The sequence below is a fragment of the Colletes latitarsis genome, chromosome 2, assembly GCF_051014445.1.
Source record: "Colletes latitarsis isolate SP2378_abdomen chromosome 2, iyColLati1, whole genome shotgun sequence".
In the NCBI taxonomy this organism is placed as follows: domain Eukaryota; kingdom Metazoa; phylum Arthropoda; class Insecta; order Hymenoptera; family Colletidae; genus Colletes; species Colletes latitarsis.
In genome coordinates, this window is record NC_135135.1 from 3,575,133 (window position 1) to 3,719,311 (window position 144,179).

At 37.2% G+C, this 144,179-nt stretch overlaps 4 protein-coding genes and 2 pseudogenes across 4 annotated transcripts; 4 read left to right on the forward strand and 2 right to left on the reverse strand.

Annotated features, from left to right (window-relative positions):
• The first annotated feature begins 18,361 nt into the window (after window positions 1-18,361).
• On the forward strand, window positions 18,362-41,177 carry LOC143347731 (uncharacterized). Its single transcript, XM_076777197.1, has 9 exons — window positions 18,362-18,394; window positions 18,538-18,663; window positions 18,734-18,851; window positions 19,721-19,982; window positions 22,725-22,841; window positions 22,925-23,015; window positions 23,089-23,225; window positions 23,908-24,040; window positions 40,956-41,177. The coding sequence occupies exons 1-9, from the start codon at window positions 18,362-18,364 to the stop codon at window positions 41,175-41,177; spliced, it is 1,239 nt and encodes a 412-aa protein (XP_076633312.1).
• Window positions 41,178-46,293: 5,116 nt separating this feature from the next.
• LOC143351593 (uncharacterized) lies at window positions 46,294-46,933 on the reverse strand (annotated as a pseudogene).
• Window positions 46,934-53,216: 6,283 nt separating this feature from the next.
• Window positions 53,217-77,049, forward strand: LOC143347742 (uncharacterized). The gene is made up of 11 exons (XM_076777223.1): window positions 53,217-53,259; window positions 55,734-55,767; window positions 55,823-55,869; window positions 62,854-63,032; window positions 63,176-63,301; window positions 63,372-63,489; window positions 64,120-64,381; window positions 75,642-75,758; window positions 75,842-75,932; window positions 76,006-76,142; window positions 76,720-77,049. The coding sequence occupies exons 1-11, from the start codon at window positions 53,217-53,219 to the stop codon at window positions 76,883-76,885; spliced, it is 1,320 nt and encodes a 439-aa protein (XP_076633338.1). The 3' UTR covers window positions 76,886-77,049.
• LOC143348480 (uncharacterized) lies at window positions 68,263-68,683 on the reverse strand (annotated as a pseudogene).
• Window positions 77,050-90,298: 13,249 nt separating the features above from the next.
• On the forward strand, window positions 90,299-112,863 carry LOC143352007 (calcium uptake protein 1 homolog, mitochondrial-like). Its single transcript, XM_076784228.1, has 4 exons — window positions 90,299-90,771; window positions 93,671-93,827; window positions 111,771-111,930; window positions 112,213-112,863. The coding sequence occupies exons 1-4, from the start codon at window positions 90,542-90,544 to the stop codon at window positions 112,275-112,277; spliced, it is 612 nt and encodes a 203-aa protein (XP_076640343.1). The 5' UTR covers window positions 90,299-90,541; the 3' UTR covers window positions 112,278-112,863.
• A 4,789-nt stretch (window positions 112,864-117,652) lies between these two features.
• Window positions 117,653-118,566, forward strand: LOC143348214 (uncharacterized). The gene is made up of 3 exons (XM_076778209.1): window positions 117,653-117,777; window positions 117,876-118,077; window positions 118,169-118,566. Exons 1-3 carry the CDS (start codon window positions 117,685-117,687, stop codon window positions 118,507-118,509), a joined length of 636 nt encoding a protein of 211 aa, XP_076634324.1. The 5' UTR covers window positions 117,653-117,684; the 3' UTR covers window positions 118,510-118,566.
• Window positions 118,567-144,179: the final 25,613 nt, after the last annotated feature.

The window sequence follows — 144,179 nt, forward strand, 5'->3', positions numbered from 1 at the left end:
ACAGAAAGTCGGCCCAAACGTAAACATCACGAGCCAGGTTCGCGGACAGCAAATCACGATCGTGATTGAGTTTTAGTTCCTATCAGTACGTCACAAGAGTCGGTCACGATTCTTATAACCTCTGTTACACAGCAGTTTAGCATCAGTCTGGTCTGTTTACCGCGCGTTGACGAATTCGTCGAGTTAAATGGTACGGGAAGGGGTTAATTCGCCAGGGTCAGGTGAGTGTCAGGTTTCACCGGCGGGTCTCCTACTGGCTTGCTTTTGGTATTCTGTAACAAGGTTACAACCAAGTTAAATACGTGCGTACATTTATCGGAAGTACACGCTCGTCAGCTGTTCGCCTCGCTCTCTAAACGACGATCAGTGCGCTTGAAGGGGGAGATCAACTGCCGTTTAGCGCAGTAAAGAGTGGGCTGTAATTTATTATTACTCGATGATATTCGTTATTGAGAAGTATCACCGAGATTTTGCCCTGAACAGAAGAGAATTTACACGAATCTGTCAAAGGCTATGCTTTGCCACGGACGGGGCATCAAATGGAGGTTGTAAGGCTCCAAATGGGTGGATCCCATGATCTCCGGGTTGACGTATTAAAGACGTCACGCAAGGCAACTCCCCGCGCCACAGTAGATACTGCACAGCGACCGCTAATTCGGGGACTGTGGCAGTAAGTGTTGGCAGGGAAGTCCCAAGCAGGTCCAACCTCACTAAAATTCCTAGACAGCGACCGTTAAGCGGAGACTATATGTTGTAGGAAGCGTGAAGGGAGGGAGGCATTTTGAACCCGATACTCCATCGTTGGGTGTACGGTCGACTCGTACAGTGACGGGTTGTTAGAGAGGATTTGCACGGAGAGCACTCCACGAGGCGGCACCTGTGTGTCGGTATGACCTATCGAAGGCTCCAAGGAAGCTTTCAAAGGGATTCTAGATGATACATAACGAATTCCTTTACGTCGCGGTCGCGGCAACGACTGCAACGTACAATCACGCTCCTGCGTTCGCGGTTGTGTCACACGCAGTGTGCACAACGATTCGCTATTCCGTCAGGCAGATTGTGTTCAGGAAACTCTAATCGCAGCAACGGCAGGAATTCTGTGCTTTTAAAGTCCAAGATCCAGTTGTACGAAGAGTGCGCTTAACGTTAGCTCCTCGGAACACGTACTCTCCTACGGAGCGAGATCAGCTGTCGGCTCGTAAATAATCAGTCAAAATCGTCGAGCATCGACAGGCGAAGACTCAGTCGCGACGTGGCGCTGTCAAATTCAACTGTCGATCTCTTTTCGATTAACGATACGGTTCTCTCTCTCTCTCTCTCGCTCTCTCTCGACACTGACGTCACAATACCATCGAAACAGGTGTTCGAAGCGAATCTTCGCGTGAAGTCAGCATACAAAAACACGTAAACGGTCGCGGTTTAAACTGTCTGTGCGCTGAACGAACTCGGCGCCAGCCTAACCTTCCGAAGTGTCACGTACACAACCAGATACGGGAATCGCGGCCAAGATTCATTTTTCCCGGACTAACGTGATATTTAAACACTTCTGTAGCGGCCATTGTATAGCCACTACGCCCTTGCCAGAGTATGAATGGTAATGGAATGCAAGGCTAGTTTGAAGCTTTCTATTTTTCCATTTTCCCAGGGTCTCGTGCGAGCCTGGTCGTCCTGTAAACACTTGGCGACCAGAGCCGTACGAGGCGCCTGTTTTCCTTCAAGGTTTCGCCTGGGCCTCGGACCATCCCGATCCGGGCCCGGCGAGCCTCTTGACTTTTATTACCCTCTTTCACTCGCTAAACTTTTCCTACACTAAATATTTTTCAGTTTCGTTTTTCCATCTTTCTGTCCTATCTCTTTTTCTCTCCCTTTGTCTATTAGGGTAAGGGATGTATATAGGGAGTAGCTTTTAAGAAAGAATACGCAGTCCGTTAGAGACGTTGTTGATAGGCAGTCCGTTAGAGACGTTGTTGATAGACAGTCCGTTAGACTCCGCGAGGCAGTCTGGTTAAGACGTCGTCGCTCGCATCCACAGTCACTGTTAGCCTAACCTACGTGTGGTAGCGTTTGCCCCACACCCACCGTCACTCGCGTGTTAACAATAAATAATAATAATTGTGGGGTAGTCTAGTCGAGTAGTTATTTTACCTCCTAGCTCCCCTCACTTCCGTTTCCAAATATATACGTAATTCTAATTAAAACGTGTATTATTTGTCCCTATTATAAAATCCCTGGATGATTTTGAGATAGAACATTTAAAAATTATATAGTCGTATAAAAAATCATTAAATCATTAAAAAAATCACACTAAATCATGGCCCATATGTCCCATTAGTTATTACTAAATCATTATTTCATTGTGAGTATATTTGTGTATGTTAGAATAGGGAGGGTTCAAATGTTTATTTGAACACCTCGTCTAACGGGGCTCCGCATCACGAGGGAAAGGACGTTGAAAAAATAATTGCTACACGTTAAATTTATTTTCGCTTCGTCGATGAGGCAACGAAGTCGTTTATTTTATTCTGTTTTATTTCGGACGCTCCTGGTTGTGCTTGCCGCACACAGGAACGGGGCGCTCAGCCACCGCTATACGCAGCTAAGCTAGTGGTCTGTATGTGTGTATTCCCTTTTGTTTAAATATCGCGTGAGTCCGAGGCGTAGAAACTCGGTCGTGATGCCCGTATCTATATTGAATTCGCGTAATTCTAGATGGTTGTGCTGACATGGAAATTTTCCATCGTTCAGATTAGTATACCGCGGCTATTTACGTGTTTTTTCAAGCTAGCTTCACTGAAATTCTCGAGTTTTGGAACAAATTCTAGGAATTGTGTTGTTAGCGCTGAGAAAGAGAGAGAAAAGAAATCTATCGGAAAAAGATCGATAGACGAACCGCGGCGCGTAGCAGCCCGGGCCCAGCAACGCAAGGCGTAGCTACCCGGTTCTGCGCTTGCGCGACGAAGCCGGCCGCGGCCGTCGCTGCTTGCAGATCGTCACGGTTCATTCTTGAGCTGTCGGCGATCGAGAGCGGACCTTGTGACGGTCGCGTTCCCATTTCCCTACGAGCTCCGAGGAGAATGAGTCGATCTCGCTTCTCGTAATAGAATCAGTTTGCGGACAAACAATTTATTGGAAAATCTCGTCATAGCGACTGGAGATTTTCCCCAGAAAAAGGACAATCTGCCTGACGTTGCAGCGATCGCAAGGCACGCCGAGTGTGAAGCGATCGTAGACGCAGGATTGTGATTGAACGTTGCAGGTCGTGGATGCGACTGCGACGTTGGAGATTCGGTGTGGATCGCCTTGAGTCTTCTTCCAATTATCCGGTTGGAGCTACTGGAAGGCTGATACCGACATACTGGTATCACCTAGTGGTAGTTCACCGTTCGTAGAGGTCATACGAAACCCACTGGAACCACCCGTCCTGTGTACCACTGAGAGTACACCGACCGGTGGGATAGAAAGTTTCAACGACCAGATTAGAGCTATACGGCGTGGGAGCAACCGGAAGATAGATATTCAGGAAGGATATCACTTCGTGGTGCTCTCCGTGTATCGGGCGTCGGAGAACCCGTTCCAATATACCGTCGTGAGGGGACAATAAGTAGAGCCTAAGCGTACGGTGGAGCAGAGTTCGAAGAGCCTTCCTTCCATCGCTACCCCCACTACCAGCTGTGAGTCAACCACACTGGGCTGTGAACGTAGGGTGGTTGGAATTGCAGGGGATTGAGTCCTGAATCGGTGAGCCGCAGGCCAGTTCCTCGGAACATAGGAGCCTCTGTCGAGGTAGCCACGGCTGGCTGCCGGGCGTTTCCTTTGATGAAGGAAATCGCCGGCTTGGCAACCACGTGTGCATACCGCAGGTCGCTTCTGAGGAGCAGCTGATGAGGGAGCCGAACCAGGACAAGACGTCCTCTTGCGTGGGTGGTGTAGAAACGCCACCCGCACGGGGAGCGTGCTCGCGGGATATAGCCTCTTGGAGCCTTACAACCTCCATTTGGTTTCCCGTCCGTGGCATTGCGAAGAGAACCCGGTAGAACGGAGAAGAGCTCGTCTACCCGGTTGTGCGCGTCGGTGAGATCGTAAGTAACGAATCTCATCGACCAGAAAGAGAAGAATATACAGTCCACTAGCTAGAGCGCTAGATAGCCAGCCAGCTCTCCCCTCCAAGCACACCAGACTGTCGCTGGAGCGCAAGAAACAGCTGACGAGCGCACGATTGTTGACTTGTCCGCAAAAGTATTTATTAGGCGGATTCTTTTGTTACAGAAAGCCTCCGCAGTAAAATAAGGAAAAAAGGAGACTGAAAAAGAGGAGACGAGGCCGCAGTAGGAACCGTCGTCGTTTTTCTTTTAATTCAGTATTTTTTGTTATAATTTCCTAAAGAGTTAACTTTCTATTTTTGTAAAATAAAAATTTATTGAAATCTTGTAACAATTTCTCTCCCTGTCTGTTTCCTCATCCGGACCCACGTTAAAGTCCCTTAGTACTTTAACACCTTTAAATCAGGAAACGTTTGATTGCAATTTGGGAAGACGAGACTCAATCTCGATTCTTCTACGATTGCAGGTCTTGACGGTCGTAGGAGAGGGTGACAGATGGAGGTTGTAAGGCTCCAAACGTTGCCTAATCCTCGGCTCCTCGCCGTTCTCGTAATGCGTACGGGCACGGTGTGGTGTAGTACTTTAGCGGCGCACGTAACGACTGACAGTTAAGGTGCGTCCACCACGGCATTATTTGAGTGGCGTTCTACGACCAGTATCCGTACACACTGGCGATGAGTGAATGGCGCTTGAGCAGGTCGACGAATGCTGGGAATCCCCCCGAAGAATACACCAAGAAGGCCCCTTTTTTTTCTTCTTTTTGTACGTGAGAAAATCCTCATGGACACTCGCGAGCCCGCCCGAGGAGAGGGCTGGCGTGTAGTGCCGGACTTTTACCGGCTAAAACTCCACGGTGACCATCCACAGGCGCTTGGCGAGGGACCGGGAACTCTAATGACCCATCAATGAGTGCCCCGCCGTGTCGTGCCTTTTCAGGCCCCTTCCACTTGTCCCACTGTATTCCCACTCAACGTCGGTAAGTAGAATTTCTCATGCTGCGTGAGAACCACTAGCACTGTCCTGCCGCATCCTTCCGTGCGTACGCAGCTGTTCGCAGATTGCCATTCTACAGGCGGAACTTTAAACGTTAATAACTTTTTAACGAAGCCTCAATCTACATGCTAGGATTTATAAAGTTGTATAGCTTCCGTCGTAGACCTACTTTCTAATAACATGGGAAAATTTTTAAATCGAAAAAAATTTGAGATTACAGTTTTACTTGTCCTCTTTATTTAGCAATTATAATACACGTTGGCTCATTAAAATTCGTAAAAAGTACAAAGTTATAGCCATTTAGAGGGAACAGTACTCAGCGGTTATTAATGACATCAGAAATAGTATGTGTTAAAATAGGTGCTAGTCGGTCATTGGGGGTTTTCTCCCGTGACCTGATCTCTCACCCTTTAACGTGGAGTCCGAATTTCGAGGGATTGGAATTGTGTGGGAAAGTGAGTTGTACACTGAATATTTCCTTCACCTAGACCAATTCGGACTAGGCCGTTTATTTAACATAAATTAAAATTAAAACAAAACAAAAGAAGGAAATTTGAGAGAAAAATTGAAATTAAATTATCATCTTTGGTATGTTAAAAGTGCAGGAAAAAACCCCGAGCTGATGGCTCGGGAAAAAAAACCTGCGTCGCCATCGGCCCCTACGGCTCTCGTCTCGGTCTTCTGTAACCAAAAGAAATACCGAAATCCGGCTGTTAATACCTGACAACGCTCCTTGCGTTGTCTGACTCGCTCTAATCCACACGCTCCTTACTCCGTTTACGGTAAACAGGAGCGGGATTCTTACACAGCGATACACAACTGTATTAGTGGACTGTATTAATGAACGTTTCTCGTATGATTGAGAAACGTTCGATTGCAGTATGGGAAGGCGAGATTCTAATCTCGATTTTCCCTTGACTGCAGGGTTTGATTATTACTGGAGTGAACAACAGACGGAGGTTGTAAGGCTCCGAATATTGTCCGCTCCGCGGCTCTTCACCGTCCCCTGGTCAGTACGGGATCGGTGTGGTGCAGTCCCTTAACTGCGCAGAAGCGACTGACTATTAAGGTGCTTACACCACAGTGCCCTTTGAGCGTCGCTCTACGTCGAGTGTCCGTACACACTGACGATCAGGAAACCACGCTCGAGCAGGTCGAACACCAGCTGGGATTTTACCCAGGGAATGTGCCAATAAGGCCCCTATGGGGGTGTTATCTCAAGCTCTGATTCGACCCTGGAGGACAGCGATACCACCCAGGGAATACGCCAAAAGGCCCCTATGTGGGTGTGATCCTGGCCTCCACCCCGGAGGACGGTGATTCCACCCAGGGTATATGCCAGAAGGCCCCTATGTGGGTGTAATCCCGCCTCCAGGTCGGGGAACGCTAATTTCATCCAGGGTATACGCCAGAAGGCCCCTATTGGATGATTTTAGCACCGTGTAATAATCAAGGGAGGATCGAGAAATTTTCTCGAAACCTCCTACACGACCACTTATTAAAGCGGTACGTGTTTACCCCGCACCGATGGCTGTAACCAATCACTATAAAAGTGTAAGCTCGGTATTTTTCAGCCACCGGTTGCTATTTAAATCTTTGGAAAGATAATCAGTCTGATTTTTAATCCTTTCCACTTTTACACGACCGCTGACTGTGGCGGTACGTGTTTATTTAGTACCGATGGCTGTAACCAATCACTATAAGAGTGTAATCTTGGTAACTTTCAGCCATCGGTTTTTTTGTAATTTAGTGGAAAGAAAATCAGTTCGATTTTATTACTTCCCAAAATGGTTCGTTCGACGCGGTGACCGATTTCTGCACGTGAACGTATGGCCGGAATATTTCGACTCAAGGCAGGATTATTTCTAATCCGCTGCAGTCTCAATTCCGTGCAACTTCGTTCACGTGATTCTGCGGTCTCCGTCTTCAGACGAGGTCGGCGATCGAGGTCCGCTCTCGTCGAGAACCAAATAGCGAGTGTGTGAAGAGACAGACATTCCTAATCGCGGCCACGAGAGGAAAAATTGTCGTCTCGCAGCGCTGTCTGATTTTCGTTATCTATCTCTTATTAATTTCGAATCCTCTCTTCGTCTCGGCGTAGTAACACCTGTTCTCTTGGAACCGTTACTGGGCCGATCGCGAGACTGTTATCGAAAGTAAATTCGGAGTTTTTCTATGCGGTATTGTTCCTGGAACGTATTACGCCTCAGAAAAGCCTCTGGAATGTCGCGTAAACAAAGAACAACACCGTACAAGAAATGGCCCGTTTTTCTATCGATCACGCGATGGTTTAACCGACGTTTTTCGATTGTCGAATTAACGCGATATTTAAACAGTATGCATTAATATGTTAATATATTCCGTAAATGCGTTTTTTTCAAAACCATATTTTCACAACTGGCAGACATAATATGACAAATTCAAATTGATTAATGGATTTAAAATTTTTAGAGACATACCTTTATAGCCGGAACTAGGGGTATTAATATGTGATGTGTTATCCTATTTCTTTTTCGATCTCAAAGACGAAAAAATCCAGAAAGAATGTCTATTTTTTCGTCTGCTTTGCTAAAAGACCTAAAATTAGTTGAAACGAAATCAAAATGAAATCAGACGTGAAATTATGAAATCGCTTGAAACTAGAATGACAATGTACAATCATGCGATACTATTACGAATTTTTCTGTATTTGCGCGACGTCAAGCATCGTTGCGCTTTATCATGCGTTGTTTTTTGCTTTTCCGTTCCAAAGTTGTTAAGATTTGCCTTACATGTGTTTGGATTTACGCTGGGGTCGTCAAAGAATGATGCCATTATTGAGAACGTCTTTTCTTTCTAAGGCTGGAAACAAACGAGCGGTGCGATGTCGTTGCGATGTCAGAGCGATTTTATGTTTTCCCTTATTTTAATTGCAACACAAGGAAAAACATAGAATCGCTACGATATCGCAATGGGAAAAAGTCGCTCATCTATTTCTAGCTTAATTTGTATGTTTCCTGCAAATTCGGGGACGGTTGTAAAGCATTAGTTGACTGTCTCTTAGGAAAAACCTTCTAGCCGTGCCATCACAATGGTGATTAACGCATTATAATGGTGAAGAGTACAATTTCAAGGGTTAATTTTCTAGTGTAAAGGTACCTTAAAGTACCAGGTTAGTAGGTAAAGGTGTGAAGGTACCTTAGGATTTAGAAAACATTGCTTCGACGATACATTTATTTTGCCATACAAATTAACAGAGATGATTGATGATAAATATAAATTAATTGGAAATAAAACAAGTTAATCTACATTCAAAGAAAAAAGGCTTGATGATGAATATAGAAGACTGAAGATAATTTTTGAGATGTTTGAAATAATAAATCGTATTAATAATATAGATAGACGAACGCTCGTCCATAAGTATAGTAAAAAATATCTTCTTTTTATTAGTTAAAATATGATTAGGGTGTCTGAAAACGTGTATTTCCATAAAAAAAATTTTTGAATTTTTTTTTATTATGGTACTTTATACCAATAATAATTATTATTAATTTATACCTATAAGCAGAAAGTAAAAATGCATGAGCAGTCAAGATTCGAAATCGTATGTCAATGATGCGAGGTCGAATTTCAACTGTGTTGAGAGCAAGAAGGGGAAAGACTAACATTCACCTTCTTTCTCGAATCCCCGAAACTATACGAAGCGCCAGAACTCATATACAAAGTAATGTGTGTAAGTGAAGGGGTAGTTTCGTTTAGTCACCGACCTGTCGTCTGATAATAATGGCTTGCCTTTTTCAATTCCTCCCATAATCAATTCACATGTATTTACACACAAACTACAGCTGCCTGCCCGTCAATACTAATTCAGTGAATAATTTCTGAACTGACTGTCATCCATGAGAAGAGGACGCTAAAATCACCCCCGAATTTTCAGGTCGGTATGCCAGTCAGATTCAGCAACGAAAATCCATAAGGTGAAAGGTCTACTTGTATATCTCGTCTGTGGTTTTATATTATAGCTGCAAACGAAATTCGTCATTGATTGGCAATCGATAACAAATTTTTTAGTTAGTTGCGCGTTTTTCATCCGACTTTGGTATTAAATGATAGACAGAAATAGTTTTTTCAAAAATGTTCTCTTTCTAGTTAGAAAATTCGATGGTTTCGACGAAGACAAATTGCAAAAAGAATAGCCGATGTTGCATTTCGATTTTGCAGCGTACGATAAACAGACGCTTATCGACATGAAATTCGATGGTTTGTGAAAAACAATTTTATTAACGGGAAATGTAGAAAGTAAAATTAAATTTCCACATTTAATGATATTAGTAAATATAGTTTGATCACTTCCGAATTCCAATGTTGATGCAGAAAGATTGTTTTCCATGTTATCTGAAGTAAAGACCAAGAAACAAAATAAACTTTCTTCCGTCAGCGTCAATTGTATGTGTGTTGTAACATCTATGTTAAAGGCGCGGATGGGTAACTATCAGCGCATGGAGCTAGATGATCATCATCCAGCTTTCATCTATTCAAAAAATTTATATCATAGAATTGCTAAGAAGCAAAAGTGTAACTTAACTCATTTGCATTATGACCCTACTTAAAATTAAACGCCACATATGATCACGGATACGAGAATTTTCCCTCTACGTCGTATGACGAAAATTAAGGTACGGATTCACTACAGAAGTTTTCTGTAAAGACATTTCTCTCTCCAAAGAAACAAACGTTTTCATGCGACATCGCGGTGGACTCGCTTTGTTACGTCAACAGTATCGCGACATAGGCGTAAGAAGGTTTAACATATGTATGTACGCGAAAGCACTTACACTGCAACCACAGTCTTGTTAGTAACGTTAAAAATATTTTTTTTTTAGATATCGCTATAGAGACTCAGACCTACGATCAAAAAACTTCCAGCGGTTCCACAGTCGGACACTTTAGTGCTTCGTCAACGGCGCCGTTGAAAACTTCGTCGATACGTTAGAATATATAATAATATATATTATTATGTAATTCTGTTTAGTGTAGAAACATTAAACAGTGTACAAAACACTCATATGTAAAAGAATGCATAAAAATTCAACGTGTAAGTTACTCTAACACGTAGGAAATGCGGAAAAAATTGGTTTATATTTTTCTCACTACGGTGCACCAAAATGAAAAATCTGAACAAAATTGAGAATAATTGTTGAAAATGTGATATATATTACTATTGTAAATAGTTCAGTTGTTTATTTTGTCTCTATGGGCGATCTGTTCGTCGTTTGTACAACAGACCTTCCTTCTTGTTCTGACGCGTCGCGGTGAAACCATGTTTTATTGTTCTATATCGTTCCATTGTGTTAAATATATCAGTTACGTTTTACAAGACTTTGCTCACAGATATTTCAACAATAATAGTAATAACAATACTTGTTTATTGCAAAAATATAAAAATGCAGTCTGTTTAATAAGAACGTGGACGCGATATTATCGAAACTTAATACCTAATAACACTTGTAGTTTCCTTCGGTACGTATTCACTCAAGTCTTTTAGTTTCAATCATGTCAATGTGATATACAGCCGTTTTCAAATATGAATGCCGTTTACGCTAAACAATTTGAAGCGGTCTTCTTCTGCTGTCATCCAAAAGGGCCAAAAATGAGTGTCAGAAGTGCAACAAAATATATGCATAAGTGTCGTGAATTTGTTAATAACTGGGTACAACGATATAAAGACAGTAACAATGTCGATTACCTCCCTGATTAAGAATCAAAGAGGGCAACTACAGAAACGCAAGATAAAGTGATCATCCGTCTATTTTCTAAGAATCTGTCGCTTTCTTTGTGTAAGAGGTAAGTTCTTCTAATAAGAAAAGTCGTAAAGGTATTTTGACTATCAATACAAGCAAATAATGCTGCATAGCGCAGCACAATTGTCAAACCGTTGCTTCCAACAAAATACGTCAAGAAAAAGACGAGTGTGGGCACACGAGAATTTTGACGGGTCGTGTTTAGCGATAAATCTTTCTGAAAATGTTTTAATGTCCTTTTGTAATGAAATATAAACTTCGAGGAGAACGCTATGTGACATTCAAATCATTAAGTATAAAAATTCGTAAGATATGGAGATGAAACATGTCTACAGTTGTTAAAAGATAACCGCTAATGGGGAAGATTAGACCAATTATTAAACAAAAGCGTATTAGATTTTTTATGAAGAAAAGTATTTTTTTCTGATTTGTCACGTCCACGCTCTTATCAAACAAATTGTACTTTTACAACTGCTTCAATACGTAATCGGCATTTTTCGTCATTTTTTGCAGTTTTTTATTTTTTATAACCCGGTTCTTCATTCAAACAATTTGAGAATATTTCAAAATATGTGCTCCGTTATCTGAAATATCTCTGAATTTTTTTACATTTTTGTAGTCAATAAGGCAAGAGAAATTGCACAGGTCATGATTTTTTTGATCATCTCATTACTACCCCCACCGTTGAGATTTCCGATTAAAAATGACCACAAAGTGTTTTCTTTCGATAAGCTATCGAATGGCCTATTCCACGTTCAATTTGGTTTGGGGGCACATTTGGCCCCCTTATTTGGCTGTACCCTTTTACTTGTTTTCAATTTCTAAATATTTAATTTTAAATTAACCCTTTACGAGTGAGACTGCTTTGAACAACATTATTCTAAAATATTTGTGGTATACGTTTTCAACGTGTTTTAGGTAGGTATGTAATCTATAAGATTTCGTTTAATTTTTCCTTTTTACAGAAGATAGAGGAAAAGTTTATTTGATCTCAATTCTTCTTAAAATTTATATAAAACATTTTAAAAAATTTTTCAAATAATTAAAAAACTATAAGACGTATAATCATTATTATCCGTGAGCTGATTACGCTGAAATTCTAATCAGATGTTGAAACGAGAACATAAAACAGAAATGTAAAGTTTCGTTTAAATTCATTCAGTTTTCGTTTAGACAGTCATGCAAATAGATTCTTTTTTTTAATAGTCACAATATGATTGGGAGGAGGAGGAGGACGAGACAGATTTGGATATTTTTTTTTCATTATGGTAGTTTCATTATACCTGCATACATGAAGGAGGAGGAGGGGTGTGAGGGTAGGAATCATCCTCCATAGTCACCCTTTGATATTTCAGTTTATTATCACAACGAAATAGCAATCACGTAGACAAGCACTTGTACTAATCAACGAATCGCAGACGATCTCGTGGCACGCTCGATTCAACGGCCTTTACACGAAAGAGAGCCGTGCGAGCTATCCGGGTCCTTTTAAGCGCTCGCGCGCGTGCCGGGTAAGGGTAGTCGGGCAGGTAAGTAGTTGTGCTCGGTGACGCAGTCCAGGTTGTTGCCGCCTCTGATTTTGTATGCGTCGATATACATACGTAGGTCATAAAGTAACAATTCTGGTGTAATCGAGACTTGGAATCGTATGCCGATTGTTGCGAGCAGTGTGGCCAGATTTGACATAATTGAGTGCATCGACGGCGACGCTAGTAACGACGAACTTCCTTAGAGTCTAACGAACTGTCGTTACTACCGCACGAGCGGTAGTAATTAAGCAACGACCATTAAAAGAAAAGAAATTTTTTTATGCCTACGTACGTATGCTATTAACATGATTATCTAAAGGGCTGAATGAATTTTAATGAAACTCTACATTTAAGTTTTATGTTCTCGTTTCAAGGTCTGATTAGATTATAAGCGTAATCAGCTCACGAATAATAACGATTATACGTCTTGTAGTTTTTAAATTATTCCGATACATTTAAACTATTTGTACAAATTTTTTTAAACATTTTATATAAATCTTAAGACGAATTAATCTGTGTTCTCTAGAAAGAAAAAATTAAACGAAATCTTATACATCGCATACTTACCTAAAGCACATTAAAAACGTATACCACAAATATTTTAGAATAATGTTGTTCAAAGCAGTCTCACTCGTAAAGGGTTAATTAAAAAATAAATATTTATGAATTGAAAATAAGTAAAATTTATTAAAATGAAACACCACTCTTAGCCAGTACCGTGTACGCTATGTATAACAACCTTCAACAGCAAATATTTTTTAACACTAGATTTACGGACTGAGCCAATTTGGCTCATTTAGAATTTTCTTGCTATACAGGGTGTTCGGCCACGCCTGGGAAAAATTTTAATAGGAGATTCTAGAGGACAAAATAAGACGAAAATCAAGAATACTAATTTGTTGATTGGGGCTTCGTTATAAAGTTATTAACGTTTAAAGTTCCGCCTGTAGAATGGCAATCTGCGTACAGCTGCGTTCGCGCGGAAGGTTGCGGCAGGCCAGTGTTAGTGGTTCTCACGCAGCATGAAAAACTCTACTTACCGACGTTATCGACAGCCTTAGATTTTTGTCCACTTATGGAAATGCAAACATCTTACGTTGAATAAGATTCAACCTGTCTTATGAAAATCTAGAAGGGCATATCAAAACTCGCCCGACGAGATTTTCACAGAGAAAGGGTGAATGTCACTTGCCATACCACAACGTTGTGCACAAAAATCACCTACACGCGATCATACACGCCCCACGATTGTCCGCATTGTCCGCAAGTATCCACAAAATAATGCTTTCGGGCACTAACCATTATGCAATTAAATGAACACGCACCGCGATTATGTTATTCGTGAGTGACTATGTGTACGTGCACCACGATTCTCCAGAATTACTTACGAATAGAACTGTTATTAATTTTTCAAATACACTTTAATTTAAAAATGTAAAAAGGAATTTAGTAAGTATTCACTGATTGTTTATATCACTGTATTTCTTACATGCTCGATAATACATAATTGAATGAAATATCTCTAAAATGAGTCGTGTGAACTGTCTTGACTGATTCTTTTTTACGACTGACTAGCTGGCCGAACACGTGCCGATGTTGCCCTTTGTCTCCACTGAGCGTAGAGTGCATGTGTAGCGTGTATGTGTGTGTGTGAAAGAGAGAGAGATAAGCGAGGCGAGTGACATAGAATCGGGGTCCTTTTCGGCATTTGTTTCTCAGAACCTCGTCGATCGGTGGCACAGTCAGCTCGCTAGTATCGTTACATTCTTCGACGTGAACGCAAATCGATGCGAAAATTTCATTTATCCTACGACTCCTTTTTACATTTTTAAATTGTAGTGTATTTGAAAAATTAAGAACGTTTCTATTCGTAAGTAACTCGGAACAATCGTGGTACACGTACACATAGTCACTCACGAATAACATAATCGCGATGCGTGTTTATTTAATTGCATAGTGGTTAGTGCCTGAAAGGATTAATTGTGGATACTTGTGGATATTGTGGATGATCGTGGGGCGTGTATGATCGCGTGTGGGTGATTTTTGTGCACAACGTTATGGTATCGGAAGTGACATTCACCCTTTCTCTGTGAAAATCTCGTCGGGCGAGTTTTGATATGCCCTTCTGGATTTTCATAAGACAGGTTGAATGTTATTCAACGTAAGGTGTTCGAATTTCCATAAGTGGACAAAAATCTAAGGCTGTCGATAGCGTCGGTAAGTAGAATCTTTCATGCTGCGTGAGAACCACTAACACTGGCCTGCCGCAACCTTCCGTGCGAACGCAGCTGTACGCAGATTGCCATTCTACAGGCGGAACTTTAAACGTTAATAACTTTGTAACGAAGCCTCCATCAACTAATTGGTATTCTTGATTTTCGTCTTATTTTGGCCTCTAGAATTGCTCATGTAAATTTTTCCCAGGGGTGCCGAACACCATGTATAATCAACATCCGTAAATCTAGTGTTAAAGATATGATCTCAACAGAAGAATTAATTACTACAGAAATATATTAATACTGGCTTTTCCTGGTTTGTTTTTCAATAACCGTATCAAATTGTTACACAGAATCAAATGTTATACACTTGCCTTCTTTCTCGATTTCCCGAGGCTTCGCAAAATGTATTGTTCACGCATACACGGTCCACGGGATAGCACATGCTGCTTTTCTCACCAATTCATTAGACGCTAAGAAGTTCGTCGTTACTAGTGTCGCCATCGATGCACTCAACTATGCCAAATCTGGGTTAGGAAAAGATGGAAAATACAATACACGCATTTTATAACCTTTTTATAATGTAATAATATATAAGTTTCTCTTTTGGTTATATGTGTTTGGTCATTTTCGTCATGAGGTGGCAGCACCTCATGGACTGGCCTTGCACTTGACCATGGATGTAATCAAGGTCTAATCAATTAAATCAATCACTGAATCGCGTAGTATATTCACCTGCCAATCCAATGATTTTGGGCATCATTTTTGCCTCTTTGCTCATGCGCTCGCGCACTTACGCCATGCGCGGCCAATTATATTTTGCCAACACCGTATCACAAGTGCTACGTGACTTCCGTCGACTATCATCAGTGACCACGCTGAACATTGTTATCAGTCTCGATACGACCTTGGCATCAAGCGCATGTGTTCGTAGTGTTTTTGTCGAATCAAATATTCATTTTTCGTTCGTTATAATAAGTGTTTAATTCAGTTTAATTTGATCAAAATCATTATTCGTTGACCACGTGGCGTCAGCCATTGTGGTAATCGTTCCATTCATCAAATTCAATTGCAATCAATTCATCATTTAATTTTATACTGATCATTCATACAACTGTTATCGCTCATTATTGTATTCATCGCTATCATTAATTGAACGTATCATTTCATGTGATAAAATCATATATACATAGCATCGATCATCAAGACCACATTATTGTACCACTCAAGGTCATTCATTATTTAATCATTTGCTAAATTCAATTCGATCAATTTAACGTTATACAAATTACTATTTATATTGAGCCAATCATTAAATTAATTATTATTGCATTCAAGTGTTAATTGTTTGTGTTATAATATTTTGGTTACTTATTTTTCCTTACAATATATTTTTATATTATTTCTAATTTTCAATTGTATCCAACAATTTATTCGTTATTCCAACCACCAATCCATTTTCCATGGCAGCTATCTGTTTGACTAACATCTCAAACAATATGTAAAAATGTTTGATTTATTAATGTTCCTAACCATCTAATATAATAATTTCCTTTTTCTCGAATATAAAAACATGTAATCTTTCTTTGACGCTAAAACTATTTTGATAAGTAATGATTCTTAAAACAAAAATTGCTCTGCGGCTAGCATATTCCTTTCAAAGGTCAGTGGAAGCGAAATTCGACCCCAGCGGATGTCTATACACAGTGATGTCACCGTGCTTCAGTCAACAGCTGCAGTCGATCACCCAAGAAAAGGACCGCGAGTGAAAACGAGCGAGAAAAAACGAACGACAGTCGGAGAAAAGTACTATTAATATTGAAACAAATTTACTGTAATTGTTTATTTTAATTTAGTAAGAATTTCACGCATCTGATGATACACATTCACCATATACTATTATATTATTAAGTTATTAAATAGTGTAACGTGGTAAGTAGGATATTTTTAAAAAAGAGTGTCTTTTTAGAGTACTTAAATGCCAGTTGGCGAGATCTGACAAAGGAACGCTTCACTGTTTCTCTAAACTTAATAAAATAAATGATATCGGGTGATACTTGTTTACGACTCACCTAATTCACTTTATCGACGAACAAAAAACAATTTCTAGCCACGTGCAATGTTTAGAGGTAATAGTATTAAAATGGAGAATCAACCGGAGCGTATCGGAGGTACACCTAACTGTCACTAATTGGCCAATTGATTCCTGACTGGCGGCGATTGCAACTATAGTCTGCGCATTTTAAAGTAATTTCACAATTTTACTTATATATGACATTTAACATTTCACTGTCGAAGTAAAACTCTCTCTTCCCTTTTGTCACTTTCTTCGAACATTAACTGTAATTGTGCGTCAATGTACCAACAGACAGGTACGCATTATGAAATTATTTTTGAATTACAAAGAACAGGAGGTAGATAAGAAAATGACCGGTTAGAGAAACGCCAGTCTCCCCTTCTAACAATCGAAATTCTACGGAACATCTTTAAAATTTATGAATACGGTTGTTACCATATCGTTCTTAAATATTGATTCTAATATCTTACCAATTATATAGAAAATTTCTTCCTGAATAAATATTTGAATTCGTTTTCTAATGAGTCATTGTTCGTAAAAAACCGCGCCTCCGAGCGAACCAAATAGTCTTCACAAGGATTCAGAACGGGGTACCTCCTTGAAACTTGTTATTTAAAAGCTCATCATTTTGCAACAGTATATAAACTATTCGTTATTTTGTGGAATATTGTTCCGTCCAACAGTGATACGTGAAACGATAGGCAAAAATATAAAAGTGATTAATATTGGAAGAATGTCTTTCATCGGTGAGATAACTCTTATATTAATTAATTTGATTAAATTATATCGTTTTATGTCACGCAACGCTAAAGACCAAATCTAATAATGTGTTTTACATATTTAATCCTGTAAGTGCCACCAGCTTATACAGTCGATTGCCAACAATGGTATTTCAACAATATTAAATATTACTTGTTCAAAAACAATTAGTTGATCTGTTAGGGAAGTCGAATGCGACTAAACAATGCGATCACGCGAAACTTATTATTAAATAGGTCCTTGGAAATTAACCGTGTGTTGGATATACGTTTGACGTTTTTAGTAATTAATCACAAAAAATGAAGAAAGGATAAACTATGAATTGCTTGCAAAAGCGGATGTCAAGGACAGATTTTCAAATTAGGAATTGTCGTCTGTTGCGTAGTATAATTTTTAGTAATTTTAAATGCTCCAAATTTGCTTTAAGTACAATAATGCATCTCAATTCCTATGTGTTGAAAAAAAACTCATTTTAAATCAATTTACAATAGAAAATTTATTCAAAATTAAATATTTTCAACCACAATATTTGATTAAAAATAAATTTTTTCTATTATTTAAGAATTTTAATAGTAATACAAAGTTGCGTAAATATTTATTTTAGTGGCTTTGTTCTAAATCTGCAAACCAAAAGTTGCACTGCATATGTAATGCAGTTAATGTTTGAAAGTAAACATTTTTAGTAACGATTTATCCAATTTATTATAACTTGATTTATTTAACGATGTATTTAATGCAACACGTTTCATAATTAAGCGCAGACCATTCAGTTCTTCAGAAAGACGAAAGTTGTGGGTCCAATATACTCAGCATTTCTTATTATAAAAGGCTTAAGAAGTATATGATATTTTTGGGACAGTCTCCTTTGCAAACTGATTCACGTAGCAATATTAATGTTACTCTGATAATGTGTATTAACGCTAGCATATTACTGCCTTCGGTAAGTGGAAATAGCCGATTAATTAATGAATAATGTTCAATATTAACAATATTGGATATACAACTTGAAAAATAACGAATCCTAAGTTTCAACGTGAATAAACAGACAATATTGTTTCACAATCGCAACATGCATTTCGGTAGATTTTCCAAATGCAGTTGTCGTTATCCGAGAAGGATTGGGACGGGGTCATCGAGACCCAACCACATTTAATTACAGCTGCTATCAGTATTGTAAAATTATTAAATCTTCATCTCAACAGACAACATGTATGTACACTTTCTACAGTAAATGGAGCTTATTATGTGCACAGAATCATAGAAATACGCAACATTATAGTTCAAAGAAATATATGTCTCCGTGAAAGAAGAATGGGAGGAATTAAAGCTCGCCAATGAACTGCATTATCTAGAAGTTCTCACCGAGAGAGGGAGCAAAATTGCCCAACTATACAGAAGTAAGTGCTTTCACGTAATTTTCAACAGATTTTCCATTGGAGTTTTTATACAAATTTTCGACTCATTTTCGGAATTAATTCCTCGTAAAATTATCAATCCAAAGTCCTATACCATATTGCTACTGAGAGTTTCGCTAAAGCTGCGTTATGGAGGTAAAATGCATTAAAGTTTACAGGCAGAATATTTCGTGCACTACATCCAAATTTCATATTAACATGTCATAGTAGTCATCATGAAGGCACGTAACTCGGTTATTAAATTTCATCTCTATTTTAAAAATGTTTGCCTCGGATTCGGTGCTCTGAATCTCAAAACAGATGGAAATCAGTAAACAAAAAATGTAGACTGTCTGCTGGACGTTCTATACTTCCCAGCCCAGTTTCACGAGGTTTGTACGAGTTCGGTGCATTTCGTGTAATCCAGTGTTACATTTCTCAAATGTTACACATCATTCTAACGGTTTTAAATTCATATTAGTATCTTAAATATTCATTGCGGCATTATACACCTTTTAAAAAATCGTAACCTAACAATTGATGAATTTCTACTCGTAAAAGTTCCATTTCCGAAACACCACACGTATATTATAATAGCACAGAATTATGTGTCGTAGCGATGAAATTTAATTTGCAACGTAATATCTGCCCAATTTTGGTCAGAGTATATGCGATAGAAATTTAAACAGCACCCGTTCAAAGTTATACTCGCCAACTTTAACTGTTCACACCTCCATATACAAACTTCAAAGTGCAAAATGTTTCGATTTATGTTGAAACGAGTTATTGATTTTGAAGAAAGTCCCTAATTTTTGTGGACATTCAGTATTTTGTATACCTATACTGACAAAAGTAATGTGTATACTTTTCAGGCATCTTATTATCATTTTTGGTACTGTTTATATCGCTTCCACTGATTAATCCGTTTATGGACATTGTCGTACCGCTAAACGAGTCCCGACGGCGAGTACAACTACTAAAAGTTTATTACTTCGTAAATAACGACGAGTACTTTTATAGCATATATATTCACGGTACTATCAGTGCGATTAGTGTTATAATAACAATAGTCTCCGCAGATTCTTTATACATGGTAATAGTTCATCACGCTGTTGGATTATTCGCCGTATGCGGGTAAATATAATTGTGACATTTGAAACCTTGCACACTATATTATTGAGAGACAAGATGTTGGTATACTCGTCACAAGCTAAACGACACAAGGAGCAAAAGAAATCATCCATAGGCTCCACCTAATACATTTCACTGTTTAGGTTCATGGCTTGGCCTTGGTTTGTGGTCGACTTACTCAATACAGTAATCCCTTCCTAATATTCGCTGACTTGGTTTCGCGACGTGAACATTATCCAAAAACGGTTTATTTCCGGAATCCAGTGAGTGCAGTAGAGAAAATTATTCACTGTTCATTTATACTACAGGTTCTAAAATCATTCGAAAGTCAGAGTGTGTAGTTTTTTTTACAAATTACATGATATTCGCATTGTAACTCAAATTTGAAGTAGGAAGGCTGATTTGTTAAAAACATTACGTCTTTTAACATATTCATTTTTTATTTTTTCGAATCGTTTTAGTGAGTTCAACATTCTTATACAGGATCTTCGGCCACCCCTGGGAAAAATTTTAATGGGAGATTCTAGAGACCAAAATAAAACGAAAATCAAGAATACCAATTTGTTGATTGAGGTCTCGTTAAAAAGTTATTAACGTTTAGATTTCTGCCCGTAAAACGGTAATCTGCGAACAGTTGCGTGCATACGACAGTGGTTCTCACTCAGCATGAGAAACTCTGCTTACTGACGTACCGAGAGCTTTACAGATTTGGGAGTGAGACCCATTAGAACTGTCCTGTCCGAACCTGTCGCTTGCACGCAGCTATTCGCAGATTGCCGTTCTGGAGGCAGAACTTTAAACGTTAATAACATTTTAATGGAGCCTCAATCAACAAATTGGAATTCCTGACTTTCGTCTTATTTTGACCTCTAGAATCTACCATTAAAATGTTTCACAGAGGTGGCCGAACACTCTGTATATTTCTTTTCATTTTTAAACTTTGCTTTCAACATTTTCGAGGAAGGTTAGTCGTATATGTGAACGTTTAATGACCAGACCCATGAGATCCTACTCTATTCTATTGTTTATACTATTTTATGAATTGTTTTATTTTTTTCCTACATTCCCTATTCTTAAGATTTCTTTTCAAAGGTTTTAATTTATTATTAACAAAAATAATGTTATGTGTCTTTTATGTATAATCATCCTTTTATATTTGCATTATAGTATTACTCTTTTTTTCTTTTATTGATATTTCTGAACTTAGTTACATTACTATTATAAAAAGTAGATTATAAATATATTTTATATTCTTTTTCTAATTCTTAGAAGTGTAAATATGGTTTTGTTTGGTATCATTTTCATTGGAGAAAGCTCAGCATCGCAATTAAAATAATTCAAAAGTATTAAATTAGAAAATATTATTTTTGTTCTTTTGGTGATTTATTGTGTTATTACCGATCGTATCGCCGAAATAGTTCTAGGAATTGACGGGAATGACTCTGTGGACCATATCGAGGGAAAAAATAACAAACATTAGCGAGGAGCCACTGTAATAACCAAGATCCTAACAAGTGAAGGGGATTCCCCCTGACCCTTGCATCTTTTAGTGTGTGGGTAGTGTGCCATCACTTCGTCTCCCAATAGTAGCAACCATATTTTAATTTCCTAGGGGACCCAGCACACATTGCTAGCTATTTTTGCATTTTGTAAGAATTGGACAAATTGTGATAGTCGACATATCAAATTTTTTTACATATTTTCAGAACTCTTCTAATAAATTTAAACAAGAGTCGCAAAAATACCCGAAGAAGAAAACAAACCAGTCGAAATTAAGGATTAGGAAATAGTTAAACATTAATTGGCTTAATATTTTTTCAAACATCCACGAATTTTATCTAAATGAACCTTTGAAAAAAATATTTTTAATTTAAATACAACTATCACGATTCATGTCAAACCATAAATATTATAGAAAAGAAAGTTTAAGATCCAACATTCTTCGAATAATTATTCGTTATATCTGAAACGTACACCTTGAAATCGTTTTCTACCGAAAAATTATTTTCTTCATGAAATAGAAAAATTGTTTTCTACTGAGTTGTTTAAGACAGGTTAAACATTTTAGCTGCACTAGATGATCTCCAAATAATAAATAAAACATACAACAATGCTTGGATAACTGCGAGTCATTTTCGATTGGATAAGTGAATAGTACAAGTGTCAGACTACTATTATATTTATCCTCTCGTAAGTATTGTAATATCGTTATACCCATGTAAACATCTGATAATTATGTTATCAATATTTGTAATATCATACAGCTAAATACAAGAAAAAATCAATTTGAATTTGTATTTATATTATATTATTCCATACTAACAATCAAAATATAAAGTCTGGACTGCACGTATAAGAGTGGTTCATAAGGTGCCATGCGGTGGTATAATTATGAATCATATTAATATGTTTCACATTCGGTGCTCATTTCAATGTATGGCAAGATACAAAGCCGAACGGTATAGCTCGGATTATGCCTTTCTGGGACCTGAAAATTAACTGTCCTTTTATAACCAAGAAACTTTGGTCCCGTGATTCTTACAGTTATCCAAGATTTGCCGTATTATCATTGTTAACCTTGAACAAAATAGTTTGTGAAAAATTGTTCGCGCCGCATGTAGGTATAGTACATGCTTAGGACAGAGCATCATAACTATTCTATATCGAGTTCACCAGTTTTTATATCCATTACTTGCATAGAAATAAACACAATTTTGTTAATACGAGTAATTCTGATAAATACAGATATAAGATTGGAAAAGCAACTGAAAATAATAATATGACTAAAAATGGAGGTGCTTCGAACGGCAACGGATATCAAGACTTTAGGCAGTGCGTTATAGTCCACACTAAAGCTATCAAGTTCGTATCAATTAAATAACATTAAACTAAAAACAAAAAGTTTTATGGTGTTTAACTGATTTATCGTTACACTCTGGTTCAAGGTTTTTCGAGATCCTGAATAATGTAAATCGAATAAGTTACTTAATTCTTATTGGACTTAATATGATAGGTATTAGCATCACAGCATTTCAAGTAAGACACATGTATATCTTTCGATAATGTTGTTTCTACGGACTGTTAAACAAATCGAAATTTTATTTCCCAGGCTGTTGTACACATGCACGAACCTGATCAAGCTTTCAGATACGGTATTTTCTTCGCTGCTCAAAACTTTCATTTGTTCATTCTCAGTTTACCTGGACAAATGCTTGTAGATTACAGTTTAAACATAGTCACCAACATGTAAGTTTCCAATGCAAAAAAAGTTGACGATAAACGAGCTACTAAGTTATTTTATAGGTTATTGTGCATTTTCATTTAAGTATATTATATCAAAGAGTGACCATTTTCTTGTACATACAACCTCTCTGAACTTACTAATGCTCCTTCCAAGCAAATCAATTAATATCTGTTTAAAAATTCGTTCAATGCCCATTTAAGACCTATTCATCATTCAAAATTTGAAAGATATAACACTAGACTTGCCACGATCGACCAAACGACCGTTTTTAAAATTTCGTTTAGAATTTCAAACGTACAATGTTATTTTAGAGACATTTAACTTCACGACCTTTCTTATAGTATACCTACAATGAATTTTTCAATATTCACTTCTATTCTCATTGTTTGTTTTTTTGAGGAAAATGTGTAATCTGTCTTGCCTATCACTGTCGGTTATCTGACCAGTTGAACGATTTATATTTTTTTGTAAAAGACGCTACCTCGTAAAAGAGAAAAAGGAAGACTGATCATTAAACTGGTCTTCATAGGAGTGGGTATACATGAAATGTCGCTAGGTTTAATGTTAAGTAAATGGGATTATGTTTGTGTATGCTTATACTGAATTAAAAGTTTTCATGGTTAAATATACAAGAATGTATCAAATACGTTGATACATTTAAACAATTTCATTAAATTCTGATAGATACATGTCCGAATGGTATCAAACACCGCTGGAAGTACAAAAATTACTCCGTGTGATGCAAATAAGATGCAGTAGAAAATGTACATTGACAGCAGGAGGATTATACGAGATGAATATAGAGAATTTTGGAACGGTATGTAATAGTATGAAGATAATGGAACTATGATTTATCACACATTAGTAGACGAGTATTAATTAATATAAAATTTAATTTTAAGACTATTAAAACGTGCATGTCGTATTTCACAATATTGTTGTCAATGCAACAATAACTCCTTGTTACTATTGCTCTGTAAAGTATCCTTTTTCTGTCAGAAGTGCTTTACTAATCGATCGACGTAAATCCAGAGGAAATGTAGTAAAAAGTCGCGATATTACGATAGATACGTATATGTAAATAAAATTGTTACACCGTATGATTATTCAATGCTATTATTTAAATGTGTGTCTGGACTAGATTTTTACTTGTTCACGGCTATTTCTAAACTGGTTACACTATCCTATTGTTTGTTTAATACACTTCATCGAAGACAGTTTGTCAATCAAGTTGTGTCAAACTAATATACAGAGTGTTAACTGGCATAGTTAAAATGTGTATTTGGGGCCCCAAAACGAAAAAATATGCATTTATCATCAAAAGTATTACTAACTTTATATTTTACTGATTCTAATATTGTTATTTTCTAACTATAATTAATCGAATGAATACTTGCTGAGATCTACTGGGTACCACCTGATAAGATTTTATCAAACATATCGGTAGAAAACATTATATAGCTTCACTACTTTTTAAATGAAAGTAATAAATCTTGGACGATAAACAAGTTACGATTTTGCTTAAGGGGCCATTCTACTATGTGGTATTTAAAAAATAGAATTTTTTTTGCGTTCTCTTTTAGTATGTAGTCTCGAAAATGTATCTACCAAATCTTAAATTGAAATTCGGAAAACTAACGAAGTTATATCCTGCTGAAATGTACCACGCGCAGGTATAACAACTGGACGAGAAATTTTAAAGCTGTTTTTCTCGAAACTACATTTTTCATATTACATACAACTATTCAAGATATCAACATCAAAATTTATACAGTATCTTTAGAATTGATCTCTCTATGGCAAGAACTAGGATAATTGCGATATATGCAATACTTTTTCTGTTATTAACAAAAAAGCAACCGAATATATGAAAATATTCAGTATTTTTTCGTAAAATAGCTGCCATTTTGCCATTTTTCGTTTTTTTGAAAAGATCCTAGTTCATGCCGTAACCAAACTTATCTATATTAAGAATATCTTTGGATTTTGGATTTCGGATAATTTGTTCGCAAGATATCACCTACGCAGTCGGGCGCGTAGTAGTTATGTGTTGCAAAAATTCGTAAATGTAGTTAAATATATTGTTGCGTCGGGGCGAGGCGTTTCTTGTCAAACTCATTGTAACACACAAATTATGAACCCAAAACTAGGAACACAAACTAACGAACAAGGAACTTTATTAACAGAGCTTTGGTAACACGCTCTCACTCTACGAAGTCTCTTGTAGTTTTGTTCTTTTAAACCGTTGCCGGTTCCTCTAGCAACCGGAAGACACGGGACCTCGCTCCCGCTCGTTCGAAGGGGCAGCTTCACATCGTTGCGGAACAGCCTTCACGTTGCCGCAACGATGCATCTTCAATCCGTCGCAACAATATATTTTACAGTGGTGTCTAAAACTATTCGATTACAACAACTAGAGGTCTACGATAAGGCTAACGAGGAATGATGTGACGTGAAATGATCGTGTTCGAATTCGAAGTTAGAATGAGAATAAGCCTATTTTGGGACCTACACGGGGTGTTTGGCCACCCCTGGGAAACAATTTTAACGGGAGATTCTAGAGCCCAAAATGAGACGAAAATCAAGAATAGCAATTTGTTGATTGAGGCTTTGTTAAAAAGTTATTAACGTTTAAAGTTCTACCTGTAGAACGGCAAACCGCGAACAGCTGCGTAAGTACGCATGGAAGATTGCAGCAGACCAGTGCTAGTGATTCTCACGCAGCATGAAAAATTTTACTTACCGACGTTATCGACAGCCTTAGATTTTTGTATCCACTCATGGGAATGCGAAATCCTTACGTTGAAAAGATTCAACCTGTCTTATGAAAATCGAGAAGGACATGTCAAAACTCGTCCGACGAGATTTTCACAGAGAAAGGGTGAATGCCACTTCCAATACACAATCTTAGGCACAAAAATCATCCACAGCGATCAAACACAGTCCACAATTGTTCACAGTGTTCGCAAGTGTCCACAAATAATCCTTTCGAACACTAACCACTATGCAATTAAATAAACACGTCGCACAATTTCGGGAAAACGATAAAGAACACTAGCGTGAGCCTTTCCTTCTTGCTCTTGTAAAAGAGAAACAGCTGATATACGACCTCGCGATAATCGGCATACGATTCCAAGTCTCGACTGCCCCCGCATTTTTACTTTCTGACCTATGTAAGGTATAAGGAAGGTACCATAATGAAAAAAAAATTTCGAAAATTTTATTTAGCGGAAATAAACGTTTTTGGACCTCCTGATCATGTTGTGACTATTAAAAAAAAATAAATTTTTTTTTGTTCCTATGCTAGTAACATGATTGCGTCTAAACAGCTGAATGAATTTCAATGGAACTTTACATTTAAATTTTATGTTCTCGTTTCAAGGTCTGATTAGATTTTGACCGTGATCAGCTCCCGGATAATGATGATTATACGTCTTATAATTTTATAATTATTTCGATACATATACATTATTTGTAAAAAATTTTTAAAACGATTTATATAAATTTTAAGAAGGATTAAGATCAAATAAACTTTTCTCCTATTTTTTCTAGAAAGGAAAAATTAAACGAAATCTTATACATTGCATACCTACCTAAACCACATTAAAAACGTTTTCTACAAATATTTTAGAATAATGTTGTTCAAAGCAGTATCACTCGTAAAGGCTTAATTAAGGGTTCATTAAAATGAAAAACTCTTAACCACTACCGTGCACGCTGTAACAATCTTCAGTACCGAATATTTTGTAAAGATATGATTTAAATAGGAAAATGAATTGCTACAGAAATAGATTACTACTGATTTTTCCCGCTATGTTTTTCAATAACCGTATCAATTTATTACACAGAATCAAATGTTATACAGGGTGTTCGGCCACACCTGGGAAAAATTTTAATGGGAGATTCTAGAGTCCAAAATAAGACGAAAATCAAGTATACCAATTTGTTGATTGCGGCTTCGTTAAAAAGTTATTAACGTTTAAAGTTTCACCTGTACTGAATTTTTTTCTCGAAAATGCACAGGATTTCGGGGGTATATCTATTCACCAAAGTGATTGTAATTGACCCCCGCAACCGAAAATAATTTTTCCAGAATGATTTGAAATTTTTTCCGTCGTCGAAAAATTTCAGCACCTACCCGATTTTTTTTCTCGAAAGTGGGTAGCATTTCGGAGGTATGTGTATTCACCGAAAATAACTGTCATTGACCCCCGCAACCGAAAATAATTTTTCCAGAATGATTTGAAATTTTTTAATTTGATTGTTAATAACTTTTTAATGAGGCCTCAGTCAAGAAATTGATATTCTTGATTTTCGTCTTATTTTGGCCTCTAAAATCTCTCATTAAAATTTTTCCAAGGGGTGGCCGAACACCCTGTATATTTGACTTAACTTTACATAACAAAATAATTTAAATATTGGAAAAACAATAACGTGCACGTTACCGTTCAATGGAAATCTGATGGATTATAAGAAACGGCTGGAAAGTACAATGATATTCTTGTGCGAACGCTGAGCTCCGCACGATGTAACGCAGTTAGACGTTCCAAACGAAGTGAAGGCATTTTCCCGGCCTGGGAAAATGCTCGTCTGCCCTGGCGAAAAGGTCCTCAAGTGTCCGCCCGTAATTTACGATGGGCCTGGCGCCGTGTAGGCCAGGGCCTGTCGTCGCCAAACAGCCCTTCGGGGCTCGGCCGCTGGTCGTATTCAGAGCAGGAAAGGGGGTGTCGGAATTTTCCAACAGGATCTCAATTTCCCTCCTTCCATTAGGATGTAATAAATCCTTATTTATTTGTAACATTACCACACGTCGTATATTAAAATGTCCACATACGTCTTTTCTTTTTTTTTTATTCCCTACTGAATTCATTACCGGAATACATTAAATTAACTGCTATTCGTGCAATAGAATTTTATTTTTAATTATTGTCCTTTAAAAACCTACGGAGATTGGGCTATGGATGTACATGTATCTACGCCCCTTCTTTCTCCATCCTCGTCGTTTCTACGACCAAGCGACCCGCGAGGAGTATAAATATAACACTGTCATCAACCTGCATGAGTCACTGCTGTAACAGCAGATAGAAAAAATAGAGATAAAGTTTATTTGATTTTGAACCTTCTTAAGATTTATATAAAACGTTTAAAAAAATTTTTACAAATAATGTATATGTATTGAAATAATTATAAAACTACAAGACATATAATCATTATTATCCAGAAGCTGATTACGCTCAAAATCTAATCAGACCTTGAAACGAGAACTTAAAATTTAAATGTAAAGTTTCATTAAAATTCATTCAACTGTTTAGGCGCAATCGTGTTAATAGCATAGATACAAAAAAAATGTCTTTTTTATTAATAGTCACAATATGATCAGGGGGTCTTAAAACGTGTATTTCCGCTAAAAAAAATTTTCGAAATTTTTTTTTCATTATGGTACTTTCCTTATACCTTACATAGGTCGGAAAATAAAAATACTGGGACAGTCGTGACTTGAAATCGCATGCCGATTATCGCGAGGTCGTATTACAGCTGTTTCTCTTTTACAAGAGCAAGAAGGAAAGTCTCACGCTAGTGTTCTTTATCGTTTTCCCGAAATTGTGCGACGTGCCGAGCTCACGTATACGTGGCTTATACGGTAGTATATGCCTGCTATCCCCACCACTCCGTTAGACGCTAAAGAAATTCGTGGTCACTATTGTCGATTTCGATGCACTCAATTATGTCCGATCTGGCCACACTGGTGACGTAAGAATCGGGGGCCTGTTCGGCAGTTGTTTCTCTGAATTTCGTCGATTGTTGGCACAGTCAGCTGCTAGTATCGTTGCATTGTTCAACGTGAACGCAAATCGATGCGAAAATTTCATTTATCCTACAAATCCTTTTTACATTTTTAAATTGAAATATATTTAATTGTTTATAAGATTTTTATAAGACAGGTTGAATCTTATTCAACGTAAAGTCACAGACGAGGTATACGAGTAGACCAATCACCTTATGGACTTTCGCGGCCGAATCTGACTGCCATACCGACCTGAAAATTCGGAGGTGATGTTAGCGGCCTCTTCTCATGGATGGCGATCAGTTGAGAAACTATTCACTGAATTAGTATTGATGGGCAGAAAGCTGTAGTGTGTGCGTAAATACATGTGAGTTGGCAGTGCAGTATTATCAGACGGCAAGCCTGTGGCCAAAGGAAACTGCCCCTCCACTTACACACACAATGCACAACCACCTTGTATATGAGTTCTGGCGTTTCGTATAGCTTCGGGGATTCGAGAAAGGCGGCGAATGTGAGTCTACCCTTCTTACTCTCAACACAACTGAAATTCGACCTAGCATCACGGCATGCGATATCGAATCTCGACTGCCCAGGCATTTTTTACTTTCCGACCTATGTATGCGCGTATAAGCAAAATACCATAATGTAAAAAAAATTTTTGAAATTTTTTAACGGAAATACACGTTTCAAGACTCCCTAATCATATTTTAACTATTAAAAAAAAGACATATTTTTACTATGCTTATGGACGTGCGTTCATATATTTATACTATTTATGCGATTGAGTCTAAACAACCGAATGAATTTCAATGTAATTTTAAATTTTTAAATTTGAAACAATTTGGAAATACTGTCCTATTTGTCCTCTTTGTTTAGCAATTTAAAAAAACGCTGATTCGTTGAAATCAATCATATTAAAATAAAAGACTGGAAAATTTTTCTTCTTTCAATGAAGGAAACTCTTTTACTTACTCTTTTTCGAAGGCGAAGGTGAAAAAGTCGATTTCGCCACGGCAACAATGGTTGGACGGCGACGCATGGACGTTCCCCCGAAATAGGGGATCGGTTTTTGTTTTCCAGAAACGCGAGCGAGGCGATCGAAAACGCGAAACGCGTTAGTTGGATAACGGAGAGAGTCGCAAGGTTCCGTATGAAATAAAAAGACACGACCCCTAGCAACAGCATGCGTGTTTTGTTTGCCCCACATAGTCATCCAAAGGCTAAAGCTTGAAATTAAAATCAAAATAAAAATTAAATATACAATATAAAATTTTTCTATATTGCAGAAGATAGGGATAAATTATAGTTAATTGTATTATGTAAAATTTATTTCAACCACTTGAAAAATCATCTTCAGTCTTCTCCATTCATCATCAAGCCTTTCTTCTTTGAATGTAGATTAACTTGTTTTATTTCCAATTAATTTATATTTACAGGCATGTTTCTATAAATTTCAAATCCATTAATCAATTTGAATTCGTGATATTATGTCAGCCAGTTTCGAAAAAATGGTTTCAAGAAAAACGCATTTAAAATTTCTGATATGATTATTAACCGCTGGGTACTCTTCCCTTTAAATGACTATAACTTTGTTACTTCTACAAATTTTAATGAGTCTACGTTTATAATAATTGCTAAATAAAGAGGACGAGTTGCAAGCCAAAGATCAGTTGCAGGGTTTTTAAAAAAGACAGATTGGCATTTTTCTTCTCATTGTTTGCAGCGTGTTTGCGAGGGATGTGTCCGATATATACATATGGATATAATCAATTCATTTTCCTTCAATAATTCTCCATTGCAAAAATTCTACAGTATTCTTACATTTTTTTATATTTTAAAATTTTCCCATATGATTAGAAAGTAGGTATACGGCGAAAGCTATACAACTTTATATGTATACAGGGTGTTCGGCCACCCCTGCGAAAAATTTTAATGGTGGATTCTAGAGGCCAAAATAAGACGAAAATCAAGAATATCAATTTATTGATGAAGGCTTCGTTAAACGGATATTAACGTTTAAAGTTCCGACAGTACTGAATTTTTTTCTCAAAAATGCGCAAGATTTCGGGTGTATGTGTATTCACCAAAAATGATTGCAATTGACCCCCGGAACCGACAATAATTTTTTCAGAACGATTTGAAATTTTTTTTTTTCGTCGAAAAATTTAGGCACCTACCCCCTGTCGATTTTTGTTAAAAATTCCTTTTTCATTTTTAGTAATTTTGTTTGATGTTCTACAGAAAAGTTGTCTAATACTTTTTTGTAGGTACCCATGAGCTCTACTTCAGAAAAAAGTTTCATTGAAATATATTCACAATTGTAGGAGTTATGGCTGTTTGAAAATTGGACCATTTTTATGGGGTTTTTCTCATTTTGCGGGGTCAAGGACCAACCTTTCGAATAGTTTTGCGATTTGTACATCATTTGTCTCCACCAAAATACGCGTAGTTTGCTTTTTTAAACATTAAAATCGTCCAATCCGTTCAGAAGTTATGACGTTTTAAAGATTCGCATGAAAATTCGGGCAGACATTTCTGGCCAGAAATTAGATTTTCGTTAAGGAATTTTTTTCTCGAAACTGAGTAGGATTTCGGGGGTATGTCTGTTGACCAAAAATGCTTGCAATTGACCCCTGCAACTAAAAATAATTTTTCCAAAACGATTCAAAAGTCTTTCTTTCGCCGAAAAATTTCAGCACCTATCCGATTTTTTTTCTCGAAAGTGGATAGGATATCGAAGACATGTGTATTCACCAAATATGATTGTAATTGACCCCCGCAGCCGAAAATAATTTTTCCAGAACGATTTGAAATTTTTGAATTTAATTGTTAATAACTTTTTAACGAAGCCTCCATTAACAAATTGGTATTCTTGATTTTCGTCTTATTTTGGCCTCTAGAATCCTCTATTAAAATTTTTCCCAGGAGTGGCCAAACACCCTGTGTATAGTGCATGATCGCTTCGCATGAAAAGTCAATAAATGTTCAAAAAGCGTCCAGGTCCGATTTCGAGAAATGTAAGGTCTGTCGGTCACGATGGCTTTTGCCGTTTACTGACGATTCGAACGTGTGGCGATTGGCGATGCTAGGCCTGCTTTCGAGAAATGTAAGCGACGTCAACGATGCAAGAGCGAGAAGGAAAGCGGGTATCAGCCTGTTCTTCTCGCCTCTTCCGAAACTTTACGAGTTCACGTATACGCAATTGGGCATAGTGTGCGAAAGTGGAATGAGGAGTTTCTGGGGCCCCCGATACGCGGTTTGATAATACTGATTTCGAGTCGCAAATACGTTTTTGCCGAGTTATTTTTTAAATAAATGATGTATTACAATTTAAAATAAAAAATAGAGGATTTGCGGTGTACGTATCAATGAGATAAATTCTTAGGTATTTTAATAATCTTGAAATTTTTAAATAACCTTAATCGATTGATTATTCCAATGAAATTAATCAATTAATGTCCAATTATGGACCGTACAGCTTTCATTTCGTTAAAAAATAATACTATTTCTGAAATTTCATTTTCTGTCTCACTTCCTCTTTTGTTCATTTCGAAATCTGTTGGTAACGTTGCGAGTGACACGGAAATGGTAATGGGGCTCTAGAGCCCCAGAGAATCGGGCCGAAAGAATACATTAGGTGATAGGTCTACTCGTATACCTCGTCGGTGGTAAAGTGTTGTTCGCGTTCCCATAAATAGACCAAAATCTAAGGCTGCGATAACGTCGGTAAGTAGAATTTTTCATGCTGCGTGAGAACCACTAACACTGGCCTGTCACAACCTTCCGCGCGAACGTAGCTGTCCGCGGATTGCCATTCTACAGGCGAAACTTTAAACGTTAATAACTTTTTAACGAAGCCTCGATCAACGAAATGGTATTCTTCATTTTCGTCTTATATTCGCCTCTAGAATCTCTCATTAAAATTTTTCTCAGGGGTGGCCGAACACCCTGTATAGTACTTCAGAATCAGTAACTACGGTCCGTTAGGCTACTATCTGTTCTGAACAAAGGAACAAGAATTGAATGTTGGAGGGGAACACACCTAGTATTTGAATTCGTTGAGGCCAAATCAACTCGCCTCCTAGACTCGCGCTAAAGAGAAGTTTATGGTAAGGAAAAGCGACCAGATTGTATGCAACGCCAAGCAAGATAAAGCATCTAGGAAAGACTAAACCATTGTAGTAAGCTGTTAGCGACTGGCCGCCAAGACTCGCGGCTAGGCAAGGTTTATAGCAGTCGAACAATCCAGCGTTACTAGGTATATAAGGAGAACTCTAAGCCTGGGGTTCGGGGGAGGGTGCGGCGGTAATTATCAGAGGTCGGTAAAAAGAGGAGCGGGAATGAAATTAAATATCTTCGATAAAAAGAAGAGGTAACGATCAGAGGTCGGTAAAGAGGAGGAGGGGAATGAAATTAGATGTTTTTGACGATTTAAAAAATGATCTATAGAAAAGGATTTAATGACTTTGCAACATCGTAACATGCCCAGTTATTTCCGATACGGTAACAAAGCAGTGTTTCAACATGAGCAGCAGCAGCAATGTTGAAGATTGTGAGAGGATAGCGAAACAGACTGGAACAACAAGCGATTTGATTCGCAGAAAGTATCGTGAATTGAAAACTAGTAAAATTGAGGAAGAGATTGCGCTGGAAAAACACTTTAAGCCTGTTACTGAACCGCTGAAGACAATTGTCTGTAACACGTTAAAAAATTATGATCTACACAATGATACAGATATCGGAAACGAACCGTTGTTCACTCCGAATATCAAGGAATCGGATAAAATACGATCAAATTTCTGGTTAAATCTTTCGAAACCGCCAAAAATAAAAAAACCAAGATTAAGCAGTTTACCCGATATGAATCCGATGACCTCTATACCGATTAAGACAGTACCAACGACAAAAAGCTTAGCAAACGAAGATGTTTTTGAAAGTCCAAACAGCAGTTTCTCGACATCTGTTCGAAATCAGTTTCAAACACCGGAAGGTGAAGAAACTGTGCGGAATCACCTAGGTCCGCTGAGTAAACATACATCACGCCTGTATTACGCAGTGACGTAGAGGTTGGTATGGATTATGTGTACGGTGTTAATCTCAGCAATGATGGATCGATGCTCGGTAATAAACGTGTTGACGTGGGCAATACCAATAACATAATTATTGATGGCATATGATATTCTGGTACACCCGGCCTTTATAAACTGATATTTAAGAAAAATCCAGATAACGACATTTATACTGAGGCTGATGAACGCAAATATAGGGACATACTGCAGACAACGAGTGCGCATAAGTACAAGCATGATACGTATGGTAAAACATTCGGCAACAAAGGATACAAGTATAAATATGTAATCAAACCTTTATTGAAAGATACAAAAGTTGGAAAGGGCATACCATGCTCTGAAATTATGTACGCGACAACATTCTTTGTATTGTTGGTGCCACTTACGATGGAAAGTCGTGCAAGGTTCGACAAGTAGCACCGCCTGTAGAGGATGGCGATGTTATTAACAAGCTGTACTTGCAAAAAAACATGACAATTATAAAAAATCGACAAGACGAATTCGACGAGAAGATAATCATGTTTCAAGATTACATTCAGAGTTTGAAAGATCAACTGAATCAATTCGAGAGGGATATTACCGAATTCCGAAAACAAATGCATCAATAGCTGGACGTTGGGATGTTGGTATGTTGGAACGTTGTGGCGTTGGGGGCGTTGTGACATTGTCACGCTGCACAGTGGTCCTAAATCGCAAAATCATGGCCAAAACCCCAAAATAAAATTTTTATAATTGTAATTGCGATCCAAACTTCGGTTTCGTTAGTCAGTCGTTTCTCGAGAGCGTAAGCGTCAATACATACTGTAAAGTGAAATTTGCACAAATTTTTTTAGAAGACATCAATTTCAATTCTGCAAAATGGATGCTGTTCCCGGAAGTAAGTAGAACATTTCTGAGTATTAACATATCAAAAATTGTTATCCAGTAAGTTTGTAAATCGGTACATTTATTACTGAAAATAGAATGTAAAATTTCATGCATACATCGCAAACAAGTAAGCAAGAAGTTGCATATTCCGCAATATCACGGTACAATTCCTCTTCAGGCTTGTATTTGATATTATGATCTTATAGAATTTGCAAAAATTAGCTGCCCCTTTTGCCTGACTGATCGTACAACCCTATTTAATAATGCAGGGTGGCCGCGTTACTAAATCACGTGGTCTTTTTCTTGGAAACTATGGCAGATACAACAAATTTTTTCAAATAAATAATGTATAATTTTGGGTGGACTTATTATTAGATTTAATAAATCTTGAAACTAACGCATAAATAAGTTTTTATTATTAAAAATTCTATATTTTTATAATGAACCAGTTGATCTCGTTCATTATTGACTATAAATCTGCATTAAACTAATTAGATGAAAAATTATTTATTTCGGAAACAATTAATAAAATTTGAGAATTCCTAACTAAAACATTTTTTCTCATTTGTCATGTAAAAGCACAAAGAATCAATAAATATGAAGGACCTGCTGCCAGTTGTAAACTGTGCCTTATATCTGCCTTACTTTATGACAGACATGAAACATCTGTGCGGTATTACCTTTCGTTTTCTCTTTCTTTTGTTTTCATTTAGATTTTTTACGTATACAAGGTGCGTGGCCACCCCTGGGAAAGATTTAAATGGGAGATTCTAGAGGCCAAAATAAGACGAAAATCAAGAGTATCAAATTCTTAACTGAGGTTTCATTAAAAAGTTGTTAAAAAATTAAATTAAAAAATTTCAAATCATTCTGAAAAAATTATTTTTGGTTGCGGGGCTCAATTACAATTATTTTGGGGAATATACATACCCCTGAAATCCTACCCACTTTATAGAAAAAAATTCAATACGGACGGTACTTTAAACGTTAATAACTTTTTAAGGAAGCCTCCAGAAACAAATTAGTATTCTTGATTTTCGTTTCATTTTGGCCTCTGGAATCACCCATTCAAATTTTTTCCAGAGGTGGCCGAACACCCTGTATAGCAAACTGGTGATTCCTACATTTCTTTTGCATATATGTGAGCTATATTGGAGTCGCCAATTTGTTTTTTCTAATTATGACTTTTTATTCGTAATCAGCGACCTCGAAAGCCCCTACCTACAAATTTTTAGCTAAATTGAAGAACGCCTTCATATTTTGGCCAACTTTTCGGGATTTGGGACCACTGTGCGCTATGGCTTTGCGACGTTGTGACATTGAACGTCGATTTGATGTTTGATAAGACGTGTACGTTAAGTTTTCACGTCAGTGGCGAGTCATACATGGCTAAGAAGAAAACCTCCACTATTGAGAAACGGTGTCTTGTGGAAGAATTACATGCTCCGGCGAGAAGGCATTTTCCCCGAAGACGCGTCATAGTACATAGGTACGACGACCTATGGCAAGCGGACGCGGTCGAGATGCGGCCTTACACGCGGTATGACAGAGGCTTCCATTACATACTCGCTGTTATCGATGTGTTGAGTAAGCATGCGTGGGGTATACCCCTCAAAACCAAGAATGGAAATGAAGTTTCTATAGCGATCGGGAAGATAATCTAAAACAGTGGGAGGTATCCGAAAAATTTGCAGACCGACAAAGGAAACAAATTTTACAACGCAAGTATGCAAAAACTTTTGTCAAAATACAACATAAATCATTATTCAACGTATTCATTGATGAAAGCGTCAGTCGTCGAGCGATTCAATTATACGCTCATAAACAACATGTGGAAGCTGTTTATGCCTAATGGAAATTCTAAATGGATTGACTCATTGTAACTCGTTGTATCAAATTACAACGCGCAAAAGCATCGAACTATCGGTATGCGACCAATTGACGTTACACCAACAAATGCCGTTAAGCTCTTAACAACGGTGTATAATCACGTAAAGATTGCCGCTCTATCACGATTCAAAGTAGGAGATGCAGTACGTGTGAACAAATTTAAGACAATTTTTGAGAAAGGTTACACACCTAATTGGAGCACTAAAATATTTACAATCGCCGAGGTACAGAAAACTAATCCCGCAACGTATTTGCTGAAAGATGTTTATGGAAAACTAATTGCCGGAGGATTCTACGAACACGAGTTGCAACGCGTTGCTAATTCCGACGTGTGTCTAGTTCAAAAAATATTGCTTAAGAAGGGAAACAGTGTGTATGTAAAATGGTTAGGACTCAATAACTTGCACAATTCGTGGATGCATAAAAGTAATGTTTTGTAATATAATCATTCATTGCTTTAATAAATATATCATATTTTAAATCATCAGAAGGTATCTAATTTCTTTCTCACCGTAATGCTCACGATATATTATAAAAATCTGTGTCCACGAAGAATGTCATCTACATCAGGCGTAGGTAACCAGAGGAGCATGAGAATGCTCCTGAGCGCGAAGTCTCAGCCGGCGATACACGGGGATTCCTGATATTGCAAGGAGACGGGAGCACAGGGAGAGGTCTCCCACTCCTCTGATTACTTAGAATTTTGAAACAGTCAACGTCCGAGTGCCTACCCATTGCAAAGCATTCTCTTACCGCGTTTTGCTTATCACATCATCAAAGATAAAAATGGAATTCGGAAGTGCCTCGCTCGGCGGAACGACGTCGCTGTTATTCAAAAAGGTAAAATAACCAATTTCGTCTGTCGATGAGAATATATTTTTTAGACATCGATATTTCGATTGTTGCAATGATTTCTAGTACACGTATACGTTTTCGAAACGAACGCCATGCGGACTTTCTAACAAAGTAATCAACACGTTCGTTTTACCGCAATTCGATGGACCGCAGATGATACCACGTATAGAGGTTGGCAGCATATTTCTATGCTTGCGTACCTCTTTCTGAGACTGTGTCTTTTTGTCTACATTAGTCACTTTGATCATAGGTGATTGGCGTACGAACTGCTTATTTTATCGGCACTATACAAATGAAGATACTTTCGAGAGAGAGAGCCGGTCTGTTTATTGTTAATAGGAGGACAATAGGAGATCCAGAACCAGCAGAAAACTTTATTATAAAAAAAGGCGAAATACATTACGTTCTGTAACAGGCACGTCTGTGCGAGAACTCACGGCGCGGTGTTCGTCTAAAGAACGGTTCGATTAACAATCGGCGATCGCCGAAACAGAAAAGGGCGATTGCACGCCGTGTGCAAACCACGCCGTGTGCAAAGCCGAACCGTTAACGGATTCCGTCTCGCAATATAACATGAACGGTTTCCTATGACAACACTATTTATAGTGGTGCATAGAGCTGAAACGATCAGTATTGAAATATAACCTGTCGAGTCAGCAGAACGCACATTGACAATCCACCACCATTGGTAGACAACTGTGGCGAATGTCAATAAAAATTGGAAAAGGCCTATTAATTCGCATTATAAACGCGCTTCCGATTGAATTACATAGTCCAGGTTATCAGTTTTGTAGACCGGGGACACATTTAGAGAAACGTTAGGCGCAAAGCGATCAAGGTATCAATCCGCTGGACGCCGCGTGCCGCGAGCATAATATAGCGTATTCGCAACATAATGATTTCATAAAACGACACGTGGCTGACAACATCCTAGCAGCGAAAGCGCGAGAACGCATTACCGCGAGAGATTCCAGTCTCGGAGGAAAGGCTGCTGCTACAACCATTTGGGCGACTATGAAGGCCAAGACAAAATTCGGTATGGGCTTGAAAAAGAAAAAAAAAGTGCCACAAAGAAGCGAATACTTCCAACGGCGAAACGTGGCGGTATCCTACCGATTTTGCCTTTATTGGAGGTTCTTGGCTCATTGGTCGGAGGGGCGGCAGGAGTCGCAAAGATCGTGAACGATAAGAAGGCAATGCAGCGTCAGCTAGAAGGAATGAAACGTCATAATCTCGCCATGGAAGGTCACGGACTTTATCTCGCACCGTACAAACGCGGGCGAGGAGTCTCAAAGAGGAAAAAAAAACGTCAAAGTTAAAATGCCTGAAGGCGTAATCACCAACATACAACTGCAGCAACTGGCAAAGCGTATGCGTATTCCATATTTCAGAGGTATTTTTATGTGCAATACTTTACCAACAGATGGGGTACGCAGGAACGAGAGCGGAATCGTAAATTTGGATACTGTCGAGGGGCCAGGTACTCATTGGGTGGCGTACGCAAAACGGGGAACATGCGCCATATATTTTGATAGTTTTGGCAATCTTCAACCGCCGAAGGAACTGATACAATATTTTAAGAATAGTGTAATCGAGTATAATCACATGACTTATCGGCGCTATAATCAAAGCAATTGTTGTCAGCTGTGTTTGCAGTTTCTGCAGACGATTGACTATCAATTTAAAGACAGTCATTGCACACCTTAACTCCAGTATCCGTTTGAACATGTCGCTGACGTTAATGCTCACCGGGCAAAGTAGCATTCTCGCAGTAAGCTATTTTTCAGCCATCGATTTGAGCAATGGTGATTACGAGCTCGGTCTTATGGACTTTGAGACTTATTACACGATACCGAATGTAAATTTGTCAAATGATAAATTTTACTACGATAACGATGATACGGAAGTCATTATCCCCGATGGATCTTATGAGCTGGACGACATTCACATGTATTTGCAACGATCGCTTTCACGAGGTAATGAAGGGAACCCTTTGATACTTAGAGCTAACAACAATACGATGAAAAGCGAAATCAAGTGCGATTACAGCATAAATTTTACCAAACCCAACACTATTGGCTCGTTGTTGAGGTTTTCGACGAATCGGGTGCTACAACCGCGAAAATGGCACGAATCAGATGCGTCAATCAATATAATGGACGTAAATATTATTCGCATCGTATGCAACGTGACGACTGGTGCTTACTGCAATAACAAATGTGCGCACACAATACATGAGTTTTCGCCTACCGTTCTACCTAGATATAAGATATCGGAAAGACCAGCACAGATCATTTACCTTCTGATCACTGCGCGAAGCATTTCAGATTTGACGATTCGCGTTATGGACCAAGACGGTCAATTGCTAGATTTTCGAAGGGAACAGATCATCGTTCGACTGCATGTACGGAGACAACGACTGTAGTGGAAGATGCTTGTATTGAACGAAGCGGAACGGGTGAAACAGACGACACGTGAAAACAAAGAGAAGACAATTCGATTGCCTGCGCACCTTACTGTATCAAATATTGACTGTCGAGAACCATCATGCGAGAAGACAATTCGATCACCTACGAAATTCACTGCATCGAATCTTGAATTTCTGAAATCGTTTGGTTTTGTCGTACGAAATGCTAATATCTTAAACATTGGAAACGAAGCGATCTTTGATGACAGCATCGTCAAGATTGAGACTCACACGTACAACCCAAAAGAAGCCAAATAAGGAGTTGGAAGCATACGTCGGAAATAATCATGTTGCGTTTATGTTTGATGAAATTCGATATGAACTCAATGGTGTAGAGATCGATCGTAACAGAAACGTTGGAATAACAAGTACCATCAAAACCATTGTGTCCTCAACATATGACAAATCTTTAATTTTACGGAATGCTGTATGGGCCACACAGTCAAACATACCGACAGGTTACTTTAACTTTTGTGTACCGCTCAACATGTTGTTGGGTTTTTGCGAAGATTACAAGCATATAGTAATCAACGCTCGTCATAAACTCATTCTTATACGCGCGCGCAGTGATAACAATTGCATCGTTGGAAATTTCGCGCTGGAGCCGGAGGTCGAATTATTAAAGATACAGTGGCGAATGCCTCGCATTATACTGTATGATACGAATAAACTATCGTTGTTGCGGATTTTGGAAAGCGGGCAATACCTAAGCATGAGTTTTCGTTCGTGGGATCTGCACGAGTATCCATTATTGCGAAGTACAATAAAACATTCGTGAGCCGTTAAAACTGCGACTCAGCTGAAGAAACCGCGATACGTCATTTTTGTGCTGCAGACTGGTCGAAAGAACATCATGTCTAAAGATGCGAGCACCTTCGATGAATGTAACTTGACCAACGTGAAACTTTATTTACACTCTGATTTTTATCCGTACAATGACTTGAGTCTTGATTTTGATAGAAACAGATATCTTTTTGATATGTATGCACATTTTTGTAAAGCTTATTACGGATATAACTGATATGAAACGTTTTGCAACGAAAGAACTCTTCATTGTATGGACCGTTTGTAGTCAACGATTGCTCGTGACAGAACGAATCAATTAAGAGCGCCACCATAGATGTGCGAATAGAATTTAATTGCAAAAAAAAACGTGACAGCAAATACTACCGCGTATTGTTTTATTTTGCATGATCGCGTCGTCGAATACTGTCTATTGTCCAACCTTGTGCGCAGAATCACATAAACAGTAGCATTAGCAATGTTTGTAATATATAAGAGGCGGACACATCGCATTGTGGTAAAGTTTCAAAGATATTGTCACGATGGTACCAACGTTTGTTGGCATACAAGGGTTCACCGACAAACCCGTATTTGTTGTAAAAGAAGTATCGGTGCTGAGAAAAAGAACCTTTCTCGCCCATTACATTTTCAAAAGCCAATATCTATGGAATTTACTATCTGCAGCGGATAACTCTCGTGCTTCTTGGGTGACGGCAAATCATTATGGATTGTCATGGAAAAATGGCATCGTTCCGTACATCATGGCCAAACGATTCATTACAACGGCAATAGTGGATGAAGATGCAAGGACTCTCAGGTATGTTAAGGGATGCCAAAAACGAGACTGGTTGACAAATTTATTGGATAAAAATGCAAATATGACTATCGAGACCATGGATGGTGATTACAAAGATATCGAGTGTTTGAAAAATCTTGATGCTACTAATACATTGCGATGCATCAACCATGTAAGGACTTGTGCTTTACAAAATGTATTTCAATTATACAACTGGTGGTTGAAATACCGGAAATGAATGTTTTTTTTTTTAAAGCAATTTACATCATTTAAAAAGAACATCTAATTTCTTACCCCTCCTTCGTAGCAATTTTATAAAATTATGAACTTTCAGAATACATCTTAAAAATCTTTTTAACGTTTTTGTAAGTTTTGAAAAAATTTATACAAGTTAATGAGCAATGTGGTGTTTAGCAAAACTATGGAAAATGTATGCAATCATACCGATGTAACATTAGTAACAAATTGGGGGAGGGAGATACGGTATGAAGACACTGATCACAATTCCTTGTATATAAATTGTTTTTTATTACATACTATAACAATTATAACAGATAAAAAATATGATTAATATACTACGATTAAAAAATATACAGGGTGGGGCAGTAACTATTAGCACCTCAGATATCTTCGAAACTATAAGTTTCAAAGAAATATTTGCTAAAGTAAATTGCATAGTACGAAGGGCGCTATTGGGTGGCGATAATAGTTTTTTTGCTGGTGGAGGTACTTCGGACATTTGAAGGTCACATCCATTTTTTTAAATGGATCGGTATGTTTTTACTTCCGTATCACGATAGAGGATCTTAAAACGAGTTCAACGACCTATTACACAAGGTCATTGAAGGTCATAGAAAGTAGAGAAAGGCGATAATACTGTTGCGCCGGGGAGTATTGCTCGTCGCTCGCCTCATATTGTCACAACACAATTAAAACAGCACAACGTAACACACTAATGTAAACTGGGAACTTTATTAACAACAGTGCTTTTCAATACGTCTGTTCGCCTTGCGATCTGTCGTAATTCTAATCTTCAAAACGTTGCCGGTTTCTCAGCAACCGGAAGGCTCGGGATCTCGCATCCGCTCGTTTTTATGTGGCAGCTTCACCTCATCGCGAAGCCTCTTCACACCATTGCGACGATGCAATTTCGCGGTATTGCGCGGCATCTTCATACCGTCGCAACAATACTTACGGTTTTGGTAGTAAATGAAACATGTTTATAGTAGGTGTTCGAAATGATGACCATCACTGTCAATGCACCGTTGGATTCTTTTTACGATTGATTGACTTGCAAGTCTTACAGCGTCAGAACTTATTGATGCACAGGCTGCAATAATTCGCTGTTGCATATCGTGAGATGTAGTTGGTACTTCTTTGTACACCTTCTCTTTCAGTGTTCCCCACAGAAAGAAATCTAAAGGTGTTATGTCTGGTGAACGAGCTGGCCACGATATTGGACCGCCGCGTCCAATCCAACGATTTCGAAATTTTTCATCGAGTTCCCTTCGCGCAATCGATGAATAATGTGCTGGGCATCCATCATGTTGATACCACATGGTTTGTCGTGTAAATAAAGGTAACTCTTCTAGCAAAAGACCCAATGTGTCCTTAATAAAATTAGCATAGACGTTGCCATTCAAATTTCCATTGATAAAATAAGGTCCAATAATTTGATCACCTATGATACCGCACCATACATTCACAGACCATTGTTTTTGATGTTCAACCTGTCGCAGCCAATGTGGATTTTCCGCTGCCCATAAATGCATGTTATGCAAATTAACATTCCCGTGATTTGTGAATGTTGCTTCATCAGTAAATAAGACGGTATTAAAAAAAAGCTCATTGTTTTGAATCTGACGTATAGCCCATCGACAAAACTCAACGCGATTCATGAAGTCGTTCCCATGCAATTCTTGGTGAAGACTAACGTGATACGGTTGAAATTTGTGACGGTGCAAAATGCGAAGTACGCTCCTCCTACTAATGCCAGATTCGCGTTCAATTTGTCGCGAACTAATATGAGAATTTCTAGACACACTAGCGAGCACACCGATTTCCATTTCTTCGTTAATTACTCGTTTCTGGTGTTCACTTTTACGAACACTTAAACTACCGGTTTGCCTAAGTTTATCATACATATTTTTAAATGTTTGACGCGAAGGCTGAGACCGATGTGGATATCGTTCAGCATACAAGTTTTTCGCCCTTACAGAATTTTGTTGGCATTCGCCATAAATAAGAAGCATATCAACCTGCTCTTCAAACGGATACATCGTGCCGGATTGACCGATTTATCGATACTAATCTTATGATGTTTATCTTACTCTGCAAACTATTAAAGTGTCCTTCAAGCAGTGTTTATTCTCAGTGAAGTAAACGGTAAGCATTACGCATTCCTCTACTGTTGACAATACGTATGATTCATTTACTACCAAAACCGTAAGTATTATCGCCTTTCTCTACTTTCTATGACCTTTAATGACCTTGTGTAATAGGTCGTTGAACTCATTTTAAGATCCTCTATCGTGATACGGAAGCAAAAACATACCGATCCATTTAAAAAAATGGATGTGACCTTCAAATGTCCGAAGTACCTCCACCAGCAAAAAAACTATTATCGCCACCCAATAGCGCCCTTCGTACTATGCAATTTACTTTGGCAAATATTTCTGTGAAACTTATAGTTTCGAAGATATCTGAGGTGCTAATAGTTACTGCCCCACCCTGTATATTTAATATACATATATATATATATAAAAAAAAAAAGAATATGATTACAGTATTTTCTCTATATAAGCTCAGAACTCGTCCACGATATAGGCAAATATCGTATCCCCTCTACTTATCCCCACTGCGTACTGTTAGAACCCAGCACTCGCTGTATCGGCGAGTGGGCCTTCCTATAGGCGGTTCCCCAAGATAGCGGCGCGCTTGACGATCGGTCGTCGAACATTGTCATATGATACGGGTTCAAATTGCTAAGGCAACACTAGTGCAATAATACAAATTTTTTATTTTTCCTTTTTCTTGTTTTGAAACTTTTAACATGTCTGTGGCAGTTTTCTGATTTAACTAAGATCAAGTACAACCTAATTTTTATTATTGTTTTTCATAAATTATAATATACATTTGTCCTTTCTTTAAAGTGTATCCTCATCTGAAAAAAGGAATTGTAATTTAATTGACCTATCATTTATTTGCTGAAATCGTGATACAACTCAGAATAAAATAAGTTGGTTAAACAGTTTAAATTCACAAGTTGTATCTTTTTGAGTCATATCACTGTTGCAGTAAACGAGCGATATATACATATATGTACTGAAGTTATGATACGATTTAACTAGTACATATACAATAATAAATCAACAACGAAATTTATCTTTATTTTTGTTCTTCCTTTTTTCAAACTTCATCAACATATTCGTGACACTTTTCTGATTAAAGTGACACCAAATACGATATACAATTTAGATCCTATTTACTAACGCAATAAGCGATCAAAGGCATGCATCGCTCAGGTGACTCCACGTCGGCTGTATCGAAACATAGGCGATATTTACGGGAGCCTATACAGAATCAGTATTTCATGCTTGCTTTTCTTTTCTACAATCGCCGCCTCCAGTAAGCGTCGACAACGTATCAAGAATCGTTTCTCGTCGACAATATAGCCGAGCGTTGAGCCCCGAGAGCGTCGCTTCTATCGAGATAATACTGTACATATTACACATAATGACCAACCGCATCGGTATCTCAATTGCCGGGGTGCTCAGGAGGGCCCCGATGCACCCCACACAATTCTCCGCGTTTGTACGTTCAAATATACGCATTCGACGCATTTTACATTGCACCGCGTCGTGCGCTCGTGTGAGCCCCGCAACAAGTATATGGGTGGGCCCTGGCGCATATCCTCTCGCTTCATGGTGTGGAAGCCTTAAGAAGCATTGGTTGCAGATTTTTTTACCGTCGGCACCCCGCCAATAGGATCCTCCTTGGAGGCACTCGCGTTATCGAAGGTACCTCAATAAATGCGGAGATAACGCCACCTCTGCAAGCGTGGTTCATATATGGCGATCGTTGAAAGTGGCGATGCTTGCTATGGGATGAGAATGTTTATATTAGAATATTATGCCACTATGTTTATAATTGAGGTTGTTAAAATATGGTACGGACTATTTTGATGAAAATAATATAATTATTCCTGTTTACATACCGATATCCCAACGATCGGCAACTATTGTTGTTCACTTTGTATTATAAATGGCATGGGCTGGTCGTACAACGGTTTATATAGTGAATTACTCGGGGGGGGGGGGGGGGGGCTTGGTATTCTTAGGAATGGAAGTGGTACTCGCTTGTACCTGCTGACGTTAGCAGAACTGTATGTTCCCAGCTTCTCCCACAGCGTTTTGCAAACTTTGCGTTTTTGGATCTTTTGATCGAGGGTATTATTACGAGACAATATTACAGAGGTCTGTGTCTGAGATTGTAATTTTTATTTACAACAAATATATATCTATTCAAATGGGGGGGGGGGTAAAAAAAGAATTATTTACTAAAGCGGTATTTTATAATGTCCCCATGGCAGCGTCTCGGTCGAATATGGTACAATATATTATTTGTCATCGTGCGGACTCAGACCAATTTTTGTTTCTGATATCGTGTACACTTCATGCAACGTGGATCTTATACACGATTGGTGGCAAATCTTTTCAACCTCACCTATCAAACATTGCACATAATCATCAAATGTTATAGTTCACGCTACAACATTACTCTTGACACCTTTCACTTTTTTCGTATCGTTCTTGCCTGCGACTTGTAAGGTGTACATCTTTGCTCCCAGTACGACAAATTCGGTCATAATCGCACCATTATTTTCGTCTTTCATTAAACCTGGTACCTTCTTATTGACGAGCGGAATACCATATCGATTATCCGAGGGACAATCGCTCGTGTCAAAGCGGGCAATATCACGTATCATAAGTTCATAAATATTGTCACACTCGATGTGGCAGATTAGACTGTCTGTATCGGTGTACATAATTTTACATTTATTGCTATGTGTGGGTAACATGTAATCGTGATGGAATTCATACAAACAAACCTTAGATACATCTAGTATACACATACTCACGTAGATTGGTTTGTTAAATTTTACGGACAGTTTACGCAGTTCGATTGCAACTAAGTTTTCCGAAAACATGCTGCGACTGTGGAAATTTGGTTTTACGATCAGTGTCTCCGGACCGTATCTCCCTTCTCATTTTGTTATTAATTTTACATCGACGTGATTGCGTACATTCTCCATAGTTTTGCCAAATACCACATTGTCCATTAACTTGTATAAATTTTTCTCGAAATCATTTGTAGCGAGAGTTCTAAACTTTGTATTTAGTTCGATGTAATCGCGAAGCCATGGAGATTGTGAAAACTGTAATACGCGGTGAACTTCAGTTATGCGAAGGCCGTGACGAATACATTGCTGCAGATTGTGGTAATGTATTACGTAACGCTTCTTATCGTATAGAGTTGCGAGGAGCTTTTCCTGACGCTTGCCAGGCGGTTTATCACGCGTTGGACAGAACGGTAGGTCACTTTGCACATCATGCAGATGTTGTGGATACTCTAGATCGACCTCCAAAACCCACGCACCCTTTTGGATGTACAGGCAGCAGGGGAGGTGAACCCCTACGTGACGCGTCCCCAGGTGGCAGATAGGGGCAGCTCTGGGATAGGATGTGGGGTTGAGATCATCAACCTGAGAAGGCTGGTGGCCGCATCAACGATTGTTTTTCACCGATTGATAGTCGCGGTCTCTTGATTCAACTTCGTTCCTCCAACGAATCGAGATAATCGCCAAATCAATGTTCCCATATATTGTATTCTTCCCTCGACCTTAATTGAGCAGCCTGCTCGTGCAGCTTTTGCTCTTGATAATCCATACAGTTGTTTTTTGTGTTGACGAGCACGGTGATGCTCACGATATATTACAAAATCTGTGCCCGTGATTGTAATCTTATACGCTTTGCAAAAGTTTCGTTTTTCACAGAAGAACATGTGACATAAAAATTCCCCCCTCCCACCAACTATATGACATCTGCTTCGCATTTAAACATGCTTCGGCACATTACTGTCACTACACTATTCGCGGATTCTACGTTCCGATTTCTGAAAAATAAATTACTATATTTCTCGCGATATGGCGTGCATAAATAATGAGTAAGTATTATTATCATCATTTCCTTATTGTTAGTACTTACCATTAATTTTTTAAATACTTTTCTATATGTTACGGTAGCAATAAACAATGTTCTACGCCTCATATACTGGAAAGGAGGTTTGCCCTCGCATCCACAGCATACAAGTACTTGGATATTAGAATGGGTGTAGGACCTGTATCCGCTGTGGAAATTATTCTTAGCGATACTCAAGGAAATGCATTGTTGCTGCCTCACTTGACATGCATGGCGTTGGTCCAGAAACGCGAGGATATCGAACAACTTGTACAATCAGCTCCTTCTCCAACATCATTACCAATTTGTGATTTGGTGCTTACGATTGTTGCAATGCGTGACATGAACATTGTACAAGTGAAATTACATGACGCTTGCATGTATACAAAACCGTCAACTATATTATTTTTATTTGAACTTGAAGAGTGCGTCGAGCATGCATATTAGTGGCTATGTCAAAATATGCATTATGTCAGCGAAAAATACAAACAATTTATAACTATTTTAAAACGGAATAGTATTATGCATAATCGTGAGGCTGACAAAATCCTTCGCAAGTATTACGATAAAAATTCGCCTGCGGATTGTGAGCTGTTAGCATTTGCACTAGATAATATTTTATACGATGCCATTAATAACTAAATAAAAATGTATCTAATTTTGTGAAATAAAATTACATCATTTATACTCTCACGCCAGCATTACGATAAAAATTAAATATATCATTTTTTAAATCATCAAAGACATCTAATTTCTTTCCTCTTCTCTTTTTACCAACATCTGATAATTACCAACCGTCGATACTAATTATCGACTGTCGGTTTCCCCCACACGGCGCGCGAGCCCCCTCCTCGTATTCCCCCCGAGAAACTACGAAGCTTAGATCACAGACGTGGTATACGAGTAGACCAATCACCTTATGGACTTTCGCGGCCGAATCTGACTGCCATACCGACCTGAAAATTCGGAGATGATTTTAGCGGCCTCTTTTCATGGATGGCGGTCAGTTGAGAAACTATTCACTGAATTAGGATTGATGGGCAGAAAGCTGTAGTGTGTGCGTAAATACATGTGAGTTGGCAGTGCAGTATTATCAGACGGCAAGCCTGTGGCCAAAGGAAACTGCCCCTCCACTTACACACCCAATGCACAACCACCTTGTATATGAATTCTGGCGTTTCGTATAGCTTCGGGGATTCGAGAAAGGCGGTGAATGTGAGTCTACCGCAGTAGAAAATTAAACAGGAGACAAAGAAAGAGGAGACGAGGCAGCAATAGGAGCCGTCGTCAGTTTTCTTTTAGTTTCTAGTTTTTTTTGTTCTAATTTTGTGAAAAGTTTAGTTCTATTTTTGTAAAATAAAAACGTTATTGAAAAACTTGTCACAATTTCTCTCCCTGTCTGTTTCCTCATCCGGACCCACGTTAAAGTCCCTTAGTACTTTAACAGATTGAGTCTAAACAACCGAATGTCTAAACAACCAATGTAATTTTAAATTTTTAAATCTGAAAAAATTTGGAAATACTGTCCTATTTGTCCTCTTTGTTTAGCAATTTAAAAAAACGCTGATTCGTTGAAATCAATCATATTAAAATAAAAGACTGGAAAATTTTTCTTCTTTCAATGAAGGAAACTCTTTTACTTAATCTTTTTCGAAGGCGAAGGTGAAAAAGTCGATTTCGCCACGGCAACATTGGTTGGACGCGACGCATGGACGTTCCCCCGAAATAGGAGATCGGTTTTTGTTTTCCAGAAACGCGAGCGAGGCGATCGAAAACGCGAAACGCGTTAGTTGGATAACGGAGAGAGTTGCGAGGTTCCGTATGAAATAAAAAGACACGACCTCTAGCAACAGCATGCGTGTTTTGTTTGCCCCACGTAGTCACCCAAAGGCTAAAGCTTGAAATTAAAATCAAAATAAAAATTAAATATACAATATAAAATTTTTCTATATTGCAGAAGATAGGGATAAATTATAGTTAATTGTATTATGTAAAATTTATTTCAAACACTTGAAAAATCACCTTCAGTCTTCTCCATTGATCATCAAGCCTTTCTTTTTTTAATGTAGATTAACTTGTTTTATTTCCAATTAATTTATATTTGCAGGCATGTTTCTATAAATTTCAAATCCATTAATCAATTTGAATTTGTGATATTATGTCAGCCAGTTTCGAAAAAATGGTTTCAAGAAAAACGCATTTAAAATTTCTGATATAATTATTAACCGCTGGGTACTCTTCCCTTTAAATGACTATAATTTTGTTACTTCTACGAATTTTAATGAGTCTACGTTTATAATAATTGCTAAATAAGGAGGACGAGTTGCAAGCCAAAGATCAGTTGCAGGGTTTTTAAAAAAGACAGATTGGCATTTTTCTTCTCATTGTTTACGGCGTGTTTGCAAGGGATGTGTCCGATATATACATATGGATATAATCAATTCATTTTCCTTCAATAATTCTCCATTGCAAAAATTCTACAGTATTCTTACATTTTTTTATATTTTAAAATTTTCCCATATGATTAGAAAGTAGGTATACGGCGAAAGCTATACAACTTTATATGTATACAGGGTGTTCGGCCACCCCTGCGAAAAATTTTAATGGTGGATTCTAGAGGCCAAAATAAGGCGAAAATCAAGAATATCAATTTATTGATGAAGGCTTCGTTAAACGGTTATTAACGTTTAAAGTTCCGACAGTACTGAATTTTTTTCTCAAAAATGCGCAAGATTTCGGGGGTATGTGTATTCACCAAAAATGATTGCAATTGATCCCCGGAACCGACAATAATTTTTTCAGAACGATTTGAAATTTTTTTTTTTCGTCGAAAAATTTAGGCACCTACCCCCTGTCGATTTTTGTTAAAAATTCCTTTTTCATTTTTAGTAATTTTGTTTGATGTTCTACAGAAAAGTTGTCTAATACTTTTATGTAGGTACCCATGAGCTCTACTTCAGAAAAAAGTTTCATTGAAATATATTCACAATTGTAGGAGTTATGGCTGTTTGAAAATTGGACCATTTTTATGGGGTTTTTCTCATTTTGCGGGGTCAAGGACCAACCTTTCGAATAGTTTTGCGATTTGTACATCATTTGTCTCCACCAAAATACGCGTAGTTTGCTTTTTTAAACATTAAAATCGTCCAATCCGTTCTGTAGTTATGACGTTTTAAAGATTCGCATAATATTTCGGGGTAACATTTCTGGCCAGAAATTATATTTTCAGTAAGGAATTTTTTCCCCGAAACTGAGTAGGATTTCGGGGGTATGTCTGTTGACCAAAAATGCTTGCAATTGACCCCAGCAACTAAAAATAATTTTTCCAAGACGATTCAAAAGTCTTTCTTTCGCCGAAAAATTTCAGCACCTATCCGATTTTTTTTCTCGAAAGTGGATAGGATATCGAAGACATGTGTATTCACCAAAAATGATTGTAATTGACCCCCGCAGCCGAAAATAATTTTTCCAGAACGAATTGAAATTTTTGAATTTAATTGTTAATAACTTTTTAACGAAGCCTCCATTAACAAATTGGTATTCTTGATTTTCGTCTTATTTTGGCCTCTAGAATCCTCTATTAAAATTTTTCCCAGGAGTGGCCAAACACCCTGTATATAGTGCATGATCGCTTCGCATGGAAAGTCAATAAATCTTCAAAAAGCGTCCAGGTCCGATTTCGAGAAATGTAAGGTCTGTCAGTCACGATGGCTTTTGCCGTTTACTGACGATTCGAACGTGTGGCGATTGGCGATGCTAGGCCTGCTTTCAAGAAATGTAAGCGACGTCAACGATGCAAGAGCGAGAAGGAAAGCGAGTATCAGCCTGTTCTTCTCGCCTCTTCCGAAACTTTACGAGCTCACGTATACGCAATTGGGTATAGTGTGCGAAAGTGGAATGAGGAGTTCCTGGGGCCCCCGATACGCGGTTTGATAATACTGATTTCGAGTCGCAAATACGTTTTTGCCGAGTTATTTTTTAATTAAATGATGTATTACAATTTAAAATAAAAAATAGAGGATTTGCGGTGTACGTATCAATGAGATAAATTCTTAGGTATTTTAATAATCTTGAAATTTTTAAATAACCTTAATCGATTGATTATTCCAATGAAATTAATCGATTAATGTCCAATTATGGACCGTACAGCTTTCATTTCGTTAAAAAATAATACAATTTCTGAAATTTCATTTTCTGTCTCACTTCCTCTTTTGTTCATTTCTAAATCTGTTGGTAACGTTGCGAGTGACACGGAAATGGTAATGGGGCTCTAGAGCCCCAGAGAATCGGGCCGAAAAAATACATTAGGTGATAGGTCTACTCGTATACCTCGTCGGTGCTTAGATCTCTCCTTATATACCTACTAGTGTTCCTTAAAGTAACATCATAGACGAGGTATACGAGTAGACCAATCACCTTATGGACTTTCGCGGCCGAATCTGACTGCCATACCGACCTGAAAATTCGGAGGTGATTTTAGTGGCCTCTTCTCGTGGATGGCGGTCAGTTGAGAAACTATTCACTGAATTAGGATTCATGGGCAGAAAGCTGTAGTGTGTGCATAAATACATGTGAGTTGGCAGTGCAGTATTATCAGACGGCAAGCCTGTGGCCAAAGGAAACTGCCCCTCCACTTACACACCCAATGCACAACCACCTTGTATATGAATTCTGGCGTTTCGTATAGCTTCGGGGATTCGAGAAAGGCGGTGAATGTGAGTCTATCCTTCTTGCTCTCACACAGCTGAATTCGACATCGCATCACCGGCATGCGATATCGAATCTCGACTGCCCAGCATTTTTACTTTCCGACCTGTGTAAGGTATAAGATACCATAATGAAAAAAAAATTTCAAAAATTTTTTTACGGAAATACACGTTTCGTAACCCCCTGATCATATTTTGACTATTAAAAAAAGACATTTTTTTATTATGCTTATGGACGTGCGTTCATATATTTATACTATTAATACGATTGAATCTAAACAACCGAATGAATTTCTGTTGGAAATTCCGACACCTTCCCCCTAAACATAGGGCACGATGAGAGGCAAGGCGTCGCATAGGCAACGCGTCAGACGTCGGAAAATTGTAGTGTTAGTCAATCGACAGTGCAGAGAATAAGAAAAAAATACTGTAAAGGTATATTACTTAATGTTGGAGGAAGACTAAAAAAGTTATCGCCGCAGGATGAACGAAGAATTATACGGTTTGTCACATCTGGTGAAGATTCAAGTGCCACCATGACTGCACAATTATTAAAAGAAGATACGAATATACAAACAAGTAAGTGGACAGCACGAAGGACCCTCAAACAAGTTGACTTTAGAAGCATTAAGAAGAAAAAGAAGCCAATGTTATCAAAGAAAAATATTAAACTTCGTTTGGAATTTGCCAAAAGGTATCAAAACTGGACAACTACTGACTGGGAACGGGTTATTTGGTCAGACGAGACCAAAATTAACAGAATTTGTTCAGGTAGCATGTCTTGGTGCTGGATTCGTAAAAATGAAAGGCTTAAACCACGACATGTAAAGCAAACGATAAAGCATGGCGGCGGATCCCTAATATTTTGGGGGTGCCTAACAGTATTTGGTGTTAGATCACTGCACCAAATTAATGGCATCATGAATCAGTATATGTCCGAAGATATTTTATAAGATCATCTCACAGATGCTGTTGAAAATATGTCATTCGAAGAAGAAAATGTAATTTTCATGCATGATTGAGACCCTAAGCACACTGCTAAAAGTGTGAAAAATTGGCTCAATACTAAAAAATTTTCTGTTTTGGATTGGCCTGCATAGAACCCCGATCTCAACCCCATAGAGAATCTATAGGAGTTACTGAAAATACGACTTCGGGATTCATATGACTCCTAACCAACTTCAATCACAAATTTGCATAGCAGAATTCAAGAACAGTGGGGACAAATATCTCCAAATTATTGTAAAAAGTTAATAGAAAATATGCCAAAGAGAATCAGTTCAGTTTTGCAAGCAGAAGGGTTATGGACGAAATATTAAAAATGAATAATATATTAAATATTGTCAAATATTGGACGTGGTGCAAAACTGAGTCAATCTATTGCTCGTATTATTCATAAACAACAAGATGTTAATTACTGAAAGACTTTCTTTTATTAATTCTAACTGTGATAAAAATAATTATAATGTTTATTTTTTGTTATTCTTTTATATTCCTAGTAATAAATAATAATTTATGCAAACCTTGTGGTCACTTATGTTCCTTACTGTATGTCTTATTGTACCGATTATCCGTGATGTCCGATTAACATTTATTTTTTTATTTCCTAGTCTTGAGATACACTCCTTCAAAATGGAACAAAATATTAAAAAGATCGTGCATTAAATTTTAAGAGGATCCTTGCAAGAAGGCTTTAATCTTCGACTTGGTCGTGGTTTTCATGGGTCGTTGGTTATTCGCTGGTCAACAACGATTAGGTAATAGTCATCGATGGTCAACAGTGAGGCTGACATGAAGATCAAAGGTCCAGGAATCCAAAAGGTAGGGCCAACCGAAATAGTTCTTCGGTAGACCAAACTGTCTTTAACCGTCAACATGGTCTCCGTCTCCCCACTCTTCCACCTTAGGAAGAGGTATACATATAAAGGGTCACTGCTAACATACTCTCTCAGTACCCCTGGGTCTTCCAGGGGGATCGGGTTTCGCGAATTAGTGAACTGAGCTGACCACTGATGACCAGGGCTGATCTTCGGATCTTTTGCTTAAAATTAGAATCTTCTTGCATACCGCAATTTTTAAGATGACAAACGTCATAGTAGATTCAATTATTTTTAATTTGACACTCATTTTAAAATGAATATACATATAACGAGTACATACCATCACTTTCTTTCGTTCGCTCGTTCTCTGGTTCTCGCTTTCCGAAATTATGTCTCGACTGAAAGGACCAGAGAGTTTTGCTCGATCGCCTCTGTTTAATGGAATGAAACATGTGATCACCTGTGTAGTAGGTCTAATAACTCTAACCGCTTCAACCTCGGTGCAGCTTGGTTCAGCTTAAGTGGGGCCTCGCCGGAGGGATTATTCTCCTCTTTATCCGGAAATGAGCATAATCGACGTCGAGAGGTCTTGATTCTGGTCCTTTCTCGAGTACTAAGTTGGGTCCTTTTGTAATCGTGTGTTCTCTAGAACTCGGCGGCGTACGTAGAGAAGTAGAGTGACCAGTTTCAGAGGCGTGACTTGCTTTTCTGATAATCATGGCCGGGGGGGTGGGGGAGGGGGGGATCAATTTGATACCCACACTCACTGCACGCTATGAGCACGCGTCGCGTTTTATTTAAGCGTGCGATGTTTTTGCACGCCGCGATTTTTAATATGACAAATATCGTACCGTCGATCGAAAGTAGAGTCATGATTCTAATATCTTTTACTTATAATTATATTCATTTTAAAATTAGTGTCAAATGTGTAGTTTCCGATTGTTCTTTATATTTTTCAGTAATTAAATTCACTTTCATGATTGATTTGACGACTTTGGGTATCTTCGATATCGAAGATAACCAAAGTCTTTCTTTACTTATTAAAATATATCATTAGATTGACGTGCAAGAAGATATTTCGCGACTAATACATTGTAGAATCAAAGTAACATATATTATGTACTATTTTTACTTTGTCACTGCACTTGCCTGTAGTTGTAGTATCTGTAGTTTTACGAATGTCAAATTTTTGTTTGTTCTATTTCTAATCTATTAAATAAATTTCTGTTACAGAGCATATTCCTATGGAAGTTGTAGGTTTACAGAAGTAAGAATTAAGAATTGTTAAAATTTTGTTTCATATTGTTTTGTTTGTGTTTCAGGAAATCATCGTGGGATAAACAGAAGATACAACAGAAACATCAAGGAAGTACATATTTTAGGATGTAAATTAATTTAGATTTATAGTTAGGTAGGAGTTTAGTTGTCTGTATTAACTATTCTATCAGGCAGGCTATATTTTGTTGTTTTGTTGATGGGCATTTACAGGCAAATTCTTTCCCAGAAAACTCTTTTGTTGGTTGTTTCCTTCGTTGGTTGCATTTCCGTTTATTGCTTCTTCGACCAACGTTATCTATTGTATTAACTATTATGTCAGGCAGGGTTCTATTTGAATACAAACTCTCGTTTTGGTTCAAATACTCTCTTCGTTGGTTGTGCACCTTTCATTGGTTGCACTTTCATATGTTGCTTCCTCGACCAACGATCGTTGGTCACAGAAGCTCTTTATTAATGGAGGGTGGATGGGATTCGGTTAGGGTGGGTCTCCATTCGCAGCAACCTCCACGTGGTGAGATCTGGGTAATATTATTTAGCGTTTAATCAATAATCGTATCATTCTTAGCTGGGTAATGCAATTATTAATTTAAAGCTGAAGAATATTAGCAAATTGGCTGCGATCCGCCTTGCATAGGTCATCATAAATATAGAGTTTGTTCGCTAGGTCAGTTTGGATTCTCATTGACTATACGGTCGAATTTCAAGAAAACGTTCTTACATTTCTAAAGTCAACGCATTCAAGCGGTTAAAATTTGCACAGGAGTATTATAAAAAACCAATTTCATTCTGGAAATCGATCATTTGAAGTGACGAATCCAAGTTTGAATTAAAATCGAACAGTAGTAGTAGTGATTTTCCCGACTCCGAAAGCCTATTACTACGTCTGTATTGCTAACGATGGAAGTCACGTACATACTTGTATTATTTTAATACGTTCTATAATCGTTTAATCTCGTGAATATTTCAATTCCTGCGTAAATATTGAACTCAATACATTAAAATTGTTCGAATTTTTCATTGTAAGAGTCGCTAACATAAAGGGTGTACCGGAAGGGTGGTGAAATCGAATAGGGGTGGTTTTACGTGGAAAACTAAGTAGAAAAGAAAGAATAACATTTTTCTTTTTTTGAAAGGAAAGGAAAGAAGGAAAAGAAAGAATAACATTTTTTTGAAAGAAAACCTTCAACGAAGAAATGTTACTCTACTTTTCTGACTTGCTTTTGTACATAGAATCACTTGAATACACCCTCTTTTAGGTATATTTCAATTGATTATTATACTTCGAAAGTACTAAACCTACGGACTTATCTCGGTCACAGAAATGTTCTTTTTAAAGATTAGACTTCTGACGACATGCGTCGTCTCCTTTCTTCGAGGGGGAAGCATTCGAGTAAGGTAGATCAGGGATGAAAGTAACAGGTTGACTGCCCCACGGTGGTCATTGGTGACAAGGTAATCTCTAATATGAATCTTTGAATACTTACTGTGGCATTGGGAACGATTAAAATTAACTACGCCACTGAACTATTGAATATATCTGTCTTTCACAGAAAAATTTAAGCGACTGGGGCATTTCTACACATAGAAAACTAATGTTGCAGCATACTAAATATTTATTTTGAGGAACCATTTATTGTCCATTTATTGTTCACTTACATTCAATTCCATTTATCGTTTAATTACAGTTAATCAAATAATACAAAAAATTGATGGTGCTTTAAAACAAAATACGAATAAACTTCCTACACTGAAAAATTCCATTTTCAATCGTTATGAATTAAAGTTAAGTTAAGTCAAATATATAACATTTGATTCTGTGTAACAAATTAATACGGTTATTGAAAAACATAGCGGGAAAAATCAGTAGTAATCTATTTCTGTAGCAATTCATTTTCCTATTTAAATGATATCTTTACAAAATATTTGTTACTGAAGATTGTTACAGCGTGCACGGTACTGGCTAAGAGTGGTTTTTCGTTTTAATTAATTCTTAATTAACCCTTTACGAATGGAACTGCTTTGAACAACATTATTCTAAAATATTTGTGGAATACGTTTTTAATGTGGTTTAGGCAGGTATGCAATGTATAAGATTTCGTTTAATTTTTCCTTTCTAGAAAAAATAGGAGAAAAGTTTATTTGATCTTAATCCTTCTTAAAATTTATAGAGGGTGTTCGGCCACGCCTGGGAAAAATTTTAATAGGAGATTCTAGAGGACAAAATAAGACGAAAATCAAGAATACTAATTTGTTGATTGGAGCTTCGTTAAAAAGTTATTAACGTTTAAAGTTTCACCCGTACTGAATTCTTTTCTCGAAAGTGCGTTGGATTTCGAGAGTATGTCTAATGACCAAAAATGATTGTAATTGACCTCCGCATCCGAAAATAATTTTTCCAGAACAATTTGAAATTTTTGAATTTAATTGTTAATAACTTTTTAACGAAGCCTCCATCAATAAATTGGTATTCTTGATTTTCGTCTTATTTTGGCCTCTAGAATCCACCGTTAAAATTTTTTCCAAGGGTGGCCGAACACCCTGTATAAATCGTATAAAAAATTTTTTACAAATAATGTATATGTATCGAAATAATTATAAAATTATAAGACGTATAATCATCATTATCCGGGAGCAGATCATCCTCAAAATCTAAACAGACCTTGAAATGAGAACATAAAATTTAAATGTAAAGTTTCACTGAAATTCAATCAGCTGTTTAGACGCAATCATGTTAATAGCATAGAAACAAAAAAAAATGTCTTTTTTATTAATAGTCACAATATGGTCAAGGGGTCTTAAAACGTGTATTTCCGCTAAAAAAAATATTCGAAATTTTTTTTTCATTATGGTATCTTATACCTTACATAGATCGGAAAGTAAAAATGCTGGGCAGTCGAGACTTGGAATTATATGCCGATTATCGCGATCTCGTATTTCAGCTGTTTCTCTTTTACAAGAGCAAGAAGGAAAGGCTCACACTAGCGTTCTTTATTGTTTTCCCGAAATTGCGCGAAATGCCAAGCTCACGTACAGGTGACTCGTGCGGTAGTATATGCCGCTATCCCCACCACTCTGTTAGACGCTAAGGAAGTTCGTCGTCACTACTGTCGATTTCGATGCACTTAATTATGCACTCTTTTCAGTTCTTCCGAAACTCTACGAGCTCACGTATACTCAATTGGGCATAGTGTGCAAAAGTGGAATGAGGAGTTCCTGGGGCCCCCGAGGCACGGTCTAATAACATTGATTTCGGGTCGCAAATACGTTTTTGCTGGGTTATTTTTTAAATAAATGATGTATTACAATTTAAAATAAAAAATAGAGGATTTGCGGTGTACGTATCAATGAGATACATCCTTGGGTATTTTAATAATCTTGAAATTTTTAAATAACCTTAATCGATTGATTACTCCAATGAAATCAATCGATTAATGTCCAATTATGGACCGTACAGCTTTCATTTCGTTAAAAAATAATAAAATTTCTGAAATTTCATTTTCTGTCTCACTTCCTCTTGTGTTCATTTCTAAATTTGTTGATAACGTTGCGAGTGACACGGAAATGGTAATGGGGCTTTAGAGCCCCAGAGAAACGGGCCGAAAAAATACATTAGGTGATAGGTCTACTCGTATACCTCGTCGGTGATAATATCATAGCAAAGTGCTTGCACTTTGTTACACCATTCTTCTAAGTCATGTACCGCAGAAGCTTGATCGTTTCCACTGTTAGATGGAATGATGGAATGCCCAAGTAATCGTTCGACACCTCTAGAAGTGATAATTACTGGTAATCTCTCGACTTTTCCTGGCCCATGTAAAGCTGGTAAAAGTTTTCTGTTCCAGTATATTGCAATCGCATCAAGCTCACACTCATTAAATGTTAAACATAATTTCTGTGCAAAGTTTGTACGAAGTTCAGAGCGACAGCGACGAACAGATTAATTATTAAGCATTAATTATTAAATCTTCTAAATCATGGTCAAGAACTGCAATAGCAGCAAAATCAAATTTTAACAAAATATGAAAACATTCTTTTAACGAAAGTTGTATTGTTTGACGAAGCAAATGTAACCTGAAAAATCTTTTCTTCAAGGTCAACCTTTGAAATTTCAGACTCACCATTTTTTTTTAATGCAATCATGTATTTTTTTCTATATTGTTATAAAGCGTAAAGGACGAATTCAGTGATATACAAAACTCTATAAAAACTGTATATTGAAACGAAGAAAACGAATTACAAGTATAAAAATTTTCAAATTCTATGTGCCGTCATTTCCCGTTGTCAGATTTTACTGCATATTCCTTTCTTACAATTAGTTTTACGGTTATACATTTTATTCGGTATATTCCCTTGCATTGACTCTATATTTTACAATGATTGAAATTGAAATATCTAAATATTTTCGTTATTTAAAAACATAGAAAAAAATGTTATGAGTAAAACATGTACTATCTAACGAAGTAAATATAATGCGGAAAAGTATATTTTTGTTCCGTAATAAATTTTTGAAATTTGAGAATTGCGACTTATAAAAACAAAAAATTCAAAATTTTGTTTCCATATCCTAATAAAGCGTAAAAAGACGGGCTCAAAGAGGTACTAAAATGTATGATCGCGATATACGTTAATGGAGAAAATCGGGTTACAAAAATAGCAAATTTTCAACTGCGATGTGCCACGTTTTCCCGTTGTCTGATCAATTATAGATTTTGCATAGGTTATTTTTGCATCTCGTGTCACAATTTCATGGGGTGTCGCAAACAAAATTACGAAAAATATTTTTCATCGAGTATAAATAAGGTCTACACTAATCTACAGTCCACACACATTCAATCACTTGCGCATCAGCAGACGTGCGAGAAGAGCTATTGCAGCTGGGCAATACATTGCATCCGAATGCTCAACAACGTATTCTACGAAAATTATTCTTAAAATGAAATTGATCGGGATTGGCATGTTCATTTCACGACAGTGGAAAATTGACACTAGCAGATGTTCATACACAGTGATGTCACCGTGCCTCACTCAACAGCTGCAGTCGACCACCCAAGAAAAGGACCGCGAGTGAAAGCGAGCGAGAAAAAACGAACGACAGTCGGAGAAAAGTACTATTAATATTGAAACAAATTTACTGTAATTATTTATTTTAATTTAGTAAGAATTTCACGCATCTGATGATACACATTCACCATATACTATTATATTATTAAGTTATTAAATAGTGTAACGTGATAAGTAGGATATTTTAAAAAAAGAGTGTCTTTTTAGAGTACTTAAATGCCAGTTGGCGGGATCTGACGAAGGAACGCTTCACTGTTTCTCTAAACTTAATAAAATAAATGATATCGGGTGACACTTGTTTACGACTCACCTAATTCACTTTTGTTTACACCTTGCCCAAAATTAATTTGAAAAAATGTATCGACAAACAAAAAACAATTTCCAGCCACGTGCAATATTTAGAGGTAATAGAATTAAAATGTAGAATCAACCGGAGCGTATCGGAGGTACACCTAACTGTCACTGATTGGCCAATTGATTCCTGACTGGCAGCGATTGCAACTATAGTCTGCGCATTTTAAAGTAATTTCACAATTTTACTTATATATGACATTTAACATTTGACTGTCGAAGTAAAACTCTCTCCTTCCTTTTGTCACTTTCTTCGAACATTAACTGTAATTGTGCGTCAATGTACCAACAGACAGGTACGCATTATGAAATTATTTTTGAATTACAAAGAACAGGAGGTAGATAAGAAAATGACCGGTTAGAGAAACGCCAGTCTCCCCTTCTAACAATCGAAATTCTACGGAACATCTTTAAAATTTATGAATACGGTTGTTACCATATCGTTCTTAAATATTGATTCTAATATCTTACCAATTATATAGAAAATTTCTTCCTGAATAAATATTTGAATTCGTTTTCTAATGAGTCATTGTTCGTAAAAAACCGCGCCTCCGAGCGAACCAAATAGTCTTCACAAGGATTCAGAACGGGGTACCTCCTTGAAACTTGTTATTTAAAAGCTCACCATTTTGCAACAGTATATAAACTATTCGTTATTTTGTGGAATATTGTTCCGTCCAACAGTGATACGTGAAACGATAGGCAAAAATATAAAAGTGATTAATATTGGAAGAATGTCTTTCATCGGTGAGATAACTCTTATATTAATTAATTTGATTAAATTATATCGTTTTATGTCACGCAACGCTAAAGACCAAATCTAATAATGTGTTTTACATATTTAATCCTGTAAGTGCCACCAGCTTATACAGTCGATTGCCAACAATGGTATTTCAACAATATTAAATATTACTTGTTCAAAAACAATTAGTTGATCTGTTAGGGAAGTCGAATGCGAAAAGAAAAGTGCGAATCGAAAAGTTCTGTTGTGTTCACGCATGTATTGTTCAATCTGCTCATAATATATCAGCCACTCAGACGCCAATTTTTTGGTGAACCGTATGATCGCGTGAAATGACAAAGGAGGTTCGTGAAAATTAACTGTGTGTTGGATATACGTTTAAGGTTTTTGGTGATTACTCACAAAAAATGAAGAAAGGATAAACTATGAATTGCTTGCAGAAGCGGACGCCACAGATAGGTTTTCAAATTAGGAATTGTTTTTGCTTTAAATTTGCTTTAAAGTACAATAATCCATCTCAATTCCTATGTATTGAAAAAAACTCATTTTAGATCAATTTACAATAGAAAATTTATTCAAAATTAATTATTTTCAACCACAATATTTGATTAAAAATAAATTTTTTCTATTATTTAAGAATTTTAATAGTAATACAAAGTTGCGTAAATATTTATTTTAGTGGCTTTGTTCTAAATCTGTTTATTTTTAATGCTCAAATATAGCCGTCTTGGAAAAAATACTTGAAAAGTAAACTGACTCAGGACAAAGCCATCGAAGTAAATACTTACCAAAAGTTGCACTGCATATGTAATGCAGTTAACGTTTGAAAGTAAACATTTTTAGTAACGATTTACCAATTTATTATAACTTGACTTTAATTAACAATGTATTTAATACAACATGTTTCATAATTAAGCTCAGACCATTCAGTTCTTCAGAAAGACGTAAAATGTGGGGCCAGTATATTCAGCATTTCTTATTATAAAACGCTTAAGAAGTATTTGATATTTTTGGGACAGTCTCCATTGCAAACTGATCTACATAGTAATATTAATGTTGCTCTCATAATATGCATTAGCGTTAGCCTAATACTACCTTCGGTAAGTGGAAATAGCCGATTAATTAATGAATAATGTTCAATATTAACAATATTGGATATACAACTTAAAAATTAACGAATCCTAAGTTTCAACGTGAATAAACAGACAATATTGTTTCACAATCGCAACATGCATTTCGGTAGATTTTCCAAATGCAGTTGTCGTTATCCAAGAAGGATTGGGACGGGGTCATCGAGACCCAACCACATTTAATTACAGCTGCTGACGGTATTGTAAAATTATTAAGTCTTCATCTCAACAGACAAAATGTATGTACATTTTTTACAGTAAATGGAGCTTATTATGTGCACAGAATCATAGAAATACGCAACATTATAGTTCAAAGAAATATATGTCTCCGTGAAAGAAGAATGGGAGGAATTAAAGCTCGCCGATGAACTGCATTATCTAGATGTTCTCACCAAAAAGGGGAGCAAATTTGCACAACTATATAGAAGTAAGTGCTTTCACGTAATTTTCAACAGGTTTTCCATTGGAGTTTTTATACAAATTTTCGACTTCTTTTCGGCATTAATTCCTCGTAAAATTATCAATCAAAAGTCCTATACCATATTGCTACTGAGAGTTTCGCTAAAGCTGCGTTATGGAGATAAAATGCATTAAAGTTTACAGGCAGTACATTTAGTGTTAAATTTATATTAGTACCTTAAATTACCTGATCTTAAAGTACCTTAAATTAGTACCTTATATTCATGGCGGCCTTTTACAACTTTTAAAAAATGCTAGCTTAACAATTGACGAATTTTTAGTCATAAAAGCTCCATTTCCTAAACATCACGCATTTACTATAATAGCACAGAGTTATGTGTCGTAGCGATGAAATTTAATTTGCAACGTAATATTTGCCCAATTTTGATCAGAGTATATGCGATAGAAATTTAAACAGCACAGCTCGCAAACTTTAACTGCTCACATCTCAACATTCAAATTTCAGATTGGAAAATATTAAAAAATGTTTCGATTTGTGTTGAAGCGAATTACTGATCTCGAAGAAAATCCCTTATTTTTGTGAACATTCAGTCTTTCGTGTGCCTATAATGACAAGAGTTGTATGTATACTTTTCAGGCGTTTTATTATCATGTTTGGTACTGTTTGTATTGCTTCCACTGCTTAATCCGTTATTGGACATTGCTCTACCGCTAAACGAGTCCCGACGGCGAGAACAAATACTAAAAGTTTATTACTTCGTAAATGGCGACGAGTACTTTTATAGCATATATATTCACGGGGCTATCTGTGCGATTAGTATTATACTAACAATAGTCTCCGTAGATTCTTTATACATGGTAATAGTTCATCACGCTTCTGGATTATTTGCCGTATGCGGGTAAATATAATTGTGACATTTGAAACAATGTACACTATATTATTGAGAGACGAGATGTTGGTATACTCGTCACAAGCTAAACGACACAAGGAGCAAAAGAAATCATCCATAGGCTCCACCTAATACCCTTCACTGTTTAGGTTCATGGCTTAACCTTGGTTCGTGGTCGACTTACTCAATACAGTAATCCCTTCCTAATGTTCGCTGACTTGGTTTCGCAACGCGAACATTATCTAGAAACGGTTTATTTCTGGAATTGAATGAGTGTAATAGAGAAAATTATTCACCGTTTATTTATACTACAGGTTCTAAAATCATTTAAAAGTCAGAGTGTGTAGTTTTTTTACAAATTACATGATATTCGCATTGTAACTCAAGTTTGAAGTAAGAAGGTTGATTTGTTAAAAATATTGTGTCTTTTAACATATTCATTTTTAATTTTTTCAAATCGTTTTAGTGAGTTCAACATTCTTATACAGGATCTTCGACCACATTCAAATCCTACACTTAAATTTTACAACGAGGAATTATTTATTTACAAATGCTGTTACATATTATATATTTTTTATAAGATGAATATTAAATAATAATACAATCCAATAATAATACTTGTGGCGCTTCTTCGCTGCGGCGTGGGGGCTGCTCGTGAGAATTAGTAGGGCGACGGAAAAGGAAAGGAGGGGGCGCGTTTCATCCGGGCCTGCTAGTGGACTCATCAGTAAGGCTTTCTAGCAGGCCCCGCCATAGACGACTGGGATATTGGGAAGTCGTTCGAGGAGTGTATATATAGCAACTGAGAGGTCGGTCGAGCGCTTGTGAGAGCGCGACCCCTCTGGTGGCGAGCATGGGAGGCGACGCCACATTACCCCCCTGCCAGTGCTAACGATACTGGATGAAGCCTACTATATACAGGACTTATCGAATACTATGTACATTTTTCTTCTATTTACAATGTTCCGTTCCTTTTGGACTTGTCGTCGTCGTGTCTTCGTCTAGCGCCTCTATCTCGATTGACGATCTCTGGAGATTTTTCGATCCTGGCCTAGAACTTCGGTTCTATTTCGCCGTAGGATATGCGCGTTTTTTTTTTTTGTTGCTGCGTGATCGTTCTCTGATCGTCTGGCGTTATTCAGCCGCGGCGAGTCTTCCTCATGCCTTGCGTTGCTGAAGCCATCGAGCGTATATGCTGCGTCCTACCTGTGGCCCCACTATGCGGGTGCTTGCTGCTGCTGCTCCGAATCCTGCGAATCTATGTTCTTCCTGGAAACGACGGCCTCGACAGGTAGATTTTGTCAGGACGAGCGATTGAGTGATTGAAAGGCCACCTTAGGAGAGGGATTACGAAAGAGCTATTTTACTAGTACGATTTTTTTTAGACACGTTGTTGTCCTGGCGCTCTCTCCTACGTCCTACGCTGCCGTGCGGTCGACGTTTCCTGAAAAGTTTTCGAGCTGTATCCTAGTTGTGTCCTTATCCACCGTCGGGTGTCACCAATTTGTGGCGCTGCTTCGCAGCGGCGTGGGGGCTGCTCGTGAGAATTCTGTAGGATGAAGGAAAAGGAAAGGAGGGGGCGCGTTTCGTCCGGGCCTGCTAGTGGACTCATCAGTAAGGCTTTCTAGCAGGCCCTGCCTTAGACGACTGGGATATTGGGGAGTCGTTCGAGGAGTGTATATATAGCAACTGAGAGGTCGGTCGAGCGCTTGTGAGAGCGCGACCCTTCTGGTGGCGAGCATGGGAGGCGACGCCACATACTAAATAATTTTTCTCGCTTTTTTCAACGTCAAATCTTTGATAACATCATCAAAATCAATTGAATTTGCTACTTCATTTTCTATTGATAAAATAGCCAGAGATGAAAATCTCTCTTGGCTTATCGATGATCGCAAATAATTTTTTATTAGTTTCAACTGCGAGAAACTATGTTCTGCTGAAGCCACGGTTACTGGCGTCGTTAACATAATTTGTAATGCGATTAATAAGTTTGGACATGCTTCCGAGAGATTGTTCTTTACAATGTAATTCATCGAATTTAAAGCCGAATAATTGGTTTACGTTATTGACCGGAACATCTTAATTTCTTCAAACATTTCAGTTCCGTCGAAATCTCCTTCCAAATGTAAGTGAAGTTCTTGACAACACTTTAATAAATATTCATCATCTAAATTCCCAATCTCATTCATGTATAGAAAACCAAAAAGATTTTGGTGATTTACATATAATTCGAATCTACTTTTAAAAAATATTAACGCTGTATCTATTATTTTTAAAAAGTAATGTACACGGAAGTATTCTTTGTCGCTGATCGTTGATGATTCATCCTGTCCTTCATAATGGAATGATTTCCGTTTTTGCCCCTGTATAATGATTTGAAATCTGGTGTTATGTCCATTTCCTTTGCAACTTTATTTGCTGCGATCATAGCTTTGCTAAATCCTTCATTTCTGTATTCCACAAAAAATACATTAAGACCTTTCAGATGCTTCGTGGCCAAATTGATTTGCATCTTTTGATTTTGCAATACTTTGCTGACGATGTTAATTTTTGATAATATTTCGTACTAAATGATAAGACTGGCAATAAATTCAAATTCATTTATCTTGCGCACTATAGACAAACTCTCAATTTTCAATTTATTATCGGATGCGTTGTTGCTAATTTCGATCAAGGCGTTTCGAAATTGGCGAACTTGAAATCGAATAGCCTTTATACTATCAAAACGGCATTCCCATCTAGTTTCTGATAATGGTTTAGGTGTAATTTTTTCAACGTGTTTTTTAGAACATTCTAACACGATGTCGATGCTGCAAATATCGTGTAAATCTTTTGTAAAACACCAAAAAAATGTAGTGCTTGGGTTGATGATTTTACTATATCTTCCAATAACAAATTCAAGTTGTGACTACCGCATGGTACGTAAAACGCTTTAGGATTTACACGTAATATATTTGCTTGTACTCTTTGATATACATATTCCTCTCATATTCGTACCGTTATCATATCCTTGTCCGCAACCGTCGGATATTTTTATTCCCAACTGATCCAGAATAAGCATAATAGTTTCAGATAGTCCTTTTCCTGTAGTATCATGAACTATTTCAAATTTGATAAAATGTTCCTTGATTTCAACCTCCACGTCTGTTATGTTGACATAACGAAGAACAACCGATAATTGCTCTTGATAGCTCACATCTGGTGTACAATTCAATAAAATGAAATAATATTTTGCTCTCCTTGTTGCATAGATAATTACTTTTTGTACTTTATTTGCCATTGCACTTATTAATTCGTTTTGAATTGAATGTGATAAATAATGATACCCTTTTATGGCTGTTCTGTTTAAATGATCATTTAGAAGAGAATCAAATTTTGCAATTAATTGTATTAAACCCAAAAAATTACCATTGCGCGGTGTGTATAAAGTATCAGAACTTCCTCGGAAAGCTAAATTATGTTGCGCCAAATATAAAATAACAGCAGTTATTCTTTGGAAAACTTGTTCGTATCGTGCCGTTTCAAGTCTTAAAAGTTTTTCGCACTCTTCATCAAGTAGATTGCCAGTGCGAAAATTTTGTTCAGTTTGAAGCCACTTGTTTATAGCTCGAAAATGTACCACAGATCGTTCGTGCATTTCGATTTGCTGTGTTAAATGAGACCAATCGCAAAATTCGTCTGCCCCCAATGAAATATCAGTAGTGGAAAATAATTTACAAGCGAAACAGTAAACCTATCTTTAGATTTAGAATAAATTAGCCATCTTTGTGTTGTCCTTAGCCCATTCGTCAGTATTCTTGTAAAATATGTTGCAGAAAAACTCCTGTTATTTTCGTTCTTAGGGAAGTTAAATTGAGTAACTTGTACAGGACCATGCTAAACTATTAAATTTACTGTTTGTTGTGTTCTGTCAATTGGCCACGAGCTAGGATCTTCAATGTCGAAATTTCTGTTGTCTTCTTTTTGTGCTTCAATTTCCATATTTTTAATATCTTTTTCTTAATGAGTTTCATAATCGCTCGTTTTTCTATTGTTTCCATTTTTGTCCAATTCAGTTTCATTGGTGTCTTCTTCATTTTCCTTCACAGGTGTATTCAACACTTCGTTTTCCTCTTCCAAAGGGATCTGATTCAATGCCGTATGTTCTTCATCATCGTTTGGCTGCCTTGAATGACTAGTGGTTTCAATTACATACTTCAAAATGTTGTTTGTTTGCTGTTTAATATAATCGTCTCGCTGCTTCTTCCATTTTAGTTTTTCAGTTTTTCCACTTAAGTATTTTCATGCATGATCTCTATCCCTGCTAGCCATAGCGGTTCTTAAAAAAACATATTTCTGTGTATAAAATTTTGTCTGTTACAAAAATGAATAAAATTGCGTGCCAAAAAATATGTACTACAAGACAGGATATACTACATATTTCATTAGTTTGTACATAGTTGAAACATTTCTCTGTTCTTGCTCCCTTTATCGAAACTTTAATATTTGGGGCGAAATTAATTTAATAATAACGAATTCAAATTTTCAACTAGTTATATATACAGGGTGTTCGGCCACCCTTGGGAAAAATTTTAATGGGGGACTCTAAAGGCCAAAATAAAACGAAAATCAAGAATACCAATTTGTTGATGGAGGCTTCGTTAAAAAGTTATTAACAATTACATTCAAAAATTTCAAATCGTCTTGGAAAAATTATTTTCGGTTGCGAGGGTCAATTAGAATCATTTTTGGTGAATAGACATACCCTCGAAATTCTACCCACTTTCTAGAAAAAAATTCGAGAAAGTGTGAAATTTTTCGACGAGGGAAAAAATTTTCATATCGTTCTAAAAAAATTATATTTAATTATAGGGGTCAATTACAAGCATTTTTGGTCATTACACATACCCCCGAATTCCTACGCACTTTCGAGAAAAAAATTCCTTACCGAAAATCTAATTAGATGACTACGAAAAAAAAGAATTTCAAATCATTTTCGAAAAATTATTTTCGGTTACGGGGGTCAATTACAATCATTTTTGGTGAATAGACATACCCCCGAAATTCTGCGCATTTTCGAGAAAAAAATTCGGAACTGGCGGAACTTTAAACGTTAATAACTTTTTAACAAAGCCTCCATCAACAAATTGGTATTCTTGATTTTCGTTTTATTTTGGCTTCTAGAATCCCCCATTAAAATTTTTCCCAGGGGTGGCCGAACACCCTGTATATGTATTGGATTTCATTTGTATCACTGTCATACGTTTTTTCTACGCGATTTCAGTTGGGTTGATTTTAACTTAAAAGAGAGAAATAATTGAAAAAAAATACTTACCAGAAATCAAACGTTTTGAGAATGTATATGTCATGGTTTATACCACAATATAATTTTGTAAAATATTCATCATCTTTTTACCGAAACGTAACGATCACAGTTCTTGCCACGCGTCGAGAGATTGACTAACGCTCAGCATCGACGACTGTAGTAATGCAATAGCCTGATGCGTTTTTGTTTGAAACATATGAACCACAAGGCGGCAACTGACACACAACCACTAATAAATGTCAGGCGTGTGATGTCCAGTTCCTATGCAAGTTCGTAGGAGCTGCGACTTGTCGACAGACTTCCAAAAATTGGAGAGTCTTATCTCTATTTTTTTAAGCAGTTTTTTAAACAAATCCAAGTAATATTTTTTCACATCCATAATTCACTTTGAAGGGGCAAAAAATTCAATGAAAGTACAAAATTTGTAATCATGTATGATTTTTGCAAAAAACTATTGATGTAGTTTAATTTCTCTAAAAAGTACATTTCTCTGAAAACGCGTGGATTTTTTTATTTAAAGTAGTTTCCAGGATATGAGGGCTTCATGGAGCTACACTGAACTTTGATGATTTTTGTCACTCCTTTAAACTGAATCATCGCTACTAAAAGAATGTCTTGCATCTGCTAATGATATCATCATTCTGTAAATAGTTAATCAAAATCGGTGTTTTTTTAATTGGGTAATTTTCGTAGACCGCGGGGCCTCTCAAAACGCGGGGCCGGGTTCCGGCGAACGCGCTGAACCTGCCTTGCACCGGCCCTGTTGGTATGTTACAAATTTTGTTATTTTACGTGACACTATTCCATGCAGTGTTTTAAATTTAAATATTCACGACTTCCCTGCTGCAAATTTTGGCAAATCAATGTTTTCTTTTGCTTCTAATGCCCATTTTCGAATATCAATGTCATGGACTATGAATCCTCTTTCAAGGGCATTACGAAACATCGAAAGAGTAAAATCCGAAATATACAATAATTTATCTCTTCTATCTATATGTATAATTATATATTATAATACATCGCTGTATTCAACATAAATATATGTTTTTATCAATTAGAAAAAGCGAAAGTTTTTCGAAAAATAGGGGGAGGGGGGAATTCAATTTAGCAAAAAAAAAAATGATTTTTTCAAAAAAATTTACACACAGCTTCATAGACCTTAAAAACAGTATAACTTCTATTTCAACTATTTTTTTATATCTTTTGTTGTTTACGACTTATAAGTACGTACACAGACTGGGTGGTTGGGTTAAAAGGGTTGATATCTCCCTCAAAGTACAAAACGAGCACGAACGAATTACACCTGTCTTCTTAGATAGGTCTAATAAATATATATGCAAAGTTTCATCAAAATCAGAGTGTATCAGTTCACAATGTTCCCTTGTCAGCATGGAAAACTCTACTTACTAACGTATTGTTACGCTGGGGCGAGGGTTTTTTCATGAACTCATAATAACACAATACGACACACAGTAAACCTGAGTGGCCTTTATCAAATAGTCAGCGCCTTGATATTCGTCCTTCGTCCCAAGGAAAACCACTCAAAAACCTAGAGCAAGACGCCGGTGTAACATTCGGAATACTTTGTCTGAACTCAGACTTCTTCGAGAATGAAGAAATCCCCCCTAGGAATGTTCCCCAATCATCGAGGAGAATTTCCTCGATGAAATGGTTGTCCGGAACATACCACAACTTTGCAGTCCGGCCACCAAAACCCCATTCGGATGGAGCCCCGGCTGTGGGGTAACTCTCCCGGCGAGAATTACACTTCCATGACCGTTTTCAACACGCAAAGAAGAAAGACGAACCCGACTCTTTACGGCTCGCTCTCGATCTTCCACGACCATCCGCTGTTGCTCCTGGAATTGTATTGCGATGTTCCGCTGTAGACCTTCCAAAAACGCCTTCAACGACGAAAAAGCCTCCACCTCGGCAGCAGAACGAGTCATGATCCCATTTCTGACACCAGTGTTGTGCCGGGGCGAGGCGTTTCTTAATGAACTCATAATAACACAATACAACACACAGTAAACGAACGCAAAAACTAGAAACTTTATTAACAAGGCTTTAGACACGTTTTTACTCTACGAGGTCTGTCGTAGGTCTCTTCTTTCAAACCGTTGCCGGTCCCTCAGCAACCGGAAGGCACGGGATGTCGCTTCTGCTCGATCAAAGGGGCAGCTTCACATCGTTGCGGAACAGCCTTCACGTTGCCGCAACGATGCTTCTTCAGTGCGTCGCAACAGTATCGAGAGTCTTACAGTTTTATGAATGATAACCACTATCACGCACACACAGCTGTTTGAAGACTTCTGTTCTGCACGCGTAACTTTAAACGTTAATAACATTTTACTGAAGCCTCAACCAACAATCCAAAGACAAAAATACAAGATAACATCTCCTATAGCCTTGATGTCACAGAAACATATAGAAAATACCCTGAAATATTTAAAAGAAACCAACATCTATTACAAAATATAATCACACTACAAGAGGAGAACCCAGCACTAAGTCGTCGCTAATGACCTGAAGGTCGACGCGATGTAAAATATGAATTTAAAAAAAAAAAAAAATTATTTTAGGTTCCTTAACAATTTGGCCTCATGCAACTCATTTCTGTAAAACCCATATGCCAAAAATACATCAAAATGACTAATTAATACTATTCGTAGCATCTATGATCTGTTACCATTAATGATTCACGAGATATACATATAAATACCTATGTTATCATATCTGCCATGATTATCATGTACAAACGTTGAAATAGTGGACTGAAATAGATGTTCAGAAGCCCATATAAGTATTAATTTTATGAAAAGAAGTACAATAAACATACAGGGTGCTCGGCCACCCCTGGGAAAAATTTTAATGGGAGATTCTAAAGGCCAAAATAATACAAAAATCAAGAATACTAATTTGTTGATTACGAGGCTTTGTTAAAAAGTTATTAACAATTAAATTCAAAAATTTCAAATCATTCTGGAAAAATTATTCTCGGTTGCAAGGGTCAATTATAATCATTTTTGGTCATTACACATACCCCCGAAATCCTACGCATTTTCCAGAAAAAAATTCCTTACCGAAAATCTAATTAGGTACCTAAATTTTTCGACGAAAAAAAAAAATTTCAAATCGTTCTGGAAAAATTATTTTCGGTTGCGGGAGTTAAGTACAATCATTTGTTGTGAATAAACATACCCCCGAAATCCTGCCCACTTCCTAGAAAAAAATTCGAGAACATGTAAAATTTTTCGACGGAAAAAAATATTTGAAACCGTTTTGGAAAAATTATTTTCAGTTGCGGGGATCAATTACAATCATTTTTGGTGAATAGACATACCCCCGAAATCTTGCGCATTTTCGAGAAAAAGTTCAGTACGGGCGGAACTTTAAACATTAACAACTTTTTAACGAAGTCTCCATCAACAAATTGATATTCTTGATTTTCGTTTTATTTTGGCCTCTAGAATCCCTCATTAAAATTTTTCCCAGGGGTGGCCGAACACCCTGTATATTAAATAAACTTCTATTTAGGTTTCACTCTTTTATCTGCTTCCTAAAAACATACGCATTTGCATAAACGTCTGCAGCCTAGCAATAGCCAAGAACTTAACAAGTCGAGGGGCTTCCCCTTGACCCTTGCGTTGTTTAGTTTGTGGGTAGTGTGCAATCATCTCGTCTCCCAATAATAGCAAGCATATTGTAATTTCCTAGGAAACCCAGCACTCATTCCTAGTTACTTTTGCATTTTGTAAAAATTAGACGAATTGTGATAGTCGACGTATTAACTTTTTTAACGTATTTTCAGAACATTACTCTTATACTAAATTTAAACTAGAGTCGTAAAAGTACCCGAAGAAGGAAACAAAACAGTCGAAATTAAGGATTAGGAAATAAACATTAATTGGTTTAACACTTTTCCAAAGAACCACAAGTTTTGATCTAAATGAACCTTTGAAAAAAATATTTTCAATTTAAATACTAATTTAAATACAACTATCACGATTCATATCAAACCGTAAATATTATAGAAAAGAAAGTTTAAGATGCAATATTCTTCGAATAATTATTCGTTATATCTGAAACGTACACCTTGAAATAGTTTTCTACCGAAAAATTATTTTCTTCATGAAATAGAAAAATTGTTTTCTACTGAGTTGTTTAAGACAGACTAAACATTTTAGCTGCACTAGATGATCTCCAAATAATAAATAAAACATACAGCAATGCTTGGATAACTGCGAGTCATTTTCGATTGAATAAGTGAATAGTACAAGTGTCAGACTACTATTATATTTATCCTCTTGTAAGTATTGTAATATCGTTATTCCATGTAAAAATCTGATAATTATGTCATCAATATTTGTAATATCATATAGCTAAATACAAGAAAAACTCAATTTGTATTTATATTTATATCATATTATTTCATATTAACAATCAGAATATAAAATCTGGACTGTACGTAAAAGAGTGTTTACATAATACAGTACTTATTACTCGCATGTCATAAGGTACCATGCGATGATATAATTATAAATCATAAATAGTTGTTTTATCACGAATCCTCCTCAAAATGCTTTGACTTGGTGTTTCGCGAGTCCAAGCACGCTGACTTAACCTTGTGCAGGTGTGTTAGATGATACGTGTTCAAGTTGTGGACTGTATGAGAATATTCTGCAGAATATAAGAGAATTTTAATGTGCGTTTGTACTAAAATGTTTTTTGGTCGCCTTTTTGCGGACCAGCAAGGCTCTGGGGCCTCGCCCTCGAGGTTCCCTTCCATAAGGATGGAAAAGTCTAAGTTTTTCTTTATCGATGGTGGTTGGACGTTGACCAATGAGGACTTTGCTAACTTCCCCAAAATGATCAACGCCGACAAACCACTAACAATCCTCGGGACTCTCACCCGCGTTTGGAAATCCCCAAGCAACAGTGCCTCGCTCGCGGCCGAATGGCCCGAGACCTTGCAGCTTTATGACACGTCATTAGTAATCAGGCACAAGAGGACATTATTACATTCCAGCGATGGTCCTTCGAATTAAGCATGCGATTGGCCATTACCAAAACGAGAAACTGCTAAGTCCCCAATAGTGGCAATTCACGCCGAGCCACAAACCTTGTTTCCAAGGCTTTAACAATGGTGATAAAACATACCTTTATGAGTTATTGTTTCCTATATATTACATATAGTACAATAAACTGGGTTTTAATTATTTCAATAAGAAAATACGCAATGGGTTAACAGTATAGGAATTTCAAACGTTTAAATATAATATCGAGAAAGTTTTGTAATTTTGTTAGCTTTTTTTCTTATTTTTGTGAGTATAAAAATCCCAACGTCGAATGCACCGCGTTGTGTAACCTGATCTGGATTTGAATGTCGGTGAGACAACACGTACCATATGTAGATACAAAGATTAAACTTTTTTATTTTCATTTTTTTTTTTTAATGAAACTTTTACCAATGCTTTTGTCAGTGTTTTCTGATTAAAGTAAGACCAAGCACGATATAATCTGTTATTAACCTATTACTGATAGACTATAAGATCGTGTTAAATACAGAAATATCGTGTTTGTTTTACTTTAATCAGAAAAACCTCACCAATATATTAGCGAAAGTCTCATAAACAAAAAATAAAAAATAAATTTGTTTCACATTCTGTTATTCTTATTTCTAATCCTTGATTCGATGTCCATTTCTACGTTTGGCAAGATACAAAACCGATCGGCGTAGCTCGGCTTATGCCTTTCTTACAGTTATCCAAAATTTGCTGTATTACCATTCTTAACCTTGAACAAAATAGCTTGTGAAAAATCGTTCGTATCGCATATAAATATACTGCATGCTCAGAACAGAGCATCAAAACTATTTAATACTGAGTTCACCAATTTATATATCGATTACTTGCGTAGAAATAAACACAATTTTATTTATACGAGTAATTCTAATAAATACAGATATAAGATTAGGAAAGCAACTGAAAATAATAATGTGACTAAAAAGGGAGGTGCTTCGAACGGCAACGGATATCAAGACTTTAGGCAGTGCGTTATAGTCCACAATAAAGCTATCAAGTTCGTATCAATTAAATAACATTAAACTAAAAATAAACAGTTTTATGGTGTTTAACTGATTTGTCATTTCATTCTATTTCAAGGTTTTTTGAGTTCCTGGATAATCTAAATCGAAAGAATTTCGTAATTCAAATGGGACTTAACATGATAGGTATTAGCATCACAGCATTTCAAGTAAGACATATGTATATCTTTCGATAACGTTGTTTGTAAGGACTGTTAAACAAATCGTTATTTTGTTTCCTAGACTGTTGTACACTTGCACGAACCTGATCAAGCTTTCAGATACGGTATTTTCTTTACCGCTCAGAACTTTCATTTGTTCTTTCTCAGTTTACCTGGACAAGTGCTTCTAGATTACAGTTTAGACTTAGCCACTAACATGTAAGTTTCTAACGCGAAGAAAGTTGACGAAAAACGAGCTTCCAAGCAAATCAATTAATATCTGTTTAAAAATTCGTCCAATGTCCATTTAAGAAGTATTCATCATTCAAAATTTGAAAGATATAACACTAGACTTGCCACGATCGACCAAACGACCGTTTTTAAAATTTCGTCTAAAATTTCAAACGTACAATGTTATTTTAGCGACATTTACCTTTACGACCTTTCTTATAGTATACCTACAATGAATTTTTCAATATTCACTTTTATTCTCATTGCTTGTTTTTTTGAGGAAAATGTGTAGTCTGTCTTCCCTATTACTATCGGTTATCTGACCAGTTGAACGATTTATATTTATTTGTAAAAGACGCTACCTCGTAAAAGAGAAAAAGAAAGACTGATCATTAAACTAGTCTTCGTAAGAGTGGGTATACATGAAATGTCGGTAGGTTTAATGTTAAATAAATGGGATTATGTTTGTGTATGCTTATACTGAATTAAAAGTTTTCATGGTTAAATATACAAGAATGTATCAAATAAGTTGATACATTTAAACAATTCCATCAAATTCTGATAGATACATGTCCCAATGGTATCAAACACCGCTGGAAGTACAAAGATTACTCCGTATGATGCAAATAAGATGCAGTAAACCATGTTCCTTGACAGCAGGAGGATTATACGAGATGAACATAGAGAATTTTGGAACGGTATGTAATAGTATGAAGATAATGGAACTATGATTTATCACACATTAGTAGACGAGTATTAATTAATATAAAATTTAATTTTAAGACTTTTAAAACGTGCATGTCGTATTTCACAATGTTGTTGTCAATGAAACAATAACTCCTTGTTACTATTGCTCTGTAAAGTATTCTTTTTCTGTCAGAAGTGCTTTACTGATCGATCGACGTAAATCCAGAGGAAATGTAGTAAAAAGTCGCGATATTACGATAGATACGTATATGTAAATAAAATTGTTACACCGTATGGTTATTCAATGCTATTATTTAAATGTGTTTCTGGACTAGATTTTTACTTGTTCACGGCCATTTCTAAACTGGTTCAACTATCCTATTGTTTGTTTAATACACTTCATCGAAGACAGTTTGTCATTCAAGTTGTGTTGTTCGATCCGTGGTTGATTCTTTCTCGTTCGGATACTGTTGGAATTTGCACGTGGTGTGCCGACTAAACTAAACTCGAAGGACCACCTTCCTTTGAATGAAACTAATGTTTTCGTATTTGGTGTTTATTGAATTTAACAAGTGTTACAGTAACGTTCTAACTATAATTCTGTTACTAATCTGCCGAAGCTCTTCCAAGGTTCGTCTTCAATACTGTGGGATACCGGGCCTGGCCCGAGGTGTCGTATTGCGAGGTATGAATGATCGGTGCGTTATCGCTTTGAATGTGTGTGTGTGTGTGTGTGTGAGGATGTTTGGAAACGCGGCGGGCCGAGAAAGAGACATTAGAGATCAAGACGTCGAAGAGGGCGGATCACCAGGAAAATAAAAGCAGTTTAATTGTTGAAAGTGGCGAGTTTTATTATCGTCCTCTCAATTTCCCACAATACTAAAAGTTGCCGATGAGGCGTAACACACCTAGCCAATCAGTCGACGTACCTTCTCGGGGGGTTGGATCTCCAAAATCCATCGAGTTCAGGTTGTCGCCCACCTGTCAGGGTGCAAACTGGAACCCCCGAAAATGGAAATTTTCCAACACGCGACCAGGGAGCGTGCCCAGGTTCCAGGGCCATTAATCGACCGCGCGACACGTTAATCGCTATTGAGGACGATATAGCAGGGCCCTGGTATGAGTCCCTAATTTGGCTTTAATTTTTAATTATTCTTTAGGGCTCTGACTCCTCGTTTAGCTGCAACCATCAACAAACAAATTGAAATTAGCTATTCTCAAATATAGCGGTGTTTATGAGCGACCGTATTATAAAGCTTGCCAAGTTTCTAACATGTATTAAATTAATAAACAGAATGTTTAGTGGCCAAAATTGAAATGTGAATTTGAGCCCTGAAAATGAAAAAATATGCATTTATCATCAAATTTTGTTTTACTAAATTGAAGTACAAATATTTTAAAAAGTATATTAACTTTCTATTTTCCTAATTCTAATATTGTTATTTTCTAATTATAATTAATCGGATGAATACTTTCTGAGATCTACTGGATGCTACCTGATAAGATTTTATCAAACATATCGGTAGAAAACGTTATATAACTTCACTATTTTCTAAATGAAGGTAATAAATCTTGGACGATAAACAAGGTACGATCTCGCTTAACAGACGCTGAAAAGATCACGTTCTATTACTCGGTAATTACCTATGGAAACAGTATTAATACAAATGCCACAGTTACAATAATCAAAGAGGAATGCACAATAGAAACACAACTATTAAATGTATCCACCTATAAGAAAAAAAAACAACAGAAAGATCCAACAGAAACATAATTGAAAAAAGACATCAGTCATCGTCAAAGCAGCCATTTTAGCAGATAACATTCAGGAAGCTCTCCTCCAAAAAGGAATATAAGGCACTTAAACTTTTCGAACTTCCCAAGATCCATAAACCCAACCTTCTATTCCAACCACGAGTCAGAACAATAAGATTCCTATCATATAATCTTGCCAAATACCTCACCTTTATTCTTAAACTTCTCGCGAAAAAAAAACAGGCGGCCACGTACAAAATTTAACACGCTTCATAATATATCGGCTACATCTCTAAACTCATATAGAGTGATCCTTCTTTTTTTATATTTTTGAGGAAGTTTGGTTAATTGTATGTATGAACATTTAATAACCAGGTTTGCAATGTTCACCTCCAGGTTTCAGGAATTGGGAGGGAAGGAAATGGGGGCGGGATAGCTCCGCGAACAATGAGGAGGGAAAAAGTAGCTCTCATAAACAAGCGATTACTGTATTACTGTTTCTAACAAGTGTTAATTGTCATTATTGTTATTTTTTGACGGTGTAGTCTTAAAAAGTATGGTGTTGAACGTCATTTCAAAAAACGATGAGGTTGAGAATATCACATAATACAGTACCACGAGTGACGTAAAACTATCATTTATATCATCTTCATTTTCAATCTTATCGAAAATATGAAACACCGAAATATGATTATTTTTAATCGGCAACTAGCAGTAGGTATCTTTAATTGGTACTGATATTGCATACATAATGGCAAGTAAATTTATGAAATAGGTCATTGTAAAAGTTTTTTTTCGATGATAAGTCAGTCTTGTATGTGTAATGTGAACGACAGTATACATATCTATATTGTCGACAAGTCACATTGTCTTTCTTATCAATTGATGTTATATTAATTACTACTCTGCTATATTTTACGAAAATTTGGTGACAGATCTCATATATTGCAAAAATATACAAAGATATCTGCTATTTTTTGCTGCTCTACAACTTTGCTAAATTTAATGAAAATCCCTTAATTTCTTGCGATTATGTCATATATGCGCGTAGTAATTGCCATTTACGTACGATCGTGGCTTACGAGCTTTTTATATTGCACGATGATTGGTCGCCTAACTGGCTTGCGCACCAAATGTGGATATGAAAAATATTATAATTTTTCTTAAGTCTCGGCTAACAATAAAATTCTCTTCTCCTTTAGTATATTGTTGGGAACTGGGTAAGAAACTCGTAGACTGTTCGTATATTGCAGGTATAATATATTTTACAGTGGTTTCGACTACTATTCAGTTACAACAACTAGAGTTCTACGATAAGGCGAACGAGGAACGATGTAATGTGAACTGATCGTCGTATTCAAATTCGGACTTAAAATGAGAATAAGTCTATTTTGGGATCTACACAAGGTATTTGGTCACCTCTGAGAAAAAATTTTAATAGAAGATTCCAGAAACCAAAATGAGACGAAAATCAAGAATAGCAATTTGTTGATTGTGGCTTCGTTAAAAAGTTAGTAACGTTTAAAGTTCCGCCTGTGGAACGGCAATCTGCGAAAAGCTGCGTACGCACGAAAGGTTACGGCAGGCCAGTGCCAGTGTTTCTCACACAACATAAAAAATTCTACTTGCCGACATTATCGACAGCATTAGATTTTTGTGTTCACGCCTGGGAACGCGAACACCTTATGTTGAATGAGATTAAACCTGTCCTATGAAAATCCAGAAGGGCATATCGAAATTTGCCCGAAGAGATTTTCATAGAGAGAGGGTATTTGCCCCTTCCAATACGCAATGTTGTGCACAAAAAATCACCCACACGCAATCATACACGCCCCACGATTATCCACAGTGTCCACAACTGCTCACAAATAATCCTTTCAGGCACTAACCACTATGCAATTAAATAAACACGCATCGCGGTTATGTTATTCGTGAGTGGCTATGTGTGCGTGCACTACGATTTTTCCGAGTTACTTACGGATAGAACTGTTATTCATTTTTCAAATACATTTCAATTTAAAAATGTAAGAAGGAATCTTAGAATAAATGAAATTTTCGCATGGATTTGCTTTCACGTCGAACACTGTAACGATTCTAGCAGCTGACTGTGACACAATGTTGTTAGATTTGGCATAATTAAGTGCATCGACGTCAACACTAGTCACCAGTGTGGCCAGATCTGGCATAATTGAGCGCATCGAAATCGACATTAGTAACGACGAACTTCATGTGTACGTGAACTCGGCGCTTCGTACAACATCGGGAAATCGATAAAGAACGCTAGTGTGAGACTTTCCTTCTTGCTCTTCTACAGCTAAAATACGAACTCGCAATAATCGGCATACGATTCCAAGTCTTGGCTGCCCCAGCATTTTTACTTTCCGACCTATGTAAGGTATAAGGAAAATAACACAACGAAAAAAAAATTACGAATATTTGTTTTAACGGAAATACACGTTTGAAGACTTCCTGATCATATTGTGACTAGTAGAAAAAAAGAAATTTTTTTCTGTACCTATGTATGCACATGCATACGTATGCTATTAACATGATTGCGTCTTAACGGCAGAATGAATTTCAATGAAACTTTATATTTAAGTTTTATGTTCTCGTTTTAAGGTCTAATTAGATTTTGAGCGTGATAAGTACCCGGATAAGGATGATTATGCGTCTTATAGTTTTTAACTTATTCCGATACATTGTGTATGTACATTGTTCAGGCGTGCATCCGGGCCCCCGACTTTGTCCACGCGTTTTATGGCTACGGCTAGCGGGCCGACTCTCGAGTCCCCGACCGATCCATTGTTACATAATTCCTACGAAAGCCAGAAACCTTAAAAGCGCACCATTTGCAGCGCACGTGAGCTGCCATCGGCCACTCTAGCATTTTTTTTGGACACAACATTGTTTTCGACACCAGGGACCTCCGGAACTTTCCCCGAACGGAAAATTCCTCGAAAGACTCCCTCATACCTCTTTGTGTAGAGGCGGGAGGGATGTGTGGCAATGCCCATGGAATGACGGGCGCGGGACCTGCCCACCAAAAACTCCACGGTGACCCTGCCGCACGATTTGGGAGGATACCGGGAATCGCTTGTAGCATACTTCCGGTATCCTCCCCTGTATATCGGAACACCCTGTATATCGGAAAGTAGAAATGCTGGGGTAGCCGAGAATTAGAATAGTACAGCCGATTATCGCAATGTAGTATTTCAGCTGCTACAAGAGCAAGAAGGAAAGGCTTACACTCGCCTTCTTTCTCGATTTCCCGAAGTTGTGCGAAATGCCGAGCTCACGTATACGTGGCTCGTGCGGTAGCATATGCCTGCTATCCTCACCACTCCGTTAGATGCTAAGGAAGTTCGTCGTTTCTAGTATCGTCGTCGATGCACTCAATTATGCCAAATCTGGCCACACTGCAGGCCTGTGGTCAATTTTTTTTTCTGTGCGTCTAAACGGTTGAATGAATTTCAATGAAACTTTACATTTAAGTTTTATGTTCTCGTTTCAACGTTTGATTAGATTTTGAGCGTGATCAGCTCCCGGATAATGATGATTATATGGCTTATATACAATTATTTCGATACATATAGATTATTTGTAAAACAATTTTTAAAACGATTTATACAAGGTGTCCCGTAAATGGTGTAAGAACCGGAAATGTAGGGTAGTTGAGTCGATTCTGAACAACAATTTCCTTTGCAAAAATTTCGAATGGGGCTTCGTTTTTGAATTATTAACGAAAAACACTGACGAATCTAAGAGAGCTTCCGCGTCGGGTAGGTAGCAAGATGTGCATCGAAGATACGTCGAGGAACGAATACAAATAATTAAAAATACTACCACTGCAATTGTTACGTCTGCGGATTGGATAAATCAGCCAGCTAAATCGAATTTATTAATTATTTCTATTCGCTGTTTCCAGGGAAGAAGGTATAAAATATGGGAAGATGCTCTCGGAATTTTTAGGAAATTAATCCTTTGCACCCGAGTGACGCTTCTAGCCAGAGTGTTTTAAAATTAAAAAAAGAATTATTTTCAGAAAATTAAAATAAATACGGTAAGAACCATTTGTAACCGTTTGTTATTAAAAACTGTACTGGAAAAACAGACTGGATTTGTGCGTACCGAAACATTCTTCGAATGTAAAAGATTAATAGAGAAATAATTGAAATTCGACTTACCCATTTACCTGCAAGTAGATCTGCTGCACTGACAATAGGGCCCGGTTGGTGCACCACTGTCGATTACGGCAAGGTCGAAGACCCCAACGAGAATCAGCTGGTAGAACGGCCCGGTCACTGCACCCGCTTCTCACCCCGAAAATGTGAAAGTGAAAAGTGCCAATGACCGTGCTGTGAAGTGTTACCCCATCATTGTACAGAGCAATTTCGAGTATATAAGGGCCGAGGTTTCTTACTCAAGAAGCTCAGTTTTTCTAAAACTCTAGTCACAACGTTACTTTGACACTCGAGGCAAGATCGGGCTATAATCTCCATCAGACAACGTACCTACCTTAGCGGTTTTATTAGTAAGTGTTCATTAGACTAATCGAGAGGTAGCTCCCGCGAACGCGCCGCGTAAAAGCTGACATAGAACTTTCGTCGTCAAGGCAACCTAGCAATAGTACTAGTTCTGTTAATTGACCATTGTACTTGAGCATCGATAAGAATATATTCAAGTAGTTATTCTCACTTGCATTATTCACTTAATACAACCCTGAACCCTATTAATAGTAAGACTAGGGGTATCTCACGAACCCGGTACACCTTTACCGCTCGAGGTTTACCATTACGACAGAGCAAGATCCTAAAACTTCCTAAAACCCTACGTGGCTCCCAGGGTATAAAGCGCCTGATTCGTCCACTCTTTCTAGCGGCTCCCAGGGTATAGAGCCTCTGGTTCGTCCGTGAAACCATACATTTTCCTTATAAATCTAACCCCGTGGCTCCCAGGGTATAGAGCCCCTGGTTCATTCGCGTAACCTCTTCCTACGATTCCCAGGGTATAGAGCCCCTGGTTCGTCCGGAACTCCTTTCTCTTTCCTAACTACATATAACTAAAACCACCGGTCTAGCACTGCTCTCGACCGAATCCAGGATCTCGCGCTCGCGCTCGTAACAATACAAAACACTGTCGTCAACCTGCATGAGTCACTGTTGTAACAGCGGTAATTATTTAAAAAAGGGAGGGTCTCACCGATTTCGATGATTTTTTAATATGTTGTAGAAATTAACATTTTGAACAACTTTTTCTTATACATATAACCGCCGCTCGGCCTTAGTTTTCGAGATTTTTCTTCAGAAAGATCGCTGCTACTACAATGAATTTTATCTATACGTACGTGCATGTGGCAGCGTGTGTGTAAGCGTCGAATCACTGATTGTTTATTGTTTCTATAGATACATCGAAGCGGTCGGCAATGGATGCGTATAACGGGTGTGCTTAAAAACTCGATTTAAGTAGAAAAAAAAGTCTAATTCAAACCTTATTTAAACCTAACTATTCTACTTAGTAACTAATATAATGGATTAGGTCTGGGTTAGATTTTCTTACACCGGCCACCGTAAGGCGGTCGGCCACGCATTCATTTTCTATTTCAATTTTCTTTATTGATATTATCAGAAGTGAAAAAGATTTCAGCCATTATTTCGAAAAATTTCATTATTCGATCATTAAAATCATATTGTCGATGGAAGAAGAATTCAGCTAAATAGCCTAAATAATGTATTTGGCGAGTTCCATACTTCGGAATATTCGATATCAGTGCAGAACTAGATTTAGATTGACACACTTTACATTATTTGTTGTTGGTTGTCATTCTGATTAATACAAACAAGAGAAAAAATTGGTGATCGTGGACTGACACATACAGAGTCACAAACATATACAACATATACAGGGTGTTCGTCCACCCCTGGGAAAAATTTTAATGGGGGATTCTAGAGGTCAGAATAAGACGAAAATCAAGAATACTAATTTGTTGATGAAGGCTTCGTTAAAAAGTTATTAACGTTTAAAGTTCCGTCTGTTTTTAATTTTTTTCTCGAAAATGCGCAAGATTTCGGGGGTATGTCTATTTACCAAAAATGATTGTAATCGACCCTCGCAACCGAAAATAATTTTTCCAAAACGATTTGAAATTTTTTTTTTCCGTCGAAAAATTCCACACCTTCTTGAATTTTTTTCTAGAAAATGGGTAGGATTTCGGGGGTATATCTATTCACCAAAAATGATTGTAATCGATCCTCGCAACCGAAAATAATTTTTCCAAAACTATTTGAAATTTTTTTTTTCCGTCGAAAATTTTAGGCATCTAATTAGATTTTCGGTAAGAAATTTTTTTTTCGAAAGTGCGTCGGATTTCGAAGGTATGTATAATGACCAAAAAGAATTGTAATTGACCCCCGCAACCGAAAATAATTTTTTTAGAATGATTTGAAAATTTTTTTTTTCACCGAAAAATTTCAGCACCTACCCGATTTTTTTTCTCGAAAGTGGATAGGATTTCGGAGGTATGTCTATTCACTAAAAATGATTGTAATTGACCCCTCCAACTAAAAGTAATTTTTCCAGAACGATTTGAAATTTTTGAATTTAATTGTTAATAACTTTTTAACGAAGCCTCCATCAACAAATTGGTATTCTTGATTTTCGTCTTATTTTGGCCTCTAGAATCCCCCATTAAAATTTTTCCCAGGGGTGGCCGAACACCCTGCATACAGAATTCATTGTAGTAGCAGCAATCTTTTTGAAGAAAAATCTCGAAAACTAAGGCCAAGCGGCGGTTATATGTATGGGAAAAAGTTGTTCAAAATGTTGATTTCTACAACATATTCAAAAATCATCGACATCAATGAGACTCCCCCTTTTCTAAATAATTATCCTTAAAACGTGTATTTCCGTCAAAAAAAATTTTCGAAATTTTTCTTTCATTATGGTACTTTCCTTGTACTTTACATAGGTCGGAAAGCAAAAATGCTGAGGCAGTCGAGACTTTTTTTTTTTTTTTTTTTTTTTGTCGTGGGGAAAATCTTCGAAAGACTCCCTCCCACCTCCTTGGGGAGAGGTGGGAGGGGTGTGTGGGATTCCCCGCGCCCGTACAACGACAGCCGCGGGACCTACCCACTAAAAACCCCACGGTGACCCTTCGGCACGCTTTGGGAGGATACCGGGAATCGCTCGAAGCATTCTTCCGGTATCCTCCCCGTGCCCGCGCTTTCGCGCCCATCCCCCGGGGGGACAATCGGTCCCCCCAGTAGACACACTGCCTCATAGCGGCGGGACGGGGCCACTCCATCCCGCCGCTATCCGTCCCGGGGCCGCGTTTAGTGGCGGCTGCGAGCCCCAACTCGCAACCGCCCGCGACCCCGTTTCCACCCCTCGGCGGCCGGGCGTTCATGGCCGCACCAGACCGCCGAGGGTGCCTCCCCTTGCGTCGGACCGGTAGGGGGAGGCACTCCTACCCCCCACCGGTCCGACCCGGCGCCGCCTGGCGGGAGGAGGGTCCCCTCAGGACCCCCCTCCCAGACTAGGTCATCCGCCACGCCGAGGCGGCCACCCGCGACGCCTCGCGACCGGGCGACGCCTCGCGACCGGGCGACGACCTCGGGCCACTGCACGAGCGCGAGCTTCAGCGCGCCGCTGAAGCTCGCGCTTCCTCCCCGCGGCCTCCTTCTGCAACATTACGTTCTCGCAGAAGGAGGCCACGGCCCTCCACTTCTCCTCGCTGCCGAGCATGGCGCGCACCACGCCCGGCAGCGAGACATCCCGCCCGACGACGCCGACCAGGACACGGCGCTCCCCCTCCCACGCGGGGCATACCTCCAGGGTATGATCCGCCGTGTCCTGCTCAGCGTCGCAGTGGCAGCAACGCGCCGCCGGCTCCTTCCCTATCCGGCACAGGTATCTTCCGAAGCTGCCATGCCCGGAAAATACCTATGCCATCCGGTAGGTGAGGCTGCCATGGCCTCTGTCCAGCCACTCCTTCAGGAGTGGCCGAACCGCCCCGACAGTCCGGTGCCCCGCGGTTGGCAGAGTCAGCCGCTCCTGCCACGCGAGCAACACGGACTGCCGGGCCTGGCGCTTCAAATCGCCCCAAGCAGGTTCCTGCCCGCCCGGGACCGCCCCCACCCCCGCGCGACGGTCGACGCGGTGCCGGTACATCACCGCGTGCGACCGCGCGAGCAGGTCCATGGGCGGCATCCCCGCTAGAACCGTCGCCGCCTCATGTGACATGGTCCGATACCCGTGGACGACCCTGAGCGCCATGCGCCTCTGCACCCGACGCAGCATAGTCATGCTGCGCCGGGAGGCAGCCAGGTCGTCCGCCCAGACGGGGGCCCCGTATAGGGCCACCGACTGGACCATTGCCACATAGAGGCGACGAACTCGGCCCGCCGGGCCCCCCAGGTTGGGCAGGATCCGGCCCAGAGCCGCAACCATCCTTTCCAACCGGGGGACCAGGCAGCGGAAATGCTCCTCGAAACGCCAGTGGCTATCGAGGATCAGCCCCAGATACCTGATCTGGGGCTTCACCTCGATGTCAGCCCCACCCACCCGGATCAGAGGGGGTGGCGGATCCTGCCGAGGTGAATGAAACGCAATCACCTCGGTCTTATGGACCGCCACCGTCATCCCCATCCCCCTGATCCGGTCGACGACGCGTTGCGACCCCTCCTCCGCGCGACGCATGGCCCTCCCCCAGTGCGCCCCGACGGCCAGCACCATTGTGTCATCCGCATAACACACCGTGCTGACGCCGTCGGGGAGGCCGGCCCGCAACACCGAGTCGTACGCGATGTTCCACAGGAGTCGAGGCAGTCGAGACTTGGAATATGTTGATTGTCGCAAGTTCGTATTTCAGCTGTTACAAGAGCAAGAAGGAAAGTCTCAAACTAGCGTTCTTTATCGATTTCCCGAAGTTGTGCGAAGTGCCGAGCTCACGTACCCATAGCTTGTGCGGTCAGTATATGCTTGCTATCCCCACCACCCCGTTAGATGCTAAGGAAGTTTGTCGTTACTAATGTCGATTTCGATGCGCTCTATACCAGATCTGGCCACACTGGGCCACACCATAGATGCCAGATTCAGCACCCGGTGCGATACTCACACATGGCAGATCACGCGTACGTGAGCTCGTGGAGTTTCGGAAAATCGACAAAGGCAAACTGACACATGCCCTCTTTCTCGATTATTCCGAAGCTGCCCGAAGTAATTTCGGTCCGCCTCGTGGGAGTCGAGAGAGAAAGGCTCACATTTGCCTTCTCGCTCTTAACAACTGAAATCCGACCTCCCGTCTACGGCATACGATTTGGAATCTCGAGCCGTGATTTTCGACTGCCCAGGCATTTTTATTTTCCGACCTATGTAGGCGCACATAAGCAAAGTACCCATAATGGAAAAAAAATTTTGTAAAATTTATTTTACGGAAATACACGTTTTAAGACCCCCTGATCATATTTTAATTATCGAAAAAAGAAATTTTTTTTTATTATTCCTATGTATGAGTGTACATATGTATATTATTAATACGATTGAGTATAAATGGCCGAATGAATTTAAATGGAACTTTACATTTCAGTTTTATGTTCTCATTTCAAAGTCCGATTAGTCTTTGTCTATAATCAGCCCATGGATAATAATGATTATATCTCTTGTTTCATAGTTGTTCCGATACATAGGCGTAATTTATAAAAGATCTTTTAAATGTTTCATATAAATCTTGGGAAGAATTCAATTTTATGTAAGAAAAATTAAATAAACTTTTTCTTTATCTTCTCTAGAAAAGAAAAACTTAAATGAAATCTTATACATTACATGCTTACTTAAATCGCATTGAAAACGAATACCACAAATATTTTAGAATAATGTGCAAAATGGTTTTACTCGCAAAGGGTTAATTGAGAAATAAATGCTTGGTAATTAAAAACAGCAGTAAACAACTTAACCGGCTGGGATTTTCGCTAAAACAAATTGAAAACTCGATTCTAATAAGGGAAAGTTGGAATGGTACCCGATTTTGGGTTAAGTTTTACTGCAAGATATTATTAAAGTTATTACAGCTACTTATCTTCCAGAATAGAACCAAATTCACCAATAATCAGCATGCCGTGAAGGATGAGGTGTTTGATTGCAAGTTCAAGCTTCTTTTGCTCTGCAGGTTCGAACCCTGCTAAAAGAAATCTTTTTTTTCTTAATTATATTTTAATCGTACGCTAAATGTGACATTATATTTTTGTCTGATCTTCGAATATTTTTTTTTAAAGTTGAATTTACCAATTACATTTAACATGTGTTATTTTCAATATATGAAGTACATGAATCTGAATGGTATTTTTCGTAAAAACAGTCAAAACATAAAAATTTTAAAAACCACGTACATCTAATGAGAATTCTGTTCTCACAGAAATTACAAAATTTTGTATTTAACTCTGATGGAAAGGCCGCTTCATTTACATTGATATAATGTGAATGATTTTCGGATTTCGATTTACTTGTACCTCGTACTTTTTACCTTATACTTCAGGTAAAAAGGGATATAACTGGCTAAAACAGTTTTATGATAGTACCTGGTAACTCATGTTACTGTTCTAAAATGAAACGCTGTTTTGTACCTTTAAAAATATTCGACTATGTCCTTTTCAAATTTAAAATCCAACCCATACTTTGTATCATACTGGCAAACGGGATCACTATTCCTTTGTTTTTAAACGGTTTGATGGTGGGAATCTCGTGACTATAGCTCGTATGTACATTAATCAAAAATTAATGTATTCACGAGCTCTTTTTTCATTACGTTAGTTTAAACATTTCAATATTGCACATTGCATAATTAAATAACAGTTTTTTACATTTCCCTCCTGATGGAAGAGACCACCACCTTTCCGTGGTTTCCATTGAGCGGTATCGTGCACATTATTAATTTTTATGGATCGATACAATCATTTTTTTATGCAAAATTAAGCCAAATCAAACATATAATATTTAGTTCGTCATATCAAATTGATACGGTTAACTCAAAATATATCGAGGAAAATCATTATTAATTAATTTCCTCAACTATTAATTCTACTTTTTTGTTTATGTTATAAAAATAAGAACTCTTCTTATTGAAAAATGCCACAGCGTGCACGATACTGGCAAAGAGTGGACTCTCATTTTAATTTATTAATTTTCAATCTTAAAGAATTTTGATTTGGAAAAATCGTATTATTAATATGCATATGTTCGCTCATACATGGGAATAATAAAAAAAAATTTCTTTTTTTTCAATAATTAAAATATGATCAGAGGGTCTTAAAACGTGTATTTCCGTAAAATAAATTTTACAAAATTTTTTTTCCATTATGGGTACTTTGCTTATGTGCGCCTACATAGGTCGGAAAATAAAAATGCCTGGGCAGTCGAAAATCACGGCTCGAGATTCCAAATCGTATGCCGTAGACGGGAGGTCGGATTTCAGTTGTTAAGAGCGAGAAGGCAAATGTGAGCCTTTCTCTCTCGACTCCCACGAGGCGGACCGAAATTACTTCGGGCAGCTTCGGAATAATCGAGAAAGAGGGCATGTGTCAATTTGCCTTTGTCGACTTTCCGAAACTCCACGAGCTCACGTACGCGTGATCTGGCATAGTGTGAGAAAGCACCTTCGGTGCTTTTCTGGCATCTCTGGGCCACACTGCTTGCAGTCCTGTTTGTGTCGTTACTTCATGCCAGTCATCTGTGTTTATCGAAAAGTGTAGTGAATAAGACAAATTCAAACGTACATTTAAAATAGTAAAATTAAGATTAAATGAAATGGAAAAACAAGTGCTATTAAAAAATAAGCGAAAATCGAAGCTATAATTTATTACAATAGATAAAGTTTAATTTTGAAACAAAACAAAAATTCGTTGGAATTATATAGAGATCTTCAAACGTACTTTTTTCTAACCTTTTACAAGTATATGTTCAAAATGTTTATTAATGCAGTTACGTGCAGTTTAAGACTAAATTCTTTGAGAAAAGGTATTAAAAAATCGGTTTTGTTAATTCGTAATATTAATAACTTTCAATATCCAATTCCAAGGAATTTTACAAAATTTTCTTATGGAAGAGAAACACGTGAAGTGAATTACCCATTTTTGTCATTTTTCATCCCGACTTGTTTCGTTCTGAGCTTCATTGATTGGGAAGAGTAAGTCATGTATTAAAATATATTTTTATATTTTTCATTTAAGCAACCTTAAGAAAACAAACCGTAACTTATTCAATGAATTTATACAATATTAGTGAAAATACATCATTTGTCTAGTTTAGTACATAAACTTTAGCAAGTAATGAAGTTACTGCTTAATTTTATATCTTATACTATTATTCATGAATCTAATACATGGATACAAAATCATTACTATATGACAGTCAAAAGATTTATATTTCTCTTCAATGTCATTTAAAAATGATATTAATCATTTATAAATCATGTAACCCATGAAATTGATCAAATACTTCTTTTTATTATATATTTTATTTAATTAAAACAAAATCATTAACTATGAATCTTTGGGAATATATCTGATACATAATTTCAATTGTTGCATCAATAACACAAATACAAAACATGTTGAAAAGAATATTTATTAAAACACTAATTGAATAATAAGGGAAGGTTTGGATTGATAAAAAATGTAACTTAACCTTTTAAGCATCCTGCAAATTTGATGAAATTTAACTAAAACTTGCCTTTCCTTTTTTTCATAAATTAGTTAAGTATATCATTTCAAAATGAAATAAGTAAAAACAGGATGTAAATGGACATTAATTAATGTTAATAACATGAGAAAAACTGTGTTTACAGTTGCGTATGTAATATTTTATGTTAATATTTCTAAAAAAAGTCACTAATTATGCAAAAACTGATTATTCTTATATTTTATAATCTATCATTTGCTAAATACATACTATTATTATGTCACAAATTTTACTTGTACCACTGATAATCTTTAAAGTCTACCTTTACTCTCCAAATGCTTTCCCTAAACTAAGCTTTCATGTTCCCTTAGATCATTTACTGTTGTGTTTATAAAACACAGGTTGGTTCTAAAGAAATGGTCATTTAGCATCGTTTAACCCATTTGCATCATTAGCGGATATATATGCTCAATTTTCCTAGCCACTATCACTGGAGCGTATATATACGCTCAACTTTTTTGGTCACTATCACCAGAGTCATATGCATATGCTCAATTTTGTTGGTAACTATTATTCATCTTACAGGTCCATGTATTTAAAATTATAAGAAATAGTCTGGTTCGGCCTGTCAAAAACCGGAGACTAAAACATCAGGCACCTTTAAGATCTTACCAGCCATGCGGTTGAATAATAAAATAATTAATCCGTACCACTGGTATGAAAGGCTCAAGGTGCCACGATGATCAGTGGCCGAACGGAATGTTTATGTTAGATTAGGAAATATAGATAACTAAAGGCATCCTAATTACCTTTTGAGTAATATGTAGCGAACGGTAGAGTATAAGCAGTGGTGCAATCTTCAATGCGTCATTTGTGAAGTGCATGTCGCCAGTGCAATATCAGTGTGAAAATTGTGAAGTGGCTTTATGCATTCAACATTTCAAATACTATCATACTGCCCAAAATAACTAATCAACATTTCCGCCATTATCAGTAATATATATAGACGTAAAGCCCGTATTTGCAATTTATTTTTCCTAAACTATAAAGTTTTTTTACTTATAGTCATTTCTGTACTTAAATATAATGAAAAAAAAATTGGTGATATGGGCCTTTTTTCATATTTCTTTATGATGCAAATGGGTTAATCTTTATGAAGGATACAGCATTAAGAAATCATTAGTATCTGTAAAAAAGACTAAAGTCTAATTTGTTTGAGATTATTTACATTAAATGGTTTCTGATAGGACAAAAATAATTTTTTATGACAAAAGTAAGTTTCAATTGTTTCAGTTGACTGGGATTTGACAGGTTCTTTGTAAAAAAGAAAAAAAGGTTTGAGATCTATAACATGGTGGAGATAGTGTGATTGTGTGGAATTACTTTTCTCGACACAATATTAGCCCCTTGTACAAGATACATGGAATTATAGACAAATATGAACATGCAAATGTTTTATAAACACAAATGTTACTACGTGCGTTAGACAAAATGCCAAATATTGAACAAGATAATGATTGGAAATTGCTTTCTATTTTACGAAAAAAGAAAATTTGTGTAATGAAATGACTACCCCAAAGTATAGATGTAAATTTAATTGATGCCTTTGGAAGCATGTAAAAGAAAACTTGAAAGTTAAGAAATTAAAAGATAAAAACAATTTGTTTAAAATATTACAGAATATGCATTGTATTATAAGGAAAGATGAAAACATTATCAATTAGTTATATATTAAAATAAAACATATCTTACAAATTATTTTAAAATTTTCACACAAACTTTAGTGTATCATATTTTTACAAAAAAAATTTGATAAGATACCATTTTGAGCAATATATGTACTTACACATATCTTTATGCATTCTCATTACGAATTGTACACATGATTAATTAATTTTAACGAATTTTATTTTACAATCTGAATGTTGTACGTATAAATGATTATGTAAGTTATATACTATGAAACTATTCTAATAATAAAAACTACTAAAATAAACTTCAAATTCGATAGTAGATGCTTTATTTATCTTTTAAAATATATACATCAAATAATTTATTTTATATAATTCTATATATATATTATTTATATATATTTAAATAAAATTTAAAAAATCAAAAAATGAATTTTGCATAATTTTGTAAACATGAGAAAGCCTGTATTCTGGCATTCAATTTTATTTTTTAATTTGTAATTAAAAATATTATGTGTATAAGTCATTAAAAACTATTACACTATTACATTACAAAGAATTATAAATGTAGTGTGAAAGGTTCAGTTCAGAACAATCTGTTCAGTGCAATTAACGATCTAATAATACAGTTTTACCATTAAGGAATTAGTAGTAATGCTTTTTCGAGTTTCTTTCTATTAATAGTTACAAATTGTTTTATAAATTTTATTTCAGTTTGAGAGGAAAGTATTTGTCTACCGTTTATGCGGCAGAGATTGTTGCTGACGACACACATGATAATAATGAAAAAAACGAAGACTTGATTCGTGGACAAGAAGACGATCAAAGTAAAAGGAAGGCAAAAGAAAAAATCGGTTTTCGAGATCGAAAGGTGAATTGATTGATTTTCCTCTGTAATTTATATGTAGTTTCTATTTGAAGGTAATTTAATTTTAAACGGTTTTAAGTCTAAATTAGACACCTTATTGCAATACGAACACAATTATATACGGAGTACTTCAAAAGTACATAGACCGGATTTACTATCGCGATTTCCGTCATTATTACAATGTTCCCACCGTGAATGTGAAAAAGAACCTAATGGTAAATGTCAAAATTTTACCCCTACTATTAGAAGGACCCTTCTTTGAACCAGTGAAGCGATTAATGTAGCGACATGATATTCGGTCGTCGAATAGTGTATCGTTGGATTACTTTAGGTTGATAGTAGTGACGTTGTCAATTTTTCGGTTACCTCTTAGCTAATCTTAATCAAGCACTAATTCTTGTTATGTCCCGTATTTTGCTACTCATGTTGGTATTTTTTCCTAAGTCGTGAAAATGACCACCATAACCATTGCAACAACACACAGTGGAGTATTTGCCCGGAAAAGCTGGCCAAAACTATTTTGACCACTTCGATGCAACGAATTACGATTAAAAATGACACACTGTGATATTATTTAATTAGAAAAATGAATATGAATAAAAAAATATTAGAAATAGTTTATTTACTTAAATAATTTTTGTATTATACATTTCTTTTTTTATTGTTAATATATGTATATAAGTCAAAGTCTTTAAAATTCGCCTGTATCATCTATTTTTGTTGCTTCTTCACTTGAATCATCTATATTGTCTACATCTAGGAGAGACTGAGGCTAGAAGTTCCGATTTTATATATTATATAGTTCTCAATGCTTTGTTCTGAAACCTTTGGATGATATCTATGTTACTTCTCTTGGCGCATCCTCAGAGTTGCATTCCATATGTCCAAATTGGAATAATGGCGACCTTATACAGGAGTAGTTTATTATATAGTGTAAGTTTCAATTTTCAACCAAGGATCTAATAGGTACATGGTTCTCATTTTGTGGTTAAGTTGCATTCTTTTCTTGTTTATGTGGCCTTTCCATGTGAGTCTTTTATCTACGTGCAGACCAAGATATCTGACACAGTCCTTGATTTCGAGGTATTCGCTGTTCAGTTTGACTGCAGGAGACGTAATATGTCTGGTAGTAAATGTAATGTGTGCTGATTTGTTTGCGTTGATTTTAATTTTCCATTTTTTAGCCCATTCTGTAGTCTTATCAAGAACTCCCTGCAAAAATCGTGACGTCTCCGCAGGGTTTTCATGGGAAGATAAGAACGCAGTGTCGTTTGCGAATGTGGCCACGAGTACGTTTTCATCGTCAGGAAGGTCTGCTGTATAGATTTGATATAATGTGGGACCTAAGACGCTACCTTGAGGAACACTCGCGAATATAGGGTACATTTTTGAGTATTTGTCGTTTTGATTGACCTGAAAGAACCAGTCATTTAAGTATGATTTTAGCAGGACATAGTAGTTATATGGAAGGTTTTGCCTAATTCTATATAACAAGCCCATGTGCTATTCTTCTATCACATTGACTATACGATGTACTTGTTCGATAATAGAGTGTTGCTTCCGAAAACCGAATTGATGTGGAAGTATGCGCTTCTCCGTTAATATTAGTATTACCCTGTTTAGCAGTAATCTTTCAAATAGTTTTGATAAGATTGGTAACAGTGGGATAGGCCTATAGGAGGTCACTTCTGTGGGTGGTTTGCCAGGATTTTGAATCAGAATGATTGTCGCAAATTTCTATTGGATGGCAAAATACTGAACTCTCAGTATCGCATTTTATATTTGTGTGGTTACTACTACACCTTTCTTTTTTGGTAATTCTTTTAACATTTTAGCGGTAATGAGATCATATCCAGGTGCTTTTCTATTGTTGAGTTTCTTTATTTCGTGTGCTATTTCTTTGGGAGAGAAATGTTTGATGGGTTCGCAAGGTTGCGAGGGAGCATTAAAGAAGTTAATGATGTTTCTGTAGTTGCTGTTGAGCATTGGTATGTCATTCGGTCTGAAGATTGTAGATAAATGATTTGCAAAAGTATTGGCTTTTTCTTGATCGTTCCTGGCCCATTGGTTGTCTTCCATTTTTATAGGAGAGATGTGATCAGTTGGCTTTTTTAATTTTTTTGTGATTTTCCACAAGGAGTAATTATCTTCCTGACGTGGAGACAAACTTAGAAGGTAATCTTGAATGCGCTCATTTGTAGTTTTGTGCAGCAGGTTTGTGAGTTCCCTGGTTAACTTATTTAGCATCCTCTTATCATCAGGGTGTCAAGACAACTGTCACTTTTCCCTAGCTTCCCTCTTTTTTGCAATTTTAATTCTCACGGATAATGGATGGTTCATTGCGTGTTTATTTTCAGCTTTGGTTTCAGGCATCGATTGATGTGCTACATCTTGTAGCGTCTTAGTTAAGAGTTCTACCGCCTGATCTAAGTTGTTCGCAATTTTGAACGGGAAATTTAGATCTATATTATTACAGTATTTTCTCTATATAAGCTCAGAACTCGTCCACGATATAGACAAATATCGTATCCCCTCTACTTATCCCCACTGCGTACTGTTAGAACCCAGCACTGGCTGTACCGGCGAGTGTGCCTTCCTATGGGCGGTTCCCCAAGATAGCGGCGCGTTTGACGATCGGTCGTCGAACATTGTCATACGATACGGGTTCAAATTGCTAAGGCAACACTAGTGCAATAATACAAATTTTTTATTTTTCCTTTTCTTGTTTTGAAACTTGTAACATGTCTGTGGCAGTTTTCTGATTTAACTAAGATCAAGTACAACGTAATTTTTATTATTGCTTTTCATAAATTATAATATACATTTGTCCTTTCTTTAAAGTATTATATATCCTCATCTGAAAAAAGGAAATGTAATTTAATTGACCTATCATTTATTTGCTGAAATCGTGAGACAACTCAGAGTAAAATAAATTGGTTAAACAGTTTAAATTCACAAGTTGTATTTTTTTTAGTCATATCACTATTGCAGTAAACGAGCGATACATACATATATGTACTGAAGTTATGATACGATTTAACTAGTACATATACAATAATAAATCAACAACGAAATTTATCTTTATTTTTGTTCTTCCTCTTTTCAAACTTCATCAACATATTCGTGACACTTTTCTGATTAAAATGACACCAAATACGATATACAATTTAGATCCCATTTACTAACGCAATAAGCGATCAAAGGCATGCATCGCTCAGCTGACTCCACGGCGCCTGGATCGAAACACAGGCGATGTTTACGAGAGCCTATACAGAATCAGTATTTCATTCTGCGACCTCTACCAAGAGAGGTAGAGGTCGGAATTAGAACACCAATTTCGTATAGGCTCGCATAAACATCGCCTGTGTTTCGCTACAGCCGACCTGAAGCAAAGGAAGCGATAGCAAATTCGGCGATGCTCGGGCGCTCAGTCCCTCTTTGTCATATGCTCGCTGTTTTTTTCTACACTCGCCGCCTCCAGTAGGCATCAACAAAGTATCAAGAATCGTTTCTCGTCCACGATATAGCCGAGCGTTGAGCCCCGAGAGCGTCGTTTCTATAGAGACAATACTGTATTTACAAGTGTTCTGTATAGAGATCAATCTGTTTTCGCTTTTGTCTAGTACGCCGTTTTTCGTTTTTTACCAACGTAGAGCTCAGTGTGAGTATAATTGGCGAATGATCAGATGACAAGTCAAATCTTGTATTTACCTCGACATGGCTTAACGAGATACCTTTGGTTGTAAAGAAGTCAAGTAAGTCCGGTGTTTTCCTGGGATCGGTTGGTCAGTAAGTCGGTTCACCAGTGCTGATGTGATTATACCCTTTTGATGTCATTGTTTTCTGGAGTTCTTTACCTTTTGGATTGCTGAGCCTTCAACTCCATTGGGGGTGCTTTGCATTGTAGTCTCCACCTGAGATAAGTCTCACACCTAACGTGTTAAAGAATTGATCAAATTTTTCCTTGCTGGATGGACAGTAGACTGCCACAATGACGATTGTACTGTATGCATCTTTGATTTTGACACTAGTTGACTGTAGACAAGCTTCTTCGAATTTTGATGACTCAGAGTGCGATATCTTTTCCTTTATAATAATAGCAGTTCCTCCGTGAGCTGTTCCATCTGGATGATTGGTGCTATATGTTTTGTACTTGTAAATATTAAAATAGCTTCTGTCAGTAAAATGAGTTTCAAAAATTAGGAGAATGTCTATTTTATTTTGATTTAGAAATAATTCTATTTCCCGTTTGCGTTGCTGCAAACTGTTTGCATTTCATGAGGCTATTTTTATATTGTCAGGCATTGTTACTTTCTGTTGATAAAGGTGGTAAGCAGATTTATAATATGTAATTCTTTCGTTTTCCAGCTACGTATATTAGTGACACTTCTGATTTCAAAACCCTTCCTTTCTAGTTCATCTTTAATGTCCGTTGTTGAAATTGAGCTATGTAGATTTTTGATAAGAACTCTGAAAGATCTTTTCTGACGCGTTTGATACGCGTGAAATGCTATGTTATTTTTTTCTAGGAAATGAACTAGTTTTTGGTAGGCGTCTGGTGCGTTGGTGTTTACTTTAATCGAGTCCGTATACATTGATTTGCAGGAAAAATCTTCGCTTGTAGGACAGTTTTAAAGCTTTCTAACATAAGTGGGAAGTTTGCTATATCGTCTATGTATATTGGAGGTGGCTTTTGTATTTTGTTAGTGTTTCCATTGACATTCTCAGTGATTTCATTTTCTTGCATTGGTTGATTATTATTCAGCTCTGAAAATCTACTGAAGTTTTGTTTGCTGGCATCGTGTAAGGCTGGTTTCTTTCTTGTGTAGTTATCTGGTTAGACTGTATCTTCATTTCTTTTATTTCTCCGAGATTTTACTTGTTGCCACGTAAGTTCTTGGTCTGATATATTCATATCGAAGTGTTGTCTAAATTCCTCTTGTTCCTGTAGCGTTTTTGTATGTTGTGTTGTTCCGAGATGCCGGCGTTGACTGTGTATCTGTGAGTATGCTGATTTATTGTGATTTCTGTAGCCATAATAGGCGTTCTTCCAAATATAGATTATCCATGATATGGATATGTAGAGAACGAAGTTGTGGTCACTGTATCACTTGCGGAAGTGAATATCAGTGAGGGATATATCCCTCCACCTCCTTACTACATTTTGCAACTAATGAGAGTTATTGATGTAAACTGGAAGGTGGATGAACACTTTTGAGTTTCAATTTCTCACTTTCTTAACCGTTCGCTTATGTATATTTACACTCAAGGATCGCTATGTATACACGTATGTATTCTTCGACGGCTCGCACGCGAATCTGAATATCGAATTTATGTAACAACTAGGAAATAATGTAGTTACTTTTTTCACACCTGACTAGTTTATTCTTTTTATTATATTTTAAGATTGTCAGCTGAAAGGGTATAGTCGAATAAGGGGGTCAAATGTGCCCTTAAAACAAATTTGACATACGATGGATCCATTGATAGAGCATTAAAAAAAAAACAATTTGTGCCAAATTTCAACTCTCTATTGTAGACAATTGGAGAGGCAACAAGAAACTTTTACAATTCGGGTTAAAATGTTCTTCATTTTATATGACGATGTACAGGACGACAGATCGACGGACAGATCGAATAGACTAAATTCCCTGGGCGACTGGGGCCTTGGCTTATATGTATACCTCAGGTCCCGATCGTCCTTTCGTTTTTCTCTCACGCCGGGTGCAAAAGTTTTCGGTGCGTGCCGCGGAACATTCTCGATCCTTCGAGCGATGTTCCGCGACACGTGCAGTCGATCAATTTTTGCACCCGGCCCGAATCGGTTGCACACGGCACCGATTGTCCGGGCCTCAACTCATGCGACATGTAATATAAATCTAACGGTCTACACTATCTTGTTCGGAAGGGTAGGTATAGAGAAAATTTGGATTAACGAATTTGTGCTTATTTCCCCTATTTAATCGAGTACGAAAATTATGAAAAAAATCTGGTGCATTGTGGTTATCGAGATACGTGTTTGAGAATTTTTCCCGATTTTTCGATTCGAAATCTTAGGCGTGAAAAATTAAAAACGCAAAAAAACGCAGAAAAATACCGATTTCGTATCGAAGCTTTCGAGACACTAGATTTATTTAATTACTGTAAATGCATATTGACATTGGTTATGTCCCAGAATTTTTTCAGATTTTTTGGCAGGGTGCATGGTAGTAGCAAAAATCAAAAACCGATTTTTTCAGCGTTTTTCGCGTGAAAAAGCAACTTATACTTTGAATTTTTGTATTCCCTTTAATGGATAACTATATTCTATGGTTTTAAACAATTCTACGTCGAGTACAACGGTCTATTCCATTCTTCAATTTGGTGACTTATTTTTGTTTTTCTATTCCATACACCGTTGTATTCGCCGTAGAATTGTTTAAAACCATAGAATATAGTTATCCATTAAAGGGAATACAAAAATTCAAAGTATAAGTTGCTTTTTCATGCGAAAAACGCTGAAAAAATCGGTTTTTGATTTTTGCTACTACCATGCACCCTGCCAAAAAATCTGAAAAAATTCTGGGACATAACCAATGTCAATATGCATTTACAGTAATTAAATAAATGTAGTGTCTCGAAAGCTTCAATACGAAATTGGTATTTTTCTGCGTTTTCTTGCGTTTTTAATTTTTCACGCCAAGAATTTTAAATCGAAAAATCGGAAAAAATTCTCAAACACGTATCTCGATAACTACAATGCATCAGATTTTTTTCATAATTTTTGTACTCGACTAAATAGGGGAAATAGGCACAAATTCGCTAATACGAATTTTCCCTATAACTACCCTTAATTGCAATAAGTTTTTTATATTCATGCGTTTTTTTGTGGTTAATCGCATTGGAACTTCTTATCTCGTTGTGGGGAAAGTTGTTATCGCTCCGGGGTAAGTTGCTACTAAGAAATAAGTGTTATTTTCTAATGAGACATTTCATTCTTTAGTGAGGTAAAACACAATTTAACTTCGGATTAACATAAATATATATTTTTGGAAGAAAAAAATATACTGTCTTTGGCATGAGCATTAATGCAATAAAAAAGAACAATAATCTAATATAATGATAAATCAATAGCAAATTTACTTAAACCTAACATAAATAACCTGTTAAATGAAAAAGCGCGACGCGATACACAATGTTTGCTCCATACATGACAATACAAAAAATAATGTAAAAGCTTTAGTATTAATACATATTGGCAGCTAATGCGTTTTGCATTGTGAATAGAAACCTTTATCGATTCCAATGACGCCAAAAAGGCCATCAGGACTCACTTGGGAAAATTACACTAAATAATAGGTCATCTTCAAACTTGAATAATTTCAAGCACAGAAACAATAAGAAAGTGAAAAATGCTGGAAAATGTAATGTATACTTACCTAAAAAGTGTCTGGAAAGAACAAGTAAACATAACATCTTCGTCACACATACATGATACTAATAACCGAGCGATATTTTAGAAACGGATGAAGAGAAAAATTAGTACTATCTGTAAAATGAGTACAAAAATAAAAAAAATAGTACTGATACAATGTTGTTCAAAGATTCCATTAGCTCACACAACAAAAATTTTACATTTTACACAAGATTTGAAAAATCGTATTTTGGCCAGCTTTTTGGCCCGAATACTTCACTGTGCGACGAAGCGACTACTTAATAACGAATCTTATTGGAAGTTACTGATGTTATTGTATCATGCATATCGAAAAAAAATGACGGAATACATATTATAACGTTAATACATTAATCGCTGCGAAGATAGTTTTACACATTGAATATCAAAGAATTGCTTTATTTTTATTTGACAAATGGTTGGAAGTATAATTCTACAATATTTCAAATATACAACAAATGTTTATTTTAAAAATTTCTCCTCGAAGTTCAGGTCTTTTTAAACTGAAAACAATATTTGAATTTTGTTATGTTTTAATTACAAAATAAGGCAATTAATAAGCCAATAGAATTATAGCAGCTTACAGAAAATGGATCTTCCAATGACGTTTTTTAATCATACGATAGAGAATGTCATTGAGAATGTGTATACTAAAGCAGTGGTCGGCAACCTTTTTTGGTCGCGGGTCAAAATCAACCAAAATGTGAGTATTAAAGAGACGTTTGGGTCAGAGATATTTTCGTATTAAAACAGTCTTTTAGTAAATAATAAGATATTTTTTATTAAGAAAATAATTACAAACATAGTTTTTCTCTTCGATATCAATGGCTCCCCTGATGTTGAACTTGTGACGTCAATTTAGTCAAGTCTGGTTTATAGTTAGTCATTTTAAGACGAATACAAGCATCTGAATTTTCGGTAGTTAATCTGTTCCTGTTCTTGCTTAATATAAATTTCATTTGCGAAAATATTTGCTCATATTTATAAGTTGAACCGAATGTGGAACAAAATGGTAAAGCCAATTTTTTTCAAAGATAAAAACTTCGTAGGAAGTGATGCCCAACATGTTGATATCGTGAGAAGATAATTATCTTCTGTTTTTTCCAAATCTTTCCGCAATTTCTTAAAATCCGTCCATACCGTTGAACTTTTAAAATCAATCATTTTTAAACTAAAATTGTCAATTTTTAGATATTGAAAATACTGCAAAAAAATATTTTTTTCTATTTCCTCGGGTTTTATTATAAATATAAATATTTCTCTATGCTTCTTAAAACTTTGAAACCGATTTTCATATTCACTTTTAATGACGAAAATCCAATTTTCGAACATATTTAGATTGCTTTCATCGATATCTTCTTTTTCATGTTCCCTTTTTAACAAGGGAAAGAAATGAAATTTTTTAGTTTTTATGTCAGTTTCAAATAATATCAATTTTGAAGTAAAACTCTTCCATTCCTTATACATTTTCAAAATTGTGTGGTTATTTCCTTGGAGTCATACATTGAAATTGTTATAATGGTTCATTATATTTGTTCAGAACAAAAGTCTTAAAATCCATTGTTTATCATTGAGATCGAGATCATTTTCACCGATTTCGTGAAGAAATATTTGTATATCATCAAAACACTCTACAAATCTATTAAGAACATTGCCTCGACTTAATCATCGTATTTCAGAATGTAACAACAAATCTCCATATTTTGATTCAATTTTCTCCAAAAAATCGTAATAATTATTTAGCTGCGTAACTATAATTGCGTCACTATTCTTGTGCTACTGAATATGTGCTATAACTATAACTGACACACAACTGAGAGAACGACACGCGCGTCCAATAATGGTAAAATTTGTTCGGACAATGTCGCTGTATTCCACAACTTTGTAATCGACATGGATCTTATATACATAAATATTTATGTGTATAAGACCCATGATAGTCGAACTAAAATGTTATTCTTAGTATCTATTTTCAATTTTTTTTATTCGGAAAATGTTTGTTTCATGTTTATGTTTTATAATTTATTTTTATATATTATACTCTATTTTCGGAGCTAAAGTGGGTCACTTGAAATTATCAAATGGGTCACTCGGTGACCCGGGGGTCATAGGTTGCCGACCTCTGTTCTAAAGGGTATAGCCGAATAAGGGGGTGAAATATGTCCCCAAACCAAATTGAATGTGCTATGGGTCATTCGATAACTTATCGAAAAAAAACCCTATGTGTCAATTTCTAATTTGAAATTTCGACGGTGGGTCGAATATATTATGTTTTTGCACAATTTCTCTTGTCCTATTGGATAAAAGAATTAAAACAAAGTTCAGAGGCATTTAGGGTACCGAGGCACATATTTTGAAAATTTTTCAGATTTTTAGATTGAAAGACTAAATAGTAAAACATAAAAAAACCGCAAAAAATGTCGAAAAATGCCGATTACGCATTGAAGGAATTGCAGAACTGTTTTTATATTTTTACAGTAAACAGGTACTGTTATTATTATTATTATTCTCAATTTTTTTCAGATTTTTCATTTTGGTGCGCCGTATTGAAAAAAAATAAAAACTGATTTTTTCCTCATTTTCTGCATGTTAGAATAACTTACTTGTCGAATTGTGATGAGGTAAACTTTTTTTTTTTTTTTTTTTTTTTGTCGTGGGGAAAATCTTCGAAAGACTCCCACCCACCTCTTTGGGGAGAGGCGGGAGGGTTGTGTGGGATTCCCCGCGCCCGTAGAATGACGGGCGCGGAACCTACCTACTAAAAACCCCACGGTGACCCTTCCGCACGATTTGGGAGGATACCGGGAATCGCTCGAAGCATTCTTCCGGTATCCTCCCCGTGCCCGCGCTTTGCGCCCATCCCCGGTGGGGACAAACGGTCCCCCCGGTAGACACACTGTCTCATAGCGGCAGGACGGGGCCACTCCATCCCGCCGCCATCCGTCCCGGGGCCGCATTTAGTGGCGGGCTGCGAGCCCCAACTCGCAACCGCCTGCGACCCCGTTATGATGAGGTAAACTTCATAAAAATGGTCCAATTTTCAAATGTCCATAGCTCCTACAATAGTGAATACATATCATTGAAACTTTTTTCTGAAGTAGAGCTCATGGGTACCTACAAAAAAGCGTTAAACAACTTTTCTGTAGGGCGTCAAACAAATTTATTAAAAATCAAAAACGGATTTTTAAGAAAAACCGTCAGCGATTAAAATCGTTAGGTGCCTAAATTTTTCAGCGAAAAAAAATTTCAAATCGTTCTAAAAAAATTATTTTCGGTTGCGGGGGTCAGTTACAATCATTTTTGGTGAATAGACATACTCCCGAAATCCTGCGCATTTTGGAGAAAAATATTCAGTACGGGCGGAACTTTAAACGTTAATAACTTTTCCTTTTATGTAAGGTTTTACGCCGCATCAACATCGTGGTCATTATCGACGTGTTACTGTATTGGTCTTAGATTTTGTGGAAGAGGTTGGTTTCGTTAAGAAATTCAATGGAGTTTCTTACATGTTCTTCGGACGTAAGGGCCGTGTTAGAATTGATTTTATATTTGAGTCGCTGGGTAGAAAGTTTTCGGCAGTCATATAAAATGTAGTGCACTGTAAGTGGGAACTTTGCAACAGAAGGGAGGGTCGGTCTTCTTTATGAGGAATTGAGCCGTTTATTTTGAAAGTGGCGTAAGTCCATTTTCCAAAAAAATCGAATTAGCTACCTTAATAGTTACATTTTTACATGATCGTTTCATTTTGAAGCAACTTGTTACTAATATATTTAAAATCATTAAGATTTTGTAACACGAAAATTTGCTGGTTAATGAAGTGATGAAAAAGTTTATTTTGAAAGTGGCGTAAGTCCAATTGTGAGAGTTTCAAATGGATATGGGAAATATTATGCAATAAAATTTTATGAGATCCCAGCTTTTTTATTTTGTTGCATACTGTTATCAAAGTAGTAGTTGAATTATCAATGTACAATGTATTTGTTATAAACACAGAACTGCGCCTGTCCACAGAAAGACAGAAACGCGGCTTTTTAAAGACTAAAAAATACTGACGGTGAATGGGTAAATTGGTTTAAAATATGTTGGATGAGATTTTTGAGAAGCGATCCATGTAAGTTATTCTACAAAACGACAACAAACGAGGATGGACCATTCAAAACATTGGATTTACTATCGCAACGGGGAAGCCCGAAAAACTTTAATAATATCAAGTTGGCACCACTATACAAAGAAAACGAGACCACTCACAAACCTAAAATACAAGGACTTAATGGATTTATTACATTATATAGTTATTTTAAATCCCTCCCGCATACACAAACTGGAGAAGACTGAATAATAATTAATAAAACAATATTTATTTTAATGTAAAAATTATTTAACAAAGGATAAAAGTTGAATATTTTTGTGATTTTATAACATAAAAGTGTATACATTTATTTTTATTTCAAGGCAAATTTAGTTTTCCTATGGACTTGTGCTTTCTTAAGAATTGAAAACGTCATTTCATTGATTTTGAAAGTGGCGTAAGTCCAATCATAGCCATCAAGAACATATTATTTCTTAAATAATGTTAATTATGCTCATTGGGATGATAAATTTGACACCCTTAGAAACCCAAAAACATTATTCTACTATGTCATCTGTTACCTATATTTTTAAATTTAATCCAACGCAAACCCTTCAATATCTCGATTCGAACATAAATGGATTTACGCCACTTTCAAAATAAACGGCTCAATTCATTTGTCAACTTGCAATGGCTAATTCTCAAAGGAGAGAGTACGTTTCTTTCTTTATTGCTTATGTGACCGCGGGGAATATCTTCATAAAAGTTTGTGATTAGGCTGTGGATTTTTTATGGTTTTGATTTCCATATGTTGTTCCATTCGTCTTTAATTTCTTCTTTTTCATGATGAATGATTTCTTGAAGTGGGATAGGAGTTGGATGTTGTTCCATTTGGAGGGTGACTGTTTTTTTGGCCCTCGAATCAGCTTGGGTGTTGCCAGTTATTCCTTGGTGTAAGGGGACCCATATGATAGATATCTTTTTGTTGGAAGAGATGAGTTCCGTATACAGAATTAAGCTATTTTTAATAATTTCGTTTTAGTTTTTTTTGACGGTGTTCTTTAAGGCTTGGGTTACACTCATGGAATCAGTGTAAATTGCGTGGTTTTGAGAATCAGAGGTGTGTATATGTTTAAGTGCGTCGTGTACTGCGTAGGCTTCAGCGGTAAACATAAATGTTTGAATAGGTAGACGTTTCTTGATAACGTTATCATCTGTAATAATGGCGTATCCTACTCCTTGTTTGGATTTCGATCGGTGAAAATTTTTTTGCAAGATGTGTATTTTCTGTCTAGTTCTAGGAACTTGGTCTTATGTTTGGGGCTTGATCTGAGGTTCTTGTTGTAGTCGGCTAAAGTAGTGTCTACTTCCGGGGTTTTGGCCCGCCAGGTGGGGATTTCATCTTGCTTCCGTTCTATAATACTTGTTTTTTGTATTGTAATTGAGAGCAGGTACTTTCTAATTGTAACATACAGTGGTGATGGCAGGTTTGGTTTTTTCCCGTATAGCTCACAATATCTATTGTCGAATATATAGTGATACGTGGGGTTGCTGGGAGTCGATGACATTTTGAGTGCGTATTTTATACTTAGGAATTTTCTTCTGTGCTCCAGTGACATCTCACCAGCTTCAAATAGCACACCACTGATTGGACATGTGTGGTATGTCCCATGGATAATCGCAGTGCCGCGTTATGGATGGGGTCAATCATTTTTAAAATATGTGGTTTCGCTGAATTGTGTATGGTACAGCTATAATCAATTTTGGATCTGATTAAGCCTTGGTATGTTTTGAGTAGGATTTCTTGGTCGGAGCCCCAGTTGTGACTAGATAGAATTTTAATGATGTTTAACCTTTTTTGGCAGAAATATTTTAAGTATTTTATGTGGGAGATCCAGGATAGTCGCCTATCAAAAATTGGTTCTAATGATAAAGGATAGCATGGGACCGTTGATGTTTAGTTCGATGAGAGAGTTTATGATTTTTGGTTTCGAGACCATGTCGTATGCCTTCTCGATGTCCATGCATGCTACAATTAGAGCCTCGTTATTTTGAAAAGCGTCACATATATTTGTATGTACTGTTACGGGCACGAGATCCTGGATTCGGTCGAGAGCAGTGCTCGACCGGTGGTTTTAGGTATGGTTAGGAAAGAGAAAGAAGTTCTGGACGAACCAGGGGCTCTATACCCTGGGAGCCACGTAGGTTTTTAGGAAGTTTTAAGATCTTGTTTTGTCGTAATGGTAAACCTCGAGCGGTAAAGGTGTACTGGGTTCGTGAGATACCCCTAGTTTTACTATTAGTAGGGTTCAGGGTTGTATTAAGTGAATAATGCAAGTGAGGATAACTACTTGAATATATTCTAATCGATGCTCAAGTACAATGATCAATTAACAGAACTAGTTGTTTCGGTCGCGAAGTACTATGCCCACGTGCTATCTACTGCGTGGACCGTGCGTATTACAACAGCCCCTTGCTGTGTTCCCTTAACCGTATGCTCAAAGGACCACCCAAACTGATGTTTGGGAAAATACCGATAATTGAAGCCCGTTGCTTCATTCAAGTTGCTTTCAAATCTAAACCGAAAACTTAGTGCTACCCTTAATCAAGAGTAAGCGAGAACGTTGCCTTTTTTATAAACATTTAGGGAAAGCCAAAGTCTCCAAGACCGCGCTCCCGCGGGTTTACGATACGTGAATCACTATTGAGGCAGGGAAGAGCTCCAAGGATTCCAAGTCCCGTGTGGAGTTTGGAGTTTCCTTGATGACCGTAACGTAATTTATTAAGTAAAAATGTCTCAAAGGCCTAATCCTCAAAAATAGCGGAGAAATCACGTCTGTATCATAAACCCCGCGATGTGAAGGTTCCTTAAGAATCCTTAACACTAGTACTATTGCTAGGTTGCCTTGACGGCGAAAGTTCTATGTCAGCTTTTACGCGGCGCGTTCGCAGGAGCTACTTCTCGATTAGTCTAATGGACACTCACTAATAAAACCGCTAAAGTAGATACGTTGCTTGATGGGGATTATAGCTCGATCTTGCCTGGAGTGTCAAAGTAACGTTGTGTCGAGAGTTTTAGAAAAACTGAGCTCTTCGAGTAAGAAGCCTCGGCCCTTATTCTATACAATCCTCGACAGACTTCCCAATATCCAGTCGTCTAAGGCAAGGCCTGCTAGAAAGTCTTGCTCATGAGTTCACTAGCAGGCCTGGGACGAAACGCTCCCCTCTCCTTTCCTTTTCTACCTTCCTACGATAATTTTCCGAGTTTCTACCCACGGCGGAAGCAGCGCCACATCGTCCTTTTACGTCATGTAATAATATAGAAAACAAATATATGATTGCACTAAAAAAAAACTTTTAACTTTGAAATTTTAAAAATTGATCTTAAAAAACGTTTTTAAGAAAAGATCCCGACACGTGGAAAAGTGACGACGATTACAAAGATGGTTTAAGCATCATTCGTCTTAACTTATAATTAACGTTAACTTTATAAATTAGTTTTTAAATTATTAAAAAAGACGAATTCACCGATGTACATAACTGTATAGAAACTGTGAATTAAAAAGGAAAAAAATGAATTAGCAGAAAAAAAATGTTCAAATTTGATGTGAGACCATTTCCCGTTATCCTATTTGCACCAAATTTTGCACACACCTTATCATAATTCGTTAGTCACTCTATAGCAAGTCACATGTGTTCCCTTCTCTCTCTTCTTCATGAAATTATGTTTTACTTGTAGAACTTTGGATATGTATCTGAGGGGGCTGGGGGGTCAAATTACAAACCTACAATCTACCTCACAATTATTAATGTTTTTATTCGCGGTGTGGTGTGGGCAACACATAGCCGCATGTAAGTTAATGTTACAATGATCTGAACTATAACATGCAACTACGACTTTACCAGACTGTGCGTAACGACGTCTCTAACAGGACTGGCCGTGAACGCGTCTATATCAGACTGAGCTTCTTTCTTTAAAACTTTCTTCCATATACATATACATGGCCTTACCCTAATGGTAAAGGGAGAGAAAAAGAGATAGGACAGAAAGACGGAAAAATAAAACTGGTAAATACTTAGCGTAGGGAAAGTTTAGCTACAGTGAAAGAGAGTAATAAAAGTCAAGAAGCTCGCCGGGTCCGGATCGGGGTGGTCCGAGACCCAGGCGAAACCTTGAAGGAAAACAGGCGCCTCGTACGGCTCTGGTCGCCAAGTGTTTAACAGAACGACTAGGCTCGCACGATACTCTGGGAAAATGGAAAAATAGAACGCTTTAAATTATTCTTACATTCCATTCCCATTCATAGCCTGGCAAGGGCGTAGTGGCTATACAATGGGCGCTACATATCCATTAAACCCTTTATTTTTGAAAAACAAATAATTGTAAAGACTGTAAAACGACACTGTAAACGTCCTGGACCCTCAACCCACCAACCCTCATTTCCTTCACAGAGCAGACAGGACAATTAATAATTTGTTCATGTAGTTTCCATCGAACAATGATACTTCCTTCAAAAATAAGCAGTGAACAATCGAACTGATACTTAAAAACGCGTTTATTACAAAAAAGAATCATTGGCACAGAGTGCGTTAATAGATTTGACATAGAATGACCCTTATATTTCTAAGATAGATATTGAAGCCGGAGCAAATATCCATATTTTTGAAGGAAAGAGAAGAAGGAGGGAACTGCTGGATCTAAAGGGGAGGAGAAATAATAGTAAGCCAATATACAATTTTCTGCTCCAATCCAACCACAATTGTAAAAGGCAAGAGATTTGAGAACTAACTTTTCATATTCATTTCGGTGCAGGAGATATTAAAAAATAATCATAATTAATAAAACGCACATAACAAAAAAAGCGGAGATAGAAAAATCGTTTCAAATTATTTTTTTTCATATTTCAGATTAAAACATTCCTAAAATATTTTTAAACCATTTATAAGTAAATATAGATCATTGTTATATAGTTAACACTTGAAAAAAAAGAGTCAAGTCTAAAAGAAGCATTCGAACTTAGGGTTAAAAAATCTCCAGTGGTTCCACACTCGGATATTTTATTGCTGCGTCAACAGCACCGTTGCACACATCGTCGATACTTTATAATATATCACGCTAAACGGTCAGCTTTATTTTATTTTTTCAATTCTTATGTAATTCTGTTCATATATTAAAGAGTGCATCAAAATTAAACGTGTAAGTTACTGTAACACGCAAAAAATGATGAAAAAATCGTGTTTTACTTCTGCTCACTATGTCGTACCAAAATAAAAAAATTAAAAAACAATTGAGAATAATAGTAACAACAATATTTGCGTACTGTAAAAATATAAAAGTAGTTGTGCAGCTCCTTCAATAAGTAATCGCCATTTTTCGGCAGGTTTTGTAGTTTTTTTATTTTTTGTAACCTGGTTCTTCAATCTAAAAATCCAAAAAAATTCCCAACTACGTGCCCTGGTATCTGAAACGTCTTTGAATTTTTTTATATTTTTGTATTCAATAGGACAAAATAAATTGCGCAAAAACATGATTTTCTTTATTACCTCTTTACTACGCCTATCGCCGAGATTTTGGTTTTAGAAATTGGTACAAAGTGTTTTCTTCTGGCTATACCCTTTTATTGTTTAAACCACTCTTGAATCTGCTTAAGGTTATGTATTGTTGCGTTGTTTTTCTGAAAAACAAAGTTGACTTCATGAATTTCGTTGATTAAAAGAATCAAAATGTCTTCGAAAAGATTGATATATTTATTTGCTTTAACTCTTGTAGAAATTTTACCTATTGACATTCTAGAATTATAGCTGAATGCCAACACCCTTACATTTCATCGCTGAAATTTCTATTCGTGCTTACGATTTCAATTTTGCATAAATCATGCTAATAATGTTTAAATTCATCAGAACTGTCTAGACTAAATGTGTTCTTGTCAGAAAATATTAGAGTTTGCTATTCTTCTTCCTAGGTCATGTGATTTTTCACAAATTTTAGTCTTGCAGTTTTATGTTTCTGAGTTCTATTTTAATCGTATATAATATTTTATATAGTATATAGTATATCTTGATATAATATTTATTGTGTACTTTATGTAGTTACAGAAAGTTGCGAAATTTTCATTATTTTAGCGGCAGTTGTATTATTATTTGTTATTTATTTAATGTTTCTGTATATTGAGGTGAAAAATTAATCCTGAATAAACGGTTTCATGTTTGCGATAATACCCTGTAGATGCTAATACTGTTGTCTGTTCTTTATCAAAAGTTACTTTTATAAGAATATTTTAAACAATTATAACAGTTCACTTCTATATAAAAGCAACATTTGGTATTGTACCTGAATGAAATATAAAAAATTTCTTAGAAAGTAATTTTTATTTAAGGTAAATAAATGTTCTTTTATTTTTTATTATTTGTGTTCACATGATATATTAATAATAAATGATTACAGATTACAGAGTATGAAAATCGTTTGAGAGCATATTCGACTCCTGACAAAATTTTTCGTTATTTTGCGACCGTAAAAGTATCTACATTAGAAGGTATCGAAATTTATATGACTCCCGATGACTTTCTTCGAGCGATTACACCCGGCATGAGACAACCAGACGGTATAGTTTTATTCTTTTTTTTTTTTATATATTTATTTTGTATCACCATTTAATATCTGATTAGTATTAATTTATGTGTTTTACTTGAATTTAATTCTAATATCCATTTACTTGTTTATACCTCGTTTAATATTGAAACGATTTTGATTGTTTTACTGCTTATTTATTTATTTAAAATGCAGTACCGTTGTAGAAAATGTGAACAGTTTATGGAATTTAACAAAAATTGTACATTGTACAGTGCTCTTACCTTAAATGTGAAAATTTTGTTTTTACTACTAGGGAGACTCTCTTTAGAACTAGTGAAACTAGTCTATTTATACAGAGTGTTGCCAGATTTGGCATAATTGAGTGCATCGAGGGCATTTTTTACAGTAACGACGAATTTCCTACAACGCCTAGCGCAGTGGCGGGGAAAACAGACACATATTATTGCTTGAGCTGCGTGTATGTGAGCTCGATACTTTGTGCATCTTTAGGAAATCGAGAAAGAAAGTGAGCCTGAGCTTTTCTATCTCGCTCTTGCAACAGCCGAAATCGGATCTCGTGACAATCGGCATACGATTTTATGTCTCAACTGTCCGAGGATTGTTATTTTTCGACCAAAGCTCCGGACAAAAGTATTGGTGCGGGCAATATTTTATAATAAAATTGCGTATAAATCAGAAACGAATAATGATATTTCATGAATTCTTGTTTTAAACTACTGCTTCAAATCTCTAAATTAAGTGTAGAAAAAAACCAAGAAAGTGAACCGTTTTTATTGAAACAGAAGTATTACAGCTTCCTAACGATTCGGCATCGATTACAATAACATTTTTGTGATATTTGAATTTATATTTTTGCATTCTTACAGAAGCTTAGCTCTTGTTTTGACGTTATGTGTCGTTTTTTAATTTGTCGTCTCATCTCAACCCAAAGATGTTCAATGGGATTTAGATCCGGGGATTGTGGGAGGGGGGGGGGGGAGACTCGATAACATACCATATGTGGCATATTAAAAACAATTTATTTGGCGGATATTAGACACCGTATGTTTCGGATCCTTATCTTGTTGGAAATAATAGTTCGATCTTAATTTTTTTCGTACTTTTTTTAATGTTCTTTTTTAAAATATTTAGATAACCATATTGGGCTATGTAATGGTTACTATATTTAAAAGTAACATAAACACACGCAATTACAGAGTGGAAAGCGAATACATTATAATATTACATAGTATTACATTGAAGTATTATATCCACCGGCACTACACCACCGAGCATACCATTACGCAGATGGCGCAAACTCTTTTAAACCCCCACTTTTGTGGCATTTGTCTGATATAAACCTTTCAATTCTGTACAGTTATTGTGCTTCGTAGTACTCAAGCCTTTTATTAGTATATTCACAGGATTATCATTTGTGGAAATACAGGGTGTTTGGTAACTGGTGGTACGGTATGTTGTCTTACGCATTCCTGTTTGGTACATTAAGTGAAGAGGTGTACATGAACATTCCATCGATGTACGAAGGAAAGAATGGAGAAGTAGCAAGACTAATGAAATCGATATACGGATTAAAAAAATGAAGCAAAAATTGGAATGACGAATTGAATGGTTTTCTTCAGAAAAATTGAAGGAAGGAGTTATTCGAATATTGTACACAGGGTGTTCGGTAACTGGTGGTACAAGTGAAAAGGAGGTGATTCTACATGAAAAAATAAGTCTAAAATATATTATAGAATAACAATTTTTCATGTGAGGCTTTGTTTTCGTCAAATCGACTTTGAATTTTCACCGGGTATGCGTGCACTTAACCATGTCTTGTTATAACGGATCTCGCTATAGATGATTATCTCGATGGATATTATTGCAGTTTAAGTTTAAGTTTAAGTTAATAAACAATTCCATGACACTGGAAGTGTTTAGCAACATGAACTTCAATCGAGACAGTGATCTATAGCGAGATCCGTTATAACAAGACATGATTAAGTGCACGCGTACCCGGCGAAAATTCAAAGCCGATTGTCTCAAAAACAGAGTCTCACATGAAAAATTTTTATTGTATATTTTAGACCTATTTTTTCACGTAGAATCACTCCATTTTCGCTTGTACCATCAGTTACCGAACACCCTGTATACAATATTCGAATAACTCCTTCCTTCAATTTTTCTGAAGAAAACCATTCAATTCGTCATTCCAATTTTTGCTTCATTTTTTTAATCCGTATATCGATTTCATTAGTCTTGCTACTTCTCCATTCTTTCCTTCGTACATCGATGGAATGTTCATGTACACCTCTTCACTTAATGTACCAAACAGGAATGCACATTTTATATCTATGTGTCTTGTTTTCTATCCAAGATGGACCGATAGTGCTTATAGTAATCTCATTACCGAGAAATTGGCAACTGGCGAATATGTGTCATGAACACGTTCTGTGTCAAACCGTTTTTTGAAGACTTTCCGTTCAGGCCGCGTGGGGCGTATACGCCTTACGCTTTACACTTGTATTGTTTTGTTTCTGACGTGTGCCTCACAATGATTAAAATAGTGTAAAAATCATAATTATCAAGGAAAGTATGTATAGTTTAAGATGCATAACACAACACAGCAATACATTTACTTTTCTAGGAATTAGTTTAACACATACCTGACTGAACATTACTCTACCAAGCGCACATAATATTTTTTTAAGATGTCTATATTAATTTTAAATAAAACATTTTAGTTTAAATATGTTTAACATTATATTTATGTGACAAGTTTCTATATAATCATAAAGGGATGTTACAATGAATTTTGTTAAAACATGGCAAACATAAATGTGGTTTATCTACACAACTATCATAAAATGTTATTTGTATTGCGTATAAATAATACACTTCAGTTTCACTCCTACTTAACTTTCCAACGGGCGCGCTGTGAAAGGGTATAGCCGAATAAGGGGGTCAAATATGCCTTTGAACCAAATTTGACATACGATGGATCCATCGATAGAGCATCAGAAAAAAACATTGTGTGCCAAGTTTCAACCCTCTATCTTGTTCGGAAGGGTAGTTATAGAGAAAATTCGGATTAACGATTTTGTGCCTATTTCTCCTATTTAATCGAGTACGAAAATTATGAAAAAAATCTGGTGCATTGTGGTTATCGAGATACGTGTTTGAGAATTTTTTCCGATTTTTCGATTCGAAATTTTACGCGTGAAAAGTTAAAAACGCAAAAAAACGCAGAAGAACTCTCGGGCGGCTCGAATGTTTCGGGCTGTTGGGTATTTGATAGTAATAAGAACATAAAAGCATATGAATATGTTTTTTAACATATATGTATTAATATTTTATTTTAAGTTTTCATGTAAGAAGCATAGTCCTCGTACATTTACTGGCAGCAATCGCGCTCGTGTTTGCATTACTACGTTTCCGGCAGTAGAAAATAAGCGTTCGCTTTTTACTTGTGTTGCTGGTACAGCAAGACAATCTTTAGCTGCTCGTGACAGTATTGGAAATCGTGTTTGATTTGATTTCCACCAGTCTATAATATTTGTTTTCCGCGGTACTACATTTTCAGCGAAGTATGTCTGTATTTCTCTATTTTTACGCGTTGTAAACGTTTCTGGTCCTTCTTCTGTGTTGCCCAGCGTCTTATCAAAAAAGTGAAATAATTTTGAGTTTCTTACACCTAATCAATAAATTATAATACAATGATGAATTTTGAAATTGATGAAATTAAAAAATAAAATGAATAAGAATACATATGTGTAACTTTACGAACGTACGTTAACGAACGTTACGACACTTAAAGAAGGGACTGTGCTCCGCGGTGCAAGGAATTGTAAGAAACGGCTCGAAAGTACAATGATATTTCTTATGCTATCGCTGAGCTCCGCTCGATGTAACGCAGTTAGACGTTCCGAACGAAGTGAAGGCATATTCCCGGCCTGGGAAAATGCTCGTCTGCCCTGGCGAAAAGGTCCTCAAGTGTCCGCCCGTAATTTACGATGGGCCTGGCGCCGTGTAGGCCAGGGCCTGTCGTCGCCAAACAGCCCTTTGGGGCTCGGCCGCTGGGCCGTATTCAGAGCAGGAAAGGGGGTGTCGGAATTTTCCAACAGAATTTTAAAGTAAACAAATCTTGCAGCGAAGTGAATCACATTCTGAGTTTTCTCGCTTTCTCTACTATAAACAGTTGGAAAATGTTTAGGTTTAGATTATCTAGCTTTGGGTTGACGAATCGACGATGCATAGTTGAAGCTCAATCTTCAGTCTTCAGTCAATCGTGGTCCAAGCAACATCAAATTTTTTTATATTTCCTCAGCTCTATTGTAGTATTTTATTTTTATTGATTGTTTTATTCCATTATTTTATTTTATTATTTTATCTTGTTTATATTTTTTTCCTTTATATATTTTATTTTTTTAATTTTTTCTTATTTATATATTCTGTTATATTAATCTCTTATACTTATATTATATTATTTATTACTATATTATTCTATTTTAAAATTACAATTATGAGCGGTGATGAGGAAAATATGATTACTGCGTCTTCTAAATCTCGTATCAGTGAAAGTTCTGTGCAATCTAATCGTTTTAGAAGCGAAGTTTGGAACCATTTTCAGAAATTAAATTCTGCCACAGCCCAGTGCAATATTTGTAATAAAGAATACAAAATGAAACACAGCAACACAAGTTCTCTTCTGCGGCATTTAAAAACAATGCATAGTACAATAATTCATTTGAAAAGACTACGTCGTATTTGGACGAAAATTCGACTAGAGCGCAACAGTTAACGCATGGCATCGCACGCATGATGGCACGAGATCTGCAACCATATAGTATTGTTGATGATGATGGATTTCGTGCATTAATAAGTATTGCAGAACCGAGATATAAAATTCCTTCACGGACCACATTTTCCCGAAAAATTATCCCAAAAATGTACGAGGATCTGAAAGTACATGTCAAGAAGGAAATATCCACAGGTATCAATTCGACTTAATATTTTAGTAATACTTTGTTTTGTAATTATTCTTTGTTTTTTTATATGACATGTTGTTTAATTCATATTAGCAATAGCAAACAACACTATATTTGCATTTACGACGGACGGCTGGACGTCGCGAGCTGTGCAAAGTTACATGTCGTTAACAGTACACTACATAACACCGGAATTTGAGTTAAAACACTATATACTAGATTTAGAACATGTACCAGAAAAGCATACTCACAAATACATACAAAGCACCATATTAAATTCACTGCAAACATGGAATATTGACATAGAAAAACCTGCATTTTTTACTACCGATAATGGTCGCAACATGGCAAAAGCAATAAATACATACGAAAAGTGGACGAGGATTCCCTGTTTCGGGCATTGTTTACAATTAGTAATAAAATCTGCCATGAAAAATTGTAAAGAATACGAAGACCTCCGAAAAAAATGCCGATCCATAGTTACCTTTTTTGCAAAATCGACCACTGCTAGAGAAAAATTTCTGAATGTACAGAAAACCTTAGACGATAAACAAACACCATTAGAATTAATTCAGGAAGTAGATACACGGTGGAATTCGACATATGCCATGTTCAAAAGATTTATTGTGTTACAAAAATCGTTGAATGTAATATTATGTGAAGAATACATGCCAGATAATTTAAGTATAGAAGAGTGGAATTTCATGGAAGCCCTTACAATGATTCTTGAACCACTAAAAGAGGCAACAGAAGATATGAGCGGAGATTCGTATCCTACCATATGCCACTACTTCCCCATGTATTTTGCATTAATGCATATATTAAAAGAAGAATCGGCAGAAAACGCATTAATTACAAATATTTCCAACAGCGTTCAAAATGCATTGAAGGTAATTTTAATTATTTATCGGAAAACTACAATAAAACAATATTAAAAAATAAACATAAGAAATTATATTAAATCAAAAATATAATATTTTACTTGCAGGAACGTTTTGAACCAATTATTCAAAGTAATTGGATATACTATCACAGCATGCTACTAGACCCACGTTTTAAAGACCACTTGTTACAATCGTCAGAAAAACATATAATACATGAACAATTTAATGAAAGAATTTCCACAATTTACAATGAAACGAACGATAACAACAAAGAACAGGGCAACATTCCAAGCACCAGTAAAAGCTGTACGTTTGTAAAGTTACACATATGTACAATTTTTATTTTTTAATTTCATCAATTTCAAAATTTATCATTGTATTATAATTTGTTGATTAGGTGCAAAAAACTCAAAATTATCTCACTTTTTTGATAAGACGCTGGGCAACACAGAAGAAGGACCAGAAACGTTTACAACGCGTAAAAATAGAGAAATACAGACATACTTCGCTGAAAATGTAGTACCGCGGAAAACAAATATTATAGACTGGTGGAAATCAAATCAAACACGATTTCCAATACTGTCACGAGCAGCTAAAGATTGTCTTGCTGTACCAGCAACACAAGTAAAAAGCGAACGCTTATTTTCTACTGCCGGAAACGTAGTAATGCAAACACGAGCGCGATTGCTGCCAGTAAATGTACGAGGACTATGCTTCTTACATGAAAACTTAAAATAAAATATTAATACATATATGTTAAAAAACATATTCATATGCTTTTATGTTCTTATTACTATCAAATACCCAACAAACAGTCGAACCATAGCGTAGAGTCGATCGGTCGAGCCGCCCGAAACATTCAAGCCGCCCGAGAGTTCGAATGGCTCGGGCCCCCGCTCGAGCCCGCTCGATTTTCTCTAGCTCGATCTAACGATTCGGGCGCCCGATACATGAGACGGGCTGCACATCCCTACTGTAAATGCATATTATCATTGGTTATGTCCCAGAATTGTTTCAGATTTTTTGGCAGGGTGCACGGTAGTAGCAAAAATCAAAAACCCGATTTTTTCGGCGTTTTTCGCGTGATAAAGCAACTTATACTTTGAATTTTTGTATTCCCTTTAATGGATAACTATATTCTATGGTTTTAAACAATTCTACATTGAGTAGAACGATGTATAGAATAGAAAAACAAAAATAAATTCCCAAATTAAAGGTGCTATACGCGCTATATGCGCTATATTCAGAAGTATTAGCAGTATTTGCAAGAGATGCAATGGTGCTGTGAGTAAGATGCTTGACTGTGAATACGCTGCAAACTTTTTGACGCTGGTTCACGCCCCGTTTAACCCTTTTAGTACCGGCGAAAAGAACGTACCTAAGCGAAGAATACCGGGCCGAATCGGCGAATTTGCAGAGGTTTGTGAAAATGCTCGTAAAAACGAAAGTAGAAGTGATATTTACAAAATATAAAAAGCAGCATATTCGGAAATAAAGGGAGAATAAAACGATATGAATTGTGTTTCATTATTTGTTGAAAATCATAAGAATAACATAAACATAAGACATAACAAAAATCGTACAAAAGTGATTTCTCTTTTTCAAATGGTAATTGCACATAAAAAAAGTCATCATTTGGTCATAGCTCTATATACATCATTTAGTATAATGTATAGACATTGCATTTTGCAATCATTTTCAATACAATAGTAGAAGTCGGATAACAAAACGGAAGGATAACGCTATGATGCACGGCAAGCGTCAGACAGATCTACTACACAAGTGGATCGTGCAGCTGGTAATACGCCACTAAAAAAAATATAAGTATTATTATAGATATTTATAGTTAGTTTTCTGGCCACTAAAAATATGTAATATTTCCTTACTTTTACTTACACAAGCAATTTATTAGCATTGATGCTTACTAATGCATATACCATGCAACCCTTTATTGCAATTATTACAAATTGTGCGCGATCTTCGCACAGGCCCACCATCCACCCTACTGCAAATTACGCAAACTTTTTCCCTTCTTCCAGGAAGTTTGCGGATACCTGGGACTGTTGAATCCCTCGATGTGTGACCCAATGAACTTTCTGGATTCATATTTTTTTCCGCCATCCATTCATAACCTTTCCTTCTCTGTTGTGTTGGTATAATATGTATGCATTCAAGACTATGCGAGCAAAAATGGAAAATACCACTTTCTTCCAGTATTTCACTGTTCTCCTCTCATCCAAATTTGAGTAGATCATCATATCTGAGACATCAATGCCTCCCATATATTTATTGTAGTCGTGGATGAGTGCTGGTTTTTGAACTTCCCTTTCCTGATTCCGTCTTCGAATTACAGTCGTTTTATTTGCGGCTGTTCCATGCGTTGATAACAGTAGTACATTTTTTTTCTGTGACTTCTTTTCTCTGTACGCTAATAGAAGTATTTCCCGATTTCTTTGGTACTTATATTCGCCCACTTCCAATTTTGATTTGAACTGCGATGGAATATGTTTTCTATTACTGCGTATTGTTCCGGATAAAAATGTATTTTTCTCAAACAGAGATCTTGCTAAGGCAATGCTGGTAAAAACATTGTCGACAGTTATGTGGTATCCTTTCATAAAGTAGTTACTCATACTGAGTAATTTATCTATTACTACTTAAGCGAGGCCTTTTTCTTTTCCCGTTGGTCCTTGGCTCCCCGATAGCAAAAGAATGACAGACAATAATGGGAGATCCCATCGGCTAGCATCCAAAATTTTATGCCCCATTTGTGGTGCTTCTTATTTGGCAAATACTGGGTGAGTGTTGATCTGCTTTTTGTTCCTACTAATGATTCGTCCACGCTCAAGTGCTGGTGTGGTGAATAATGAAATTTGAATTTTCTATTTGCATGAGCAACGACAGGTTCAAACTTTGCTGTTGGGTCGTATTCGCTGTTATCTCGTGCTGGTAATGTGCTATTGTCCACGGTATGAACAAATTTACAAAGCAACTGGAATCTATTCCGGCTAAACATTTGGTCAAACCATGGGATGTGTCGATGATTTTGTGACCAGTAACTAAAAATTGTTGGCCTACGGGTTATTCCCATTTCGAGTAAAACGGCTATAAATGCTCTCAACTCTTTGATTGTTGTTTTCTTCCAGGTTAGTGTTGTGGATGTATTTGCTGCTCCAGCATTCTCGAAAAACTGTTATGCATACCGATTTGTTTCAATTCTCAACATGTCCAGAAATTCTAGTGTAAAAAATAAATTGAAATACTCTATTGGTTTCGATATGTTCGGTGGCATATGTTTAGGGCCAGTCATTTCCAAAAATAGTGGGCGCGGGTTATATTGGATATGATCTCAATCTGGGAAAGTTGCCACGTTGTAACCATCTTACTGTAGCTGATAGACGCTACCACACCAGCCCCTCTGGTGGCGACGGTCAACGGGCGCGCACAAGCTTGCTTTGCAAGCTGTAAGTTCCGGAACTGCTCTTCTAACACTTCATGAGCATTAGCAAACACGCCAAGTCGTTTCTTAGCTGCGTTGTGAGCTTCTTCAGTCACTTTCATTCCAATTCTTCTTTGAAACGCCTCATCTGAGGCCTTCTTAGACATTTTTGCGGGCCTTTTCCACTGGAAGGGTTTCCTGACGACCTTGTCAACAGGAGTTTCTTCGGGTATAGAATCAACTGGTTTTGACGCCATTGCTGAGAGTTCTCCGTACAACCGCACGAATTTCGGGGTTATATTGGATATCGTTTTCCACATTTACTTCCCTGAAATTCGTCAGAGATTCGTCACTATCACTCTCGTTATCTTCATCTTGCGATTCTTCTTCGCCAGACTCACTGTCGCTATATATTCTGCGATCACACCGACGGCTTGGCGCAAATAATTGCTCATCCTCATCACTGTTACCATGTTCTTCAGTTATATCCAACTCGTCAATAATTCGCACTAATTCTGCGTCATCCGTGTTCGTAACAGGGTATAATTTTTTCAAAAAGGTATCGACAAAACTGACAAAATTTTTTACTGCTAATTGTGTCTCTATGAAAACGTTAACGGTTTTTGAATACTGACTGCACGTTAGAAGGATCAAGAAAGACTGAAAAAGATTTTAGGCTTGCCGAGTCGATACACGCATGCCACTTGAATACTCCGATAACTATCATAAACATCGTAAAGATTGCGATTACGGTCCAGAGAAACTATCCCGTGTTGTCGTCGAGGTAACTCCGAATTACATTTATTGGATCGTTTATTAGAATTTTCGTACAAACTGGTATAGGTTTACGATGTATGTCCGGGATGACAATGTGACCCTGTGGTCTGGTGTACAAGACTGCCCGTCTCCCTGTTTGGGTCCGGTATTTAACTTAGGCCTCCTGAAGGGGTGGGAGGTAGAGTAGGAGAGCAGCCAAGGAATTCTGAGAAAGGGGGTGTTTGGGAAATCTGTTATCAGGAGGAACCATCTTGGCGACACTAGGAATTTTGGAAAAAGGGGACGCTCGGAAAATCGGCGTATTGTTTAGAGGGTCTATCGCCAAGATGGATAACCATCTTGGCGACACTTGGAATGCACATTCCCTTATTGAATGGTCGGATACCCAACTGGACCCATCTCGTTGGGTCCGGACAAGGGAAACCCATTCGTCTAGTGGGAGGTCGATTGGCGGTTATCGCGATACTGTGGTGACTGAAAGCAGACATACGACCGGAACGGTAAAAAAGCTTTGGTGGCTGAGAGTAGACATACAACCGCAAAGGGTTTATTGTGGAGTCGTATTGAAATAATTAATGGTATGCCTTGTTCGGCAAGCGCAAGGGATGAACTAATAGTGGGGGTCGTGAAAAATACATACGAAGTATGACTATTAAATAACGGGACTGACGTTGTAAAACATTTTATTTTGATTTCATACATGTAGGATTTGGGATGATCGAGGATGGTGAATAAATTAGACGCGTGAGAAATAGTAAATAGGATGTATTTGAGAATATAAAATTGGAAAAGTATAAGAAGACTGACGCAACATATCCGCACGCATGACTGTTACCTCCCTTCACTCGGCCATTCCTGCTTCGTTCTCTTCGCCTTCCGAAGAGATTCTCCCATAGGGCTTCATAAAGTCAGCTGCTGTAGATGTTATATAGGGACCTTCTCCATCGCCCATCCGTACAACTTCATATCTATTATTTCGTTTTATCTTTGTTATTTTATAGGGTCCAAGGAATTTTTGCTTTAATTTTTAATCCGGTTCCGAATTGTGTCCTCTTAATAGCTACAAGGTCTCCTTCTTTATAGACTGTGGCTCCTTTGCTGTTCTTGTTATAACTTCGCCGATTTTCATCGTGTGTTTTAATTATATTTTCTTTTGCAACATTTCTTAATCTGTCATGTTCTTCGTTAAACATGTCTGCTGCTTCCTGTTGAATGATTTGGAGAATTTTTATATCTTCCCGTTGCTTCATTTTTACCCCAAGCATCAATTTAAAAGGTGACATTCCTACACTACATTGGTAAGTACTATTTATACTTCGTTACACTTTATTCACGTACCGGTACCATCTGTCAGGATCATCCAGGGACAATTTTGTTAGTATCGGTATTATGATGCGATTAATCCTTTTCACTTGGCCATTTCCTCGTGGGACTCCTACAGTGGTGAATATATGTTCAACATTTTCTTTATTACAATACTCACGGAAATCTGCCGACGTGAACGCTATTCCTCGATCCGAAATTATACAGAACGGGTTTCCGAAAGTCGTTTGTTGTAGTATTAGCTTATCCAATACTTCCTTCGTGTTCGTTGTTTTGGTAAGGTATATCCAACAAACTTGGAGAACGCATCTACTACTACGAAGAGATATTTATACACTTTATACGTAGTCGTCATTGGTCCTAAATAGTCTACGTGATACGTTGATAACGGAACGTCTCCTTTAGGTATCGGTTTCAGTTCTTCTTCTGCCTTCCCTTTCTTTCTTTCCGCCAATATACAGGGTATGCAACATTTTACGTATCTTTCCAATTTCTCCGTCAAATTCGGTATATAGTATTCCTCGATTATTTTTTCAGCCATCTTCTTCACTCCAAAGTGTCCATTTTCATGTTCCTCGATGTCCTGATAACATCGGTGTACATGCTAGCGGGTAGTACAATAAGTTTTTTGTTTCCGACTTGTTTCATCAGTAGGTTATTTTCAACTAAATAATCTTCATATGGTTCAGTTTTTAACACCTGTTTTATTGCTCGAATTCGGGCATCTTCTTCTTGTCTTGCGCGCATTATTCTTATTACTCTGTCTTCAATAACGCGAACGGAGTACCGACTCAACGCATCAACGTGTCGTAATTGCGATCCTGAACGATGTTCGACGTCATACTCGAATTCTTCCAAAGATAATGCCCACCTCGCGATCTTAGATGACAAATCTTGTTTAGACAAGGTTTTACGAAACGCATCGCAATCTGTAACTAATTTAAATTTTACTCCTAACAGATACATTTTAAATTCGTGAACTGCTCTTATAACCGCTAATATTTCAAACTCATACGAATGGTAATTTTTTTGTGTCTGATGTTTTTCTACTCATAAAATGTACCGCGTGAAACGTGTTTTCTGCGACCTCCTTCTGTAACAGAACCGCACCGTACCCATCTTTACTTGCGTCCGTATGTAGTTCGGTTTCCGCTTTCAGATTGTAAATACGTAATACCGGACCGCACGATAACGACTCCTTCAACGCATTGAACGACCTTCGCTGTTCCGTATCAAATCGAAACTTCGCGTCATCCTTTAACACGTTCACGCCGGCGCTGTAATTCATGGTCCTCGCCCACAGACGGCAATGTTTACATCTTTTCGCTCTGTAGGGCGGGAGCGATTGCAGGTCATAGAACGAAATTTGTTCGTAAGGGTAGCCGTTTATGGCATTATTCTTTTAACGCTGTTGATGTTGTGTATGAATTGAATCTAGGGGTAAATTTATTGTAAATTCTTCTTATCATTTGTGAATCCTCTGAATTTTTGTGGGAACAAAGAATAGTGCTGAATTTTGTTCGAATTCGTTTCATTTTGTAAGTGTAAATGTTGTTAGCATTTTTCCTTAGTTTTAATTTCTTGCCCATAATAATAGGTAACATGGAAACGGAAATGGAAGTAAGTGATTCGTTGGACGAAGTTCTGCATATCAGCAGGACAACTAAATCAAGATCGAAAATATTCTCTTCATCTTCTAGCGAGGATAATGAACATTTAGAAGAAGATAATGAATGGCAAGAAATAAGAAATGGAAGCGCAGTGATAAATGAATATTCTGAAGAAGAAAAGTTTTTAGTTGAAGGCACGGATTGTAATAGTCCTTATGATTTATATAAACTATTCTTCACGGACAATATATTGAATATGATAGTTGAAGAAACTAATACATATGCTGCACAATGCATAAATGACTCTTCATATAAAAACAGATTACATCAACTGGAATGGAAACCAGTAACGAAAGAAGAAATGAATACGTTTATTGGAATTTTGCTTATAATGGGTGTAAACCAAGTCCCCGAAATAAGATTTGATTGGTCTAAAAAGGATATACAGGAACGAACTTATAAAAAAATCAATAAAACGTGACCGATTTCTATCAATCCTGAAATATTTGCATTTTTCCAACAACCTTACGACAAGAACTCAGGATCGCTTGAACAAAATTAGAAATATTGTACAAGCAATTGTAGATACTTATAAAAATGCTATTAATCCTGGCAAAGACATTGTCATTGACGAAACCATGGTCCCATGGAGAGGACGTCTTGGATTTCGTCAATACATTCCGGGCAAACGTCATAAATATGGCATAAAATTGTATAAACTGTGTTTACCCGAAGGATATACTTATAATGTTGAGATTTATGCCGGAAAGAATGAAACGATAATAGAGAAATCACATGCTCACGACGTAGTGATGAGATTACTAAATGGTTTATTATTTGAGGGCCGCATACTCTTTACCGATAGTTACTACACAAGCGTCCCTTTAGCTGAAGAACTTTTAGAAAAACATACATTTATTTGTGGTACCGTCAAACAAAACAAAAAATTTGTATCACCCGCGGCAAAACAAAAACAAAAACGTGGTGATATTATCAGTTTCGAAAATCGTAAAGGTGTAAAATTTCTGAAATGGACTGACAAAAGACCTGTGTGTATGTTAAGTACTGCAAAGAATCAAAACTGTAAATTAGTGAGGGGAAAACATGGAAAAGTAAAGCCAGATTCTGTGTTTGATTATAATATTGCAAAAAAAGGTGTTGATCTATCAGATCAAATATCAGCGTATTATAGTTCTTTATAAAAAACCATTAAGTGGTACCGAAAAATTGTAATACAATTAATATGCGGCACATCCCTCGTGAATGCTTGGTATATCCATAACAAATGGGGCACTACACATATGAATATATTACAATTTAGGGAAGATATTATTAACCACCTTTTGGCAATTGAAGGAACCTCAAATGAAAATGAAATACCATCACATAAGCATGTTCTTCAATCACACAAGGCATCGGCAAGAGCATCCCGCAAACGTTGCATAGAATGCTACAAAAATTTATCTAAAAAAAAAGGCAGAGAGTATGCCACTAACAAAACTAAAAGAGTTAAGACGTATTGCAGGCATTGCAAGGGCCAGCCAGCACTTTGCCTAAAGTGCTTTAACAAATTACATAGAAATCAATGACTAATGAAGTTCCAACTTATATAATATTGAATTTTTATTTTAATTTTATTGAATTTTAGTTATATTTTTAATATTGAATTATTATGTTGATGTTATGTTTATTTTATGTTATATTGATTTTATGTTATGATGAACTAAAATTATGTCTAAAATACATTATTATTTATTATTTTTCTAAAAATTTAATGAAAACTTGCACAGAGGCGATGTAACAATATTTTGACAATAACAATACATTTAACAATAAATGTTTTCAAAGAAAATACGTTAAATTTTCGTTTTTTTAATTTTCAACTCTATGGAAATTATTTCCACATAATTAAAATTCTAAAAATCTTCTCATAGGTACCGTCTAATAAAGTACCATTGGTGGTACGCGCCGCCCCTTGAAGCAGACTTGTGCGGGCCACCGGTGGTACGCGCCGGCGTGAACGTGTTAATAATTCGGACACAGGACGGGCTAACTTAGCGTAATCGCGAATAAATTCTCTGAAATACCCGATGAGCCCCAGGAAACTCTGCACCTGTTTTTTACTTTTCGGTATCGGAAAATACTGTACCGCCTTAGTTTTCGTAGGAGAAGGGTATACGCAACCACTTTCGATTTCGTGACCTAGGTATTCTACTCGCACTTGTAAGAATTTGGATTTTGCCCAATTTATTTCCAGCCCATTCTTCGGTGCGACTTCTAACGTTTCTACTAACCTGTCGTACGCTTCCCCTTTAGTTTTCCCCGGTATTATCAAATCATCAATGTATACAATAACAACATTTTTTCGGATTAAATCTCGGTATATTTTCATTATAAAACGCGTAAAACTAGCTGGACTATTGGAAAGACCAAACGGAGTTTTTGCAATTTCGTACTGCCCGCTCGAGGTTACGAATGCAGTGTATTTTTGGCTACTTTTCTCTACCGGTACATGTAAAAATCTGCTTTTTAAATCAATTAACGAGAACACTCGAAATTTCGCTAAAGAGTTAATACTGCCCTCGATTAGCGGCATGGGGAATCTGTCGCGCACCATTTGTCTATTTAGTTTTCTGTAATTTATACACACCCGATATTCCCCATTCTTTTTCGGGACGATAACAACCGGACTTGAAAACTCGCGAGTATTGGGGTGTATTACTCCTTTCTTCAACCATTCGTCGATCTGCTTCTCCAGTATCGTCTTCCCCTTCGGAGCTAATCGCCTCGGTTGATGACTAATGGTGTTAACTCCGTAGGTGGTTCGGGGAGTTAATTATGTAGCAAATCGATTTCTTGATTTGCAAAACAACAATTTATTTAACAATAACAATAAATGTTCAAATTTAACTATTAACAAGAGTGGTCCGATTGTAAGATCACTTGTAAGGTGATCTTATTTATGTTCAAAGTACAAGTCCGATTATATGGTTCTGTTCGCGTCCGATGCGATGTTTAAAAATGTCCAAGTTCTGTTCTGAGAATCTACCAAAATCATTCTATTCTGTCCTGCAGTGTTCTGATGTTTGCCCAGAGTTCTGTTCTAGAGGAAGCCTCCAAATCTCCCTCTTAGTGCCTCCTTGGAGGCGTCGCTGTTCGGATTGGGCCTTGTCCTGCAATCCCCAGTTTTTGGATTGTGCAACGCCCACAGCTTGGTTTGTTTCATTCTGCAAATCAAGGTCTGCAGGACGTTGCACAATCCTTGGGTTAATTTATTACTCATTCTTGTTCTTACATCCTAGTCCTGGTGGTCAACACGTGAGAGTTTGCGATACATCAATTGCCGTCGAGGGTGGTCTAACCGGGAACAGTTTCTAGAGAAATCTGAAATCGGCATCCGGCCAGACCTAGTCCTTTAGAAATTGCATGCGGTCCGTGAAAAATCGTAACTTCCTTAAAAACGGCACTGTTTATTGCCGACTGTAACGGAAACCCTTCACGTGGCGACAACAAATGGGTTCTTCACTGCATAGCACAATTTTTGTTTCTACCGACGTGTTTACGTTCTTGGCCGGTCGTTAATTCGTGACTAACTCTTTTATTTTTTCGCGATATTCTGGGCATGTAGCTAATTCATTTTCTTCGACGTAATTCATCATTATCAACTCGGCTATATCGGTTTTTGCGTTATCCGAAATGACACTAACCACTTTATCACCACTGTATTCTTTGTTTTTGTCATTGTCTGCGCCTGTAACTCGAATTTCGTTATTCACCAGTCGCGCTATAATCTCACTGCCACGGATGTTCACTTCTACCTGCATTAAAAAGTTTTGTCCTAAAATTACTTTCGACATCATAGTTCCGGTTGGCACTACTAATATGTCGATACCGTACACACTTCCGTTTATCGTTAAATCAGCATCAAAGCGACCGATCGGTATTGTTTGCGAATTCCCAAAACTTGTTAATACTCGTCGAGTTAAACGCAATTTAACACCTGTAATTTTTTTAAATATGTCCTCTCTGATTAGGCTTACGTCACTGCAAATGTCTATTAACGCGTAACACACAACGTCGCTTATTTTCACAACCGCGAATTTATCATCCGTACTCCGTATATAATTCACCGATTTGCGATTTTCGGTTTCCATCTTCTTAGGGTATTTAAGCGAAATATGACCTAAATCATTACAACTAAAACACTTTGGGCATTTATCCTTATTTGTACAGTCCTTCACACTATGTTCCGTTGAACTACAAGTACAGCAACGCGTTTTTACGCTACGTTTCGGCGCTAGTGTTTTCATTTCTTTCTTTTCTTCCCTTTTCACTACACCTTTCTTCCGGTCTGCTTTTTCTCTTAATCTGTCGTAGGTTTCCAGGCTTCTTTTCAACGATCTTAAACTTCGCGCATTGTAAAGAATTGCTTTATTAGACTCGTTACTATCTGGTATGTCGTCTATTATACAGGGTGTTCGGCCACCTCTGGGAAAAATTTTAATGGGGGATTCTAGAGGCCAAAATAAGACGAAAATCAAGAATACCAATTTGTTGATGGAGGCTTCATTAAAAAGTTATTAACAATTAAATTTAAAAATTTCAAATCGTCCTGGAAAAATTATTTTCGGTTGCAGGGGTCAATTACAATCATTTTTGGTGAATACACATATCCCTGAAATCCTACCCACTTTCGAGAAAAAAATACGAATAGATACTGAAATTTTTAGATGAAATTAAAAAATTTCAAATTCTACTAAAAAAATTATATTTAGTTACAGGGGTTAATTACAATCATTTCTGGTCATTACACATACCCCCGAAATCCTACGCACTTTCGAGAAAAATATTCATTACTGAAAATCTAATTAGGTGGCTAAATTTTTCGACGAAAAAAAAAAATTTCAAATCGTTCTGGGAAAATTATTTTCGGTTGCGGGGGTCAATTATGTTCGGTTTATGGGGCTTTACTCAACAACAATCACGCTGTAACTTTACTGTTAATAATATGTCTTTATTATTCTCTATATCGAACACGTGTGGTCTTCCTGCGTACATAAAAGCAACTGCCTTCTCCTCGGGCCACGCTTCCGGCCCCGGCAACCGACTCGCGCCGAAGGCTCCCGTGCCTACCCGAACCGCGAACAGAAGACGTGCAGTTGTATCGCACTCCTTTGCTCCAACAAATTACAATCATTTTTTGTGTATAGACATACTCTCGAAATCCTACCCACTTTCTAGAAAAAAATTCGAGAATGTGTGAAATTTTTCGACGGAAAAAAGAAATTTCAAATCGTTTTCAAAAAATTATTGTCGGTTGCAGGGGTCAATTACAATCATTTTTGGTGAATAGACATACCCTCGAAATCTTGCGCATTTTCGAGAAAAAAATTGTCTACTACTTTCGTTTGATAATTTTCTCCGGCGGTACAATTGAGCGTGTACTTCCGCACTGTTTTTTCGTATATGGAATTCCCGAATTAATCGACGTTTTAATTTTTTCCACGTAGTGATCCCTCTTTCGAATATAACAAATTTCTTCACCGAACCTTGTAACATTCTTTTACCGTATACAAACATTTGTAAATCGTTCCAACCTAGCAGTTCGCTCATATCCTCAAAATCCGAAACCCATTTTTTAACCGGTAATTTATCGTCCCCGTCAAAATAGCAGAGACTACTTTCTACATCTTTGATTGTAAATGCACTTGCCGATTGGGTTCGATTTCCTTCCAGACGCCATTTTCCATGCTCGCCTGTTCCTTCGACCTTCCGCTTACGCCTATGATCTTTGTATTCCTTTTTTCGTCCATCATCCTCTTCTTCTGAATCTTGACTCTCACTATCTGCGGTAGCATTGTTTTCTTCAACACTGCCTTCTTCATCACTTTCTTCTACTGCGTCTTTTCCACATCTTAACGCACTTATTAACCGTTCACGTAATGTAGCTTTTTTCCCACAAGTTGATAAGTTAAGGTGTTTCAACTTGTTCTTCAATTGCGACACTTTCATTTTGTGTATTTCTTCTTCGGATGGTCCGACATCTTGTTTCTTACTTTCGACCACCGTATCGTCCAAATTATCTGCCTCGACGTTATCGTCGTCATGTACTGTACCATCCTTATTCTGCCCCTCGACTTCAGTAACCTTTCCGGTATTTCCATCCATATTTTCTTCTCTACGTATTAACGTCTTAAACAACAGTTACAACTTTATGCTGTTCGACCGACACGTTACGGGTATTTGAATTTATTGACACGTGGGCAACTTTTCCACCGTACCGGACACCGTTACTCCCGATCGTTTCATCACGAACAACACAACCGTATCGCACTATGTTACGCGACGTTTTTCCCCCAATCATCTCAATTTACACAATCCGCCTGTCTCCCTCGATCCCGGACGAGTCCCCAATTGTAAGATTTGGGATGATCGAGGGTGGCGAATAAATTAAACGCGTGAGAAATAGTAAATAGGATGTATTTGAGAATATAAAATTGGAAAAGTATAAGAAGACTGATGCAACATATCCGCACGCACGACTATTACCTCCCTTCATACATATTTACTTATTATCACCTTCAATATATAACCTTCTTTTATCCCTACAACGCTTCATGCGAATCTTCCATTGTTCGAAACAGTACTGGAAGTCTTCTTCTGTCAGCTCCTTCAGGACGCGCGCCGCTTTTTCTTTCACAGCTTCAACGGACTCAAATCTTGTTCGTTTTAATGTAGATTTTATCTTAGGAAACAGATACTCGTATGATCCTGAAACGAAGTGCCAATCCATGCACTGGAAGAGCCCAAATTCATCGAGAGCCAAAAAAGCTCGAATGAGCAAATCAAAATTGAAAGTAATGATGATTGTTTTTTTCGACGTTCATGGAATTGTGTACCTTCACTGGGTTCCTGAAGGTCAAACTATTAATCAACATTACTACTTTCACGTTCTTACTGAACTCCGTGAAAAAATAAGGAAAAAACGACCCGATTGTGGAAGGACAAGTCATGGGTTCTCCACCAAGACAACGCGCCGGCTCATTCCGCATTGTCTGTCAAGAGGTTTCTAGCCAAATACAGCATCCCAGTGTTAGATCATCCGCCTTATTCGCCGGATCTTGTGTCGTGCGATTTCTATCTGTTTCCTAAGATAAAATCTGCAGTAAAAGGAACAAGATTTGAGTCCGTTGAAGCTTTGAAAGAAAAAACGACACGCGTCCTGAAGGAGCTGACAGAAGATTTCCAGCACTGTTTCGAATAATGAAAGATTCGCATGGAGAGTTGTAGGGATAAAGGAGGGGTGTATATTGAAGGTGATAATAACTAAATATGTATGAAATCAAAATAAAATGTTTTACAGCGTCAGTCCCGTTATTTAATAGCCACACAAAATATGGGCACAAAACCTAGCTTTATGACTCTCCCTGATTTTCGTCTTAAGACAATAATCGAAGAAAAGTCTGTAGGTACTTTGATGATTCAACACCATTGTATCGTATAGAAAGAAACAATGTCGTCACGATGTGGTTGTAGAAACATAAAACAATCGGCGATCCGTTGCTGACATAACGAGCCTATGGTATACGTACAGGTGGAGTAAATGTGGGAGTACAAATAATTTTTACAAATATCTCGAAAATTTAGGTTGAGCGGTAATTATTGTTCAAATAAAAGTTGTTCATAATCTTATTCTCTATAACATACTGTTGCGACGGATTGAAGATGCATCGTTGCGGCAACGTGAAGACTGTTCCGCAACGATGTGAAGCTGCCCCTTCGAACGAGCGGAAGCGAGATCCCGTGCCTTCCGGTTACTAGAAGAACCGGCAATGATTTGAAAGATAGAACTATGACAGACCTCGTAGAGTACAGACGTGTTCAAAGCGATATTAATAAAGTTTCTAGTTTGAGTTTATAAGTTGTGTGTTACGTTGTATTTGTTGTGTTATTGTGAGTTTATTGAGAAACGCCTCGCCGAATCACTCAACGAATACTAGAGTTTCTTAAAATTTTAAGTCTTTTTTGTAACAAAAATGTAAAAACGCATTACTTTTTTACACTCCTCCCAGCTGTATTTCTTTACAAAGATCAGATACAGGCTTTTGTGAAAAAAAACCATGCAAACATGTACAGATTTAGGGCAAAGATACTAAAATAAACATTTCTCATAGTTTCATTAAATCGCTGATTTTAAATGGACAGAATAGACGACTGGTAATATGCTGGTGTCGAAATTTGCTTCCATTGTACAAAAAATTAACATGCCAATCCCGGAGTGATTTATGTACATATTAAGAATCATTATTGTATACCGGTTTCAGTATTACAAAGGTATTGATATTTCAGTATTATATCGGTTTTGGTATATTTTTGCTGGAATAATACTGGTATCAAAATCATACCGGTATAGAGTCTCTATTTTATAGTTGTGTATAAAGAGTATAAAGTGTATAAAGTGTATAAAGAGTGAAGAATTTGACATATGTTGTGTAATTCTTCTCTATACGGCAATATGCAAAGATTTATAATTAAACTCTTACAGATGGCCAAGTTTGAAAAAATGTATCTGTCGTTTATTTAGAAATAAATTTTTACCAAAAGATAAGAAAATTTGAATACTTACTGCAGCGTATCTCGAAATTTTCGCAGTTTAGTATCCGCAACGAACATCTGCAAGAGCATTGAACCTTTTTCTTCCAGGAGTTAACCTATTTTATTTTTGGTCGAAATGTGGTCTCATCACCATGGTTTTTAAACGCTTTGTTTACAATTTGCCGCAGGTAAGGCTAAGAGAGATTGAATTAGTGAAAACCAATGAGAATAAATAAGATACACAGTACGTTCGTTTAAAAACTTAACAGATAAAGGAAAAGTCGCCGATTTTATTCAAACTTTTTTCAAACGATTATAGAGCAAAAATAAGCAAACACGTATCCGAACTTTTTTGTTAATTACAAAGATATTTAACATTTTAATTTTTGTATTTCTATATGTATACAGGGTGGTCCACGCAATTGTTTCAAGTCATAACTCCGTTATTATTGCATTTACGAAAAAATGCCAAAGGAGAAAGATAAATGGTTCGAAGAGCACTACATCTGTAGGCCTTTAAATTTTTTTTAGATGCAGCAGTGCATGTACTATTAACAATTGCATCATTTCTTTAAACAGAAATACATATTTTTTTTTACACAGATCGATTCTTCTGTTCATTCTACGTAAAAAATGATTAGGGCACTATGGCAAAAAATTATTAGATCTCAAGATATTTTCAAAAAATGTCTTTATTGAAGAAGATACTCAAACACTTCATGACTGTGTTGTAAAGGTAAACACCCTTCCGACATTGTTATCATAACAGAAACTGATTTGTACGGGTAAGCATTTCACCATTCAGTAGCAATTCACGTATCGTAACTCGAGTACGAAAACTAAGAATTTGAAAAAGTGTAACTGTATTTCACTAAATACAAGAAAATGTATTTTACTAACAGTAAGGAACAAGATATGTACGACACTTTTATGTTGTGTGACAAAAATATGAATGCCGCCGCAAGACTGTACCAGGAAAAATATCCAAACCGTCGACAACCATCGCGACAATTGTTTTTCACATTGAATAACAGTTTGCTACACTATGGTGCATTTACCAAAACCAAAAGAGAAGTTCCAAAACCAGTAGTAGGAAATGAAAACAACAGAGTGAACATACTCGCTTATTTGCAATGGAAACCACAAGCATCTACACGAGAAATATCGAGAGAATGCAATGTAAGCCTCGGTAGTGTGAAACAAATTTTAAAATCAAAGAAGCTTCATTCGTATCGATTTAGTGTTGGACATGTTTACATGCTGGAAATTCAATAAAACGTATGAAATTTTGTCAATTTATTTTAAACCAAATTTAGATGAACGAAGATTTCCCGCGGCAGATTTTGTGGACGGATGAATGTCCGTTCACCAACAATGGTATTTTTAATCGCCATAATGAACATACATGGGCAAGAAGAAATCCATTTCTTAGGAGGAACATACATCATCAAATAAGGTACACTATTAATGTATGGTGTGGGATTTTAAATACCAATATTATTGGTTCATACTTGATCGATGGTGTCCTAAACGGAGAAAAATATCGGCACTTTTTGGAATTTGAATTGTTATCTCTTCTCGACGACATTCTTCTCCGAGACAGGCTAAATTGTAAATACTTTCAATAAGATGGTGCACCGGCACACAACTCACAAGTGGCCATGTGGTTTCTAAAAAATAAGTTTTGCAATAACGTTATCGCAACAAATACATCAATACGTTGGCGAGTCCGTTCACCTGATTTAAGTCCCCTTGACTTTTTTCTGTGGGGTTATTTGAAAGATAGAATTTATTCAAATCCCATAGATTCTGTAGAGAATCTGAGAGAAAGAATCATACTGGAATGTACAGCAACAACTGCAGATAATTTAAACGCAGTTATGCAAACAATAAAAAAACGTTATCAGAAATGTTTAGAATGTAATGGAAAAGCGTTTGAGCATCTTCTTCAATAAAGACATTTTTTGAAAATATCTCGAGATCTAATAATTTTTTTGCCATGGCACCCTACTCATTTTTTACATAGAATGAACAGAAGAATCGATCTGTGTAAAAAAATATATGTATTTCTATTTAAAGAAATGATGCAATTGTTGATTGCACATGCACTACTGCATCTAAAAAAAATTTAAAGGCCTACAGATATAGTGCTCTTCGAACCATTTATCTTTCTCCTTTGGCATTTTTTCGTAAATGCAATAATAACGGAGTTATGACTTGAAACAATTGAGTGCACATTAGAGTTGTGCGGGATCACGAATTGTCGGAATTCCCGAGGTTCGAGTCAGGATTCGTAAAAGTCGAGCGGCCTCTCGACAATATGATCCGCAACGGAATCCCAAAAGTTTCCTACGACATATGGGCTTTTCGGGATCCCTACAGGATTCAACTACCCAGAAACGTAATGGGATCTCGAATGCAGCTTATGGTATATCGGCCTGTCGAGATCCTGAAAGTAAAGCTTTTTATGCGTCTGCATACGGAAATATGAATATATCAATTTATCGATACGCCAAAATGATCTGAATCAATCGAAATCACGAAGAAAACATATTATTCATTGAGGATAAATAATAATGCATTTTAGAATATATTATTTTTGAATAATTTTTATAAAAATTGAGATTTGTGTTAAATTTACTATATTGAACGATGATACTGAAGGATATTTGTTGCTCATTTGAATAGCGCACGTGAGCGACCGAAGCGACATAAGATTATCATTATATTCTTTTGTCTTTTGTTCGATATCTTTTTTTAGTAGTACTTTTTGTTCGATCTCTATAGTATAAGGGTTTTGTATCATGTCGTCATTAATAAATATAATTAGTTTATAACCCAACAGATACAACTACTATATATTTTTCTAATTATTTTCTTGTTTTATTTGAACTAATTTTAATTAAATATTCCAACTATTTTCATTGTTTCATATCTTATTTTGTCAATTTTCATATTTTAATATAATATTATACAGGATGTTCGGCCACCCCTGGGAAAAATTTTAATGGGGGATTCTTGAGGCCAAAATAAGACGAAAATCAAGAATAGCAATTTGTTGATTAAGGCTTCGTTAAAAAGTTATTAAAGTTTAAAGTTCCGCCTGTAGAACGGCAACTCGAGAACAGCTGCGTACGCGCGATAGTGGCTCTCACTCACAAAACTGTATGGCTGGCGACACGTCACTAGTCGAGTTTCTCATGCTGAGTGAGAATCACTATCGCGCGCACGCAGCTGTACGCAGGTTGCCTATCTACAAGCGCAACTTCAAACGTTAATAACTTTTTAACAAACTTCAATCAACAAATTGGTATTCTTGATTTTCGTCTTATTTTGACTCCTAGAATCTCCCATTAAAATTTTGCCCAGGGGCGGCCGAACACCTTGTATAATATAATGTGTTAAATGAGTAAAATCATTATGAATATATAAAGTTGAACAAATAATTAATAATAATATCTATACTTCTACATATAAATATTTTATTTTAAATTATAATTCAGGAATCATAATTCTACATTTTCGGGAAGCAATTTCGTTCTTCTTGGTGTTATTATATTACCCGCATTCAAAAATAATCTTTCACTAGTAGCTTGCATCGCCAATATCGCAATTTTTTGTGATTTTGGTAAAGTAGGCGTTTGAGAACATAAAATATCGAGTCGGGTCGGGAATACAAAATTTTTTAGAATTAGAATGGATACCCGAAAATTTCGAGAACTTACTAACCATTTATATTTGTTTTAAAGAATACATTCATGGTTTTGAATTTTGTATTCTAGGTGTTTTCGACAAATTATGTTATTTTATTTTTTACTTATTTAATTTATTATTATAAAATTATAGAATTTGGAATATATGGAATAGGAATAGTGCACAAATAAGTAATAAATACAATTATTTATTGTAAATTTTAATTTAAAAAAGCCACTTTTTCGACATTCTCTCTCAGGAATCTTATTTTATTTGATGTTGTAATATTTCCAATTGCGGGAAATAACCGTTCACTAGTTGCTTGAGTTGCGGGTATACCTACAGTGAGTGCAAAGAGTATTCGTGCAGTGACTCATATTTTAGACCATAAGGCTATTATGGCCTAACGAGGGTCCGGATTACGAGGGAAAGGACTCTAGGAAAATGTATATTAAAAATTGATGCACTTGATTTGTATTTTCACTTGGTCGCGTATAGCGACCAAACCGTTTATTTATTTTAGTATTCAAAATATAAGAAAAGGGGGGAAAAAACCTGCCGCTGCTCGTGGTTCAGCTCTCGAGATGTGTTGTTCTGTAACAAGGAAAGACAAGGTTGGGTTTAAATACCTAGTAACGCTTGTCGCGTTGCTCGTCTCGCTTTATCTCGCACGCTCCTGTCTGTGCTCGTCGCACTCAGGAGTGGGGATTTCAGACACTGCTCGACGAACTGAGCTATGCTTTGTGGACTGTATACAGGGTGTCCCGTAAATAGTGTAAGAACCGGAAATGTGGGGTAGCTGAGACGATTCTGAACAACAATTTCCTTTGCAAAAATGTCGGATGGAGCTTCGTTTTCGAATTATTAACGAAAAACACTGACGAATCACGGCGCGCGCCTGCCGCGTGCTCAGGGCCGTTCGAACTAAGAGAGCCACCGTGTCGGGTAGGTAGCAAGATGTGCATCGGAGATACGTCGAGGAACGAATACAAATAATTAAAAATACTACCACTGCAACTGTTATCTCTGCGGATTGGATAAATCAGCCAGCTAAATCGAATTTATTAATTATTTGTATTCGCTGTTTCCAAGGAAGAAGGAATAAAATGTGGGAAGATGCTCTCGGAATTTTTAGGAAATTAATTCTTCGCACCTGAGTGACGCTTCTCGCCAGAGTGTGTTAAAATTAAAATAAGAATTATTTTCAGAAAATTAATATAAATACGGTAAGAACCATTTGTAATCGTTTGTTATTAAAAACTGTACTGGAAAAGCAGACTGGATTTGTGCGTACCGAAACATTCCTCGAATGCAAAGGCTTTAATAGAGAAATAATTGAAATTCGACTTACCCATTTACTAGCAAGTTGCTCTGCTGCGCTGACAATAAGGCCCGGTTAGTGCACTCCTGTCGATCACGGAAAGGTCGAAGACCCCAACAAAAATCAGCTGATGGGACGGCCCGTCATTGCGCCCACTTCTTATCCCGAAAATGTAAAAGTTAAAAGTGCTAGTGACCGTGCTGTGAAGTGTTTTCGGAGTAAGAAGCGAGTGCATTGACCGGGCCGTCCCATCAGTTGATTTTTATTGGGGTCTTCGACCTTTCCATGATCGACAGGGATGCACTAACCGACCCTATTGCAACTTGCAAGTAAATGGGTAAGGCGAATTTCAATTAATTCTCTATTAACCCCTTGCATGCGAAGAATGTTTCGGTACGCACAAATCCAGTCTGCTTTTCCAGTACAGTTTTTAATAACAAACGATTACAAATGGTTCTTACCGTATTTATATTAATTTTCTGAAAATAATTCTTATTTTAATTTTAACACACTCTGGCGAGAAGCGTCACTCAGGTGCGAAAAATTAATTTCCTAAAAATTTCGAGAGCATCTTCCCACATTTTATTCCTTCTTCCTTGGAAACAGCGAATACAAATAATTAATAAATTCGATTTAGCTGGCTGATTTATCCAATCCGCAGAGGTAACAGTTGCAGTGGTTGTATTTTTAATTATTTGTAATCGTTCCTCGACGTATCTCCGATGCACATCTTGCCACCTACCCGACACGGTAGCTCTCTTAGTTCGAACGGCCCTGAGCACGCGGCAGGCGCGCGCCGTGATTCGTCAGTGTTTTTCGTTAATAATTCGTAAACGAAGCTCCATTCGACATTTTTGCAAAGGAAATTGTTATTCAGAATCGTCTCAGCTACCCCACATTTCCGGTTCTTACACTATTTACGGGACACCCTGTATATGAACGTTCTCATAAATCGAGAACCGTTCTATCGCAGTGCAGAAGAAGAGATTTAATTTCTCAATTCTTCTCTTTTTTGCGATGGTTGAATGCCGCAGGAACGGACAACAGGTGGAGGTTGTAAGGCTCCAAATGCTGCCCAATCCGCAGTTTATCACCGCTCTCGTATGCGTACAAGACGCGGTGTGGTGTAGCCCTTAACGACGCACGTAGCGTCTTACGTTTAAAGGTGCTTACACTACGGTGCTCTTTATACGATGCTCTACGCACAGGGTACGTACCCACTGGCGGTCAATGAGCGTTGCTCGAGCAGGTCGTAAGCTAGAAGTTCCGGATTTTCCCAACTCCAACACGAGAAGCGGCAAGCCCACATAGGGTATCGGCCAAAGGCCACCCTAGGGGTGATATCCAAAACCGTGCAGACAATTCAAGTGTAGCACGACCGCGGCAAATGCAGTAATCCGTGCGACAATTATTATTACACGACCTCGTAACTCGAGCGTTACGTGAAGAAAATCAGCCTCACACGACCGCTGTTTACAGCAGTCCGTGGAAAGGTCAGTATTGAGTAGGCCGTAGCCACTGGCTTGGACTGGACTTCCGATGACCGCTGATTGCAGCGAGACGTTAGAAAGTCAGTCTCACGACCGCGTCAAATGCAGCAGTCCGCGGTATAGCCAGCCTCACACGACCGCATCAAATGCAGCAGTCCATGGAGCCGTTAGTATTGATTGGGCCGTAGCCCTTGGCTGTGACTGGAGTTTCGACGCGCGGAAAACGGGGATTTTCCTCGTTTTGCCTCTCACGATCGCGAAGCTCAAGCATTACGTGAAACTCGGACGAAAACCCACAGTCTTTTAACTTTAGACGGTAATCTTGACAAGCGGGAATCGAGTTTTCCTCGATTCGCCTCACACGACCGCCTAGCTCAAGCGTTACGTGAAATTCGGCGAGATTGTACAGTCGTTAGTCGGGGCTAGTAGGATGCCTCACCGATTTAATTAATTGCGAGCAGCAATAGAATGTTCTCAACAATAGGTTCGAGTGTTTTCAGAACCTTTTCCAGAGAATCTGGATTCGTCGCGGAGCAGAATCGGTGGTCGATCTGCTCGCTGCGGGGACCAGCTGTCGAGTCTCTGAGTTAAGAAACGAACAAACATCCGCAGTCGCGGCCACGAGAGGGGAAATCACCACCTCGCGGCGCTATTCCTGCTCTTCAATGTCTATCTCTTCTTAATTTCAATATTTCGCTACCCTCTCTGTTTATGGATCTTCGTCGATCGATCCCAAGTAAACGTTGTTGGGTCGATCGCGTGACTGAGAGCAGACAAAACTTCGTGTATGGTGTTTCTAACCTGTATCGTTCCGTGTACCGATCTGCGCGTCAGAGAGTCTCTGGAATGTCGCGTACACAAAAAACAATACCGTACGGAGAATTTATGGTTCTCAGTTATAGTTCACGTTAAATTGGATATTTCTCTAAACGGTTCTCAAATCCGTCAATTAACACGATATTTAAACAGACTACATAATTTCAAACGAAACTTTGTATATTTCGGTTTATCGATAAACTACTTTAATACAAACAATTTACACGTATTTTCATAAACGTCTAAAATAAGTGTCATAAAAAAGTAACATAGATATTCGAATAATTTTTGAAAAAATTTAAGAAAATTTCATAATAGGCAAAAATAACCCTATAAAAAGTATTCAATAGGTATATATTTTTAACTACAATGTAAAGAAGAAATTAATATTTGATATGATTTTCATTTTTCTATATAATGGCATCACATTTCTTTGGCATTTAATTAGCCACCTTGGATGTAATATCTGATGTAATTTTATACCATACTTCTCTGCATTTTTAACGTTTCTTTTGAAAAAATATTGTTTTCATATATTTTTCTTTTAATAATTCCATAAGTGCTTTATGAGATTGATGTCTCGCGACTGTGAAGGGGTTTTCATATACAGTGATGTATTGTAAAGAATCCACAATCCCGTACTATAAGCAACATACTTGGGATCGTTGTCTTGCGTGAAAATAAAGGGTATAGTCGAATAAAGGGGTCAAATGTGACCCCAAACTAAATTAAACATAAACGGTTTGATACTCTCACAATAAGTGCATTACAACAGGAGATGCTGTTTTGAAGATCCTGTAAACCGTAATTAGGTGGCCAAATGTCATTGAAATTTATGATGACGTTGGCGGCCCAAGCAACGCCAGGTGTCGGGCAGTTTTCACGAAATTTCCAATTCCGACGTGCGTCGTCGAGATACATTGGAGTAGATAAAGGAAACGACTGTAGACCTAATTGAGTAGTTCGTACTTCGAAGCAGCGAACATAAAACACGAATAAAGTGACTCTGTAAAACTGATGAACTGTGCATACCTCGAATACGGTACCGAAGTTCCAAGTAGTAGTCATTTTCATATATTCAGTCGTGCATGCGATGCCGATATCGCAAGTTGCGACGGAGATAGAACGGCTTCTTGTGAACAGTGAGATGTTAATGGAATCGAAAGAGCATCCAACTTCTTCAAAATTAAAGGTGGGTAAACCCTATTTCGCACTCATGCTCGCTTTTCGTTCAGCAACTTGCTTTACACCAACCGTATGCCAAAACGTATGCGTTGTCACGCTCCTTTGCCTGATGGTTTCTTATTGGTCGAGGATTTTCTATCCTCAAGATGTGGATGATCATTGATTGTATCTTTTTCCATGTTGGTTTTAAAGAAAGGTCCGTTAGTCTCATAACGGAAAATTCCGTAAATTGAACATGCGATAGGTCATTCGATAGCTTATCTAAATAAAACACCTTGTGCCAATTTTTAACCCGAAATCTCGACGGTGGAGGGTAGTAATGGGGTGATAAAGAAAATCATGTTTTTGTATAATTGGTCTTGCCCTACTGAATACAAACATGTAAAAAAATTCAGTGACATTTCGGATATTGGGGTACACGAAACGTTCTGCCACGAGCCTCGCAGTCGCTTTAACGCCGGGATGTGCTAAATCATGTAAGGACGCGAACGCTTGCTTTCGGAATTGTCGCGTTACATACGGGCGCGGCGAAGGTGTCGTTGTATCACAAAAAAGTGCGGTGTTTGTTCCCGGAATCATGATTCTCTTGAGCGTAAGAGCCGAATCGAATCGTAGCAAAGCATGAAGCTCCTCGTCTTCACGCCACGCATTCTCAAGTTTAGCGTAGTCGAATAGTTCCGAGATCTCCGCAAACCGGGTCAATGCGTCGGCCACTACGTTGTCTTTCCCCGACACGTGTCGGACATCGGTGGAAAATTGTCCAATGAAATCTAACCACCGGAATTGGCGCGGTGTGTGTTTCTCCGGCTTTTGCGTGAACGCGAAGGTCAACGGTTTGTGGTCCGTGTAAATCTCGAACGCGCGTCCCTGTACCATATGTCGGAAGTGTCTGGCAGCTTTGTAGACGGCCAGAAGCTCCCGATCATATGGACCGTATTTCCTCTCGATTTGGGACAGTTTTTTCGTAAAGAACACGAGCGGTTGCCGACCATTGCAAGTTCGTTGCTGCAGTGTAGCGCCTACCGTAAAATCCGATGCATCTGCGAAGATAGCCAAGGACAGCTTGACGTCGGAGAGTACGAGGAGAGCTGCACGTGCGAGACTTCCTTTGCACTTGTCGAACGCTTCCTCCCTCTTCGGCATTCACTCGACCGGTGCTCGGCCCTTGGCGTTTTCCTACAGCGCTGCGTTGAGGGGCGCCTGAGACCCGGTATGAACCAGCGGTAAAAATTCACCTTGCCCAAAAACTGTCGCAATTCTTTCACTGTTTTTGGGCGTGGGAAAATCGGCATTGCCTCGACTTTTTCTAGCAATGGTTTGGTGCCTCGCGCGGACACCAAATAACCCAGGAATTTCACTTCCTGTGTACCGAAAACACATTTATCACTATTTACGAGCACCCCGTACTTGTTCAGGGGACTAAATAATTCGCGGAAGTGGCGTTCATGCTCCTCGATGGAATTGGACGCTACGCTTACGTCTATGTACACGCAACACCACTCGAGTCTACGCACTGCTTCGTCTATGAACCGCTGGAATGTCTGCGCCACGTTGCGGAGGCCGAAAGACATCCAGGGGAACTCGAATAAGCCGAACGGGCTTGTGATCGCGGTGTTCGGTATATCGTCCAGATTCACTGAGGTTTGATTGTACGCGCACAATAAGTCTATTGTTGAGAAAATAGTCTTACCGGATAGACGCTTTGCAAAGTTCTCGATGTACGGCACAGAATATCTGTCCGGAATTGTCCTCGCGTTTAACGCACGATAATCGCTGCTCGGCACCCTTGCTTTTTTTCGGGGTAAGGTGAAGGGCCGACGACCAATAGCTCTCAGATCTTCGTGCTGTGCCATCTTTCACTATCGCCTTGAATTCGGCTTTCGCGATCTTTAATTTGTCGGGAGTAAAACGCCGCGGTTTGCACACTATTTTTTTTTTTTTTGAACAATGTTTATTTTTTTTCTTTGTTTTTTACATATGGTTTGGTTACAGGTTTGGCGTTTGGGAGACGGGAGAAAAAAAAGTATACATTGAAAAAAAACCACCTTCCATTATTGGTCCGGTGACAGGCTTGAGTCCCAGCGCTGTGGGAGCGGTTCGCCTAGCTTTATCTTGGTAACAAGGAGGTTTTTCTTGTTACCCTATTTCTTAGGGGGGGG

Excerpts from the sequence above, each read along its gene's own strand:
- LOC143347731 (XM_076777197.1), top strand. The coding sequence starts at position 18,362 with ATGTGTATTAACGCTAGCATATTACTGCCTTCG. Across the intron at positions 18,395-18,537 it reads CTAGCATATTACTGCCTTCG|ATTTTCCAAATGCAGTTGTC; the intron begins GTAAGTGGAAAT and ends GCATTTCGGTAG. Across the intron at positions 23,226-23,907 it reads TTAAACATAGTCACCAACAT|ATACATGTCCGAATGGTATC; the intron begins GTAAGTTTCCAA and ends AAATTCTGATAG.
- LOC143347742 (XM_076777223.1), top strand. The coding sequence starts at position 53,217 with ATGACTGCACAATTATTAAAAGAAGATACGAATATACAAACAA. Across the intron at positions 63,490-64,119 it reads ATTTGCACAACTATATAGAA|GCGTTTTATTATCATGTTTG; the intron begins GTAAGTGCTTTC and ends TATACTTTTCAG. Across the intron at positions 76,143-76,719 it reads TTAGACTTAGCCACTAACAT|ATACATGTCCCAATGGTATC; the intron begins GTAAGTTTCTAA and ends AAATTCTGATAG.
- LOC143352007 (XM_076784228.1), top strand. The coding sequence starts at position 90,542 with ATGTTCAAAATGTTTATTAATGCAGTTACGTGCAGTTTAAGACTAAAT. Across the intron at positions 90,772-93,670 it reads AGCTTCATTGATTGGGAAGA|TTTGAGAGGAAAGTATTTGT; the intron begins GTAAGTCATGTA and ends ATTTTATTTCAG. Across the intron at positions 93,828-111,770 it reads TCGGTTTTCGAGATCGAAAG|ATTACAGAGTATGAAAATCG; the intron begins GTGAATTGATTG and ends AAATGATTACAG.
- LOC143348214 (XM_076778209.1), top strand. The coding sequence starts at position 117,685 with ATGTATTTTGCATTAATGCATATATTAAAAGAAGAATCGGCAGAAAAC. Across the intron at positions 117,778-117,875 it reads GCGTTCAAAATGCATTGAAG|GAACGTTTTGAACCAATTAT; the intron begins GTAATTTTAATT and ends TTTTACTTGCAG. Across the intron at positions 118,078-118,168 it reads TCCAAGCACCAGTAAAAGCT|GTGCAAAAAACTCAAAATTA; the intron begins GTACGTTTGTAA and ends TTTGTTGATTAG.